Source organism: Vipera berus (genome assembly GCF_964194415.1).
Source record: "Vipera berus genome assembly, chromosome: 6".
NCBI classification, from domain to species: domain Eukaryota; kingdom Metazoa; phylum Chordata; class Lepidosauria; order Squamata; family Viperidae; genus Vipera; species Vipera berus.
This window is the reverse complement of record NC_138208.1, coordinates 76,390,403-76,534,581: the sequence shown is the minus strand read 5'-3', so window position 1 is coordinate 76,534,581 and position 144,179 is coordinate 76,390,403. Positions and strand designations below refer to the sequence as shown.

Sequence of the window (144,179 nt, the reverse complement as noted above, 5' to 3'; positions counted from 1 at the left end):
TCTCACTACACTCCCTGCTCGGGGATAAAATAATTTGGACTAGCTTTATCAGTCCTAAATCTAGATTAATCAGTTAGCTTTATCAGTTAAATCTAGATTTGTAATACTGGCCAGATCTAAGAATAAACATTTAAATACTTGGCATATTTACAGGAGAACTGAGATCAATATTATAGTAGTAACTATAGATTTTCTCAGGAAGCATTAAGACTGGAAGCTACTAATAAAAATAACATGAGTAAATTACAAACATATAATGTCATGGCTTCCTAGAAAGTTGTAAAAACTTGGCTTATCCAGAGGGCTTTTGAGTCCACAGTTGTTAATGCTGAACTCTGTTCTACTATATGGTTATATTGCTTTATATTTTTATTATGTTATTATACTATTATATACTTGATTACATAAACTATAAACCACCTTGCTTCCATTTGGACTTAAGCAGTGTATAAATACTAACATTAACACCTGAGGCTTGTAGTAAATGAAGTTAGCAAATAGCATTTGTAAGGTGTTAACCAGGAAGTACTGTTAAGATTCAACTAAAAATGGGAACATGGAACTTTAACACAGAGTGAGTTTGTTAGGCCAAAGCAGAAAAGATATATTGAAAATGAAGTCACTTTTTAATAAATCTGTAAATTTTGATACATACCCACACTCATTCTGTAGTTTTGACTGACACTTTATTGAAGCATCATTACTGATTTATTGATTTTTTTTTCAATAAAGATGCATTAGTCTGCATAGTGCATATATATTAATTTATTAATTGTGCTTCTATCTGGAAAAAAAACTGAGTATAGATAGTCCTTGAGATACAACTATACTGGAGCCTGCCCATTATGATCATAACAGCCATTCAGCAAAATAGCCTCCCTTAACAACTGCATCCCCTGTTCTCCCTGATGCAGCTGGTAAATGAACATGAGGATAGTTAAATGAAGCACAGGGTGCCTCAGGTGGGAGGCCTACATAGACCCAGAGTCACCTGCCCCAGGTCTCCCAAGGCTACCCCATCCTCTGAGGCACCCTGTAGTCTGTTTCTCGCCCCTCGGGGTCCCTGCAGCCCTTCCCATCCAGCAAGCAAGGATTTGCAAGACTTAGCCTGCTCCAAGGCCCAGCAACACCCAACTTATCTTTCTGTTTTTTGAACCAGGAATTCTGAGAGTTGAAGTACACAAGTCATAAAAGAGGCAAGGTTGCCTACCACTGACCTTGAGGAAGGCCAACAGTGATGGGCCAGGTGCTCTCCATCTCTGGCAGAAATAAGGGCTTATCTTACTATTTTAAAGTAATATGCAACATTTGTCTGGGATAACCAATCAGTGTAAATCAGAGGTATTCATGGAATATAGTCAAAAAAGTCAAGATGGTGCCATGATGATGGCATTGAAGCTATACCTAGGGCTGACTTTTTTTGACAATGCCGTACTGAAACTCCTAGTGTAAATCCTATTATATATCATATTAAAATGAGTGGCAAAGTCTCTCTCATTTCCTTTCCAAACATGGCAGCTAATAATTGCAACTTGGATTCGGTACAGCCTCCTCATGCCCATTCATGCCTGTGGCATATTTGTTTGCAGAGAATTCTTAAGGAATGATGGGTGTATGCTTTAGATTGTCATCTGGCTTCAGGTGCCTGAGCAGGATGATTGGTATTTTCCTGGATCTCTCCCCTACCCCTCCACCCTTTCCAATTGCACAAAATCTTAAAAGCAGTAGGATCAAGGATCTTTATCAATAGATAATAATTATGTAATACTATTCATTCTAGCTGTGTTTGATTGACACCCGGCATCACAAAGCAGACAACCACACTTTATAGAACAAATGGAGCCCATCTGGGTAGTTTACAATTCCATGTCTGAAGCAAATATAGGAAACTGGGTTAGTTGAATAAACCATGACGGACTTCTTGGACATAGATATGCATGACACGCGAATGCATCCTTTGCTTGTTTGTACTGCTGTAGTTGATGCATTCCAAGTTTTCAGCAACAGTTTCTTACAAGCCAATTATGTTGCTCTGATGACAGTTCAGTGATTTATTATTAATGCAATTCACTCATCCTTTCTTAAGTCAATTGCTATTATAATTGCATCAAATTTCCATTCCTTTCCACAGCACTTCTTTGATTTTCATCAGCCACTCCTATATCCTTTATCAGCACTCTTTTTCTTCTAAACTCAGCAGTAAGAATGTGAGACGCATTCCTCTACTTTGAGTAGCTGTGAGCAAGAGAGCATTTTGCTGTAGCTGAAGTGATATTTTGCACTCCCACAAGATAAACTACATCTGCCAAAATTTCCCACTTCTATACAATTATGTTGCAATGTATGGGTGTGAAATTCGGACCATAAGAAAGGCTGAGCACCAAAGAATTGAAGCTTTTGAACTATGGTGCTGGAGAAGACTCCTATGAGTCCCTTGGACTGCAAGGCGATCAAACCGGTCAGTCCTAGAGGAGATCAACCCTGACTGCTCTTTAGAAGGCCAGATCCTGAAGTTGAAACTCAAATACTTTGGCCACCTAATGAGAAGGAAGGACTCACTGGAGAAGAGCCTAATGCTGGGAAAGATTGAGGGCAAGAGAAGAAGGGGACGACAGAGAATGAGGTGGCTGGATGGAGTCACTGAAGCAGTAGGCGTGAGCTTAAATGGACTCCAGAAGATGGTAGAGGACAGGAAGGCCTGGAGGAACGTTGTCCATGGGTCGCGATGGGTCGGACATGACTTTGCAGCTAACAACAACAACAACTTTTGAATTACATTAATTTAAATTTTGAGACAAGTGTACGAACATTATTCATTGATTCAAATGCATTTATCCATAAAGACATAGAAATTAGGTCGTACTGTGGAGTATGAACAAAAGTATTGTTGCTTTCAAACCACGGTTACTGCACAACATAATCTATGAAAATGGTCAATAGTGGTTTAATTAATCATCACTAATCTATGAAAATGGTCAATAGTGGTTTAATTAATCATCACTAAGCATGACTGAATGTTTCAATCAGATAACCTACAAACCCAGAGAACTCTTACTGCAAATGTACTGTATATATTATGAATGTTAATGATATAGAGTATCATACCAAAGCTGTGTTCATACAGTGTTCAAAGTAGCTTGTTTACTTTTGATTTTTGCATAAAAGAAGCCAATGATGGCCCGTATAATACCATGATTTAATATGATATGCAAAGCCAAATAGACCAATATTGGTCTGAACAAATCCGACATTGCATTATCTCAGAATCCAAATGATTATTTAAAACATGCAAAACATGTATATCCCCTCATATCAAACTCTTGGAAATTCCCAAATTGTTCAAAGTAGGAATGTTGAGAACCAGTATTTGCTCAAGTGATAAGGTGAGATTGGACCAGATTTCAAAATCTAAAGGCACAGAAAAAAAAACTTGACTAGCCAGATGCAAAAGGAGGCAGACTTTTGAATCTTTTCAAAATTGTATTGTTGTTGTTCTCTTGCCCTCAATCTTTCCCAGCATTAGGCTCTTCTCCAGTGAGTCCTTCCTTCTCATTAGGTGGCCAAAGTATTTGAGTTTCAACTTCAGGATCTGGCCTTCTAAAGAGCAGTCAGAGTTGATTTACTCTAGGACTGACCGGTTTGATCGCCTTGCAGTCCAAGGGACTCATAGGAGTCTTCTCCAGCACCATAGTTCAAAGGCCTCAATTCTTTGGTGCTCAGCCTTTCTTATGGTCCAACTTTCACAGCCATACATTGCAACTGGGAAGACCATAGCCTTGACTATATGCACTTTTGTTGATAGGTTGATGTCTCTGCTTTTTAGTGTGCTGTCTAGATTTGCCATGGCTTTCCTCCCCAGGAGCAAATTTAATTTCTTGGCTACAGTCCCCATCTGCAGTGATTTTGGAGTCCAGGAAAATAAAATCTGTCACTAACTCCATTTCTTCCCCACCTATTTGCCAGGAATTGAGAGGGCCGGATGCCATGATCTTGGTTTTCTTAATGTTAAGTTTCAACCCAAATTTTGTACTCTCCTTCTTCACCTGCAACAAGAGGCTCTTTAGTTCTTCTTTACTTTCTGCCATTAGAGTGGTATCATCTGCATATCTTAGGTTGTTGATATTTCTCCGGGCAATCTTAATTCCAACTTTTGATTCATCTAGCCCTGCCTTTCTCATGATGTGCTCTGCATATAAATTAAATAGGCAGGGTGACAGTATACAGCCTTGCCAGACTCCTTTCCCAATTTTGAACCAATCAGTGGTTCCATGTCCAGTTCCCTCTGTTGCTTCTTGACCCGCATATAGGTTTCTCAAGAGACAAATAAGATGGTCTGGTACTCCCATCTCTTTAAGAACTTGCCACAGTTTGTTGTGATCTACACAATCAAAGGCTTTAGCATAGTCAATGAAGCAGAAGTAGATGTTTTTCTGTAACTCCCTAGCTTTCTCCATGATCCAGCGTATGTTGGCAATTTGATCTCTAGTTCCTCTGCCTCTTCGAAATCCTGCCTGTACTTCTGGTAATTCTCGATCCACATACTGCTGGAGTCTAGCTTATAGGACTTTAAGCATAACTTTACTAGCATGTGAAATGAGTGCAATGGTGCGATAGTTTGAACATTCTTTGGCACTGCCTTTCTTTGGAATTGGAATGTAAACTGATCTTTTCCAATCCTGTGGCCACTGTTGAGTTTTCCAAATTTGCTGGCAAATTGAGTGTAGCACTTTTACTGCACTGTCTTTTAAGATTTTGAATAGCTCAGCTGGAATACTGTCACCTCCACTAGCTGTGTTGTTGCTCAGCTTTTCTAAGGCCCACTTCACTTCACATTCTAGGTCTGGCTCGAGGTCAGTGACCACCTCATTGTGATTATCAGGGATGTTAAGCTCGTTCTTGTATAGTTCTGTGTAATTTTGCCACCTCTTCTTACTCTCTTCTGCCTCTGTTAGGTCCCTGCCATTTTGGTCCTTTATCATGCCCATTTTTGCATGAAACGTTCCCTTCATCTTTCCAATTTTTTTGAAGAGATCTCTGGTCCTCCCTATTCTATTGTTTTCTTCTATTTCTTTGCACTGTTCATTTAAGAAGGCATTCTGATCTCTTCTAGCTATTCTCTGGAATTCTGCATTCAATTGGGTGTATCTTTCTTTTTCTCCCTTGCCTTTCGCTTCCCTCCTTTCCTCAGCTATTTGCAAAGCTTCCTCAGACAGCCATTTTGCTTTCTTGCATTTATTTTTCTTTGGGATGGTTTTAGTTGCTACCTCTTGTACAAACCTCTGTCCATAGTTCTTCAGGCACTCTGTCTATCAGATCTAATTCCTTAAATCTATTTGTCACCTCTACTGTATATTCAACAGGATATGATTTAATTCATACCTGAGTGGCCTAGTGCTTTCCCCTACTTTCTTCAGTTTAAGCCTAAACTTTGCAACGAGAAGCTCACGGTCTGAGCCACAGTCAGCTCCTGGTCTTGTTTTTACTGACTGTATAGAGCTTTTCAATCTTTGGCTGCAGAGCACATAGTCAATCTGATTTCTGTGTTGACCGTCTGGTGATGTCCATGTGTGCAGCCGTCTCTTGGGTTGTTGGAAAAGAGTGTTTGCTATGACCATCGTATTCTCTTGACAAAATTCTATCAGCCTGTGGCCTGCTTCATTTTGTACTCCAAGGCCAAACGTGCCTGTTATTCCTGTTATCTTTTGGCTTCCTACTTTAGCATTCCAATCCCCATGATGATAAGGACATCATTTTTTGGTGTTAGTTCTATAAGGTGCTGTAGGGCTTCATAGAACTGGTCAATTTCATCCTCTTCAGCACTGGTGGTTGGGGTATAGACTTGGATTACTGTGATATTGAATGGTTTGCCTTGGATTTGAACTGAGATCATTCTGTAATTTTGAGGATTGTATCCCAGTATTGCTTTTCCTACTCTTTTATTGACTATGAAGGCTACTCCATTTCTTCTGAGGGATTCTTGCTCACAGTAGTATACCTGATGGTCATCTGAATTAAATTCACCCATTCCTGTCCATTTTAGTTCGCTGATTCCTAAGATGTCGATGTTCAGTCTTGTCATCTCTTGTTTGACCACGTCCAGCTTTCCTTGATTCATGGATCTTACATTCCAGGTTCCTATGGAGAAAAAATCTTTACAGCATCGGACTTTCCTTTCACCACCAGACACATCCACAGCTGAGCGTCCTTTCGGCTTTGGCCCAGTCACTTCATTCTTTCTGGCGCTACTAGTACTAGCCCTCTGCTCTTCCCCAGTAGCATATTGGACGCCTTCCGACCTGAGGGGCTCATCTTCCAGTGTCATATCGTTTTGCCTTTTGGTACTGTCCATAGGGTTTTCATGGCAAAGATACTGGAGTGGTTTGCCATTTCCGTCTCCAGTGGATCACGTTTTGTCAGAACTCTCTGCTATGACCTGTCCATCTTGGGTGGCCCTGCATGGCATAGCTCATAGCTTCATTGAATTACACAAGCCCCTTCGCCACGACAAGGCAGTAATCCATAAGGGGTATTCAAAAGTAAAAGCTTATTATTAGGGATTGAACTTTAATTTGTATTTTGAAATTCATTTCTTCTGATATAAGATCCATTAAAAATTTCAAAATCCCCACTTTTATTATTTGTACATATATTGTACGATGAGATAAAAAGGTGCATAATTAGGACTATCACTGAAATCCTAGGTTAAATTGACCCAAGGAGTTCAGTATATTGGTCGGACGGAAAATATTTTGTCTGTCCCTAAAAATCTTGTTGGATGGTGGATTTCCCACATTGTGCTAACTCTAATACAGTATCTTGTTTGGACTTCGTGTGTCATGCAAATCCAACCAATTATGTTATTCTATAATCTGTAATTCCATAAATAATAGTTTATTGGAAAGCATGAAACTAGTTGGCAGTGCATTTCCTTTATCCCAGATAGAGTATAAAGAAACAATCTTAAGATTTAAAACTTTACCGGATATAGCAAAAACTCTGCAAGTATTTTACATACTTAATATATCTTTTAGGATTTTTATCAGTGATTCTATAAATATATTTCTGTAAGGAAAAGGGAATTAGCAACTGATTTTGACAGAAACATCATGATAATCCATATTGGAGAGATGTAGAATTTTCTTTTTGCCCAATGAAAATCAGAATCAATCTTATCAAATAAGTCCCCTGTGAAACCAGTATAAATGAATTAAGCATTCCTGATGCAACAACTATGAAATTAAATACTTAACGTCCTTAGGATGATAATCCTATGAGTTCTGATTTCAACTTAAGCTTCACTGGTTATCTGTGGGACCATCTCTTGCCAGTCACATCTACCTGGGGAGCAGGGAGGCAAGGAGTGTTTCAGGTGCCATCCCCTAAGGAGATGCATCTGGCAGGGCCTTCTCTGTGGTGGCTCCCTCCCTCTGGAACATCATTCCCTCAAAGTTTAGACTGGCTCCCACTTCCGGAAGGTGCTGAAGACTTGGTTCTGCCAGCAGGCCTGGGGAACCCAGAGTGGGATAGAGCCCAGCAAATGGCTTGTTTAATGTGTGTTGTCACTGGGATGGAGGGTGGAAGGTTATTATATCATTTCATTCTTCCTCGTTATTATTTTAGTTTTTTATAGGGTGTTTTTTATTTATGTCAGCTGCCTTGAGTTGCCATGTGCGAGCACGCAGCAATAGAAATCTAAATAAATAAATAAATATTAATGATGTTGGAGGAAATATAGACCATTTGATACTATATCTCTTGGTATAGGGTTGGGCAACCATTTTGGAGCCAAATGCCACTTGATCTGGATCAAATGCCCAAATGCATGAACATACACCAAATTACGGCCTGTAAATCTCTGCGAACAGGGATACACCCTTTGGCAGTGGATTCTCACTGCCATTCATGCTATCAAGTGATCTACTGTATCAGAATGCTGATGCGTTCCTCAAAAGAAATTAGATGAACAAATTTGAACAGAGAAGTGAGACAAAAGGCTATTAAAAAAAGATTTCAGGGAAACAGCAGCATCCTGAGAAATAAAGTGGAACCAAACAGCGCAAGTGTCCAATAAGATGATTGCATTTGTTATGTGTTTATTCTTTACTTATTATTGTTCTTTATACTTTGTAAAGCTCATGCAATATTTCTTAGCAGAAGAATGGCTACCATTGTTAATACCAAGCCATACTGTGCTTTTGTTGGCAATTATATCAGTAGAATTACAAAAGATGACTAGCTGTGTCCTCTACAGAGATTGGACTAGGACAGGGGTAGGCAACCTCGGCTCTTTTATGACTCATGGACTTCAACTCCCAGAATTCCTGAGTCAGCTGACTCAGGAATTCTGGGAGTTGAAGTCCATGAGTCATAAAAGAGCCGAGGTTGCCTACCCCTGGACTAGGAAGAACTAAGTTAGATGGACCGTTGAAATCCAAAACAGAATTAAGCTGGTCCTTGAACCCATTTTTTAAAACTTACATTCATGTCACAAACTGAAGGATGCTCAGAAACCCTAAATTCTCCCTGGAATTATTCCAGGTAAGGCCCATGTGACTCTAGAAATAGATTAAAGAAATATAATCCATAAAATAAATCCTGACAGTTAGAACAATTAACCAGTGGAACAACCTGCCTCCAGAGGTGGTGAATGCTCCAACACTGGAGGTTTTTTAAGAAGAGACTGGACAGCCATTTGCCTGAAATGGTATAAGGTTTCCTGCCTGAGCAGGGGGTTGGACTAGATGACCTCCAAGGTCCCTTCCAACTTATTATTATTATTATTAAATAGTGAGGCTTCCTCTGAAGGCTGTCAGGCAATGTTGTTTGACCTATAACATCTAGCATTTATGCTCGGTTGATCCAACATCAAGCAGATTCTACTTCTGTACATTATTTTAATTTCATGTTATGAGCTACAATGTTGCAATCATACTTTTGCTTCCCATTGAAAACAAACCAGCTGTTTCTGAAAGATAGGTTTGAGGAAAGAACTCAAGCTATCTTTGCACATCAAAGTATTCCTTGGCAGGTTTTACCCAATTTCAAATGAAACACTTCATATAAACATTAATTTCTTAGACATTAAAAATAAGAGGTATATAAATACACCCAAATGCCTTCTATTTTATGAGAACATTTATAATACAAATGTCCTTAAAACCTATTACTGTACTATTACTATTTGACAGACGATTTCACAAGGATGCAGTTACTGCAACAAATTTACTAGTTAAGAGAGTATATCACAAATATCTATAAGATATCTTCAACATCAGTAGTAATATAACTCTTAACACCAGCTGAAAAGTTTCTAGTGGGAAAACATTTTATAAGCTTCCTGTAAGCATCTGGTTGGCCACTGGGGGAAAAGGATGCCAGACTGGGTGGGCCTTTGATGTGATCCAGCAGGACATTCATATACTGACCCTATGGTAGACCTTCACAAGGAAAAGAAAATTTTGCAACGTAAAATTTGCCTTTACAGTATTTTCCCTCATCTTCCTTAACAGGCGAAGACCATTAAAATCAATGCTCTTGTTGTAAATCCTCTTCTGTCCAAGAACACCGAATGCAGACATTTTTGCCATGTTCACCCATAAATGCTGATTCTGTGAAGGAATCTTTGAGCAATGTGAGAAAAGCATCACTTGGGATTTTGGTATTTGTGCAATCCGTTGCACTTCTGCTATTGAAATCCAAAACACCTTCCCTGAAGTGCAGTTGCCCAGACTCATTCAGTATCTAGTCAACACTCAGCAGCTGCTCTTATCAAGCAACAATATTGAGTTTGCTCACTAAAGGACATGACAGCAGTCACAATGGTTTTTAAAAGACCGTGTCACTTGTTTCTTGCCTGCAAGGCTAACATTATGCCAAATATAGAACACTGTATATGTATCATGCATATACTGTACATATGATCAAAGTTGTACACAGACATGCATTAACCTTCGCTCGTTTCGCCGGGACCTGAAAACTTGGTTATTTGATCTTTCTGGCCTGGACTGAGGGGGGTTTAATTTAATTTTAAATTTTAATTTGTTTTAATTGTGGGCTAGTCTTAATTTAATTCTATTTTAATTGTATTTATTTGTATTGTTTTAATTCGCCCTGTAAACTGCCCTGAGTCCTTCGGGAATAGGGCGGTATATAAAATCAATTAAATAAATAAATAAATAAATAAATAAATAAATAAATAAATAAATAAATAAATAAATAAATAAATAAATATAGTCTGTATGGTGCCTTATCACAGTACAAACATGAAATCTGTCTCCTAGCTTTTTCACCTTATAGAGCCATGGAGCTCTCAGTCTACCATTAAGATAGTAACTGTGCTCAGACCTGCTTCACTAAATCAGGCATCTTCAAATACTCTTTTTTATTCCCAGAAAATTATTCTAATGGGGGGGGGGAAACTTTAATGAATTGCAGTTTTGACTTTGGTAGAAAACTATTCTCTTTTCTCACTTTGATCCTTTTTCAACAGACGTTTTGCTGCGGGATAATCTGGGAAAAGATTTTTGGCGTTAATATATTATTGATTTTTATCTCCCTTCTCATCCCTGAAGCTATTCTCATTTGCTTTTTATAGTAATGTGCGTGAGAGTGATTTGGGCTGCCTGAATTGTATAGTTAGAAGAGTGAGAGGCTGTAAAACTGTTAACTCATGTAAAGAGAAATGAGTGCAAAGTTAGGCAAAAGACACAAAGCAATCTATCAATGTTTAGTTAGTTTTCTTCCTCCTTTTTGCAACCATGTTAATTCAGCTTTTCTGTTTTTGAACAATAATGTTCTCTAATATTATATTTATTGTATATTTGATTTGTACAGCCATCCATGATTAAATGAAACTTCTTATGGGCACAAAGAACATACTTCCAATTTCAGGTGTGTAATGCTCACACCCCTTCATGGATTACTGCCTTGTCGTGGCGAAGGGGCTTGCGTAATTCAATGAAGCTATGAGCTATGCCGTGCAGGGCCACCCAAGACGGACAGGTCATAGCTGAGAGTTCTGACAAAACGTGATCCACTGGAGAAGGAAATGGCAACCCACTCCAGTATCTTTGCCATGAAAACCCTATGGACAGTACCAAAAGGCAAAACGATATGACGCTGGAAGATGAGCCCCTCAGGTCGGAAGGCATCCAATATGCTACTGGGGAAGAGCAGAGGGCTAGTACTAGTAGCGCCAGAAAGAATGAAGCGACTGGGCCAAAGCCGAAAGGACGCTCAGCTGTGGATATGTCTGGTGGTGAAAGGAAAGTCCGATGCTGTAAAGATTTTTTCTCCATAGGAACCTGGAATGTAAGATCCATGAATCAAGGAAAGCTGGACGTGGTCAAACAAGAGATGACAAGACTGAACATCGACATCTTAGGTATCAGCGAACTAAAATGGACAGGAATGGGTGAATTTAATTCAGATGACCATCAGGTATACTACTGCGGGCAAGAATCCCTCAGAAGAAATGGAGTAGCCTTCATAGTCAATAAAAGAGTAGGAAAATCAATACTGGGATACAATCCTCAAAATGACAGAATGATCTCAGTTCGAATCCAAGGCAAACCATTCAATATCACAGTAGTCCAAGTCTATGCCCCAACCACCAGTGCTGAAGAGGATGAAATTGACCGGTTCTATGAAGCCCTACAGCACCTTATAGAAGAAACACCAAAAAATGATGTCCTTATCATCATGGGGGATTGGAATGCTAAAGTAGGAAGCCAAAAGATAACTGGAATAACAGGCAAGTTTGGCCTTGGAGTACAAAATGAAGCAGGGCACAGGCTGATAGAATTTTGTCAAGAGAATACGATGGTCATAGCAAACACTCTTTTCCAACAACCCAAGAGACGGCTCTACACATGGACATCACCAGACGGTCAACACAGAAATCAGATTGACTATATGCTCTGCAGCCAAAGATGGAGAAGCTCTATACAGTCGGTAAAAACAAGACCAGGAGCTGACTGTGGCTCAGACCATGAGCTTCTCCTTGCAAAGTTTAGGCTTAAACTGAAGAAAGTAGGGAAAAGCACTAGGCCACTCAGGTATGAATTAAATCATATCCCTGTTGAATATACAGTAGAGGTGACAAATAGATTTAAGGAATTAGATCTGATAGACAGAGTGCCTGAAGAACTATGGACAGAGGTTCGCGACATTGTACAACAGGTAGCAACCAAAACCATCCCAAAGAAAAAGAAATGCAAGAAAGCAAAATGGCTGTCTGAGGAAGCTTTGCAAATAGCTGAGGAAAGGAGGGAAGCAAAAGGCAAGGGAGAAAAACATAGATATGCCCAATTGAATGCAGAATTCCAGAGAATAGCTAGAAGAGATAAGAATGCCTTCTTAAATGAACAGTGCAAAGAAATAGAAGAAAACAATAGAATAGGGAGGACCAGAGATCTTTTCAAGAAAATTGGAGAGATGAAGGGAACGTTTCATGCAAAAATGGGCATGATAAAGGACCAAAATGGCAGGGACCTAACAGAGGCAGAAGAGATTAAGAAGAGGTGGCAAAATTACACAGAAGAACTATACAAGAATGAGCTTAACGTCCCAGATAATCACAATGAGGTGGTCACTGACCTCGAGCCAGACATCCTAGAATGTGAGGTGAAGTGGGCCTTAGAAAAGCTGAGCAACAACAAAGCTAGTGGAGGTGACAGTATTCCAGCTGAGCTATTCAAAATCTTAAAAGACAGTGCAGTAAAAGTGCTACACTCAATTTGCCAGCAAATTTGGAAAACTCAACAGTGGCCACAGGATTGGAAAAGATCAGTTTACATTCCAATTCCAAAGAAAGGCAGTGCCAAAGAATGTTCAAACTATCACACCATTGCACTCATTTCTCATGCTAGTAAAGTCATGCTTAAAATCCTACAAGCTAGACTTCAGCAGTATGTGGATCGAGAACTACCAGAAGTACAGGCAGGATTTCGAAGAGGCAGAGGAACTAGAGATCAAATTGCCAACATACGCTGGATCATGGAGAAAGCTAGGGAGTTCCAGAAAAACATCTACTTCTGCTTCATTGACTATGCTAAAGCCTTTGATTGTGTGGATCATAACAAACTGTGGCAAGTTCTTAAAGAGATGGGAGTACCAGACCATCTTATTTGTCTCTTGAGAAACCTATATGCGGGTCAAGAAGCAACAGTGAGAACTGGACACGGAACCACTGATTGGTTCAAAATTGGGAAAGGAGTCCGGCAAGGCTGTATACTGTCGCCCTGCCTATTTAACTTATATGCAGAGCACATCATGAGAAAGGCAGGGCTAGATGAATCAAAAGTTGGAATTAAGATTGCCGGAAGAAATATCAACAACCTAAGATACGCAGATGATACCACTCTAATGGCAGAAAGTGAAGAAGAACTAAAGAGCCTCTTGTTGCGGGTGAAGAAGGAGAGTGCAAAACTTGGGTTGAAACTTAACATTAAGAAAACCAAGATCATGGCATCTGGCCCTCTCAATTCCTGGCAAATAGATGGGGAAGAAATGGAGGTAGTGACAGATTTTGTTTTCCTGGGCTCCAAGATCACTGCAGATGGGGACTGTAGCCAAGAAATTAAAAGACGCTTGCTCCTGGGGAGGAAAGCCATGGCAAATCTAGACAGCACACTAAAAAGCAGAGACATCACCCTGTCAACAAAAGTGCGTATAGTCAAGGCTATGGTCTTCCCAGTTGCAATGTATGGCAGTGAAAGTTGGACCATAAGAAAGGCTGAGCGCCAAAGAATTGAGGCCTTTGAACTATGGTGCTGGAGAAGACTCCTGCGAGTCCCTTGGACCGCAAGGCGATCAAACCGGTCAGTCCTAGAGGAGATCAATCCTGACTGCTCTTTAGAAGGCCAGATCCTGAAGCTAAAACTCAAATACTTTGGCCACCTAATGAGAAGGAAGGACTCACTGGAGAAGAGCCTAATGCTGGGAAAGATCGAGGGCAATAGAAGAAGGGGACGACAGAGAATGAGGTGGCTGGATGGAGTCACTGAAGCAGTAGGCGTGAGCTTAAATGGACTCCAGAAGATGGTAGAAGACAGGAAGGCCTGGAGGAATGTTGTCCATAGGGTCGCGATGGGTCGGACACGACTTCGCAGCTAACAACAACAATGCTCACACCTCTATCTTGGGATGATAGAATTTCTAGTTTATTACATCTGGTAGATCTTGGTCTGAAGAAGGCATTTATATTAGATTATCGTGTGGATACTACTTCCGTTTTGGTAAGCAGCAGGGCTTTTTTTCTCATAGAACGCTCAGAACGGTGTTCCAGAACCATTTTTTTGTACACACACAGAAAAACCTTTTGCACAAGCTGTGCTACTCCCTCTATTGGCTTTCAAAAGCCTTTTGAAAGCCAATAGGAATTGCTGCTGAGCGTGCCAAAAGACAAAGGCAAGTTGTCTGCAGCGAAGGTGAGTTGGCAGGAACTTTGCACCTCTCCCTGCTCCCCAACTTTCACCATCTCAACTAGGTAAGTGAGGACCAGGAGGCAGGGGTGGTGCCGCTCCTGCGGGCAGGGGCGCGGGGGGTGTTGGTTGCAGGCTGCCCCCCAGGGTTGGAGCAGCTGGTGCTGTGGGAGCTGCGGGGCTCACTCTACATGGGGCTGCATGGAACGGGCATCATCACTAGCAGGGTGGCTGAGAGCAGAGGTGGGGGGGGGTGGCGGCAGTGGGCTGCCCCCCAAGGCCAGAGTCAGTGCCGGAGCAGGTAGTGTGGCAGACGCAGGGCCCGCTCTACACTGGACAGGTGGTGCTGCCAGGGCGGCTGCAGGTGGAGGCACGGGGGATGGTGGCGGTGGGCTGCCCCTGAGGCCTGAGTCAGCGCCAGAGCTGATAGTGTGGCAGCCGTGGGGCCCGCTCTACACAATGGGGCGGGCGGTGCTGCTGGGGTGGCTGCGGGTAGGGGTGTGGTGGGTGGCAGTGGTGGGCTGTCCCCCGAGGCTGGAGTCAGCGCCAGAGCAGCTAGTGTGGCAACCGTGGGGCCCGCTCTACACAGTGGGGTGGGTGGCACTACCGGGGCGGCTGTGGGCATGGGCATGGTGGGTGGTGGGTGGCGGTGGTGGGCTGTCCCCCGAGGCTGGAATCAGCACCGGAACAGCTAGTGTGGCAGCCATTGGGCCCGCTCTACACGGTGGGGCGGTAGGCGCTGCTGGGGCGGCTGTGGGCACTGGGCGCAGAGGTGACGCACGTGGGGTGCAGCAGGTGGCTGACCTTCCACGGGCCAGGCCAGATAGTGGCCTACCCAGTGTTGGATGCCTGCTGCCGCCTCCACTGCCTGCCCCGTGCAGCTGCTCCAATGCTGACTCTGGCCATGGGGGGTGGCCCACCGCTGCCACCCCACGCGTCCCTGCCTGCAACTGCCCTGGCAGCGCCACCCGCCCTGCCATGTAGAGCGGGCCCCGTGGCTGCCACAACACTAGCTGCTCCAATGCTGACTCCGGCCTCAGGACAGCCCACCGCTGCCAGCCACCCGCTCCCAGCCGCCCCACCAGTGACACCACCCGCCCCATGCAGCTCCATGTAGAGCGGGCCCCGTGGCTTCCATAGCACCAGCCACTCTGGCTCCGGCCCCACATCAGCAGGTTCATCAGACATCAGAAAGCAAGACAAAAAAGGGTTTCCTTGCAAGCAGAAGGGAAAGATATTCTAAATAAGTTCACACATCATATTATTAGGCCATAGTTTCCTGAGTATGCCCCAAACTGACTTATTTAGGACATACACTGTGTCATAAATGTTGCTTTGCAATGACTGGATCCAAACATCACTTTAGACAGCAAATGATTGATCCACTTTAGCATATTTGCTGAATCCAGATTAGATGCATAATTTATGGTATATATAAAATATGAATAAATATAGTATACTTAGACTGTGGGTTCATATGTATGAATCCTGCCAATGGTGATTTATTACAGTTAAACAATATGGCTCAGCATAATGTGTGAATCCATAAAAAAACAGCATTATTTCAGACAAGGATTTGCCTGTTTTCAAAAATAATTTACAGTACTCAGTTCCAGAATACAGTAATAATACAATAAAACTACCACAGTACAAGCTTCCCCCTTTTGTACTTGTGTTGTGATGTAAGGGGTGGAATTTGTGTCATATTTTAATACATCCCGCTTCCCAGTCATTGTGCAGCTAAGGCTGAATGACAAAAATCCAGATAATCCATAAATATATAATTTTTAATTATGTAAAAATATAAATAAAATTATATAAATAAAAGATTAACAAGATGAGAGTTCCGGCACCTTTTTTTTTTTTTTAGAAAAAAAGGACTGGTAAGCAGTATAATTTTTTGAGAGCATCTAACTTATTAACAAGGGACGTGGTGGCTCAGTGGGTTAGGACGCTGAGCTTGTCGATCAGAAGGTCGGCAGTTTGGTGGGTCGGATCCTGAGTGCCACGTAACAGAATGAGTGCCTGTTACTCATCCCAGCTTCTGCCAACCTAGCAGTTCAAAAGCACGTAAAAATGTAAGTAGAAAAATAGGGACCACTACGGTGGGAAGGTAACAGCGTTCCGTGTGCCTTTGGCATCTTTTCTGACTTGTGCCAGTTCAAGTGGAGTGGTCCAATTTGCCTGCTGCGCTTCATTTCCCTGTAAGTGAATATCTCCTCTCCAATTGGCTGTTTTCTGCACCAGTCATGATTCTGGCTTTCACGGCCTTTTCATTTTCTTTTTCCCAAAATTCATCAACAGAAGTACGAAACATAACTTAAAAATAAAGAGTTTACAGATGAAACTGTGAAATGATGCATTGTCAAGTTCATTCATGGAAAACAGGTCAAATTTGACATGAGTTCTGCAACTTTCCCTTTCTATCCCAAATGATACAAAAAGCAGTATATATCCCTCCCTCCCTCCCTCCCTCCCTCCCTCTTTCCTTCTGACAACATTACACCACCACTGTGGCCAAAGCACAGAAGGGGTTGAAATCTGGAAATAAATTGTTTAAGCCAGCTTCATATCCAAATGACTAATGCATAGAGAATAACCAGTTTAAGATCACTATTGAAAAGCCGTTGATTGTATTTATTATCTCTCTTACGAATATTGCTTTTTCTGCCTTACTAAATTTATTTTGGCTCCAAAAATCTGCATCCAAATCAACTCATGCCACAAAATCTATGTTTTCCATATTTTTAACTTTCATTATGCCCTACACAACCTCTTTCTTCAGTAGTAAATGTTTCCGTCTTGTAATTCTCATAAAATCTCACTCCTTTGTTTTATTTCATCACCTTATTTTGAGTTCATTTCCGTTCATAATGATTGATTTTGTCTCTGCTTTGAGAAATATATCTTCCTTTTCACTTGAGCGAACAAAGGGATGGAGTAACAATAGCCAGACTTAAGCAAGCTTTGAGACTGTTTATGTGCTGTTTATGGGAGTGAGATTTGCTCGAAAAGGTGTGGTGATAGAAAAAGTGAGGAAGTCATGCTGAAAAAGTGCTTTGGACTGGGTGAGAAATTACCTTATAACTGCTAATCAATCAGCAGGGATTACAGAGGAGAGAAAAGAGGTATGCTGGTTTGACCTAAGTCCAATTTTTTTCTCTCTCTCACTTTCCCTTAAGATATGCAATCTCTTCTATTCACAATCAGGGTAGCAATTAAAAACATTAGCTAAATGGAGCATTCATATACTAGCCTGCACTATACAAGTTGAATACCAATAAATGAGGTCATGGGAAACATACTCATCCAGGGCTGTGCTAGATAATTGTCATTCCTTTTTTGGAGCTCAATGTGACTGATTATATAGTTTATGTGTGTAGAAAAATATAGTCAGTTTGAAATGGTAACAGTCCTCTGTAAGATTTCTGACCTCTCCAAGCGAGAAAGAAGCCTGTACTGACAATTTTGACTCAAGGGCCAGTTGGTCAGATGTGCCACAAGGCACGTTTTCCACGCTCTTTTTCATACCATAAATGAATGTATGAAATATCACGTTCCATGTAAAAAGGCCACAGATCTTAACTTAAAGGACTACGGTTCGTTTAAACTAGGGCTAGTAATTGCAAGCCAGATTTATAGCCTGAAAGCAAACAACCCCAGCTCTTTAGGTTTAGTCAACATTGAAATGAAGTATGCTCTTGTCTTTTCCTGTTTTAGGTGTGAAATAGGACAAGCTGAAATATACAAACCAAGGTCATTCATCCAGTAGGAAAACATCAGAGCCACTACAGTCTAAGCAAATAAAAGCCTGGCTCAAGTTCAATATTTTAGGGAGCAGATTCTAGGAATAAAATGGACGAACCATTATAACGTATGAAAAATGGTTACAGGAATTGGATATGTCTAGTCTAATGAAAAGAAGGACTAGAGGTGACATGATAGCAGTGCCCCAATAGCTAAGGGGCTGCCACAAAGGCAAGAGGGTGAAACTATTTTCCAGAGCACCAAAAGGCAAGAAAAGAAACAATGGTTGGAAACTAACCAAGGAGAGAAGCAGCCTAGAACTAAGGAGAAATTTCCTAATAGTGAGAACAATCAACCAATAGAATAGCTTGCTTTCAGAAGTTGTGGGTGCTCCATCACTGGAGGCTTTCAAAAAGAGACTGCACAACCATCTATCTGAAATGTATAGCATCTCCTACTTGAACAGGAGGTTGGACTAGAAGACCTCCAAAGTCCCTTCCAACTCTATTATTCTATGTTCTATGTAAGTTTTCTTTGGTGAGGAGGACATAAAGGTGACTGATGATGATGATTTTACCAAATTATCTTATCTTAGCCCTGCCATAATTAGCGTCTTCCACATGCATACAGTGGTCCCCCAACTGCTGCCAAGTTCTGTGTATGTAGCCATATTGACCTTAATCAATCAATTTTGGGTAATTTAAGATACTTCAGATACTCTCTTTTGTAATACATGTATTTGATGGAAAACTAAAGAAAAAAAGACATATTTGGGGCCCGCATCCACATCTTCCCAATATTTTGGTGATATGCTCAAAAGGCAAGCGTTCTATAATACTTATAAAAATAGGTATTTGCACGCATAAATTGGGTTTATTTTAAAAAAAAAAACATGTGGAAAGGAAAAAACTGCCTGAAGCCATGCCATGCATCATAATTTCAAAAGAGAAAAATAATGTGTTTGTTAGCTTCGACAAAATCTGAATTAGCAGTAGAAGACATCAATATCATGAAAACAGGTGTCTTTCTTACATGTACATAATATAGTTTCAACATCATGGTAGGATTTCATGTTAGTGCTAAATTGTTGGAAATAATGTCTGGCTACCAGTTTAGCCTCACTTAGGGGATCCCTAAGACTTCAAATGGAGCTTTCTTTTGTCCAACACTGCTAGATTCTGTTAATTTAGAGAAGAAGAGTTAATTTAGAGACCTTTGTATGCAAAATTATCTTCTAGTGACTGAATTATACTTTAGTTGCATCAACAAGAATCAGTGAATGAAAGCATGAGTTTATTTTTGCCTACAGAATGATTTGAATTCTGTTTTTCCCCATTTGTTTTCTATTTCTATTCATGCAAATAAACATCACATCTACAGTAATTGATTGGATATTGACTCCAATGATTTGGGTCCTACTTAAGGATCTAAGAATCATGGAGGTATTGACTTAAAATGTATGCTGTTCCAAATGGCTGCCTCGTCTGCAAAATTAGGGATGTCAAATTCAGTAAGTTTGAAACCTGCAAGGATTTGGTGAACCTGTTTGGTATTGCATCAAGAATTCCAATTAAAATTAGTACGAGAATATTTTTTCCCCTTCCAATTCCAACTTGGGCTTTTGTTTTTTTTGTTAATAATGGTGATGTTATAAATAAATAATAAGAAAACAACATTTTATTGAATGTATTGGATTGTTCCAATATTATGGTACTCTCAGAAAGCAGTTAATTTTTGCTCCCTCTAATCAGGACAGCACTATCAGAAAAAAATCCCTAATAATTTAATTGAATTTAATTGACGTAATAGAGCTATCCATTCAGGAAGATTCTGGGTAGCTTACAAAATCAATAAAATGAGAAAAAAAAACAATTGAAACAGCCTAAACTAAAAGAACAAACAATACAACCCCCCCCCAATACAACAGGTTTTCAACCAATAAATGAGACCCATATTAAACCCCATCCCCAAGCCTGAGAACCAGGAATTAAAAAAAAAAACTTTGGCATTCATTCTTTTAGGGTAAAATTAAATGAATGGACTAGACTCAAAGTAGAAAAAATATGTATGTATGTATATATGTATATATGTATGTATGTATTTATTTGTAAAAATTATTGGTCTCCCATCTTACCACAGGATAACTCTGGGCAGCTTACAATATTTAATTTCTGAATGTCTTCACCAGAAACTCATGCAGTCTAGTTGGTAATCACTGTAATGTATTGGAATTTTTACTTGAACTGTTCACGTGTCTGTTTGACTGCTGCTTATGATTGCTCAATGGTGTGTATGTATAACGGTCACTGACTAAGCCAGACTTGCTGTCTCCAAGAAGATCATTGGATGAATTGGGCCGGGAATAGGTTCCTTTATTGGCCACCACCTAGTGGCCAACTGTATAAGTAGCTGCGCAGCAGCATCTGTTACAGTTCTGTTCCTGTTTGCCTCAATAAAGCAATGTTCCTGTTTGCAACCTCTTGTCTCGCTACACAACACTGGCGATGAGGGTGGGATGCTGTTTCTTCAAAAGAGCTTGAAGTCACTAGCGGGTGAGGTCAGCATAGCGCCTGGCAGGGACCGCATTCCCCCCCCCTCGGTTGGTCTAGCCAGCCACGCTAGCGACCACCTGCCATGCAGTCCAGCCCCAGGACCTACGAAGAAGAAGCAGCAAGAGGCAACGCGAGACCCAAGCTGCGAAGACTTCTCATCATGTCGAAGGTCGGAAAGCTCGAGGAATTCAATGTCACTCACCCAGAGAGATGGTCATCCTACATTTCAAGAGTAGAGAACTACCTCTGCGCAAACCAAGTTGCTGAAGATGGCCTGAAGGCCGCAACACTTCTCTGTGTCTCCGGGACTGCAACGTTTGACATCATGGAGAACTTAGTTGCACCAGCACGGGTGGAGTCCATTACTTACGCGGACCTGAAGAAATGGCTCAGCGACCATTTCCAACTGAAGTTGTCAGTGATAGCGTGGAGGCATGCCTTCGAACAGTGAGTCCAACAACCCGGCGAGACGGCCACAGAGTTCATCGTGGCATTGAGACAAGCTTCACGCCTGTGCCAATTTTCAGACTTGGAAGAAAGGCTTCAAGACTGACTCGTCTGTGGACTCAGGAGCAGAGAGCTTCAACAAAAACTTTTCGCAAAAGAGACACTCTCACTCCAGGAAGCCCTAAAAGAAGTCATGGCAGACGAAGTCACCGGCGGGGTCGTGAAGGCGTTGCAGCCCGCCAAAAGTACTCCTCACGAGGAAGCCGTCCACCACGAGGATGCCAAGCATTCAGAAGACGTCGACTCTGACCACGAAGTTGACAAGATCCAACAGCACCACGACAAGGAACCGAAGCCCTCTTACAAGGCAGTTCCCTTCCTTTGATATTTGGGCTGTAAGGGGGTACCATGTTTGCTAAGCTAGAATTGGCACAGGCCTATCAGCAGTTACCTGTGGATGAGGCCACAGTGGCCGCACAAACAATTGTGACACACAGGGGGGCTTTTAAAGTAAAACGCCTCCAATTCGGGGTTAGCGTGGTCCCAGGGATCTTCCAGGGAGTTATGGAGCGTATGCTCAAGGGTATTCTGGGGGTCTGCCCCTATTTTGATGATGTGCTCATTGCCGGTGAGTCCACTGAGGTGCTTGCGAGGAGGCTCAAGACTGTCCTTCAATGATTCCGTACAGTGGGACTCAAACTGAAGAGGGTCAAGTGTAAAATTGGGGTCCCTTCCACTGAGTTCTTGGGATTCCATATTGATGCTGAAGGCATCCATCCTGCAGAGTCCAAGCTGAAGGTAATTCAGCTGGCACCAAGCCCCAGATCCAAAGGAGAGCTCCAGGCATCCCTGGGTCTCCTGAATTTTTACCATGCATTCCTACCTAACAAGGCCGCAGTGGCAGAGCCGTTACACTGGCTCTTAGACAAGAACACCCCGTGGACCAAGGTTCACAAAAATAGTTTTAAGGCAGTAAAGTCACTACTGTCCTCAAATTCAGTGCTTACACACTTTAATGAAACATTGCCTGTATGCATTGCACGTGACGCATCCCCTTATGGGGTGGGGGCTGTACTAAGCCATTTGTCAGATGATGGAACTCAAGTCCCCATTCCCTATTACTCAAGGACATTGTCCTCAGCTGAGTGCAATTATGCTCAGATTGACAGGCTCTGGCCATCGTGGCCGTGGTGAACAAATTCCATGATTACTTGTATGGAAGGAAGTTCACAGTCTTCACTGACCACAAGCCATTGTTGGGGTTATTAACCACAGATAGGCAGATGCCTCAAATACTGTCCCCTAGAATGTTAAGATGGTCCATTTTTATGTCAGCCTACAGCTACAGGCTGGTTCACAAACCCGTCAAAGACATGGGCCACGCAGACGGCCTTAGCAGGCTGCCATTGCCACATGTGGAGCCAGCTCCAGCAGCTCGTATCTTGTCAATTCAGGATTTACCTGAATTTCCTCTCCATGCTGGGAATGTGGCTGCGGAAACTGCTGCAGACAAAATCTTAAGTAGAGTGTTGTCATGCATTCACACTGGGTGGCTTGAAAATAGCCCTGGACCAGAGTTCTAGAGCTATTTCACATGTAGACACGAGCTTTCAGCTCACAAAGGCTGCATCTTATGGGGGAGCAGGGTTATTGTCCCCAGTTCATTAAGGCACCGTGTGCTTCAGTCTCTGCTTGAGGGCCATCCGGGCATAGTTCGGATGAAGGCACTGGCACGGAGCAGCCTTTGGTGGCCAGGGTTAGATAAGGCTATCGAGGCCCAAGTACACGGGCGTTACACGTGTCAACAGTCCAGACTGGAAATGCCACAGGCTCCAGTCCATTGATGGGAGGAAACACATACACCATGGTCAAGAATTCACATTGACTTCACTGGGCCCTTTCAGCTGTTTTTGATAGTGGTCGACAGCCACTCTAAATGTTTGGAAGTAATTCCTATATCTACTATGACTACTGCTAGGACCATCCAGGTGCTTAGAAAGCTTTTTGCCACACATGGGCTGCCAGATGTCATAGTCTCAGACAACCGCCCCAGTTCACAGTGGCATAATGTCAGGCCTTCTTGAGGACTAACCTCATAAGGCATGCAACATCAGCTCCCTTTCACCCCTCGACTAATGGGCAGGCCGAATGCATGGTGCATACGACAAAAGAGTCACTCAAGCGCATTGTGATCGGGGATTGGCACCATAGGCTGGCTGATTACTTGCTTTACCACCACATTACGCCTTGCACAGCAACGGGCAAGAGCCCAGCAGAGCTTCGCTGGGGAAGAAGGCTAATCACAAAACTGGACAGGTTGCATCCTGACCAGGTAGCAGCAGACACTGCACGTCCAAAGGCTCCAAGGGGGTTGCAAGTGGGTGATGGGGTGTGGGCCCGGAACTATGGGCATGGGAACTTGTGCGTGCCGGGGAAAATTGTCAAAATTTTGGGACCTCTTTCTTATGAGGTGGCTCTGGATGGGGGGGGCGAGTCGTTCACCACCATATTGATCAGCTGCGGAAGCATTTTGGAGAACGGCCACTAAGTGAGGATCTCATGGCAGGTCCGCAACTAGAGTCGGAAACTGGTAGCCAAACAGAGCAGTTCACACACTCTGAGAATCAACGGGGAGGTGGTTGTAGATGGACATAGTCCGGGAGTGCAACATGGGTCTCCAGATGGGGAAAGACAACCCGAACACGGTGGCAGCTTTGCTGACACAGCTACCTCATTGGACTTTGGTTTGGGCCGACCAGGAATGGCCGGCCAAAGGAACTGACTCGAGTCAATCTGACTCACATGAACTTAAGAGCTCTGGTCTACCAGCAGGCAAGCTGGTAGACCAGGAGTTGCCTGGATCCCCCAGGCATTCTGAACAGTCGCGTAGACCACCACAATATTTACAAGATTATATTCTTAAATAATGTATGTACATTCTAGCAGGGAGGGGTGTAATGTATTGGGATTTTTACTTGAACTGTTCACGTGTCTGTATGCTACTTATGGTTGCTCAATGGTGTGTCTGTGTAATGGTCACTGACTAAGACAGACTTGCTGTCTCCAAGAAGATCATTGGATGATTTGGGGTGGGAATGGGTTCCTTTAAACCTATTGGCAGCCGCCTAGTGGTCAACCATATAAGTACATGCGCAGCAGCCTCTGTTACAGTTCTGTTCCTGTTTGCCTCAATAAAGCAATGTTCCTGTTTGCAACCTCTCATCTCACTTATTGCCTACAAAGAACTGGCTACACAACACTCACCATAATACTTAAACAGAATTTTCCTTTTGAGATATAGCAAAATATCTTGGAATATCTGATCGTGACATTGAAAAACAAGGATGGGCTATTATCTTATCCTTTCCTTGTGAGTTTCCCAATTCCATATTTAGAAACAATATATTGAACTAGTTACATGTTAGTTAGTCCAGCTATTTCATTTATTTTACATATTTCTACCTCACTGCAATCGAAAATACTCTTAGTGACTTACCTAACTAATTAGAACAACCACTGTAAAAACTTCTCAAAAGGAAAGCAAAAACACTCCAACCAAACCCCAAAATGAGAACAAGTAAAGTACATGTTTGATATGGCATTGTGAAATCAGGGAAAAGTTCTCCAAAACAATGCTGTCTTGAATAGCTTCTGAAACATCCACAAGGAGAACTTACTTAACCTTTCTGGGAGATTCTTCTACAGTATTGGTGCTACCAAAGAAAAAGCAGCACCTTCTCGCTTCAGTCTGCCCCCCTGACTTTTCCCCAAATGTGGGTTTATTAAAAATTTCCTTCTACTTAATCTAATCAGTCAGGCTGGTTCTGATTGGAGTAGGAAAGCTTGCTGGTATCCAGAAACCAAGCCATAAAGGGCTTTACTGGTTAAAACCAGGACTATTAATTGTACCTGGAAACCAATTGATAAATCAATTGTGATGCAATGTGTCTATGAGGGGAGAGGTGATGTGATGGATTACAATAATACAGGAAGGAGGAATTACATTCCAAGGACTGGGGCAAGACACAGGAGCACAGTGCAGAGCTGGATTGGGGAAAGAGACTTAGGAGAGCCACTAGAATCTCCCAGGATACATTCATTAAGGTTACTGGCAAGTCTGATGTCAGGCCCAGCCCAAGAATAGGTAAGGTAAAGGTTTTCCTTGTCCACTTGTGTCCAACTCTAGGGGACCATGCTTATCTCCGTTTCTTAGCTAAAGGAGACAGCATTCTCTATAGACTTTTTCTGTGATCATTGCATGACTATATGCCGAGGCACATAAAACACTGTTACCTTCCCACCAACTTGGTACCCATTTATCTACTTGCATTTGCAAGCTTTCAAACTGCTAGGTTGGCAGGAGCTGGGGCAAGTAATGGAGCTCATCCCATTCCTTGGGTCCCGAATCCAGGCTGTCAGCTTTCCAGCTGACAAGTGTAGTGTGTTGAACCATTGAGCCATTGCACCCAAGAATGACAACACAATCCAGCCAATGTTTAGTTCTTTATTTACCTCCATCATATAGCCAGAATGTTGGCAGCCGAAGACTCATTTAGACAGAATCACCAGCAGAAACTGAGTATATGGTCCCACCTGCTGTTTCAGCAGGAAACCTAATCCCAGAAGAACCTCAAGTCATGAACCTGTTCTCTGAGAGATAATAGTTGCCCATCTGGTGGTGACAGAAAACCTTGATATATCAATCACAACTAAGGTTCATCTTCAGTCTGTTCTCTCCTATTTGGACTCCAGAGAAAGGATGTCAGACTTGTCTTCTGATCTTGCGTAGTGTCAGCCCCATTAGTTAGACCAGACAGGAAATCAATTCCACAGGAAGGCTGCTTTTATTAGATTGTCTATAATAATGTAATCTTTCATGTCTGATTGTGCTGTACTCCCAATAGTTCAGTAATTTAGGGAGGCATCTGCCTGGGCCTCTTCCACATGCTATTTTGTTATGAACTTCAGCCCTTTTTACCTAGGTAATGGAGCATCCATATCTCTTTCACAGTAATGTTCCTTACTGTTTAGACCACATCCCCTGTTGGAGTCACTTCTCCCTCCACCCTGGAGAACACACAGTCTTGTTTATGCTAAGATGTCCAAGCCTCATGTTTTGGTGGCAGTTCATGTGAATGAGGTTTTCGTGGGCATTGCAGATGAAACTGGCAGACAAACTGTGGGCCATACACACCTGTTGCATTCTCCCATGATCTCTGGTAAGCTTTTCCCCTGCATCAAGCATTCCAAACAGTTTGTGTGTCTAGAGTCCAGAATAGCCTTCATTTCATACTCTTCCTCCTCATCCACCATGACAAGTGGAAATAGAGAGGCACCTCACATAAGCAACAATCAATGGGAAATTCTTCTTTTATTAGTATGTATTAGTTTCGATTCAAATATCTGGATCAACAGAACACCCATATTGCTCCAATTATAATAATTCTTCAGATATTTAAAGAAAGCCATTGAATCATTTTAAGTATTTCTTTTTCAGGAAAAATAAACTCCTTTAATCTTTTCTCATAAGATTTGATCTCCAAACTCTTCACCATCTTTTCTTCACATTCCAATTTGCTGATACCCTTCTTAAATCACAGTGCTTCATCATGAACCTGCCTTTTTATGGCTTGGATTAGTTCATTTATCATTTTATCATCATCTAGAACTGAATTAGACTTTTAGCTAATGCCCTACCCAGCTGACTCGATGTTTAGCTTGTGATCCACCTCATTTTCACATGCCAACGCAGAAGTCATCAGTTCTGTATTTGAATAGCTAATTTTTCCTACCTACAGGAAGAACTTTTTTTAATCTCAGTAGTCATTTTGTGGAAACGAATTGAAGCTACAATATAGAAGCTTCTCTTTAATGATTTTGTCTAAGAAGAAGCACAATGGCAACAAAGTGAATATTTCTGATCCTGTGGGTTTTTTAAAAAAAATTTAAAATATTTTCAAGCCTTTTCTTTGTATTATATGTTACTAAAATCTGATTCAATATATGTTTATAATTAAATAAGTAAAAATCCTGAGTAGCCACATTTAAACTAATGAATATTTATTTATTTATACTATTTGTACACCATCCCAATTGTGAGATTTAAGGTAGCATACAATAAAGTAACACAGAACAACAACAGGAGTTTAAATCAAGGAAAATATACATATTTTCCATATTATAATACTGTATATGTATACACACTGAGAACTTATGCACCTGAGATAAATTCATTGTGTGTCCAATCTCACTTGGCCAATAAATGTATTCTATTCTATTCTATTCTATTCTATTCTATTCTATTCTATTCTATTCTATTCTATTCTATTCTATTCTATTCTATTCTATTCTATTCTCTGATGACCTCCTGCAATCAATCAGTTAGGGCAATGGTAAGTTGAGGTGAAGATTTATCTAAGTTTGTCCATAGTTCAGTGGATTTTCTTCATCCTAAATTAATAATCTTATTTCTGCACAATACCAAACCATGATTTACAACTACTAGTATATGTTACTGATCAGAGAGTATGAGTTGTGGGTATGCCTAGTAAAAGTCATATAATTACTTCCTTTGCCAACTCCTTCTTCTCTTCCAAAACCCCATTCCTTAAAAACCATAGTGCAGCAAACTATGTTATCTTCCATATAAAAGTGAGTTATCCAATAGTCTTAATTATTTACTCTAGCTGGGGACTGGTGTGTGTGTGGGGGGGGGCAGGGCAGGGTAAGGATCGTCAACTTTACAAGTTCTGCATAGCAAAAGGGCATTTTCTTTTTAATATCTTTGATATGCACCACACTTTAAAAGTATCTCCTAAATTTCCCCTTTTATTTTTGCCACGCAAAGCATATTAATTCAAATGGGTATAATAGAATTTATCATGTAAACTTTTATTGGACCAGAAAAGCAAACATCTTCAGGTCTTTTTTTTTACAAGTTACAACAGAAAAACAATGTGGAAAGAACAGATAATTATGCTGACAAAAGTCTTCCCATGCCCCCACCCTGTCCCACATCTGAACATGATGAAATAAATCAAGGTTTATGTTGCACTTAAAGTGGGAGAGAGCTCATGACTAGCATTATCTCATTTACCATTCACAATGTTACCCACAGTAACTGTTCGACTGACTCACACCCATCTGGCATGGTAGGGTTTAATTTTCAAATTCCTAAGCTTAAAGGTGAATTAGCTCCCTGGAATGCATTCAGGAGACATAACAACTGCAATAAATTGTAATTTACCTTTGATCATACAGTTTGTTCTTTCCACTTCTTTTCCTCAGCATGTCTAAAAATGATCCCCCAGATTAAAAGCTATTGTTGTGTTAGGTAACTACATTTGAAATCTGCTAGGTGACGTGAAGTGAGACTCCTGCACCTGAAATAAGGAGAGATAAAACAAAGAGTTTTGTTCAGGGTACTGAACAGGGAGCTGGCATTTGGGAGCTAGTCCAAAACGAGGTCCGATCCAAAATACAACTTCAACTCGTATAGATGCTTTCCAGTAAAACAAATCATCTAAAATGCAGTTGTAAGAGTTATTCAGAGGAGATTTCCAACACATTTCTGCTCTTTGTTTTTGGGATTAATTAATTTTATTAATTAAAAATATAGTTCTTAAATATATTATAAATCAAACTAAGAACAACAAGTGCAATTTGGATCATAAGCCAATGCAATTTAAGTCAAAATATATTTACAGTAGATATAGATCCAACTTTTCTGCAGGCATCTGTAATAGATCTTATTCCAGGCATGTTATCGTACTACAGATGTTGTTGAATAATAGTGTCCAGCACCCTTTCTCCTTGGCCATGCCAGCTGGGATGAAGGACTGAAATTTTGCATCTTCTGGAGAGCCTGGCTTATTCAATCTTGCACAAGTCATTTTGCCCCTTATGAATATAGTGGCACTTGCATCAACCACCAACGACGTCAGCAAAGATACTTCTGCAGTGATATAACCCTGCAGATGCTGCAGCGACAGTGTCTGGATGACTAAGCCAAAGTTAGTTGCTGCATTTGCACAATGACATTACACATATGTCGTCATCTGCTGACATCCGTGTGGCAGCTAATACCAAATCCATCTAGCTCAGTCTCATTATCAGTTAGCTTTTCAGCCTTTTTAACCTAGATCCCCTGAAGATACTAAAAAAATGAACCCTGGTCTTTTTCCATTCCAAGCAAGTACTGTACTAATGAGTTACAACAGTTGGCAGTAATGGAATAATGTTCACTTAAGCGATGATGCCATATTTAATTCTGAGGTGATCTTACCAAACAAAACAAAATATATAAGACACTAATAATAATGTCCAGGAAATGGAGAGAGAATCCTATGAAACAATTTCCTCACAAAATGCTATCAAATGCTTTCTTCTGTAGAGTAAGGGTTGCATTCAGTTCTGTCATCTGTCACAAGGCAACATTTCTTTCTTTCCTAAGCTATCTTGTCTTCAGCTGAAGTTTAGCCAGGGTCTGAATGAAAATTTTCTTTCCCAGGCACTTTTTCTAACACTGGGTTCTACTTTGCAGTAGTAGGGAGAAAGGCAAGGGGGTGAGGGATCTCTAGATTGTTTGCTGACACAGCTCAATCTCAAGGTTCTTGGAACTCAGTTTATATTTACTATTTGCAACATTAGTAGCAAAGCCTCAGCCAGGTGCCCTTGGTGTCATATTCAGCCTCTTGTAACTTTTGGTCATGCTAAATTTCATCCCAGTGCCCTTCTAGTGTTTGAAACATTCCTTTTTTACAAACATCAAGACAAATGAAAAGAAATAAAACCAACAAACATCTGGCAGCCTGATCAGGTCAAGTTAACTAATTTTGATACAGCATCTTTGACCTTTAGCAGTTCTACCTTTCAGATGCTCTTTTGACCTTGGTTTGGTTCAACAACTGATGAAACAATGAAGCAACGCCTGTTTTAATTCTGACAAGCAAACAGAACAATGGAGAAACCCCATAGATGAGGTTGCCATATGGATGGACATTATTATTTCCCTTGAATAGTGATTGAGGAGAGGGTGATTCCTCATACTGCTTATGAGACAGACCTGTGGGTAACATGCAGATATTTAAGAAACAGTTTTTGTGTTCCTCTAACTCCCATCAAAGCAGTTCCAGCCCCATCTTTTGTACTGAAGATAAGAACAGCTCAACAACAGCAACAAGCACAACTTCTATCAGCTGACAATCCTAATTTAAGACAATCTTGTGATGTTTGCAAGACATGCAGTTAAACAATCATCTCTGACTGAACAGATCTAGAAAAGAATGCTGTTTGGCTGACTGTCAAGAAATGACTTAAACTAAACAGTTAACGTTTACTACTTATGCCCTTATGAGATGGATTTATACCACATGAGATGGACTTTGTCCATTTCTCCCCCATCCCGGGGCTTTTACTTTAATACTCTAAGGCAGTGTTTCTCAACCTTGGCAACTTTAAGATGTGTGGACTTCAACTGCCAGATTTCCTCAGCCAGCATGACTGGCTGGGGAATTCTGGGAATTGAAGTCCACACATCTTAAAGTTGCCAAGGTTGAGAAACACTGCTCTAAAGAATTCCAAAGTTTATGGAGACCGTTCTGCTTCCTAAATTTTGTTTTAGCTTGTTGTCAGCCTAAGCTAGACTTCTTTAATCTGTTTGCTTCACAGCTCCAGAATACCCAGGCAGCACTGGGTAGAAAATCTGAAATGCAATACATCTGGAGAACATCGGATTAGGGAAAAGTAGCAGCACTGTAGCAGGGCAAGGGGTTTATGTTGTACAAGAAGAAAACTAGTACCCACCATATTTTATGAACTACTGTTGTCATCTCGGGTTCCTTCTTGCTGGTTTATGGGGGGGGGAATTAAAACCCAAAAGACCTGTAGAGTATCAGTAGTCAGGAATGAATTAAGTTGCTTACTCTAAGAAACAGTTTAGTCTGACCTGAACAGTTCTCTAAAAATCCTGGTTCATTATACAGCTCATCTGATATTTGGACAGCTGCTGCTATTTTAGGTCTTCTGACTTAATCTAAGTGGTAGTGCAGTTTTTGAGAGCTGTTAATCATTAATAGTTAATAGCTTTTCATTGTTGCCTGACATCATTATTGCAAAATCTCTTTAGCACAGCCTCCTGCCAGCAGTCACATATTTCTTAAGCATCTGGACTGGCTGGTTCCAATAGATGTCTTGGCCACATTGTATTTCCTCACTACTTTCAATTTTATAGCTTAAAAAAAAAAGCTTCCCCCAACTTGGTGCTCCATAGGTGGAAATAATGGAAATTGTATTTCTGACATATCTATGTGGCATCAGGGTGGCAAAGTCTATCTTCAAAAACTAAATGATTTCAATTTGTAGTGTTGCTACTTCACTATTCCATTTCCCCCCCATCAGAGCTCACGTTGAACTTTTTAAAACTTCCTTATCCAGTGCCTCCAGTAGCAAACTACTAGCCATGACTATTAATGTCTTCCAAGAATAGTATCTAAAATGTGTGTGGTGCTTCATGGAATTCACCACAGTTCACCATATATAATCACTGCAAAGCCTAGTACTGCTATCCAGGAGAATGTGAAGATCTTTAAAATGGCACATAGAGTTATTTGAATGCCTCTTTGAAGCAAAGCATCGCTCTCCTTCAAAATCTGGATCAAAATGGTTGTCAAAGGGCCTCTTGAATGGTATGTATTCAGTGCACCTTTCCCACTGGATCAAAAAACCAGCCAGATCTGGTCGACTTGCTTCAACACTTCAGATGAAGGTGTCAAAGCACTCTGATATTCTTGATAGTCTGAATTGCCTTCAATCCAATTACTGCAACTATCCAGATCAAAGTGAATGCTTTGAGGCAGGGCTGAGCCATTTCTGAAGGGCCTACATTTTACATTTCCCAGGTGGAAGTTGAAGATTAAGAGACAACACCTTACCTAACACATTCCCCCAAAATCAAGCCACTGTGGAATCCTTGATGCTCTGTGAGCATGGTTGTTTGCAAGCAGACAACAAACTCAGAGAGCACCAAGGACTCCACAATTCGACCCTGAGCTACATATATTCTGTTCTACTGGAATCAAAACATTATTAAGGTTTGATCTGGGAATTTGTGACACAACGCATCTTGCTGAAGCTAAATCAGATTAGTTTGTTTAGTGTGTGCATAGAAGACATTTATGTCTATGTGTGTAATTGCTTTTAAAGTAATAGACAAAGCAAAAGGAACAAAAAACAAAAATACACTATAAAATTAATGTGCTTAAAAATAAATGAAAAAATGTAACAGAAAAATGGAAAAAATAAGATACAGAGTATAATATGCTGTTAAAATAGTTACAATTCTATATATATAATTACCTAATACAAATGTATGTGCAGGTGTATATTTCTAATACTTATAATGGTATCATGTTTTTTAAATACTGTGTTTTGTATTTTTATATCTCCTTATATTTATCCATATAAATTCTACACCAATAGGCAATCTGCTCATAAATAGCAAATGTAATCAGGACTTCAATCAATGGGGCCATACATTTATCTTTCCAACATTGCAATATTAGTCTTTTGGTTATAACAAGGGCACTGAAAATCTGCATCTGATTGTCAAAGGTATGTAATTCAAGGGAATATTATCACATTTATATAGTCCACCACTACTTGGTAAGTATTTGTTGTTGTTAATTGCGAAGTCGTGTCCGACCCATCGCAACCCTATGGACAATGTTCCTCCAGGCCTTCCTGTCCTCTACCATCTTCTGGAGTCCATTTAAGCTCACGCCTACTGCTTCAGTGACTCCATCCAGCCACCTCATTCTCTGTCGTCCCCTTCTTCTATTGCCCTCAATCTTTCCCAGCATTAGGCTCTTCTCCAGTGAGTCCTTCCTCCTCATTAGGTGGCCAAAGTATTTGAGTTTTAGCTTCAGGATCTGGCCTTCTAAAGAGCAGTCAGGGTTGATCTCCTCTAGGACTGACCGGTTTGATCGCCTTGCAGTCCAAGGGACTCGCAGGAGTCTTCTCCAGCACCAGAGTTCAAAGGCCTCAATTCTTTTGCGCTCAGCCTTTCTTATGGTCCAACTTTCACTGCCATACATTGCAAACTTGGTAAGTATAGGACATTGTAAAAACATGTTGAAGCATTGTCCTCATTACATCTCCAAGAAAGTGCTATCTTAGATAAACCTTTTCTATACTGAATACTTTTCTGCTGTCTGGATAGAAGACTATCTAGCAATCTCATGTATTGAGCCATTTTGTCAAGGTCATAATGACCCAAATCAGTTTAAATCAATAATTAAATACCTTAAAATGCAACATGAGCTGAATTATAAAAGTACATCATTTCTAATCTGTTAAAACCAAATGTACTGTATGCTAGACATTATTTGCAAATCTTGCCACAGATTGTGACAAAAGAAACATGGAAACAATAATAAAAACCATAAATGCTATTCAGAACATTTTCGAATTATATCACAGTCATCATTCTGTAATCAACACCAGCCTGTTTGTGTCAAAAAGATATTTCAAACTCTAATATTTTATAACACTTGCAAAATCTTGGCAAAGTTGAGCAGAATTTTCCTCAAAGCTAATTTTACAATTCCTAGTAATTGTTGACAAACTGGCCTGTTCATTTTTCGTGTGGAGATGGTATGGTGAAGAGCTTAAAATGATGTCTCGAGAGGAGAAGCCTGGTTTAATATGGTGCTGGCATAATGCATTAACCTTTTTCTATGTGCCATTTTTCCATGCTAAATCTTCCCAAGGTTCTATAAAGCGTACATCGAGAAAGAGAGTGCAAACAATATCTGTCTTTTCTCCTTTGTGGCTAATAGTTCCTACAGAAGTAACTGAAGCTTAGCCCACTTTACTAGCATTAATGCTCCATATTTCTGCTTCAAATTATTTATTTTGGTTGGCTCTTTCATGTCTTTTAAATGCAAACTTTGGCCCCAGGGCTACATGTAGACCAAAAAACCTAGATATGAACCCCTCCGCCCCATCAAGTCCTAGCTCCCAAACTGGAAAAAAGATGAAAATTATTAAATATCCAAGGAACATTCATATTAATGGGTTTTTTTAACATGTAGTGAATGAAATCAAATTCAATTCTTCTCTTAGTCCTGTCCATTTATTTTATCCATTTCTAAATTTCCTAGCCAATCCCAGCTGGCCACGAAAAAGCTAAGTAGGCAAATACTTGAATGAGAACCACCAGGAATTACTAGAATTATAGAATAATAAAAAAATAAGCATCATTCTAGAAGGAGGCAATATGACTTTCAAGAAAACCACATGAATATGTCTACATTAGGATTCAGGCTTGACTTAAGAAAATCTTTGAATTTTTTTTTTTAAACACCCATTTAAGCAGCCCCAGAATGCCATTCAAATGGGTCGTTGTCAAAAGGTTAACTGTTGTGGCATGGCAACTACTAGCACCAGGAATTGTTAGAGTTTGAATGAGCTTATCAAGTTTATATTGGATGCCATTTAAGGAAATGAAGATGGCCACATCTGTGGAAATGGTAAGCAGACAAAGCTCTCCTAGATCCTTTGATATGGACTCTGAAGAGTGATCTTTGTGTGGCCTTTCCTTTCTATTCCCCCTAATATTTTGTGGCTTATGGCAACTAGGACTATAACAAATCTTGTTGGGTGATATGGAGGTGGGCAAGTATTATCTTTCCTCAACCTTCTCCAGAGAGGAAGTAGAGTCTTTCTTGAAGTAGCAAGCTTGTTCTTAAGCAAAGGGATACTTACAACTGTGTGAGAATCATGGTGTGATAGGAAAGAGAGGTTTTTGTTGTTTTCCCACTTTTTAATTCATTACAATCTTGAACTGCATATGTCTGGGCTATTTTTCAATTGCTTCTTTCCTTTAGTGGTCACCTCCAAAGTAATCTATTTTAATTCTTCCTTGGCTTGGTTATTTTCTTCTTTTGTAATGATATTATTACCAGCCCTGTTTTAACTACAGGACCCTTTATTCTGTTCCTTGTCATGTGGTCTTAATTAAGAATGTCATATGGTATCACCTTTTTTAAAAAAAAACAAACAAACCCCAGATTTTTACTGTTGCGCTAGTGATTTTTTTTAAATGAAAAAATGACCATGGAGGGCAGGGACCAATAACAGGAGGGGAGGGAGCTTCCCTACCACACTGCAGAAGGGCCAAATGAGCGGGCGGATTGGCATCAATCAAAAGCTTACGCAACCCCATTTTAAACAAAACAGAAGGCAGCAGGGATTACAGTTGTACATGTCCTGCAGTTCAGCTCTGTGTCGTTATTATTCTGCCTGGACATGTTTACTTGTTTTTAAAAGAACTCTTTTATTGTTGTCACACATAAAGACCCCAGAGAGCTTTTCAAATAGAAATGCCATGATCTAAACCATTGTAGTCTGCCTGCAAATCATGTGTTAATCCTAATAGACAGGGTACATATCTAAAATAAGCCTCTGTCAAAAATGCTCTTGACATTTGCTTGTAAATCTCAAAGTGAAGAAGCTGCTGTGGGACATATCCTAGGAAATACATAACGCAGAGACTTATAGTTCTCATCCGTGCTTATCTTTCCTGCTATTCCATTCAAGTGGCCTTTTGCTATCACATTGGCCTTTTGCAGGAGGCCCAGAATGGCTATTTTGGGGATTAAGGTAGTGGAAAGTTCCATCTTCTCTACTGTCATCCAATGATGTGTTAAGTTTATTTGAAACTAATTCTTGCCCTTTCCAGCCTATAATTCTCCAGGTTTTGCTAAATAACTATCCCCAGAATCTTTCACTTTTGCTATGCTAGCTGGAATTGATGGAACTATAGCTGAGCAGTATCTGGAGAGCTACTGGAACCTGATAGGTTGCCATAGAACTGAGAACTAAGTAATGGGCTTAAAACAGACATGTCAAACTCGTGACGTCACATGACGTCGCGCAATGTATCGGAGCTTTTTCTCTGTCGCCGGCAATGGGGTGGGCACGGTTTTGAGATGACACGTCCGGCCCACGGGCCGGCAGTTTGACACCCCTGGCTTAAAATCTAGCAGGTTTGTCAGAAGGAAGGAAATTGGGTGATTGGGTTTTGGTTGGACAGGACTTAAACTGGAAGACATCAGAATTTACAAACAACAACAACCCTTGAACATCTCACAGAGAGGAACATATATTCTATCAACCCCCACACTACAAGGCCTCTAGGAAATCATAGACCTACAAATAGATGAAATTATTGTCCCATTCAAAGTCAGAACACTCTTTACATCCATAAACTGAGAAGTAGTGAAATAATGTGTGGCAACAGTACTACACAACATACTCCAGCGTTTCCCAACCTTAGGAACTTGAAGATGCGTGGACTTCAACTCCCAGAATTCCCCAGCCAGCATAGCTGGGGAATAGCTGGCTGGGGAATTCTGGGAGTTGAAGTCCACGCATCTTCAAGTTCCTAAGGTTGGGAAACGCTGACATACTCAACCTAACCAATGCACTAAGATAGAAATACCTAGGATCAAGAATGTCATCAACTCTGTTTCACTACCTATGTTCAGTTTGATGGACCAATATGCCAACAAACCAGAGGAATACCCAGGGGATCACTACTCTCAGGACTCTACTGAGAAACAGTGTTCAGAAATTATAGCACTCCTATGTCTATGGAGATTCCCAGTCACTCAGGTCATGGTTGTCCCAAAGGCACTTTTTCAAAAGGCAACTGGACTTCCTTGTTTTGCTCGAAGACATTTCGCTTTTCAGAAATGAAGAAACTTGTTGGATGAGAAGTGAAATGTCTTCAAGCAAAACAAAGAAAGTCCAGCTGCCTTTTGAAAAAGCACCTTTAGGATATGGCACTCGTGTGCCTGCAACTAAAAGTATGGGTCTAATATAGATGACACCTACATAAATAAAAAAGGAACAGCCAGAAAAGGCACATGAAACAATCAACAGCACCTTCAAAGGAATAAAATTCACATGGGAAGAAGAAAATAACAACATGCTATGCTTCCTGGATATTCTCAACAGCAGAGGAAACAACAGCAAGTTAGAAATACAAGTCTATCGAATACAAACACAAGTCTGAGGAAAAACAGTCCACACTAAACAAGTGGTCCATTACCAAAGTAACAACCCAATTTCCCACAAAAGGAGCTGTTTAAGAACATTATTCAGGTGAGCACAAATGCATTGCAGCAACCCAGAACCCATTGGGCATTTCCCCCACCCAAAAAAAGTTTTTCTTCCTGACAATATTTTGGTGATTATGATAGACCCCTTCAAACTGAATAGAAATATAATGTCAGAATGACTATATCACATAGGAATCTTCAGAAATATGTAAGTAACTTTTAATGACTATAATGTATTTAATCACATGTTTCCAACATGCTGCATGAGTTCAACAGGGCCAAAAATGTTTTGCTGCTGATTTTTGTTTGTACTCGGTGTCCAATGTATCTCGCAGCAGTGTCCAACAAGAATCAGCCAGCATTAATGTATTCCAGTTACCCTGATACCTATTTTCCATTGTGGCAATGTCCTGGTGAAACCTATCACAATGTTTCTCACTGACTGCACCTAAATGTTCAGGAAAGAAGTCCATGTGTGAATGCAGAAAATGAATCTTCATGCCTTTGTGTGCTGTAAGAAGATTGTCCACCAACTGAATGTAGCTTGGTGCTCTGTAATTGTCAAGAAAATTGTCAACGACATCCTTGAATGCTTTCCCGCTGATTTTCTCTAGCCCCACTAACAGATCTTCAAACAGCTTGTCATTGATGATGGATCTGATCTGTGGACCAATAAACATACCTTCCTTAATCTTGGCATCAATAATTCTTGAAAACCTCTGTCTCAAATAGCAAAAATCTTCACTTTATTTGCTTATCACTTTCACAAAATTTTTCATCAGTCTCAGTTTTATGTGGAGCAGAGGCAAAGACAACTTTGTTGGCTTAACAAGTGATTCGTGTGCCACATTATTTCTGCCTTGGACCCAAATTCTTTCGAAGCGGCCATTCCCTTTAATGTAATGCAACTCTCTTGCATGGCTACCTTATTTGCATATGTAACAACTGTATTTGGTATATCTGAGCTGCATTCCAAGCATCAGAGCCACTACTTTTAGATCTCCACAGATATTCCGGTTGTGCTTGGTTTATTGGATGTACTTCAACAACTGTTCCATGTTTTTGTATGTTTCTTTCATGTGTGCAGCATAGCCAACAGATACTGAAGGATGTATACTGTGTAAAAACAGAAACTTTCTATAATACGGTATGTGGTAGATTAAATTACAAGTTATTTTCATGATTAGAGCCAAAAATCTATATTGTTCAGGAAGCAAAATCTTTATTGTCCAGTGACATCAGAAAAAAGAAACAGGCCATCTATGTATTTTCCAATGGACACCCACTTTATCAAAAAAGTGTCTGACCACTCAACTCTCTACAGCACAGCTAACACAAGCTATGAAAAGGATAACAACGCCATACATCAAAAAATATCTCAGAGACAACTGACTATTACAACTACACAGCATCACCACAACACACTAATCAACTAAAGCCCTCCAAAACATCTTAAGTAAACCAAAAGACCCAGTAGCCAAGTGTACAAAAACTACAATTGTAATTTTTAATAAAATTATTATATAAAAAAGAAGTCAGGGAAGATATAAAAAGTTGTGGAGGTGCAAATCCAGATACTGATATACACTCAGGGAATAAGAAGGAAGAAAACCACAAGATGTTTAGGCAGAAGACTAATGTCTGGGAAACTGTTTCTGTGACACAACAGAACCAAAATATCTTCCCCATTGTGAATGGAATGGAATTGCAGACTAAAAGAAATCATTCATAACTTTCATGTACAGTATGTTTTCGAGAACTTCTTGATATCCTGCCTTTTTCATTCCAGATTGTGATGTTCAGGTGATTCTTGTTTACTGGTGCATTGCATTGTAGGATTATTATTTTTTCTGCTCACCCCCAGCATTATCTGCTTAGCAACATCTCTGCAGGCTTGAAGAACAATTCCCAGTGCTGCAAAAATGATCCAAAACATAGCATCTCCCAGAAGGCTAATTATAAGAAACGCTGCATGTTTTGATAATGGCTTCTGCTACTCAGAAAGTAGAAAGTGACATTTTGATTTGGGATATCAAACATATGTGCAGTAGTGCATTTCTCCCCCCTTCCCTCCTTAAATATGCTGAGCTGTAATCCCAAAGGTTGCACAACATGAAAACTAACCGTCTCCTGGGTTGATTTGGTATTGAGTATGGTGTACTAGATAGATAAAATGCAAAAAATTGTGGTTGAATTGCTTCCTTGGAGAAAAGAGGTATGCATCCCTTTAAAAAGCGTTCAGGACCCTTTCAAAAATTGCTCATAAACTTTAATTTTTAACATGATTCTATGAAATACAAATGTGGTGATCATAGTCACGGCTTTTATAGTTAATGCACTGTAATGTTAATTCACTAAGAATTAAAAATAAATGGAATTTACCATTCGTTTTGGTCCTACTTTGTGACTCCAAATATGCTGGGCATTCCTCAGATGAATGTTTTGTTTGAAAATTTAAACTTGTTATCTAATATATTGAGAATAGAGCAATAGGCACTTTTTGGAACCTCAGTCCAGAGAATCCTTATTTCTTTATTTTATTTTATTTATTTTTTTTCTTTATAAAATGTCTGAATGTGAGCAATTTTACCCTTGCACATTTTTGTTCCTGAAATAAAAGAAGGAATTCTTCATCTTCCCTTTGAGCCAAAACCACATTTGGTTTGATTATTTGCTTTTAACAGCACAATAGCATTTAGCAATAGCACTTAGACTTATATACCGCTTCACAGTGCTTTACAGCCCTCTTTAAGCGGTTTACAGTCAGCATATTGCCCCCAACAATCTGCGTCCTCATTTTACCGACCTCAGAAGGATGGAAGCCTGAGTCAACCTTGAGCCGGTCAGGATCAAACTCCAGACTGCAGGCAGAGTTTGCCTGCAATACTGCATTCTAACCCCTATGCCACCAAAGTCTTGAAGTTACCAGCCAGAAATGGTCATCTAAAATTATTATCTAAAGTATTGTTTCCTTTTTTCCTCCTGGTCAGTTGGTTTAAAGTTTTGGATAGAACTAGAAAATGAACACTAGATTATAAATAGGGGTGAGATCTCACTTCTATAGTGATATGGGCTACATATAAATTTAATAAATAAGGAATCTGTTCTTAGAACTATGAATTCATGCATGTGGATTTTGAACATTATGTGCAACATGAAAATCCTTTGGAAATTAAAAAAGGGTCCAAGCCTATGTAGGTCAGAAGACATCACTCTCTCCTCATCATAATCTAGAAAAAAATAATTTAAATTAGCAAAGACTGGTGACAGATCATCTTGCAAACCTCAGGCTTAGATGATGACTTGATTATTATTTTAGTTTATTTTTTCTTTACTTCTTTGTAAGATTCAGCATTGAAAAGAAGAGACCTGGACTGACTAACAATTGGATACAAAGCTAGTTAATTAAAAAAAAGAAAAAATGACAAATATTGCCCTTTACTTTTTCTCACTGACAAACAAAAGAAAGGGGTTGTGTGAAGGTTTGTGTCTCAGGTTGTGTCATTTTTTTTCAGTCCTGAAACAGCACCAATGGATGGCTTGACTTAAGAAGTTGTGGGCACTCCAGCACTGGAGGTTTTTTAAAGAAGAGCTTGGACAGCCATTTGTCTGAAATGTATGGGGTCTCCAGCTTGAACAGGTGGGTTGGACTAGAAGACCTCCAAGGTCCCTTCCAACTCTGTTATTCCATTATTATTATTATTTTTTAAAAAATCCAAAAGTGGTTTCCAGGTAGAAACAAAGCTAGACAAGGTCTTTTCTTTAATCAACTTAATCAGTTTCACCATTTCAATCAATTCCATTAGCTGTTATTCTGTTTTGCAGCCATCTGCTGCAGACAAGCAATTTTGAAATCTTAATATTTATAACTTTACAAAGGGTTGCAGTGTGCCTATTGCTGCCATCTCCTTTCCTACTCATCAACCTGTGTACTCATCCTCAGTGTACTATGTAAGGTAGCAAAGTCAAAAAGAATGTTCTGAATTTTTTTTCTTAAACAAGAAAAAACAACAGCAAAAATATTCTGGCTCCAATCAGATATTATTAAGTCAGCCTAGCCCTACTGCTGTAATGACATTATTCATGCATTATTATTCTCTCATTGGCTGTTCCTTGTCTTTGTTTTCTAAAGCGTTGTTTGCCTCAAAAGCAAATAGAATTCTTGACCTGGAATTCAGGAAACTCCTTCATTTACAGCACCACTTCTTTTTTAAAATTGTCCTTAGATTACCCTTTCAATTGACATTATTTAGCCATCATGCATATGATTAACTAGCCAGGCATGTTATGTATTTAACAGACAGCCAGAGAAACCTTGACCCTAATAATATAGATTAAAATAAGGATTGCTGGGATATAGGTGGTTTCAATGAAGTGGTTCTGAAAGCAGTTTACATATCTTAAAGGTGATGATATTAGATTCTCCTTACTTATATCCTTCTTATAAATTTTAGATTTACAAAGAAAGACTGAATATTTCTTTTTAGGTTTACCTGGGGCTTCAACTGCAGAAGGAGGAAAGAAAAATATAGTGTCATTTTGAGAAAGGGCAAGGTTTAGCTGCAAAACTGGGAGGTAATCCAGCAGAAGATAAGCAAATTTCAGACCTACTTATTTAAATCTTTCTCATATTGAAGGGTTGCTCAGCCAAAGTAGATACCTTGCCTTAAGATATGTGTCTCCCAGCCTTCACTAAAACTGAACATGTGGGGAAAAGCTGGATTTAATCTGCCTCAACAGAAGTAGATTTGTTGGCTGAAGCAACCTGGTATGGTAATGTTGTCCAAATGGTTTAGACTTCAGATGCTACTGAAGGGCCAGAATATATGGATGGTAGGTGAACTTGGGGTTTATTGAGTTTTGTATTATGATTTTATTTCTGTAAGTTGCCCAAAGTCACTCTGACTGAGTGGAGTGGCCATATGGATTTTCTTAATAAAATACATACATATATAAAACCCAGTGGCTTGAACCTCAAGCAATTAAGCTCTGTAAAATGTGTTTATAACTGTTAACAGTTAGGCTGCTACTTTTACTTTAGGCTGCTTTTTTAAAACTTAGAAATATTTAAGTCAGGGGTCTTCAGACTTGGCCCTTTTATGACTTGTGGACTTCAACTCCCAGAATTTCTCAGCCAGGCAGGCTGGCTGAGGAATTCTGGGAGTTGAAGTCCACAAGTCATAAAAGGGCCAAGTTTGAAGACCCTTGACTTAAGTTGTCAGTTGTAGCCCTAGCTTTATCTTCTTTTAACCTTCTTACATCTAACACTCTTTTTGTTATTTCACTTTATAATCTCACTATTCTATTGCCATTATGTTTATAGTGTGCTATATGTTATTACCTGTGGTTACAGCAATAAACTTACTACTAATTTCAGTTCCTATCAGTTCCACGTTAATGCTCATTTTATTTAATTCTATGTAAAATAATTTCAAGAAAGATGCATGTTTATCTGGTTAAATGCTGTACGCTAACTTACACAGGTTTTCTTATATCTCTTTGTGGGTGAAATGACTTTCCCAATAAAATTTACTATTACTTATAGTAAAGGTAAAGGTAAAGGTTCCCCCGCACATGCGTGCTAGTCGTTTCCGACTCTAGGGGCCGGTGCTCATCTCTGTTTCAAAGCCGAAGAGCCAGCGCTTGTCCGAGGACGTCTCTGTGGTCATGTGGCCGGCGTGACTGGACGCCAAAGGTGCACGGAACGCTGTTACCTTCCCACTGTAGTGGTCCCTATTTTTCTACTTGCATTTTTACATGCTTTTGAACTGCTAGGTTGGCAGAAGCTGGGACGAGTAACAGGCGCTCACTCTGTTACGCAGCACTTGGGATTCGACCCGCCAAACTGCTGACCTTCTGATGGACAGGCTCAGCATCCCAACCCACTGAGCCACTGCGTCCCTTTACTTATAGTAATTAATGTTTAATATGAATAATCAGTGAGAGCAGAGATGTCTACGGATATACACTCAAAACATAACCAGCCACCATTTTTTTCAAGGAAACCTAGTTAAGACAAATCATTACATGCTGTGATGTGTGATTCCCAACTATTCATTGCAAGCCTGGGTGTATTTTGCCCGAAATTCATCTCACTGAGATTTATTTCATAGTACAAATGATTAAATTTTTAGTCTTACGTAAATATATGGCATAAGATTTTATGCTGTACTATGTCGTGCAACTACAGTCTAGCAACTACAATATATTTAAGATATTCCTTTCCTCCTTGTTTTATTTTGGAGGCTGATTTTTACTGGCTTTTCTTTACTAGTTTTTTCCCCCAAAAACATTGTTGGTTACAGCAGACCATGCAATACAGACTGTTTAGCTTAGAGCTTCTGGCTTGCCAAATTGAAGGCCACGGAAAGGATGGCAAGCTAGAACATGAAATGTGTCATTTCAGTCTTCCAGATGGAGGCACAACCCAAAGAGAAGATAAGAATCTCTCTCTCTCTCTCTCTCTCTCTCTCTCTCTCTCTCTCTCTCTCTCTCTCTCTCTCTCTCTCTCTCTCTCTCTCTCTCTCTCCTGTATTTCTCTTCTTGCCACTTAAATCTTTTCTTGCAATTGCCAGAAAACAAATCTGACGGTTTTTCCCCCACTGTTATCATGAAGCTGGGGGAAAAAAAATCACCATATCAAGCAGCCTTGGAGCTTTTCAGAGCTTAGCAGCAGGGTAAAATTTAAAAGACATTTCTTGGCAGAAATAGTAAGGGAGAGGTGCACCTTTTGAATTCTCTCTTCCCCCCCCCCTTGTGCAGTTGAGAATGCTGTAGACCTTCTGTGAGAAGAGAAAGAGAGAACAGATTCATCGTCCGCTTGATCAGACCAAATTTTCTTGATATTCAGTATATTATTTCTCATAATGTCTCTTTCTTGGTGGTGTGTCAAATGATGGGTGAAGACAAGTGATAGATCAGTTTAATAATTATTTTATATAATTTGTCTTATTTACATAAGCATCTAGTGCCCAAACTTTACTTTGAAATCTAATGGCAGCTAACATAGGTTCCCCCCCCACCCCATAAAAATATATTTCTATAAGAACCCAGTGAAGGTGGATTAGAAGAAATGTTCTCCAATGAACTCTATATTTGAACAGAAACTTGATATTGAATATTCATGGTCCAGGTCCAATTAAGCAATACTATGTACAGATAGAGCCTTGGTGGAGCAGTGGGCTAATGCCTCCTTAAGTAACACCAGCTGCCTGCAATTAGTGCAGGTTCGCGTCCCACCAGGCTCAAGGTTGACTCAGCCTTCCATCCTTCCGAGGTAGGTAAAATGAGGACCCAGATTGTTGGGGGCAATTAAGCTGACTTTGTAATAATGCCGCTGGGGGGGGGCGAAAGCCCTAATAAGCAGGCATATACATAGAATGAAGGCTATTGCTAAGCACATTGGTTTGTGCTTAAATTGTAAGCCGCCCTGAGTCTTCGGAGAAGGGCGGGATATAAATGGGATTAAAAAAAAAGATAGTCTTTGACTTACAACAGTTCATTTAGTGACTGTTTGAAGCTACGACGGCACTGAAAAAAGTGACTTAACGATCGTTTTCCACACGACTGTTACAGCATCCCCATGGTCACATGATCACAATTCAGATGCTTGTCAACTGACTCATGTTTATGATGGCTGCAGTGTCTTGGGGTCAGGCGATCACCTTTTATGACCTTCTGACAAGCAAAGTCAATGGGGAAGCCAGATTCACTTATCAACCGCATTACTAGTTTAACAACTACAATGATTCACTTAACAACTGTGTCAAGAAAGGTCATAAAATGGGACAAAACTCACTTAATAAATGTCTCACTTAGCAACAGAAAGTTTGGGCTCACTTGTGGTCATACATAGAGGAGTACCTGTACTACACTTTCTTTGAAAACCACCCAGCAGTGCATTCTCATCTATACTGATGTCAGTATCACTTGTAGGTAAGCGTATACACAGTGTAGTACTGTAGTGTTTTTCCCCCCCAGTGCCTTCCAGATAGGTTTGATTACAATGACTATGTTGGCTGATAATTTTGGGAGTTGTATCACTCTCACCCTGTTTGGAGGACAAAGGGTTGGGGAAGCAGAAGAAAAAGGGCTCACAAAAAGGTTTTCTCAGCCTCACCCAAAGGCACAGAAATTTATTAGGTAAGGCCAGCAGAGCATTAATTCCAAACCAAGGCTGTTATGAGTAGTCAACTTCTTTCTTTTAAAAAGTAAAAGAAGTTTCTGCAGCTGGTGAATTTTGCATTTGGAATTCTGTTCTAAACAGTCGAAATCAAGAATAACTGACTCTCAGAGCTGAATCATCATTTTGTGGCTAAAGAATTGTCATGGGAAGCTTTTCGTTACACAAAAATGACTATTCCAGTGCAATATAAATCAGCTACAGCAGTATCAAGGAATGAGAGTGCTCACACATCCAGATACACTCTAATCCAGCGTTTCTCAACCTTGGCAGCTTTCAGATCTATGCACTTCAAATCTCAGAATTCCCCAGACAGCATTGCTAATCTGTTTGTGGATTGCTTTTTAAGCTCCTGGTCTGGAACTTAACAAAGTTATCCAGTAATGAAAGTACAGGTAGTCCTTGAGTTACGACCATAATGGAGTCCAAAATTTCTGTTGGTAAGTGAGACATTTGTTAAGTGAGTTTTGTCCTATTTTACGACCTACCTTGCCACAGTTGTTAAGTGAATCACTACAGTTGTTAAGTTAGTAACACAATTGTTAAGTGAATCTGGCTTCCCCATTGTCTTTGCTTGTCAGAAGGTCACAAAAGGGGATCATATGACTCCGGGACACTGCAACTGTCGTAACTATGAGTCAATTGCCAAGCATACGAATTTTGATCACATGACCATGGGGATGCTGCAATGGTCATAAGTGTGAAAAACGGTCATAAGCAGTGCTTTTTTTGTAAAAGAAAAAGGTGCCGGAGCTCACACATATCATACAACCCGCTTTGCCTACCATACAAGGTTCCATCCAAAAAAGGTGCCGGAACTCCGTTCTGAGCGTTCTATGACAAAAAAAGCCCTGGTCATAAGTCTTTCTTTTCAGTGCCATTGTAACTTTGAATGGTCGCTAAATGAACAGTTGTAAGTCGAGGACTACCTATATGGCATAATTAAACTTCTCCTGTGTTATGAGCCAGGTTTATAGCCAACTATATCTCTTTTCATTTTGCTCTGTTCCTAGTTTCTTTCATGTTCATTTTGTATGTTTCCCACCTCTAAAAGGCATCCAGGACTGAAGCTGGGAGTGGAGCCAGGGAAGATATTCCTCCTCTTTACATTTTTAAGACTTTAGAGAGAAATCATGGTTAACTAACTTTTTAATCAAAGATCTGTTTCACATATTATGCTAAGTCATGATTTGCTCAAGCCTGATTTATTGGTTGAATAAATTATTTATTGAATACATCATAATTGGCTGGGTTTACTAATATACATTGCCATAAAGCAGTGTTTTCCAAGTTGGCAAGTTGCTGGCTAGGGAATTCTGGGAATTCAACCCATCTTAAAGTTGCCAAATTTGAAAAACACTGCCATAAAACATAGTTTACAAACTGCGGCGATTGAATTAGCACTACATTCTAAACCAAAGTCAAACTGCTTTATGCTCCAACATGATGTATAAAACTGAGAAAAAAAAGTATAAAACAGGTGTATATTTTGACAGAGCATGCACTTCTTCTAGAGTGTTCTTCATTTTTCCTCCATTTTTCTCTGAGGGTGAACATCTTGACTTGAGGCTTTCTGAAGATAGAAAGGCATAACTGAAGAGGCACATTCAAAAATTAGTGGAGACATAAGGGTCCAATTATCACTTGGCTCCTTCTTAGAAGTTTTATTATGAAAATCAAATTTAAAGAAAGCCTGATGTTTGCCTAGCAATTGTGAGAGGCACTTAGTCTGAACTTCAGAAGTTAATTGAAAATTGGACCCTATCTCTATTTCCCTTTCTTTTTTCAGCTCGACATTTCTCACTTCCTTCTTATTCCATCATGGAATGTATGGTTTAACCACAAAACTTTAAATGACCTAGTGTTTCAAATGGTATGGCTTCCTTGACTACTTTTAACCAAGGAAGATCATAGTAATTTTCTTTGCAGGCTGGCAATTCACTCAGTCAGACTTTTCCTTAATTATGGTGCATGATATAAGTTCCCACTGGCAAATGCAGTATTTCTTCACAGCCTTGCACCTTGTGCAATCTCTTGCACATGTGAAAAATAATTCCAAATAGGCATTTATGCTGACAATAACTGTATTTATTTATTAGTTTACTTAGGGTCAATAACACAGCACACATGGTTGCCAGGAAAGCCACAAATTCCCTACATTTGTATTTTTAAAAAACTAGAAAGGTTAGTACACCTTGCACAAGGATGTTGAAACCAGGTAAAAGCTCATGTGAAAATGCTGAAATCTTGCATGATTCCAGATGATGAGAACACAAAAAAATGTATGAGATTTGTGGTTTTGTAACAGTTTGTATGATTTAAAAATATTAAAAAATTGAGGGAAGAGAGGTAAATATCTGAATAAGTTGTGATCCATGTTACATACGCACAGAATACTATAACCTTGACTTCTACCTGATGTTTTCCTTTGTATGTCACATGCTTTTGTCAAAAAAAAATGCAGTGAGGTCAATTATATCACACTACTATGCCCCAAGAAAAGAGGATAGCAAAAGAATCATGGGCCAAAGATTTGGATTGTATTATAACTGACATAAGACAACATGCCACCTAGAGCCATGGAAATGAGACAGTTGGCTATATAAATTTAATATATAAATATCCATTAGGCTTGGCTGGAACGCCAACAAACCATATCATGTCTGTATTTATGGATTTCCCTAAGATGGCTAAATTGCAGGGGTGAAGACTGAAAGTGCATTTTAAAAAGGACAACCATTACAAAATGCAGAAAGTTTAAGAAGGACAACAAACATTTATGTAACAAACTTTGAATATATGATATCTTAAAATGCCTATCGATTTTTTACCTTCTCTGTCAGGCCCAGACCAAGAACGACATCAAACAATCCAGCCAAAGTTCAGTTCTTTATCTTGCCAACTAAATCTATAGTACAGCTAGTCCCCGACTTACAACCACAAATGAGCCCAAAATTTCTGTTGTTAAGTGAGATATTTCTTACAAGAGAGAACAACTCAAGTTCTGTTGTTAAGTGAATTTTGCCCCTTTTTACGACCTCTCTTGCCACAGTTGTTAAGTGAATCACTGCAGCTGATAAGTTAGCAACCCATTCGTTAAGTGAATCTGGCTTTCCCACTGACTTTGCTTGTCAGATGGTCATGAAAGGGGTAGTGACATCAATCCAGGCTAGCTCACCTTCCCCCCTCCCTATTTCCTGAACCATTGAATTTCATTTTTCGCCTTTTATGTAAGCAATCACCTGTACCTAGACCAGGGGTAGGCAACCTTGGCTCTTTTATGACTCGTGGACTTCAACTCCCAGAATTCCTGAGCCAACCATGCTGAGGGGAAAGGGAGAGGTTTCCATGCTGAGCCATGGTGGCTCAGGAATTCTGGGAGCTGAAGTCCACGAGTCATAAAAGAGCCAAAGTTGGCTACCCCTGACCTAGAGTATGAGACATTTGCTTTTATATAAATAATTTCCCAATATAAGGCACCTACAAAGCTGCTTACACATGAACAAAATTATATATATAAAATGATTACAAAATATCACTACTAATATCATACTTAAGCATAATAAAATCATAAGCAGAATAAAATCCCTTCAGTCACAAAAGGGGATCACATGATCTTGGGACACAGCAACGGTCATCAGTATGAACCAGTTGCCAAGTATCTGAATTTTGATCACAGGATCATGGGGATGCTGCAAAGGATGTAAGTGTGAAAAACGGTCATAAGTCACATTTTTTCAGTACCATTGTAACTTTGAACGGTCACTAAACAAACTGTTGTAAGACGAGGACTACTAGTCCTCTAACCCTAATGTTATACCTTGGGAGATTCCAGGAAGTGGCTATCCTAAATCTCTTCCTTTTTCTTGGATCTAGCTTCTCTTGTCTCTTGTCTCACCCCTTCCTCAGAATGTGCTCCCTCCCTCCTTGGAAACTACCCCATCACTGTACTTGATCACACCGCCCCACCCCCTCCAAAGACACAATCCATCACCATCCTCATACATCCAGAACTCTCATTTAGTTGATCTTTACTGATTACAGATGCAGAATAAACTATTTAGTCATTTCCAGCAGCACCCTGGCACCTAGTGCGTATACAAAAATATGCAAATTATGTAACACAGGCAGTTAAGACAAATGACAACAGCTTTCCAATTTGAACTTATAGCCTTTAAGGCGCCTGTCGTTTTTGTGACAAAAGATTAACATAGCTGCTCTTCTGGGAATAATAACTTTTCATTTAATACTATGTACCTCTGTTGTAAGATACTTTTTTTGCAAGCTAAAAACTGATTTTGTGGGGAAAGATGAAGGAAATCAGAGTCCTAAAAATAAACTGCATTCACCTATCTAAAGGGAATTCTTTTACTGTTCTATATATATGAATACTTTTTTCAGTTGCATACAGTACCTAGGTCACTTACAGTTCCCAAATATTTCTATCATGTTTGCCTATTTAATGTAAAAATCAATGCATTGAGCTATAAAACCTTCATTGCTAACAATCTTTCTTGTATACATATCACAGCTACTTCCTCATGACATATATTTTCCCAGTGGTATAAACATTATTACATTAACGGATGGCCTTTGATCAAAAACTGTATGTCTCCATCAACTGTAGCATTCTCAAAGATTCTGATAATAGGCGGTGTATTCAAAGAGGGGAGAATGTACAGAAATATTGATGAAGGTATTGTAATGGGCAGAAGGATTAACCTTGAGGAATAGGAGGAAAAGCCGCAATCAAGACAAAAGAAATTTGAGTCTGAGCCAGTTCTGTAATCTAAGTAACTGAATGAGACAGGACCCTCACTAGTTTTCCTGAAGAAAAAGGGAGAAAGGGGCGGAGGGAAGCACATTCAGACTTGCAAAGTAATGTTAAAAAGGTAAAGGTAAAGGTTCCCCCGCACATGCGTGCTAGTCATTTCCGACTTTAGGGGCTGGTGCTCATTTTCATTTCAAAGCCGAAGAGCCAGCGTTTGTCCGAGGACGTCTCCGTGGTCATGTTGCCGGCATGACTAGATGCCAAAGGCGCACGGAACGCTGTTACCTTCCCACCGTAGTGGTCCCTATTTTTCTACTTGCATTTTTACGTGCTTTCGAACTGCTAGGTTGGCAGAAGCTGGGACGCGTAACAGGCTATACCCTTATAATAAAAGTAGTAGTTTAGTTTCCTAATCTATCGTGGAAAATTGACAGGTGTGAAGGACTGTTAATAGTAAATAAATGACAGCCTTGGGAAAGGGAAGCCATGAGAAAGAAACCCAAAATAACCCTGATGTGATGGAATATGCACCTGTAGGAGCGGTGGAGAACAGTTTTGGCAACATGGAGTTTTCCCAAAGAGAGATCCAAATTATGAGACTGCACAGTCCCAAACTGAATGGGAAAGGGAAAAGAGGTTCAGGGTAGTCACAGCCCATATTCTCTTAGGCTATATCTAGAAGGTTAGAAGATTATAACTTTAGTTTGGCAAGATTCTGTCTACTATGAGTAATCAAATAAAGGGTTGGTTGATTAGACTTTACTGGGCTTGATTCTGTCTTGTATGAGATGGGACAGAGGGAAAATCTGCCAGCTTTCAAGGTTCTGTTGTTAAACAATTAGAAGAACAAGGAATAAAGATGGATTGGTACATGAGAACGCAAATACAATCTAGATATGAAAAAGATGCTAAAATAGATGGTTTTAATTTGGGGAGAACAGAGTTAGATGAAATACTTACGGGAACTGAAGAAAAATGGATTTAAAAAATGTATAGCTACTTAATATATAGGGAATTAGAGGAGGAACAAGTTAAGGAGTCAATGATAAAATGGTCAAGAAATTTTGGATATACGATTGAATTAGATCACAGGTCGGCAACCCGTGGCTCCGGAGCCGCATGTGGCTCTTTGAGCCGTCTCCTGCAGCTCCCAGCCGCCCGGTGCGCGCGCACCTCTTCGAACGGGCAGTGGTGCACGCGCACCTCTCCAAATGGAGAGTGGCACTGCCCGTTCCAAGAGGTGCGCGCGCACCTCTCCAAACGAGCAGAGGTGCGCGCGCACCTCTCCAAACCTTTGGAGAGATGCGCGCGCACCTCCACCCGAACGGGCAGCGGTGCCTCTCTTTGGGAAAGCTGCCGTGGCATGTTTGCAGGCTGCCGAAGGCGGCAGCTGTGCAAACGGGCCGCGGCAGCTTTCCCAACAAGCGGCGCCGCTGCCCATTCCAAGAGGTGCGTGCGCACCTCCGCTCATTCGGAGAGGTGCGCGCGCACCTCTCGGAACGGGCAGCAGCGCCGCTTGTTGGGAAAGCTGCCACGGCCCGTTTGCAGAGCTGCCGCCTTCCTCCAAAGGCGGTAGCTCTGCAAACGGGCCGTCGCGCAACCGGTTCCATCATACATTAAAAAAATGGCAAATGCGCGCATCCGTGCATGCGCAAGAAAAAAAGTTTTGCGCATGCGCAAAACATTTTCTGTGCATGCGCGTGCATGGATGCACGCATGCGGCTCCCACTTTTTTTATGTGTGATGGAACTGGTTCCCAGTGGCTCTTTTCCTTTTTCAGGTTGCCGACCCCTGAATTAGATAGATGGCAGCAACTATGGGAAAGAAACTGTAAACTGACAATTTATTTATTTATTTATTTATTTATTTAATTGGATTTGTATACCGCCCTTTCCCGAAGGACTCAGGGCAGTTTACAGGGAATTAAAACAAGAAATACAAAAATTAAAAACAATTAAAAAGATTATAACAGTCCCTGAAAGAGTAAAAACCCCAATTAAAATTAAAATTAAAATTAAAATTCTCAGCCTGGGCCAGAGAGCTCAAAGAGCCAGGTCTTCAGGTCCCGGCGGAATGAACGGAGGTCGGGGGCAGTCCTCAGCTCCACGGGCAGCTGGTTCCAGAGGGCAGGCGCACCCACTGAGAAGGCCCTCCCCCTGGGCGTTACCCGCCGGCAATCTTTTACCGGTGGCACCCTGAGAAGACCCTCCCTGTGGGAGCGCACTGGACGAAGGGAACTTGATGCTGGCAGCAGGTGTTCCCTCAGATATCCCGGACCCAAGCCATTCAGGGCTTTATAGGTCATTACCAGCACCTTGAATCTCACCCGGAGGGCAACCGGAAGCCAATGCAGCTCGCGGAGTAGAGATGTTACATGAGAGTATCGGGAAACCCCCATCACAACTCGTGCGGCTGCATTCTGCACCAGCTGAAGCCTCCGAGTGGTCCTCAAGGGCAGCCCCATGTAGAGAGCATTGCAGTAGTCTAAACGGGAGGTCACGAGTGCATGAGTGACTGCGTAGGGCATCTCGGTCCAGGTAGGGTCGCAACTGGCACACCAGGCGAACCTGGGCAAAAGCCCCCCTGGTCACGGCTCCTATATGGTCTTCAAAATTGAGCCGGGAGTCAAGGAGGACGCCCAAGTTGCGAGCCCTATCAACGGGGGTAACACCTCACCCCCCATCATTAAAGGTGGAATGGTCTGGTTAACCCGAGATGCCGATATGCACAGCCACTCAGTCTTGGCAGGATTGAGACGAAGCCTGTTTCTCCCCATCCAGACCTGGACCGCCTCCAGGCAACGGGACATCACGGCGAGGGCATATAAAGAAAATATGTACAAGATGTTCTACAGATGGCATATGTCTCCAGAAAGACTAGCTAAAATGTTTAAGGACAGATCTATGAAATGTTGGAAATGCCATCAAATACCAGGCTCTTTCTATCATATGTGGTGGACGTGTGCAGAAGCTAAAACCTATTGGAACGTAATCAGATCATGGATAGAAAAGATGATACAACAACGTATAGAACTAAGACCAGAAATATTCCTGTTGGGTATTTTACCAGAGAAATATAGTAAAGAGAACACATATTTGATTATTCATATAACCACTGCAGCTAGGATTGTGTTTGCACAAAACTGGAAGGCACTGAAAGCTCCTCCAGAAGAAGAGGTGATCAGGAAAATAATGGAATGTGCAGAAATGAATAGATTAACAATGATAATTAAAGATAGGACGGAGTAAGAGTATTATGAAATTTGGGGAAAATTTTACAAGTGGGTGAAAAAGAGAATGTGCTTAAAAGACGGCTAACACTTGTTATGTATGGGGTGGGAGCAGCAGCTCTGCAGGTACCACCAGATGGTGCTGTGCTGTGGCCGGATTGGCTGAAGGGTTTTCGGCGGGAGATATGGATGGATGGATTGGCCAGAGTGATACCTGGCTAGGTATATAAGGGGTCCAGGTAACCCCCTTTGTTTAGTACGTGCCTACCACTAATAAAGAGCTGACATGCGGTACTCATCTGTTCCTTCATTGCCATGCGGTCCAGAACCCACTACACAATAGTGGCGACGAGGGTGGGATGCTGTTTCGCTCAGAGCTGAATCACTAGCTGAAGACACTAGCTGAAATCACTGGATCGGAGGGAAAGAATTATTTTCTCAATCCCTTGCCGAAGCAGCATCTTAGGACCGGTCAGACCATGGCAAAAATCACTCAGATTCATGAGTTTGACATTCACCGGCCCGAGCGATGGGAATCGCACCTGGGCCAGGTCGAAGGGTACCTCCTCGTCAACTGAATTACTGAGGATCGCATGAAAGCGGTGGCGCTACTGTACATCAGCGGGTCTGCCGTTTACGATGTGGCCGTTGGGTTGTTCGCACCGACGCCCATCGCAACCGTTCCCTACCGCGATCTCATAAGCAAGCTGAACGGGCATTTTATGCCTAAGAGGTCTGAGATGTCATGGAGGTTCCAGTTTGTCCAGTGGATCCAGAGGCCAGGCGAGTCAACAACTGACTTCATTGCGGGCGTGCGACAAGCCACTCATCTTTGCAAGTTTCCTGACTTAGAGGACCGCCTGCGGGATCGTATCACTTTAGGGCTGAGTGACAAGCAGCTGCGGCAGAAACTGCTCGCGAAGCCGAAATGAGCCTGCAAGAGGTTTTGGACGAGGTCCAGGCATATGAGGCAGCCAGCGGCGATGGTCAAACAGAACATTGGGACCAGGGCTCAACCATTACCGATGATGATTTGGAAGACCAGCAAGGACTGAGACGGTCTATCAGGACTCACAGACCACCGACATATCTTGCAGATTATGTGCAATCTTGAACAGGCCTAGAGCCATTCACAGTATATTATTGATATTGTGTTGTAATGTATTATGCATGCCAATTGTATTCTATATGTTTTTTTCTTTAAAGGGGGAAGGGGTGTTATGTATGGGGTGGGAACAGCAGCTCTGCAGGTACCACCAGGTGGTGCTGTGCTGTGGCCGGATTGGCCGAAGGGTTTTCGGCAGGAGATACGGATGGATGGATTGGCCAGAGTGATACCTGGCTAGGTATATAAGGGGTCCAGGTAACCCCCTTTGTTTAGTACGTGCCTACCACTAATAAAGAGCTGACATGCGGTACTCATCTGTTCCTTCATTGCCATGCGGTCCAGAACCCACTGCACAATAGTCACTGAAAGCTCCTCCAGAAGAAGAGGTGATCAGGAAAATAATGGAATGTGCGGAAATGAATAGATTAACAATGATAATTAAAGATAAGACAGAATCAGAGTATTATGAAATTTGGGGAAAATTTTACAAGTGGGTGAAAAAGAGAATGTGTTTAAAAGACGGCTTATTTAGATGGAAGAAAAATGAGGAGATAAGGAGGGAGACCCAGGTGACACAGTATTGCATAACCGGAGGTAGTATAAAAATTTATAGAAGTATATACCGAGAAGGTCAGATTTATAGAAATATTGATGTAATAGAAAATTAATGTTATCATACCTAATATAGATATTGAAAATCTAAGGAGAGGAGCTGCTCGGACATTACCCCTGAATTGTATCGGAAGAGGAATGGGAGGGAAGAAAGGAGTGGAGAGAGGGAAGAGAGTAGAGGAGGGGGAAGGAAGTAGAAAGGTTAGAGGAAAAGAGGAGAAGTGGGGAAAAACGGGAGGGGAGTGGTGAAGGAAAGAGGAGAGGAGAGGAAGAAGGGGGAAGTAGGAAAGAAAGGAGAAAGGGAGAAAGAAAGTAGAGAAGAGGGAAGAAAGAGAAGGAGGGTGGATACAGTGAAAGGGGAAATGGGCGAGCAGCACCCAAACTTACGTGTATGTATCTATGTATTGTGGTATATTTGTTGACTTGTTTGTGGAAGAAATGGAAAAATAAAAATGAATATAATCAGAAAAAAGAAAAAGAAAAAAAAGGTTTTGTTGTTAACTTTACAACCATGAAGTAGCATTCTTGTAATTCTTCGGATGTTTGTTTTCTGGTGTGGCCTGCCTCAAAGGGCTGAAAGGTGCAGGGTCAGGCAATTACATACAATAACAGTCATCATGTCTGGCAGAAGCCTAGGTTCCTATGTACCCCAGTCTGCATCCTTTGCCAGTTGTAAAACAATTTTTGTCAACAATCAAAAGTACATATATGCTCTTCTCCAGGATTTATTCAAGTGTGAAATAGCATTCCAGAAATACAAGGATGATCTGGCAGCATTCCCAGCACTTGGGTTTCCTATTTACAAACTTCTTTTTTACGCTGATATCATGATCAAACAAGAATTGCCGCAGGAGTTCTGCCACAGAAGCATAGAGATTAATTTGCCCAATGGGCTATTTCCCCTTTCATGCTCAACTCACTTGTACAAGGAGAAGCAATATTAACCATGCAAAAAAAAATCCTCCCTGGTGACCCACTCTCGCTGTAGTGCAGGGGTGTCAAACTCAATTTCATTGAGGGCCGCATCAGCATTGCGGTTTCCCTCAGGGGGCCAGGTGGGCGTGGCTAGAGTGCATATGGCCTACTGGGTGGGCGTGGCCAGCTCTACATCGTTCGCATCAAGGGTGCCTATGGGGGCCTGGGCAGGAGTGGGACAGATCTGAGGGTCTCTGGCAGAAGGAGGGTCTCTGGGTCAGGGCCAAGGCAGTGGGGGCCGTTCCCTCACTGTTTCCAGGATGGCTTCACGGGCCACATGAAACCACTTCGTGGGCCGGATCCGGCCCCCGGGCTTTGTGTTTGACATGTCTGCTGTAGTGGTTCCACATGCTGTGAGAATACATCCTTAACTGCTCTCCATTTCTGCTGCTTGAGTAAAAAATTTGATTCACTTTTATAAACTCTCTGGGTTATTGTCTCCTGCTCACCAATGTTAAATCTAGCCGCCCTGTTTCCATGGAAGAAACATGGAAACATATCTAAGAAACATATCTAAAAGGCTGCCACAAGGAAGTGGGGTGGGTTTCAACCTATTCTCCAAAGCCCCTGAGGGCAGGACAGGAAGCAAATGGAAACTAATCAAGGAGAGAAGCAACCTAGAAATGAGAAATTTCCTGACAGAACAATTAATCAGTGAAACAACTTGCCTCCAAAAGTTGTGGGTGTTTCAACACTAGAGGTTTTTAAGAAGAGATTGGACATCCATTTGTCTGAAATAATAATAATAATAATAATAATAATAATAATAATAATAATAATAATAATAATAACAACAACAACAACAACAACAACAACAACAATAGCAACAACAACAACATTGGCATTGACAAATTCACCATTAGTCAATTGCAAAAGGCGGCCTTACTAGGAACTGCTTCCATCCTGTGACGATATCTGTAATACCATCAAACATCCATATCTGCCTATCCCAGGTCTTTGGTAAGGACTTGATAGGTAAAGGTAAAGTTTCCCCCGCACATGCGTGCTAGTCGTTTCCGACTCTAGGGGCCGGTGCTCATCTCCATTTCAAAGCCGAATAGCCAGCGAGGATGTCTCCGTGGTCATGTGGCCGGCATGACTGGATGCCAGAGGCGCACGGAACGCTGTTACCTTCCCACTGTAGTGGTCCCTATTTTTCTACTTGCATTTTTACGTGCTTTCAAACTGTTAGGTTGGCAGAAGCTGGGACGAGTAAGAGGCGCTCACTCTGTTACGCGGCACTCGGGATTCGACCCGCCAAACTGCCGACCTTCTGATCGACAAGCTCAGCATCCTAACCCACTGAGCCACCGTGTCCCTATAAGGACTTGATAGGTAGACAAAAATGCCAAATTCAGTCTGAACATCTGGCTGACTGCGATGATCAATAACAACAACAACAACAATAATAATGTTGGAAGGGACCTTGGAGGTCTTCTAGTCCAACCCAATAGTGTAGGGTTTCCTGTCTGAGCAGGGGGATGGACTAGAAAACCTCCAATATGCCTTCCAACTCTACTATTCTATTAAGAGCCGAGGATGTGGAAGAATCTTGGCCATGAAATCTCTGCTGATATGAAGAAACCCCATTATAAGAAGCCACCATGGAAATATAAGTCACTGGTGCCACCTCTACCTAGAAGAAAAGGGCCCCAACAGATTTCTTCCCTTTTAGTCCTGAAATCTGGGACATTTCTGCCTTGCGTTTCTGCACAAGTTGCGGAAATTTTGGCATTGCTCCATGCCTGTAAATTTGTAATCCAACAAATATATGTTTTCCCGAAAGTAAGGCCTACTGCGAAAATAAGCCCTAGTTCTTGGGCTAGGTATTCACCTAAAAATCAAGCTAGGGCAGGGGTGGGAGGTGTGGATCTGTCCCCCTGTGCCCCACACCCACTTACTTTGCAGCCAGGGCTCTCCTCGCCGGCCCATTTCTGCAGTCAGGCCTGCATTTTGCAGTCAGAGGCTTTCCAAGAAGGCCACTGCAGTTGAGAATAGAGCTATGGATTCAATCCATAGCTCGGTTCTGCAAGAGATCTGCACTGAGGACTGAGCTATGGATTTAATCCACAGTTCGGTACTCATCTGCGGAGGCCTTCCGAAAAGGCTTGACTGCAAAATCCAGGCTGGAATGCAGCTGCAGCATGAAGCTGCTCCTTTGGCCCAAGAAGAAGTGGGCCGGCTGGGTGGGGCTGTTGGTGCCTGAGGGGAGTAAGACATCCCCCAAAAGTAAGACCTGGTGCCTCTTTTGGAGGCAAAAAAAAGACCCAGTCTTATTTTCGAGGAAACACTGATGTGTGTGTGTGTGTGTGTGTGTGTGTGTGTGTGTGTGTGTGTGTGTGTGTGTGTAGGTAGGTAGGTAGGTAGATAGATAGATAGATAGATAGATAGATAGATAGATAGATAGATAGATAGATAGATAGATAGATCGATCAGATCTGGTAAGCATGCGCCTAGCTTGTTTGCCTCCCTATCAAACATTCTTCCTGAATCCCATGGACTACTGCAGCGGTTAAAATTCTTGGAGACTCTTCTGTTACAAACAATGATTTGCTGATCCATTTGCTGGTTCTCAGTGCTTCTGAAATCACCATGGAGGGCTTTCTCCTCACCTTCCAACTTTCTAAGACTTAATATTTTTGAACACACAATACCTGAAGAAATTTCATTCAAAAGATGAACTCTGCCTAACAAAGGTGGACTTTGGCATTCACCAAACAACTAATCTGTGGCTCCTGGTCAGTTGAGCAAATACACAATGAGGTATCAAATGCTACAGCATGGCAAATATACTTCCCAGATTGTATGCTCTGCATATTTAAATGATTTGAGTAAAATGAATGTCTCAGACAGAAACCTCCCTATCTGGACATTAATAAATATTATTGGCCTCTACATCCCCATTCTGTACTCAGTGATAATGCAAGGTGAATCAGCCTTCCATATTTTTTCATGTTTTTTTTATTCATTTTTCCATACAAACAATAATAATTTTTCAACAAATGTGCTGTCTGAGTTTACATCGCTAATACATTTTTAATTCCTAATCCTTTGTTCTTTCCTCTAGCCAATGGTAAAATAAATCCCAGATTTGATAATAGTCCGTTTCTTCCTTTTCTTTCAATCTCATAGTCAATCTGTCCATCTCTGTGCATTCTAGTATTTTTTAAATTATTTCTTCATCTGATGGTATTCCTTCATTTTTCCAGTGTTGCGCAAATATAATTCTTGCTGCTGTTGCAACGTGCAGGGTCAAGTATAAGTTTTGTTTATTAGTCTTTTCTGGCATTATACCTAATTAAAAAAAAATATTCAGGTTTAAAATCAACATGTTCTCCTAACTCTTTTCTAGCCAGGTATGTATCTTTTTCCAATAGTTCTTTGCTTTATCACATGTCCACCAAACATGATAATACGTGCCTGACTTGTGTTTACATTTCCAACATCTATCTGACATATTTTTAAACATTTTTGCTAACTAGGCAACAAGCATTTCTCCTCGGTATCCAGGGTTAATGGGGGATTACAATGGTTTCCAGACTTCTGCAAGCCATAGTCCTGGATCCTCCAGATCTGGCAGAGGAATTACGTGAGAAAGGATTGCCAAAAGATTTGGACCTCAAGGTCAAATCCAGTGGACAATATTTGGAGGGGAACATCTGGGCAAGTAATGATAGCAGCGTTCCAATATCTCAGGGGCTGTCACAAAGAAGAGGGAGGCAAGCTATTCTCCAAAGTGCCCGAAGGCAGGACAAGAAGCAATGGATGGAAACTAATCAAGGAGAGAAGCAACCTAGAACTAAGGAGAAACAGTTCCTGACAGTTAGGAACAACCTGCCTCCAGAAGCTGTGAATGCTCCAATACTGGAAGTTTTTAAGAAGAGACTGGACAGCCATTTCTCTGAAATGGTATAGGATTTCCTGCCTGAGCAGGGGGTTGGACTAGATGACCTTCAAGGTCTCTTCCAACTTTACTATTACGATTATGATTATTATATTGACATACTGATAAAGCAATATCTTGAGAAAAGGGTTTAGGTACTAGATCATGTAATTTCACATGTAACAAGGACAGAACTGGAGAAAATGAAGACTTAGATTTGGTTATTAGTGGTTTCCCAAAGACATTAAGTCAAGCTGAAGCACTTGGCAAGAGATGTTAACTCAGGGATGTCAAACTGCCGGCCCGCAGGCTGGATGTGTCATGGCGAAACCATGCCCATCCCATTGCGGCAATGGAAAAAAAGTCACGATACGTCGTGAAATGTCACGTGATGTTGCGAGTCTGACACCCTTGTGTTAACTGATAGTACAGAGCAATGGGATAAGTCAACTTATTTTAGCCTTTCATTTGACAACATCACTGGTTCTATCACTGATCCAAACAGATGGAGCCTGGCTGACTGCATGTCAAAAGACAATGCCCCAATCGCCTCCCAGATTCTCCCACCAATACAGTGCCTCCTTGGATGGAGATCAGTATTGGAAGTGCAGCACAAAACCTTCAAAATCCTCCCTGAGATGGATACCTCTGTTCTAATAGCCTACCTTAAAATGTAAATAACTAGAACTTTTATTCCATCCTTAAATTTTGCATTTGTTAAAATGAAAATGATATGGTAATATTTCCCATATTTGTAGGGGGACACTGTTTTTAAAGTTATTTTGTAGCTCAAAGTATTCCTTTTCTCTAGCATTAGTAATACCCAGACCTATCTTCCAGTGATTACTTCCATCTTAAAGGAATCTTTGTTCCATCATTTTCATGAAGAATTTTTTAAAGAAAATACACATCAACCATAAAGTGTCTTTAAAAAGAACCAGAAGCAGACAAGATATTTGAGATATCTCAATGCTTGGATTCTGGATAAGCTTTTGCCTGAACATCAGATATGATGAGGTGATCCAAGACTGAATGACAATGGTTTCTAGGACCGCAACAGCTGGAAAAATTATTATCATGATGTCAAAACCGTTCAGGGATGCCTGTGATCACCCAGAACAGGACTCTAATAGAAGTCGAACATAAAACAGTTGTGTAATGTGGATGCAAAGAAATTTAACATGATTATAGGCCAAATTAATAGACAGAAGCACAGTTTCAAAGTCAGGGGAATAATAACTCTATTATATTCTGGACAAGTCAGAGTCCATTGGAATTGGACAGCTGTAATAAATTTAAATATATGCATACATACATTTTCAGGAATCAAAAAACTCACTTGAGTTGAGCAGGACTGTGGATAACTTCACAGACATTCATGTTGTTTTCTTGGCAACACACTACTGGTTTGCTGTTGCCTGCTTCCAGAGAGTTTCCTGCACTTTTTAACCCAAAGCCCAGAAATTTCCTGATGGTGCCCCATCCAATGATTAACTAGGTCCATTGTTGCTTAGCTTTTTCAAGGTCAGCTAAGAACAGCTTGGTGCTGCTGAATTTTTTTTCTTCTGTCCAATTCTCAGAGTTTGCCTGGATAAGACCCTGCAGTTTTCTTGGCAAGGTTTTTTGGAAGTGGTTTGCCATTGCCTCCTTTTTAGGGCTGAGAGAAAAAAAACTGGCCAAAGGTCATCCAGCAGGCTTTGTGCCTATGGCAGGACTAGAATTCACGGTCCCCTAGTTTTTAGCCTGATGCCTTAACCATTACACCAAACTGGTTCTCACTGTATGGGAACTAATACATTCATTTTTAGGCTTGCACTTTAAGAAAACCGATGATGAATAGCAATGAGAAAAGATTTAGCCTCGAGAAGTAAGGATGAAAAGAGAAGGGTGTGGACTAATTGGAATGATTACACTATTCAAATATTTGAAGGACAATGTGAGACAACCCCATATTATGGGGCGGAAAACACTTTGAGTACTTGTGATTTATAACTTTACAGATATAACCTCTGAATAGATACACATCCTGCATTTTATTTTTAAAGTATACATTCTTTAGTTGATTTCTTTTTCTTTTTCACGATAATCCCTCTCAGAACTGGGCAAATTTGATTTTGTGAGGTACAATAAACTTCATCAGATTCTCTGTCAATTGTGCTTTTTAAACTTCTGCCTATAAGTATGTCCTTTGGGAAAAGTGAAAGTTAAATGATCTATGGGGGGGAGGCCTTTTAAACCTCAAGACTATGAAATGTAATGAACTTAAAATTAAACACACATGATCTAAATCAAACTAATTCAAACCAAGAATACTTTTGTTCAAAGATTTTGTTTTCAACTTTATAGCCAGGCAAATATTTCTTTGGCTCCTGAAGATGCAAACAATGTGATCATAAATGATAATTTATGGGATTTGCAGCTGGAGGTCAGAAGCCTAGCATAACTATGCAAATCCAAAGAAATGTACGTATATTAGTTTCCCATATAATTTTGTCATTTAGCCATACTTATTATTTCAATTCCAACCTTATTTATAATGATTTTTATACAGCTTCTCAGAAAATCTATATTAGCATTTTCATCTTAGCTTCTCTGAAACAGTGACTTTGTGCTTACAGGCCTAAGGTAAGCCACCCATGGGGTTACACCAGGGGTCTTCAAACGCGGCCCTTTTATGAGTTGTGGACTTCAACTCCCAGAATTCCTCAGCCAGTGTGTCTGGCTGGGGAATTCTGGGAGTTGAGGTCCACAAGACATAAAAGGGCCGGGTTTGAAGACCCCTGGGTTACCCCTTCCCCTTGAAAAAACCCTGCTGTCTTTAGAGTGACTCAGCTAAGCCCCAACAAGGGTCTTTAAAAATAATAGTTAAATATAGCAGTATAATGAACAGTTACCGGTACATGAGTTTCTGCAGCTATGTTTCTGGGTTATCTGCTAATCTGTTGCTCATTAGAGCCTGATGTTTTGACAGTGCACTTTATATTATTTTGGTTTTAATGGAAGCTGCTCTGGAAATTCTGTATGTTGAAGGAACACCAATTATCAATACAGAAAAGAAGTAACAACTGATATTTTTTAAAAAGCCTCTAGCTCACTGTAGTCATGGACTGAGAGAACATACCAAATCACACAGTATTCTCATTCTGATTGCTCTGTCATGGTTTGTGACTGAGAGTATGTTCTACAAACCTAGCCAATAATGGTTTATTCAATAAGTTATTATTAAATATTCTGTGGCTTAGTGAAACATAAACCCAAACAGTAAGACTTTCCCATGCAAATCGCCAGGGAAATAATTTTAGGCAGAAGGGCTGAATGCAAAGTTTCTCCTTGGGATTCTGGATCCCTGGAACCAGCCCTAATAACCATCCCTGCATGAAGCCTTATATTGAGATCATGTCCTTTGGTGTCCCTCTTGGGTGGAAAACATAATTTTAAGAGACAGCAGGGAAGGGGCAGAACTGCTGCTTCTAAAGGTTTACAACCAGGATTATGCACAGAGTGTGGTAAAAAGAAGTCAAATTGGTGGCCACAATCGTAATTCAATGATCCATCTATTTTTTTTAACAGATGGAGCTTTAATCTTACCACGGTGGCTGCCATCTTTACTTTTTGTGGTTCTAACTATCAACTCCAGCACTGGATAATTTATGGTGTTATTCCAAAGCCAGACTTGGATGGATAAGAACTGGTCCCAACATTACGAATCCGGAGCTGGAAAGTGACTCATTGCTGTTAGTGATTGATTTCTCTTGGTCTTTTTAGGGGCTGCCTGGAATAACACACACACCAAGAGGGCCAGCCTTGGGCCATCTGCACTCCAACTCCCTCTAGCTTCAGCCTGTCTTCTGCCAAAAGCTGGCTTGATCTGTGCCATGAACCCAGTGGTACATTTGCAGGTGTCCCTGAATTGCAATGCCAGTGACTTCATAGGACTCAGCTGGATCCAGAAGCTCCAGAGACATGTAGTCATGGATAACATAACAAGGAGGAGCATTCAGCATCTTGAAGACAATAATGGCTTTGCATGCCACTGCCTCCACCAACACTACCAGTCTCCCTCCTCCTCCCCCATTCCAATGCTCCAGCCAAAGCGAGAGTTGGACTTCAGGCAAATGAATAGCAGGTCTGTTCCAGGAGCTGCACTTTCCCTCCCTCAGCAAATGCTCTGGAGAATCCAGAAGGCTACCGAGACGTGATCTCTTATGTGGGTTCAAGAGGACTAAGGAGAAAACCTGGGGAGACTGAAGATGGGATCGGAAGGAGAAATGATCAACCTTCACGTAAGTGTTTCTTGGCCTTGAACCAAGAGAGAGGGTGGGTAAGGAGCAGGTCCTAATTCTTCTTCCTCATGATTCCTTTCCCATTTTGTTCTGTCTTATTTTGATGCTTCTTCGTTGTTTTTTCTCTTTTGCTTTCCTGGCTCTCTCATTGGAGCTGATAATAGGATCTACAGCCTATGTTCTTCTCATCCAGGGATTGATTAACTTGCACGGATAATAAAGCTGAGAGGCAGGGAGATGAAAGGAGAACTATCAGGGCTTTCTTAAAAGGACAAGCAAATGAAGGTAGCCTCATTTTTTTCCCCCCCTACCAGCCGGAAAACTGTGATTTCACCTCTGCTCTTTCTCAAAAAGCTCCTCTGGGCTTGATTAAGAAAATGCTCCCGAAATGTTTGTAGGAATAGAAATAAAGCAATACCTAAGCAAGAAAAGGAGAGAGATGAATGACCATCTAGGATTCCTGAGGAAATGCAACCTCTTCATCCAGCCATAACTCCTTAGTGTTAGTTTGACAAGGAGTGTCTGCTTCCTCAACTTGGCATCCCTTGAAAGGTTGATGCTTTTGGTCGATGGGCTGAATTTTAAGGGAAAAAAAAAATCTAACCAGAGAAGTACCCAGCAAAGTGAAGAAAGGGAGCATTCAGCTTAAGAGAAGAACGGTAGGGCATAACACGACTTTAGGATATACTGAGGTTGCAATTAGGGTTACCTGGTTTTGGCAGAGTTAACCTTGTCTCCTAAGGAACGAGGAAGAAATAAATCTACCCACTTGCAAGCAAACCTCAAATAACCATCTGCCCCCCCCCCGCCCTGTCCCTCCCCCCCAAAAGCAAGTACCATCAAGGCAATACAAGAAGACAGAAACCATGGGTTCACTTCAAATGCTATGTGAGAATACAACCTTTCAATGCTACCTTGAAAAACTTTCTTCAAGTAGAAAACAACTATATCAGGGTGAGAGGTTCTAAGTCCTGTGGTTTTTTTATTGCCACAATAGCTTTCTACTTTTAGGAAAGATATTTTTAAAAGGAGATCTTCCAGATGGGCTCTCTTTATGGACTTAATTTCATTGCTTAGGCCAGGGGTAGGCAACCTCGGCTCTTTTATGACTCATGGACTTCAACTCCCAGAATTCCTGAGCCAGCTATGCTGGGAGTTGAAGTCCATGAGTCATAAAAGAGCCGAGGTTGCCTACCCCTGGCTTAGGCCCTTACAATCCACTGAAATGCAAACTAACCATTCCATCAAATTCATACAACAATATGTTTATTTACTTACAAAATGAGTAAGTAAACCTAGCTGAGCGGTTGAAAGAAGCTGCTTGTTCATCTCCTTCTGTTGCAGGCCTGAATATTCAGCTGTATTCCCAAAGGATTGATTTTTGGGGGGCCTGGATAGGTTCTTTAATCTGGTCATGGCTTTGAAGGCTAACATGGTGTTGAAAGAAAAGTCTTCATCAGGGTCTATTCCAAGCTGGGAATAAACAAACTGGAGACTGCTTTAGAAAGAAGGTTGTAGTTTATTGAAGAGGAGAGCCAGACAGAAAGATGGCTCTGGAAAAAGAGAGACCACATGTAGCTGAGAGTGTTGGGTTTTTATACTTCTTGAGCTCTTGAGGTTGTTTCCTATTCCTGTTTGAGGCTTTGTATTTCCTGTGTCATGTATTTTGACCTGAGTCTGAGTGTGCCCTTTTTGTATTGGTGGGTTAATCCTATTATGTCCCCAATAGAGTTTGGGTGGGGTATGTAGATTTTAGGGGTCTTTGTCTTTCTGAATGGATTATTGAATTTGCATTTCTAAAAGCTGGCTTCTGCCTAGTTTCTGCTTGGGGGAGAGGGGCTGGGGCTGGTTTCTGTCTTTTTAAAGAACTTCTCCATTATTCCTTTGGGGAAATATATTCTGCCTTTTTAATATTCCCCCCAATTTTTCTTTCTCTGGCTTTTCAATGGCTTTTGAGACATGAAACCCCTTCCAGGATATAAGGTTATGCCTCTTCTCCTCCTTAACAGGGAGAGTCTGACTACCATTTGTGCTATATTTAATACTTTGGGCCCCCAAATTTGAGCTGCAAAAAGCCAAATGACCACTAATGGCAGCAAAGAAGTACAGATAACTGGAATCTCTGTTGCCACCTTTTAGCTATTTGGATTTTTGCAGTCTAGATCCGACAGCTCTAAAACATTTTGCTTGGAGTGTTGTGTGTTGCTGAGTTGATGAGTACTTACAATGCAAATGAAGTTAATACTTTACTGGTTGGAATCTTTCAAATGGAATACATCTCACTAGTTTTTTAAAAAAATTCCTTTGCTCTTGGCCTGTTTCTAGGCCTCTTTTTGGCATCATAAGGACCACATTCTTCCACACAGATCTGCACCATCTGCTTTTTTCACCAGGTCCCTATACCATTGGAGAGGAGATGTTTATGACCAGCAAACATTTGTCAGAACCAAGTAGGTGTTCGTTTAGAATATTCTGCCTCAGTGTATATGGAGACTTTCCACAGGCCCAGAATCTAATTCTACACACAAGCTGGCTTCAAGGCCAATAAGTTTAATTTTGTTTTAAGGCTGCACTATAACTTACAATATTGTGCAATGTTTGCTCATTTGTATTTTGGGGCTGAAGAACAAGACAGTGAATGCCCTCATTAAATGAATGCAACAATGATTATAATATAAAAATCTGTGTTACAGACTGCTTCCTTTTTTCAGAATGATTGTTTTCGGAATTTCCTGTGGAAAGGCAATGACATTAAACAAGTTAAATCTGGATATGATCTGAATTCCTATAAATAGGAAACATAAAATATGTTTCCAGGAGATTTTTTCCCCAGCTCCAGGTGCTCGAATCTTGATGAGAAAGAGAAGTCGTCCTTGACATAATACCTGTATAGCAGAATAATCATGTTCAGAGCAACGTCCTTGCAATTTATCAGATCTACAGAACCAATTATGCCAGAAGGCTGTTGCCTACATGTCCTTCCTTGAGAGCATCTAAGAACCATCTGGTTGGTCACTCTCATTAATGCTCCCAGTCTGGGCTGTGATGCCACCACTCATGTAGTCAGGGCATGCTAGGGAAGGGCACCAAGCATTAGAGGGCAGAATTGAATCTATTATAAAATCTGACTGCACTTTCTAAAGGAGGCTGTTGCCTTCAAGTGTGAGGGTGGCACTGGTATTTTTACTATTTCGTTATTTTATCTTAAAAGTATGTTATAATGCAATTCATGATAAATTGGACTGAGAAACCTCTTATCTATCTATCTATCTATCTATCATCTATCATCTATCTATCTATCTATCTATCTATCTATCTATCTATCTATCTATCTATCTATCTATCTATCTATCTATCTATCTATCATCTTCAATCTATCCAATCTATTCATCTATCCTATCTGTCTGTCTATCTATCTATCTATCTATCTATCTATCTATCTATCTATCTATCTATCTATCTAATTAATTTAATTTAATTTAATAATTTGATTTCTATACCGCCCTTCTCCCGAAGGACTCAGGGCGGTGAACAGGGCAATACACAATAAAAATCAGATACAAAAATTAAAAAACCATTAAAAACCAATTAAACATCATGCCCATAAAATCAATACATATTAAGTTAAAAACTAATTTTAAAAACCCAACCCCATCCCGTCAGACCAGGCCAGCTTGTTCGAAAAAGAATGTTTTAAGATCGCGCCGGAAGGAGCGAAGGTCGGGGGCCGTCCGGAGCTCAACCGGTAAGCTGTTCCAAAGGTCTGGCGCGCCCACAGAGAACGCTCTCCCCCTGGGGGTCACCAATCGGCATTCTTTGATCGGCGGCACCCTGAGGAGGCCCTCTCTGTGGGAGCGCACTGGACGGAGGGACGTTGACGCCGGTCGCAGGTGTTGCCGTAGGTAATCCGGACCCATGCCATGAAGGGCTTTGTACGTCATAACTAACACCTTGAACCTCACCCGGAGAGCAACCGGTAGCCAATGCAGCTCGCGGAGCAGAGGTGTAACATGGGAGTATCGGGAAACTCCCAAGACGACTCGCGCGGCTGCATTCTGCACCAGCTGGAGTCTCCGGGTGGACCTCAAGGGCAGCCCCATGTAGAGAGCATTACAGTAGTCTAGACGAGAGGTCACGAGCGCATGAGTGACTGTGCGCAAGGCATCCCGGTCTAGATAGGGCCGCAACTGGCGCACCAGGCGAACCTATCTATCTATCTATCTATCTATCTATCTATCTATCTATCTATCTATCATAATCAATAATGAAGAATATGAATATTGCATTTCTGTCTCTTCAAGAGGGGGAGGAAATAGCCCTTCTGTCTTTTATCTGAAACAGCTAAAATCTTGGTTAATCCTGTCATAAAACTCATCCAAGTGAGTTTTAAACCCAGGTACAGATAGCCCCCATTTAGCAACCACAAGTGGGACCAGCAACCTGGTCATTAAGTGAAGTGGTGGCTATGTAGTAGTAGTGCTTATGATCTAACCTCAGCTTTCCTTGCTTTACAGACTTGCAAAGGTCATAAATGCAAGAATCGGTTGTAAAGTTACTTTTTCATTCTCCCTGTAATTGCAAATGGCTGTCAAATGGGACAGTCGCTAAATGAGGATTCCCTGTATGTTGTGAATACAACTCCCAGAATTCCCTTCTGCAACACCAATTGGGATTTCTGGGAACTGCAGCCCTAGCCCTTCATGAGGCTATCAGCTTTGGAAAGCTGAATTAATTTCTCTTTGCTGATTTAAAGTCCAATTTTTCCGTGGAGCCCAATATTCTTTTTGAATGATAAAATTATGACTCACAATCTATGCTTTGCAATTGGCCTTGGAAGGAAAGAATTAGCCAGAAAATGTTACATAAGAAATAAGATTGAGAAATTTAAAACTGTAGAAATACCTGAGTGAATAAATTGCTTCCTCCAATCTGTTGCTTTCCCCTTAGGAAATTGAAGAAGTTGCTCATTTCCTGCAAACAGGAAGAAAAAGGAACTTTATTCATAGAAATAATTCTTTGCATGCCTGCCAGATTTGTCCATACACTGGGAATAAATATGGTGACCAGCCTCACAAACAGATGAGACTATTTATTCTCAAGCATTTTACACCTGGGAGTATCTATCTGCTCAATAGTAATTATTTTTGAATTGCAAACAGAAAACTGATCCATAGGTTAGCATTTGTCATGTTAGCTGGAAGTCATATATTCTCTAATGCAACCAAATCCATATTGAACTCATTAACCACTTAAGGAATTTCCTAATTTGACAAGATATAGTAAAGTAATACATATTAGATTAAGAGTAATATCAAAGTGCACAGTCCAGGGTCTAATCAAAGTAAGCACTTCAAAAACTCAAGATTAATATAATAATTCCTGGTCCTTGCAGTATATGTAGAATTGCCCTCTGTGCTGAAATGAAATCATTGAGAGAGTTAATTATAGAACCTCATTCTGTCTAAATTGAAATTGATGGGATTAAACAATCCTTGATTTTGGCTGGATTGTCCAAACATTCCATTTTCCCCTATTAAGCAAGTGGAAAGAGTGAAAAACCTCTGCAGGTTTGTTTGTTTTACAGTTTGTACGTGAAGTTTCAACTTTTCTTTACGGTGTGGTATCTAACAAATATCCTAAAGGTGTTCAAAAGTGCTAAATCTGAATGCTTAAAATTAATAACAGGATTTTAGGCATTTTAACAAAGGGTTGCCATATTTTACAGCACCTTATATGTGTGAAAATTTGTAATGCATCATGGGGTGGCAGATGGGAGGTTAATGCCCGACTGCAAGGTTTTATTCGCCAAAACTAGGGCTAAGGTGGTTAAGGCGATATGTTTGCTGTCCAGAACGTATCTGTCACTCAGTATTAGAAAAGCACAAAACATGTTTCATCAACTCTGGGATTTTCCAGACAAATCCAGACTGAAATGTACCCAAGATTAACCCAGACCCTTTTGATAATTTCCTGGTCTGTTTGTACGTCAGACTGTTAAAAGCCCAAGCATATTTAAAAGCTTGAACGTCTAAAGCTTGCAGACAAAACTGCCAGCCAACTAGCAGTTGCTTTTACTGGCCCCAAACTGAAGATGTAGAACTGTTAGCCAATCATTGTTTGCTTGCCAACCAGTAACTGACAGTCTTACTCTACCTCCTCAAAGCTGTGCCTAAATGCACATCCGTTTCCCCCCTCTTCATAAAAATAAAAGAAAATAAATTGCTAGCGTTCTTGCATTTTTCTGTGCTTAACATAGCGGCAAACATCCACTGCATTCAACATTTCTTTTTCTGCTATACTGGAAGTTTTGAATTTAGGCTCCTTTATATGGGTAGTTCTTGATTTACAACAGTTTGTTTAGTGACCACTCGAAGTTGCAATGGCACTGGAAAAAGTGACTTATGACCATTTTTCACTTTTACAACCGTTGCAGGATCCCCTTGGTCACGTGATCAACATTCAGACGTTTGGCCACTGTTTCATATTTATGATGGGTGATCCCCTTTTGCTACCATCTCACAAACAAAGTTAATGGGGAAACCCGATTCAGTTTACAACCAGGTTACTAACTTAAGAACTGCAGTGATTCACTTAACAATTGTGACAAGAAAGGTTGTAATATGGGGCAGAACTCACTTAACAAATGTCTCAGCAACAGAAAATTTGGGCTCAGTTGTGGCTGTAATGAAGTTATACTACCTGTATAACTTCAGTGTGGCACCTTAGGACCTGAGACATGTGGAGACAATTCCCTCTACAGAAATACAAAGTAGCTTATCAAGTATGAAGCTGGGACGTCTTGCCAATTCTGAAGCTGTATTCATTATCTTGACCCTACATTTCCTTTTACTGGCCCAAGGAGAGACCAAAATTGTTTCCAATCCAAGCCACTTCTTGCAACATTTATTGAGCAATGGAGGATTCAGCTGATCTCATTCTCAGGACCAAATCGTCTGAAATACCTTTGTGCATTTAGATCAAATCTGAAAAAATGTGACTTTGGGACAAGGTCTTTAATTTAAGAATGACTGAAATCTAAAATATAGGGAATTTGCTTATATGCAGAGTGGGCATAAGAGTGAATCTTAACATTTTAGTAAAATTTGAGTCCTTAGCATAATGACTAGATCTCATTGAATTAATTTACAAGTAAAATGTGCATGGTTCTAAGGGCCAGCTCACATTCTCATTTTGCAATAAGTTATGGATACCCACATACAAGAAACAAGGTCAGTACCTTGGTTGTTTAAGAGTTCAATCCATGAAAAATCAGGAAAGAAATGCCTTTCTCTTATTAGGTGTTGTATAAAGGGAAATGTTCATTTAATATGCATATGCAAATCAGGGGAAAGGTGCTTTACTGAAACTTCTTTATTAACACTAAACTCAAATGTTTATCTTGTATTATTTCAATCACTCCCCTTCAGTTCGTCAGGTTAAAAAATTCAATATATTTTTCCAAACAAAAAGTCCATCCGGTGATGTTTTTATTGGGTGAGGTGGGTGCAGAGCTCTTTAGCTTAACGCAGCTACAAATAGAGGAGGGATTGTGCATGAATGTACAGCCTTTCATTCTGTCAGCATTCTGTATCTCGATGTACTTACAGGATTAGAATTAGGGTTGGGGTTCCTGAAACCGACTACAATCTGTTATAGTCCAGCTGTCAGGCGCAAAAGCCCAGGTCCATATATGGAGGTTCAATTAAACTGACTTATTGGTAAAGCCTATACACCGGAATCTTCTCATCTATCGCCGGACACCTGGTTAATATTACATAAGGGCCAATGGAACCCAAGCAGGGGTTGGACTTAGTTCGCTTATGGCTACGTTATGATTCTAGACTGATCCTCCTTTTCACTCTGACCCCAGGTTCTGCCATTCCTTCTCCTATACCAGCAAGCTTAACACAGCTAGTTTGGGAAATCAAGATGGATGTCCTTTTAGATGCCTTTATATTTTTTATATATTATTGATGACTTTTGTCTTGAAAATATTTGGCCGTTTAACATAAGCTGAATTGACTCACTGGAAGTACAACTGTAACAACAATGTGAAGATTCCTAGCACCCATTAAAATACAGACACCGAAAACAACCTTCCAGTTTTTGTTGATGTTTGGAACTCTGTTAATTGTTGGTGTAAGTGTCAAAGCAGTAATGGTGTTCATCTTGACATTCTCTATGTAGTTGATCATATCTTTCAACAAATTATATATTTAATGCAACAAGAGGTAAAATGATTAAACGCAAGACTGGCAATCTTGCACTGAGTGTATTGTTTATGCTAAGCTATAGTATAGCAAACAACAATGCAGCTCTCTGTTATGCAAAACTATATTAATGCATTGGATGCCTGTGTTAAGCTAAATTAATAGCTAAAAGGTATTTGTTTGGCTCCCAGAGCATATGATCCCATAATGTCCTCTTTCTGTAGTCAAGTTACTTCCAGTTACTCATAGTTCACAGTAAAAAAAAGCATTTTCCTTTATTGGAGATAAACAGTTGTCTCACCCCTAAAATGTTGACAGCCTCTCCAAATATCACATTTTAGCCATTCTAGTAGGTAACTCTGGCTGGTGGATGAACCCAATTATAGCTGCAATGGGTGCGCATTGGAAGACATGAAAGACCAAATTGGAGCAGATCATCATGGAGAAAATCTATCTAAGGGGTTGCTGAGAGCCAATACCAATTTGATGGCACGTAGTATAATCAATTTAGTAAGCAAATCTTGTAAGGAGAATGTGACTTGATAGGTTTTCATTTCTCCACCCATAGCCCTGGTGAAAGCAAGTTGGTAGGGAATTGAAAGCTTCTTTACATTAGATAAAAAGTGCCTGTTTGACTTTTAAATAAATAAATATTTCTGTGTGGATTGGGGTTGAGAGGTTTTGTCACTGCAAGACCTGGGGCAACTCAAGACTGATTTTCATTTTCTATCTTATGGTACAGAAGAGAGTAAGGAAGATGATCATGATGGAAATATGCAAGAACTATTATCTAGAGAAAAGGGTCAAAACAAGTTCAGAGAAATGATGTAATTTTGGAATGACTCAGGCAGCCCCTACTCTGATTCACTGGAGTATAAAAGCAGGTAGGAGATCCAACACAGTCAGATTTTGTTATCATCACCAACCTCAATAAAAGTAGTTTCAGCCTTCCTGTGTAATTGATTTCCTTGTTGGGTCTACCTAGTGGAGCTAAGGAACTAAGAGGTTAATGTCTGTGGAGATTTGCAGTCATCCAGGTTATAAAGAGCCTTGGTGGAGCAGTGGGCTAATGCCTCCTTAAGTAACACCAGCTGCCTGCAATTAGTGCAGGTTCGCATCCCACCAGGCTCAAGGTTGACTCAGCCTTCCATCCTTCCGAGGTAGGTAAAATGAGGACCCAGATTGTTGGGGGCAATTAAGCTGACTTTGTAATAATGCCGCTTGGGGGGTGTATGAAAGCCCTAATAAGCAGGCATATACATAGAATGAAGGCTACTGCTAAGCTTGTAAGCCGCCCTGAGTCTTCGGAGAAGGGCGGGATATAAATGGAATTAAAATAAAAAAAATTGTCCCAAAGGTGCCTTTTTCTTCAAAAGGCTACTGGACTGTTTTTTTTCCTGAGGAGGAAGAAGAAAATGTTTGACTTTTCATCCAAAAAAGCTTCATCGGTTCAGATGGCAGGAGGATGCAAGACTAGGTTCTGTTAGGATGGTGGTGGTGCTGGGAAATGGAAGAATTGTATTTCTTTGCAGTCATCTGGTCATTAGCACTCTCTCTGAGAGCTGTTGATGCCACTTATCTGTGCCTTCAGGGTCACCTAAATCAGGGTGCAATTGGTTGTGGAATCTTCCTGGAACCGCTGCAAGAGCTGTGTTGAAACTGGAGAAAGGTGGTGTTTTATTCTTCCCCCTCTGTTGAGAGAGGACTGTTCAATTCTAACTTAGCTGGATTCTTTTACCCCTCTTTCAAACCAATGGCCCTTTCTATCCGAACATAAGTTGATGGCAGTGAATGTAGTTGTAGGTTACTTTCAAATATTTTTAAGATCCGAGGAGGGAAAATGGAGGTGTAGAAGTTCTCAGAGTGCTGCCAATCACCCAATTATTTATTCTTTAGTTTTAGATTGCATTCTCTGAATGTCAACAGTTCCAGGAAGCAGGAAGTAATTACTATTTAAATGGCTATTTTGATACAATGAAAGTATCAACTAGGACTAATTGTTTTGATAAATGTCAGAAAAATGTTTGAAGGAATATTCGGATAACAGGAATTCAACTGGTAGCTTGTAGCCAATATTGGCTCTGGTTCTATTTATTTTCTAAGGCCACAACTGGACTAACTCAAGAATCTCTTGGTCCTGGTTACTCATAGTGCTGGTTGCTGGTCTGATAAGATGTGCCAACTTTCTTTGGTTCACACTATGCCATAAGAAGGCCAGATCCTGAAGCTAAAACTCAAATACTTTGGCCACCTAATGAGAAGGAAGGACTCACTGGAGAAGAGCCTAATGCTGGGAAAGATCGAGGGCAATAGAAGAAGGGGACGACAGAGAATGAGGTGGCTGGATGGAGTCACTGAAGCAGTAGGCGTGAGCTTAAATGGACTCCAGAAGATGGTAGAGGACAGGAAGGCCTGGAGGAATGTTGTCCATAGGGTCGCGATGGGTCGGACACGACTTCGCAGCTAACAACAACAACAACATGCCATAAGTAGATTATGCAGGACATATTAAGGACCTATCTGTTTTCACTGGTCTTGCTCCAGAATGAAAGTGTATGTGGTGTCCGTGTATACAACACTATACTTATTTCCCTGTTGAAAGAATTTCTTGGCATCTGTGGCTTTAAATATGTGGCTTCCGAGCGGTTACAAAATCTTTGCCTTGAAAACAGATTTGTTTGTATTCGCAGGAATGGCTAATTCCTGCATGCTTTCTAGTACCGCAAAGCCCTTTGCCCTTATTTAGTGATATTCCTAGAAAAAGTGCTGACTGACTTGTATTCTTCTGTTAGTTGATTTAGGAACAGTTGTCTGAGGCTCAACTACAGGCAACAACGTGGATCTGTGATCAGAATTCCAGATATCTTTTTTGTAGCTTAAAAAAAAATTGGAAGAGATGGCTGGAACTGGGGTCCCCATATGAAAAAGAGAGGCTGAATACTTTGAGGAGAGAATAAAAAAGACAAGAGAAGCATGAAAGAACTTAAGGAAAAGCTGCACTGGGGAATATCTTTCTGCCAGCATGCAGAAGATGATGGTAGATCCAGAGAAAGTTGGGGGAACATGCAGAAGGGGTTGAGAGAGAGAGAGCTTCACAGGGTTTGTAGAAGCAAATGGGGCTGAGGAAAAAACTCACTCTGTAGTCAAGTATCTGATGTGGCTAAAGTATTGGGCCATTTGGATATAGCCAAAGGATTGAGTGAGTTTTATCTTCAAAAACAATCCACTTTTCGATCTTTAATAAGTTAGGGAGCTTCTGTGCAAACTTTTTATGGTTGCTCATACATCGGCTCCGTGACCCTGCACACCCTCATTCCTTTTTTGGCAGCTGCGGTGATTGATTGCCTCACAAGGGGAATAACTCTTTTTGGCTGGGAACTTGGCCTCCGAAAGTCCAGGTCTGATAGGTGACCTGGGTGAAATTGACATGCTCCTGTCAGTTCCGGCTTTTCTTTGGCAAGGGAAATTGAGGGAGGAAGAGAGTTTGATGCTGCAGGGCCTGAACCAGATCAGGGCAGGGTAGAGAATTTTATTCTTTGTTCTCTGCATTTTACATCAGTAGAAGTAAAAGCAGTCATGAATCACTGGTGGTGAAAGGATGCTGTGGAAGTGCAATAAAGGATATGGCCAGTACTGGCCTCTCCAAGCAGAAGATTCTTCCCTCCCTGCAATTCCAAATTTGGAAAACAAAACATTAGAAGAGTGAATAATAGGAATTAAAGGTGCAGGCCTATCGGCATTCACACAGAAGGGCTGATATGTGTTGGCCAGTCAGAAGGGGTGTTGTCTTACCTGAACACCTTTTCTCAGCATGATGATGGAGAAAACACCCACTTAATAGAATAGAATTCTTTATTGACCAAGTATGGTTGGACACACAAGGAATTTGTCTCCGGTGCGTAAGCTCTCAGTGTACATACAAGTAATAGTGATAAATCATGATCATAAACAACATAAAAATACATTCATCATAAATCATAAAATACAACACCATCATAAATCATAAGATGCAACACAGTGATAGTCATAGGATACTAGCTAAGCAACAACATAAATCATACTGGGATACTAAAAACAATATAAATTGTAAGTTTCAAGCAATAAAGTTATAGTCATAAGAAGATAAGGATAGGTAATAAGAAAGACGAGGAGAATAATAGTAATACAGCTTTACTAAGTAGTTTGACAGTGTTGTAAGAATTAGTTGTTAAGCAGAGTGGTGGCATGGGGGGAAAAACCCTATCCTTATGTCTAGTCATTCTGGTGTGCAATGCCCTAGCGTCGTCTTGAGGGAAGAAGTTGAAATAGTTTATGTGTTCAGGATGTGAGGGGTCTGTAGATATATTCACAAGCCCTCTTTCTTGCTCGTGCAGGATACAGGTCCTCAATGGAAGGCAGGCTGGTAGCAACTGTTTTTTTCTGTAGTTCTAACTATCCGTTGAAGTCTATGTCTGCCTTGTTTGGTTGCAGTTCCAAACCAGACAGTTAGAGAGGTGCAAATGACAGACTCAGTAATTCCTTTGTAGAACTGTGTCAGCAGCTCCTTGGGCACTCTGAGCTTTCTGAGTTGGCTCAGGAAGAACATTCTTTGTTGTGCTTTTTTGATGACATTTTTTATGTTAGGTGTCCATTTTAAATCTTGAAATATTATAGAACCTAGAAACGTGAAGGTTTCTACTGTTGATGCTGTGTTGTCTAGTATTATAAAAGGTGGTAGAATAGTAGGTAAAAGCAGTCCACAGTTCCTTCCATTCTCCAAAGCATTCTTTTTCACTTCAACTAACTTACCTCCCCTCTAAGTTAATTGTTTTGTTGCATTATCAAATACAAAAAACACATTATAGAATATAGGTAATTATTGAGTACAGTGGTATCTATACAAGGGAAATTGGAAACTGTTAACACTTTGATTAATTACATAAATTTAATCTTTAAAGATGAGAAAAAAGTTTTATGTCAATGTTAAATATGATACTTAGCTGGCAGAGAAGACACATGATCCAAGTCTCCCCCCCCCCTCCCCACTAGGTTGGTGGGCACACTTCCAAATACAGAATTGGGCTATAATTACCCATGTGGGGTGACTCACTGAGTAGAGAAGATCTTCACCCCAGGCTGTGCATCATCTTGGTTTTTAGCTTTTCTATTCAGTTTCTCTAATTTTGTTTCTAGTACTTTCTTTACTCTGTATTATATTGCAAGCCACACAGAGACACTGTATCAATGAGATGGACAGTATAGAAATTTAATAAACAAACAAATACATATTTTTAAGGATACCTCTGTGGCTTATGTGAGTCTCAGAGTCATTGGTGGAGCAGGGGGCTAATGCCTTGGTGGAGCAGTGGGCTAATGCCTCCTTAAGTAACACCAGCTGCCTGCAATTAGTGCAGGTTCGCATCCCACCAGGCTCAAGGTTGACTCAGCCTTCCATCCTTCCGAGGTAGGTAAAATGAGGACCCAGATTGTTGGGGGCAATTAAGCTGACTTTGTAATAATGCCGCTTGGGGTGTGTGTGAAAGCTCTAATAAGCAGGCATATACATAGAATGAAGGCTACTGCTAAGCTTGTAAGCCGCCCTGAGTCTTCGGAGAAGGGCGGGATATAAATGGAATTAAAATAAAAAATAAAAAAAAAATATTTTAAAAAACATTGATACTAGAAAATGGCATTTGTTTTCCCTAAAAGCTTTGGTTTCCTTCCTTCCTTCCTTCCTTCCTTCCTTCCTTCCTTCCTTCCTTCCTTCTTTCCTTTTCTGAAATTTAGGAGCCTGATAGGCAAAAATGGAGGTATCATGTTTGGATTGGGGGAAAAAATAGAAGTACTTTGAGCTCCTGAACAAAAGATGAGATATAACTCTTAGAAACAAATTTTCTGGCATGTTTTTCCTCCATATTCCAATTTTTCCCCACCATCTTGCCGATTGTTAGGGAACATCTGTTCCATTAATATTTTAATTTTAAAGCCTTTATGAGCTGTTCTTCATCCTGAATGGCTTCTAAGTGGCTTAAAACCTAAGATCTGCCTCCAATCAAAATGGATAGACACAATCACATAGCTTTTTTACATTTTCTTATTCTGGGATTTGTTTTTCAGGAAAAAATAAATCTAAAATATTCAGACAACTGTGATTTTCCTGCTAGTGTCCCATCTTTATGCTAATTAGATTAATAAAAAATGGCGCCTTCAGATTTACCATTGAATGTGACAATTAACCAAATGTAAAAGGAAAGGGGAAGAAGAAGAGGAAGAGGGGAAAATCTGAGAATGTTCCTTAAAAATAGAACATCTTCAAAGAGGAACAGTCAACTGTTTTGAACAACCCGCATTAAACCTAAGAGATTCTCAGCTCCAGGCTCCTTCAGGGGCCTTCTGCCTCTAACAAAGACGAAATTTTGTCCCGCTTAATCTGTTTGGGAGGGTCTCAATTCGACTGTTTCCTCTTCCTCTTTGAGTGTAAGCCAAACAGGATAATTTGTTATGCTAAAGTATTAGAACAGGTTTCCCCAAGTTCCACATAAAAAAGAGGAAGGAAAGAGACATTGAGTTCCATCTTCTATTGTGATTTGCCAGGTTGCCACTCTTTTGTATGAGCATCTGTTTTCCATTGTATTGTATCACAATATTGGTATTGGCTACCAGACAAAACTGTATAACAGATAGGAAACACTTCTTCAAAGTGTGTATTTTATTATAACAGCATAATTGCCAGCCAATGCAATTTGGAAAATAGCACGTGTTTTTTCAACTCCTTTTAATTTTCCACTCTCTTCACTTTCTTTTGACATTTCAAATCTATTGTAACTGATACCCTTGATTAAAAGTGTAATATATGCAATATGTTTAATTCTTAGTCTTTTTACACCTGCATTTATTGTTCATGTTTCTATACTTCAAACTAGCCAACAGAGAGCTAAACATAAGGATAATGATGATGATGATGATAATAGCAGCTAAATTAAGCCAGAACATCTGAATGAGATGGATGGTTTTTAATATTTTTTTTTAAAAAAATGGTATGTTCCATTAATATATTTTGTATTTGTGTTCTAGCCTTAGCCATGGAAATTCATGAGGGGGATTTTAGGGCAATCATTATCTTAGAATCATTTTCATGTCCTCCTAATCACAGCATAAACATACCCTGGTAACTATTTTATATGCTATGACCTCATGGTATTGCCTTCATTTCATCTCAAGCCCACAACTGAGGTAGCTGTCTTCAGTGTCTGTTTTAAAGTGGTGTCCTTGTTATCTTCAGATATGATTTTTACTGCAGTCTAGTATACATATAAATTATATGACTGATGATGTGAACAATGGTTGAGATCTAGCAAATAGCTGTTTTAAGTGGTCCTGGACATCTCTTTCCCCTTGACGGCCATTTTGGCTGAGACTATAGGACAGACTAGCCATCTGATTTCTGTAGAGGCATCTGACCAAGAAATGGCTGGTCAGTATTTTCTGAAGTGATTGTCAGATCTCCTACTGACTTTTTTATATATGCAGTTTTGCCACTTTTTCTACTACTTCTGTTATTACTTTGATAGGAGCAGTCCCATTTTGCCTACTGTATGTATTAAGTGACTTGCTGCCTACAGCATCATTCATTTACAGCAATTGTTGTGAGTGGACCTCATTTATTCTTGACTGCTCTCTCTCACTTTAGTCTGGACCTGTGACCTGACAGCTGGGCTATTTTTTGAACCCGGCTTTAGCCCTCTTTCAAAAGAGAGCTAAATCTGTGCTTAGAAGCAGTCTGTTAGACAAGAGGCACAGAAAACCTCAGTGCCTGCAGCCTGTTACCAAACAATAGGTGGCTAGACTAACTGATAAAAGTCTTCACCTAAGCTTCTCCAAACTTGTCCATCCCATAGTAAGGAAATGATTCAGCAGCTGTTTCTCTTGTAACTGGGTGGGAGGGGATCAAAACTATGGTTTTTTTAAACTTTTTTTTCTCCTATTCAATTATATCTGATTTTCAGAGATTGCCTGGGCAAGTCCCTGCAGTTATCTTAACAACATTTTTTTACAGAAGTAGTTTGCTATTCCCTCTTTCCTAGGGCTGAGAGAAAATGACTGGCCCAAGATCACCCAGTGGCTTTGTGCCTAAGGCAGGACTAGATCACAAGGACTCCCAGTTTCTAGCCTGATGTCTTAACCACTTCACCAAATTGGCTATTTCCCCTTAATAATAAATAACAGTATCAACAGTAGTTAACAGTAAAAAACCCCTAATTCTTAAGTAAATAATACTTCCTGTATTATAGTAGCAAAAACAGAATCACTTGCTGTCCTCATTACTGACGCAGCCTGGGCAGCACAGTTTATTTTGAATTTCTTTTCTACTGGGTCACAGACAAGAATATACATTAAATCATTTTTTGCTCTTGACACTTCTACAGGGACTCTCTGATGCTTCTACGTCATGTGTAGACCTGCATTATCACATGATATCTGATGTTTTTTTTAGTGGTTGTTTTGGCTGAGGTTTATTTAAAAGAAGTGTGTGTTTCCTACAACTCAATCAAACAGTGGAGCTAGCTTGTAATCCAATTGCCCACTGACAAGAGCTCTTGACTCTTTTGGTCTTCCAGGTATGGGGACTATTTATTTATTTATTTATTTAATTCAATTTATATACCGCCCTTTTCCCGAAGGACTCAGGGTGGTTTACAGGGCAAAATTAAAACAATACAATATAAAAATTAAAATAAAATTAAATCAATAGCCCCAAAATTTAAAATTAGAATTTAAAAACCTTAAAACTCCTCAGTCCAGGCCAGCTAACTCAAAAAGCCAGGTTTTTAGGTCCCGGCTACCTGCCACCGTCCTAAAAAAGCATCATTGTCTTTGGAGTGCTGCAGGAAATTGTGGCAAAATGATTTATTTCATAGCAGCATGGATGGGATGAGACAAAAGACTAGGATATTCTGTGATTTTCTTTTTTTCATACAGAAGGAGGTTCTTGTTCCAGAACTAGTAGAAGCAAAGACAAGGCACTGATTTTATCTCCTTTTTCTCTGTGGCTGAGCAATCATTTCATGTTCTCAGTGTTTCAAGTGTGGCTGAAGAGAGGGACTTTCAATCACTTCCAAATTGTTCTGTAGGAAAATGGGAACTGAAAAGGGTGACCCTGTGAAGTTCCTTATCTTTCATTTAGCTGGTATTGCTGCCATCTGCATCTGGTTCTTATTTGCATTTGTCAGAGTACATTTTCCATCAACTGGGCCAGTGACAGGAAGGTGGTCTGGGAAAGTCCTTTTCTCTCTGGGCTTAGCATGGTAACAAGCTCCTGCCTGAACACTAGTTAATTATAGCTAACTGCCAACTGATGAGCTGATTAAAGTACTTGATTATTTAGAACAATGGACTGGGCTAGCAAATATTTGACACCTGAGTAGATGCTATTGGTAGGCTGCCAACACTGTGGATAGACATTCTAAGAGGGAGATATTTTAATGAAGCTGCTGCTGTTGTTTGATCATTAAGTGGAGTTATCTTCTACCACTGTAGCAACTGTGTCACACAAGCTCTGTCTACATGCTTCCATCTAGGGAAGTCATTTTGCTAAGTGAATGAAGGAAAGAGCTATCTTATTGGAACTCGATTTAAGATTGTGGCTGATGCTTGTGAGTTGGCCAGGAAAGGCTTGATTTCTCTGCCAAACTTGCCTACGGTAATTGATTGATGCAAATTTCATTAATCATCATGACCTTTGTCAAGGGGTGTTCCAGAATTACTTAAAGGAAAAGACTCCAAAGTGGGGTGTGCAAGACCAATCATTGGGGTGCAGGAAAACAAAATATTAGAATCTCTCTTTATATTCCTTTATTTTGTTAAAAGAAAAATCTTCATGTCTAGTCCAAGCCAAAAATAAGAAAATGGAGACTGCTTTAGGAAAGGTCCAGTTTATTGAGTTGCCAGAAACTTCAGTGACACAGCATGTGTTTCTGGAATGGCTGACAAAATGGAGCTGGGAATGGTGGGTTTTTATATCTTCTTGGGCTTTTGTGTTTAGAGTTGTTCCTGTGGCATTGTATTTGAGGCTCTTCCTGTTCTTGTGGCATGAACTTTGACCTGAGGTTGAGTGTGCCCTTTTGGTATTCTAATGGTGGTGGGTTAATGCTATTGTGTCTTAAGGTCATGTCTTTAGATTTTGGGTGGGGGATATAGATTTTAGGGGTCTTTGTTTTTCTAGTCCAATCAGCTCCAAGGTTCCTGGCCTTGTTCTTCCTGAATGAATCACCAAATCTGCATTTCTAAAAGCTGGTTTCTGCTTGGGGCTATTAAGAAAAACTGGGCCTGCTTTTCTGCCTTTAAGATCCTTTGGGGAAATAAAATATTCTGCCTTTTTTTAATATTCCCCAAAATATTTCCTTTTGGGTGGGAGGGCTGACTTCCCACAATCTAAAACAACTGAGAAACAGAGCTATACTAAATATATAGAATATAGAAAATAAAAGGTATTCTTGGGTTATGTTTCATAATGTATAATAGTACATGTGTATAATTTATAAATTAATATACATAATTAGGACATACATGATGAAAACCCTTGCAGATTGTGTTTATTCATACTTTTATATCAGAGAATCCTGAAGGAATTTTAATACTATGGAGCTTCCACAGTCAAGAAATAATAAAAAATAATTTTACTTTTCATACCACGATGAACATTTCTAATTAGGCATTGGAAATGTAAAGCCAGGAATTTATTTTTAAAAAATTGGCATAAGCTAGAAATCATATTATAAAGGTTAGCATGAATAAATGAAAATTGGATGATTTACTATTAGCTAATTAATTCTTGCACAAAAATTTAAAGACAATTATCAGTCGAACATAAATTCTAGCAATTACGTTGATCCATCTGTGTGGTTTTTTTAGGGAATGTTACAAAACAGGTTTGCCATTGCCAATTTCTGAATTTTTTTTCAAACTTTCTAGGCTGGTCTACAACATGATATTTTTTATTAGTTCCCTACCTAGGCACTTATCTGGCCTAACTTGATATAACTTCTGAGCCTAAACAACTCCTCAAGCACTATTGCTTACTGAAATAGGCATTCTCTTGGTTTATTGTTGGTTTCCCTTAGTGTTTTATTCTTTTTCTAAGTTGATTGTTTCATTACATCATAACTGCAAATAAAGCATTATAAAATACAAATGATAACTGAATGCAGTGGTATTTATCCAACAGAAACTAGAAATTGTTAATACTATGAAGTTTAAGTACATTGCACCTTGAAACCCAAGGGAAGTTTAAATATAATTTCAAAAGTGTTAATGAACATAAGGTTGCCTAAATTATACAATTAATGCTAAGTATCACATTAATTTTGATGGTCTCATTCTTGTTCAGCTCATTTTTTTAAAAAAAAGTTTACAGTAAAACGGGTTTGTGCGTTTGGACAAATTTCTCCAAATGTACATATTCATGTCTGCAATTCTGCCTACTGTACATTCATTTTGGGCAACAAAATAGCTAATGTAAGTTGGATATTCATTCATGAACAGTTTTGGCACAAAATGTTCTTTAACATACACTATTGCTGTTTCTACTGAGGAATTGCTCTGCTAAATTCAGAGAACTACGAATTTAGAAGGATAGTTGAGTTTCAGTTCATGTTCTGTTTTGCATACAAAATGGAAACTAAATGGATTGCACCCTTTCCTATTCTTACACAGCACCTTATTTGCCCACTTCAAAGGATAAAGGGTGTCACGAGAGCTTTTGATTGAGGTCTTGACTTTTCAAGCTCTCTGTTGTTGCCCAAGCGACATTTTCTCTGCAAACGAAGGATGAGCGAATCTCAAAATGTCCAATCATTTTAACAAAGTGGCTTCTCATTGTGTATCATTAGGGGTGAAGGGGGAGATATAAAAAGACCCATTACGTAACTCCCACCAAAGCTAATAGAATTAAGGGGATTAATTTAGTCTTGAGGGCAACAATCAGGCTGAAAAATCTTGTGACAACAGGCTCTGTCATGAATACATTCTTGTAGAGCAGGCAAAACAACTTCTCTATTTTCAGCGGTCCCAGAACCTCAAGAGAAATGGAGTAGTTTACAGTCTAATCCCACAGAGCTTTATTCTCAAAAAAAAAAGTTATTTTGATTTACACATGCATTGGATTGCAGTTTTACTCTCAGATTATGGAAGCAACATACACGTTCTTTACTTCTGCCTTCTATGTTTGCTATAGAAATGGTCTCATATGGAGGCTTAATCGAGGTATTAAAACTTTAATCAAAAGCCTCTTCAAAAAGATTATCTTCACAAGGTCTTTTTAGAAAGCCAAAGCAGAGGTTAAGTCATTAGCTCCACGGGAAGCATTTTTTCTTCTTCAAAGGATTACAGAGAATAGCTTGTTCTTGAGATGTTACCAGAATATCTAGGCAAATCTCAACAGATTACCTCAATTAATGTGTGGAAGATCGTGCAGAAGGCTCCCTCTTTAACTAGCCGAGATCTAAGCTATGCAGGTTCATGGCAACGGAAGTCTATGGTCTTATCGCTTTATTCACCTTTCACTGTTTGTTAGCTGAAGTAATGATCTCACTTTGCCAAACTGTAGGCTGGTTCTACATATACTCTTATCCGTATTGATTCATGTTCCTTTTCTATGTGTGGATTTCTGTTTATACTGTTATAAATGGTATTGTTCAGCTCATTTTTTTAAAAAAAAAAGTTTACAGTAAAACGGGTTTGTGCGTTTGGACAAATTTCTCCAAATGTACATATTCATGTCTGCAATTCTGCCTAAATGGTTTTTTTGGTACCATTTTATTTACAATAAAATACATTTCATAGTATTTTATTTATGTCTTTTAGCTTTGTATAATTTTTGCTTTGTTAAGATTGTAAGCTGCCCAGAGTTACTTTGTGGTAACATGGGCAACCAATAAATTTTATAACCGAATGAATAACATTGAAATGTGCATTTAAATTTGTCAGATCAACTGCTTCTTGAATGATGCACAACAAAAATCCGATCTGAAATCCTTTGGTCTTGCTAGTACTAAAGGTGGATGAAGCCCACGGTGGAGCAGTGGGCTAATGCCTCCTTAAGTAACACCAGCTTCCTGCAATTAGTGCAGGTTCGAGTCCCACCAGGCTCAAGGTTGACTCAGCCTTCCATCCTTCCGAGGTAGGTAAAATGAGGACCCAGATTGTTGGGGGCAATAAGCTGACTTTGTAATAATGCCGCTTGGGGGGGGGGGGCGAAAGCCCTAATAAGCAGGCATATACATAGAATGAAGGCTATTGCTAAGCACATTGGTTTGTGCTTAAATTGTAAGCCGCCCTGAGTCTTCGGAGAAGGGCGGGATATAAATGGGATTAAAATAAATAAATAAATAAATTTATAGTTCTATGTCCCCTCAAGTAAGCACTAAAAGGAGTGCTAAGCTCTATTAGCAGCATGAAGAAGAGCCTTACCAGGAAGATGAACAGCATATAAATTTAATAAATAAATAAACAGAGGGATCCATGCTATTCTTCTATAAGCACATGGATCCCTACTTGTTGTAGATATTGCTGGAAGATACCACATCCTTCAATTCCAGTGATATGAATGGGTCTCCATGAACATTTCACATTCTATATACAGGTAGCACCCGACTTACAACCATTTGTTTAGTGATCATTCGAAGTTACAACAGCACTGAAGAAAGTGACATGACTGGTCCTTGCAGTTATGATCATTGCAGTATCCCGATGGTCACGTGATCAAAATTTGGTGGCTTGGCAACTGGCATGTATTTACTACGGTTGCACCTTCCTAGGGTAATGGGATCGTCATTTGCGACCTTCCCATCCGGCTTCTGATAAGCAAAGTCAATACCGATTCACTTAATGACTGTGTGATTCACTTAACAATTGCAATGATTCATTTCACAACCATGGCAAAAGTCACAAAATTGGGTGCAACTGCCTTAACTGTCGTCTTGCTTAGCTACAGAAATTCTGATTCCAACTGTGGTCGGAATTTTCCCCATTCAGGAGAAGCTGTTTTCAGGATTTAAGTTAAGCAATGGTAACTTTTAAGGTATTGGTGCAGACTGCAAAAAAAACTGAAGTTCCTTAAGGAGACTTTATTGAATGCCACTTTAAACAATTTATAGGTAGTCCTTGACTTACAGCCACAATTGAGCCCAGAATTTATGTTGCTGAGTGAGAAATTGGTTAAGTGAGGCTTGCCCCATTTTACGACCTTTCTTGCCACATATTTGTTAAGTGAATCGTGGTAGTTGTTAAATTAGTAACACTGTTGTTAAGTGAATCTGGCTTCCCCACTGACTTTGCTTGTCAGAAAGTTACAAAAGATGGTCACATGACCCTGGGACACTGCAACTGTCATAAACGTGAGTCAGTTGCCAAGCATTCAAATGTAAATCACGAGACCATGGGGATGCTGGAGCGGACATAAGTGTGAAAAAGGTCACTTTTTCAGCATCATTGTACTGAAAAAAGTGGCCTTTTTCACACTTATGACCGTTGCAGCATCCCCATGGTCTCGTGATTTACATTCAGATGCTTGGCAACTGGTTCATATTTATGATGGCTGCAGTGTCTCTGGGTCATGTGACCATCTTTTGTCAGTTGAGGAGTACCTTTACTTCCTGTATCTCCCGGGAGGATTAGTTCCTTCTAGATTGTATCTAGTGTATTGTCCTTTTGTAGAATTTCTGCTGAATTGTCATTCAGCCTCTTGTTGCGGGTGAAGAAGGAGAGTGCAAAACTTGGGTTGAAACTTAACATTAAGAAAACCAAGATCATGGCATCTGGCCCTCTCAATTCCTGGCAAATAGATGGGGAAGAAATGGAGGTAGTGACAGATTTTATTTTCCTGGGCTCCAAGATCACTGCAGATGGGGACTGTAGCCAAGAAATTAAAAGACGCTTGCTCCTGGGGAGGAAAGCCATGACAAATCTAGACAGCACACTAAAAAGCAGAGACATCACCCTGTCAACAAAAGTGCGTATAGTCAAGGCTATGGTCTTCCCAGTTGCAATGTATGGCAGTGAAAGTTGGACCATAAGAAAGGCTGAGCGCCAAAGAATTGAGGCCTTTGAACTATGGTGCTGGAGAAGACTCCTGCGAGTCCCTTGGACTGCAAGGCGATCAAACCGGTCAGTCCTAGAGGAGATCAATCCTGACTGCTCTTTAGAAGGCCAGATCCTGAAGCTAAAACTCAAATACTTTGGCCACCTAATGAGAAGGAAGGACTCACTGGAGAAAAGCCTAATGCTGGGAAAGATCGAGGGCAATAGAAGAAGGGGACGACAGAGAATGAGGTGGCTGGATGGAGTCACTGAAGCAGTAGGCGTGAGCTTAAATGGACTCCAGAAGATGGTAGAGGACAGAAAGGCCTGGATGAATGTTGTCCATAGGGTCGCGATGGGTCGGACACGACTTCGCAGCTAACAACAACAACACGTGAATAGGCTTTCTCTTTTGCCTCAGGGAGTGTATCATGCACTTGTGTCTTTATACAGTTATGGATTCCATCCAAATACTGTAAGCTGGAGAAGCAGACATAGCTGGAGCAAGGCACATTTCTTCTAAGATAAAATGAACTGTGCTTAAAGTCTGCTTTAATTGTAACACATAATCATTGTTATCTGAAAGCTTTAAAATAAACATTTTAACTAGAGTAACCTTATTCGGCTCCCTTGAGGAACTAATGGGGATTATTTAAGATATTCTCAAACTAATCTGGCTGAAGCCAAGTAAAAATACCCTGAAAACATATATAAGATACTTTCAGCCTTCCCGAACCACCCAGCATCCAGATGCGTGAGACTAAAATGCTCACCATGCTGTGCTGATAGAGATGGGAGTTGTAGTTCCACACATCTGGAAGCCACCCAGTTGGAAAAAGGCTACTTTTAATTTAAAGTGGTGTTAGTTAAAAAGGCTAATCTTTTACAAATCTGGCTAAAATGATTTGAATCAAAATACTTTCTCAGCACTTAACTTTCAATTTTGATTTAATGCCTTACTATAATCTGTGTTGGAAGTAACCACCTGGCCTCTGGAAAGGCATGTCTTTGATCCCATGCCAGAGTTGAGCTCTAGCAGATTTAAGACAGCCGTGATCCAAAAGAAACCCTTGGGAAAATGACCATTCCTAAGCAGATCTACAAAGCTGTGTTGTTCTTCTCCAACCCGGCGCCCTCTGATAACGTTGTTTCCAGATTTCCCAGTCTTTTGGTAATTCAGGTGGGGAAGTCTGGAAGTTACATCCCCAACAGATATGGGAGCACCTGGCTGGGAAGGCTGCCTCACCGTCCCTGATTTCCCAACGCCAAGTGTGAAGCAACGTTATGATTTCATTTATTGGTATGAAGGTCTGAAACTCAGGGAACTCAGCCAGCTTGGCGGTGACCTCAGGTATTTGGGTGGGGAGAACTTCCATTTCAATGGGTCATTTTAAAGCTCTTCCTCCTGGCTCAGTCCCACAGTGCACAAACAGGAGCGCCTGGGCTCCTGGGGAAGTGGGCTGATCAGCTGTCTGACCCACTGCAGGCAAAGGTGTCGCTGGGATGGTGTTGATATTAAAACAAACACAAAACGAGAGACAGGGAGTGCGAGAGAGGAAATAAACATGGGTGTGTGCTCGTGGAGACAGGGAGGGGCAAAGTGTTTATGTTCATTGCTGATCCAGGAGTTTTGCAGATTAGCACCCATTTGCATGGCAGCCAGCAGGCCGTCTGTGGACAAAGCGCCAAGATTCACCTCTTGGCACCTGCAAAGAGGCCCATTTTTCCAAAGTGAGGCCTAACGGGAAGAAGGAAGGGCTAGAGGTTAAGGCACCAGGATAGAAAGCAAGAGGCCACATGTTCAAGTCCTGCCTCAGCCATGAAAGCCAGCTGTGTGACTTTAAACCAGTCACGCTCTCTCAGCCCAACTCACCTCACAGGGTTGTTGTTGTGGGGAAAATAGGAGGAGGAAGTATTGTTCTGTCCCAGCCTATGTACGTCCTTGTTAAATGCACAAGAACAAAACCCCTTCTGACAAGTAGGCTGAAGACTCAGAAGAAAACAAAACCCCTTTTAATATTGGTAACAAACCTGCCAAATGGTCCAAAAACAAAGGCAACAAAACACAATCCAAATGGAGAAAATTGTCCACATGAAACACAATGCAAAACAGAGAATTATTCACCGACAATACCAACAGAACAAGATCCCATGAAGTACTTTGCAACGGTTGCCTCCAGCAACTAGCCCACATATTCCCTTTTTTAAATTCAGTCCTCAAGGCGTGGCTTCTCAATGCCTTCTCCCCATCCCCCGGAGTCGCCCCATTGCCTCCCTCTAGCCTACTCTCCTGGCCTATCTTTGTTTGCAGGCATCTCTCATGTCCTCCAGCTGTGCGTCTTCTGAGTCTGGCCCAGCCTCCCCACACAGCTGCGTCTTATCCTGAGCATGAGTGGAAGGGCCAGGCTCCTCACTGGAATGTAAGTCTTGGAGCTCATCAGAGCTATTGTGTAGTGGGTTCTTGACTGCATGGTCAGACGACAGACAAGGGTTTCAGCATGGCAGCTCTTTATTGGTGAAGTACAGAACTGGACAAAAAGGGTTACCTGTACCCCTTATATACCTGGCCAGGTGCACTGGCAGCCAATCCCTTATTTGGGTTTTCCCGCCAAGCGCTTACCAGCCAATCCTGTCACAGCACAGCACCACCTGATGGTGACAATGAGCCGCTGCTTGTATTTTTATTTATCCCCATACATAACATCCCTTCCCCCATAATAAAAAATAAACAATTTTTTTATTTCTGATACATGCTTCTTGGTGATGATTAGACACGTTGCGTCCTTCCCTATGTCCTTACATAGTCCTCCAAATAGGCAGGTGGCTTATGAGCCCTGGTTGACCGTCTCAGTGGTTGCTCCCCTCCCTGGACAGCTGTGTCATAAGTTGAGACCTGGCTCTGGGCCCTTGCAACCACATCTTCCTGGTGATTCAGAGCCTGTTGTTCCCCTTGCTGTTCAGACCTGCCAAGAGTCTCTGGCATCAGTATAGAGTTTGTGAGATCTTCCTCCTCCCCAGGGTCTATTGTTTGTGATTGGGTGGATTGACCACCCTGTGACCTTTCAGGAACCCGCTTCCTGATTTGGTCAATGTGTCTTCTGACCTGACGACCCCCCTCCACCTCTACAATGTAAGACAACGGCCCTGTTCTTTCAACCACCTCCCCTTGAATCCACACATGTCCCGGCCCATAGTTTCTGACCCAAACCAGGTTTCCCATGTGTAATTCCCTGGGGGGTAAAGGTCATTCTATCTCCGTGGCCACTATGTCAGGGTGGAGTCTGTCCAACTTTGTGATGAGTCGTCTGCCCCAGTTCTGCTGGGCTCTTTCCTGTAGTGGTGCACGGAGTGGTGTGTTGTGCCAGGAGGAATTGGGCCAACCTCTGATGCCAGTCTCCGCTGATGATGCATCTCAACGCATCCTTGGTCGTCCTCACCATATGTTCTGCTTGCCCATTAGACAACAGGTGAAAGGGCGCGGAGGTGACGTGTCTAATCAAGTTGGCCCTCGTGAAATCCTGGAAATCAGCAGATGTGAATTGTGGGCCATTATCTGAAACTATCACATCAGGCAGGCCATGTGTAGCAAAGAGTCCCCTGAGCACCTGGACCATTTTGGCTGTGGTCATGCTCGACACTGGTACTACCTCAAGCCATTTGGAGTAGCTGTCTACTACCACTAGGAAAGTGTGACCTTGAAACGGGCCAGCATAATCTATGTGGACTCTGGACCACGGTTTGTGTGTCACCTCCCACTTGTGTACCAGTGCGTGTGGCTGTTCTGGCCTTGATCTTTGGCATGTGTAACATCCCGCTACCTGTTCCTCAATAGCCTTATCAAGGCCCGGCCACCACAAATAACTCCTGGCTAAGGCTTTCATCCTGACTATGCCAGGGTGTCCCTCATGTAGTGACTGTAAGACCTTATCCCTAAGTTTCTCTGGGATGATGACCCTGCTACCCCACAATAGGCATCGCTTATGAGAAGACAACTCATGTCTCCTCATGAAGAATGCCTGAAATTCCAGGCCTGGACTCTTTTCTTGCCACCCTGAGGCCACCCATGCCTGTACTCTGCTGAGAACTTTATCTGCTGTGGCCCCGGCAGCAATGTCCTTAACGTGGAGCGGGCATTCTGGTAAGTCCTGAATTGCCAAACTGTTCAGCAGGCTCTGGATCCGGTTCTGTAGTGGCTACTGGTAATCTGCTTAATGCATCTGCATGGCCCATGTCCTTTCCTGGTTTGTGAACCAGTTTGCACATGTATGCTGAAAGGAATATGGACCACCTCATCATCCTGGGGGATAGGATTTGTGGGGTTTGCTTGTCAGTCATGAACAACCCAAACAGAGGCTTATGGTCCATGAAAATAGTGAATTCCCTGCCATACAAGTAATCATGAAATTTCTTGACCCCCGTCACTATTGCCAGGGCTTCCTTATCAATTTGGGCGTAATTCCTCTCTGCCCTTGACAGTGTCCAGGAGTAATAAGCGATAGGTCTCTGCTCCCCATTGTCCTCTATGTGACTTAGGACAGCACCCACTCCCTAGGGCAGACATGTCAAACACAAGGCCCGGGGGCCAGATCCGGCCCGCGAAGTGGTTTCATGCGGCCCGCGAAGCCATCCTGGAAACAGGGAGGGAACGGCCCCCACTACCTTGGCCCTGGCCCAGAGACCCTCCTCCTGCCAGAGACCCTCAGATCTATCCCACTCCTGCCCGGGCCCCCATAGGCACCCTTGATGCGAACGATGTAGAGCTGGCCACACCCACCCAGTAGGCCATACGCACTCTAGCCACGCCTACCCAGTAGGCCATGCCCACCCTGGCCACACCCACCCGGCCCCTTGGGGGCAACCGCAATGCTGATGCGGCCCTCAATGAAATTGAGTTTGACACCCCTGCCCTAGGGGGATGCATCACATGCAATGCAGATGGGTTTGGTTTCAATAAAATGTGTGACAGTTGAGTTGCAGGACAATAGGTCTTTTAGATTCCTAAAACTCTGCTCGTGGACCTTGGTCCAATTCCAAGGACTTTTCTTGTCTAAGAGCCTGTGTAACAGCTCAGCAATTGCTGCTTTGTGGGGTAAGAAAGCATGATAGAAGTTAAGCAACCCCAGGAAAGCTTGCAATTCAGCTTTGTTCTTTGGGGTAGGAGCCATTTTTATTGCTCTTACCTTTGAATCAGTAGGGTGAATTCCTTTGGCATCAATTCTGAACCCCAGGAATTCAGTTGATGCCACTCCAATACTGCATTTGTCCTTCTTAAGTTTCAGCCCTGCAGAACGGAGTCTGCTTAACACAGCCTGCAGCCTGTCAGCCAGGACCTCCTCAGAATCTCCAGCAATAAGGACATCATCAAAGTAAGGGCATACTCCTGGTATGCCCTTCAGAGTTCTCTCCATCACCTCCTGAAAAATTCCAGGAGCCACAGAGACACCGAACTGCAAATGGTTAACTCTGAAAGCTCCTCTGTGAGTTACAATAGTCTGAGCATCTGCCGTCTCCCTGGTAACAGGGAGTTGCTGATACGCTTGCGCCAAATTGAGCTTAGAAAAGATGGCACCGCCCTGGAGTGAGGAGAGGACGTGTCTCACCATCAGGACCGGGTAAGCATGCGGATTTAGGGCCCAGTTCACCGTGGCCTTATAATCCGCACAGATTCTAACCTCCCCGTTGGCTCTGAGTGGGGTGACTATTGGGGTCTCCCACTCTCCCCCTTCCATGGGTTCTAGCACCCCTTGATCCACTAATTTATCCAATTCGCTCTCAGTCTTGTGCTTGAGAGTGAAGGGAACTCTTCGGGGTTTTATTCTTATGGGGAGGATGTTGGGGTTCAATTTAAACTTAATTGGGGGCCCTGTGTATTTACCGAGCTTGCCATCGAATACGTCTGCAAACATTTTGCAGATGGATTCGAGGCTTTTGGTCTGGGTGATATGGATCCAAGAGATCCCAATTCCCAGAGCCACAAACCAATTCAGCCCCACTAAACTGGTTCTCTGGCCCTCTGCTACCAGGACGTCCAAGGAACCCTGGAAGTTCTTGAACCCCACTAACATGGTGGCCACCCCCTTAACTTTAATGGGTGCATGCTGGAAATCAGCTAATTGAATGTTTGTGGGCTTCAAAGGAGCCCACCGTTTGCTCCGGCCGCAAAACGCTTTAAATGTCTCAAACAAAATTATTGAGACTGCGGACCTGGAATCGAGTTCCATCTTGCAAGGTACACTTTGAAAATGGACCTCCAGTTTGATTTTTTGTGTGAGTAATCGGTGGATCTCTGTGTGTGACACGGTCCTCCCATTATCACAGTATTTAGTAGAGGTGAGCTGAGGGGACTCAGTACCTTTAAGCCATGCGTCTATCGACTGTAGTTCGTTCAGGCTGTCCTGTGTGCGATTCCAGCAGACGGCTGCAATGTGTCCCGTCTTGCCACAGGACCAACACCTTGTGGAGCGGAATCTGCAGGTCGCTCTCGGGTGATTCCCTCCGCAGCTTGCACACTTTTGAATGGTCTCTCGGCAGTTGCAGCCAGCACATTTGGTACATTTGTCGGCTGTTGTGGGCTTTCGTTGGCTTCCGTTGTTGTCGCGCCGCAGTTGCTGTCTCCCTTGCTTTTGTTGTACGACATCAACCTCAGCCTCTCCCAATGCTTCCCCGCTTCTGCCGTACACAGCCTCTTCAAAATGAACAGAACTACCTGGGCTGCTGGGTTGGTTTGGATAGGTCATGTTGACTGCCCCGCCGGTGGCTTCGCTGGCCAGGATTTCATGCTGCTCCTCTTGTAGTGTGATCATCGGCCGAGCATATAGTCGCTGCTCCAGCCTCTTTCCCAAAGTCCACACACCAAACGATTCCACAGTCGGTCTTCTAGATTGTTGAAGTTGCACAGGTAAGCGGCTTCCCGCAGGGCTGCGATGAATTCGGAAGCTGACTCACCTGGCCATTGGCACCGCTGATCGAACTGCCCTCGCCAAGCCAATTCAGACATCCGCGGCTTAAAATGGTTGTTCAGCTTCTCCACAATGTCCTTGTATGACACGGCCTCAATTGCCATCGGTCCACACAGGTTAACGGCCAGATCGTGAATCACTGAGCCACTCATGCACGTATGTCTGTGATCCGGTTAGCTCGCAGGAACGTGTTCTGTACCAGCCTGCTACCGGCCCTGCAGAAAAAGCAGGGACAACCCCTTTACAAACGGCAAGAGGCTGGAATAAAGCCTGCCAAATTTATTAACATAAAACAGACACCAACCATGAAACAGGAGCTATGAAACAGGAACTATTCAAGCGGTTGCCTTCAGCAAACCAGCCCTCCCATGCATTCCCCTTTTATACAGTTTAGGGCGTGGCTTCTCTCTGCCTCCTCCCGAGGTGCCCCATTGCCTTCCTCTGTTTACTCCTGATTGACTGCCTCCTGCGTCGGGCGTCCTTGAACAGGGCCAGCTGTGGGTCATCTTCATCCACGCTGTCAGGCTCACACAGCTGGGTCTCTGTCGTGACCAGGTGGGAGGGGCCTGGCTGAGGGCTCTGCAGAGCCTCAAGGCCATCATCAGCAAGCCCTTCAACACCCCCCTCCTCCTCCTCTGAGTCGTCCGACCCAACTGCCGAACCCACAGGCTGACCCTGAATCACAACAGAACGCTTCAACTTGACTCAGGTGTGAAGCCCATCTCTCGGGGTGCCTGGTATCAAACGGCGGAATCTGCCCATAATGTGCCATAGTGAGTCCTGTTTCTCCGCTCTGACCACAAGCGCTCGCTTAGCCGGCCGCAGATGGTTCGTGGAAAGATGCCTCTTTCCTCCGATCCATAGTGACTTCAGCTCGTCAGGAGAAACAGGATCCCACCTTCGTCGCCACTATTGTGTAGTGGGTTCTTGATCGCATGGTCAGACGACAGACAAGGGTTTCAGTATGGCAGCTCTTTATTGGTGAAGTACAGAACTGGACAATAGGGGTTACCTGTACCCCGTATATACCTGGCCAGGTGCACTGGCAGCCAATCCCTTATTTGGGTTTTCCCACCGAGCGCTTACCAGCCAATCCTGTCACAGCACATCGCCACCTGATGGTGACAATGAGCCGCTGCTTGTATTTTTATTTATCCCCATACATAACAAGAGCCTTCCTCCTACTCCGATGACTCCCCAGGCCCCTCCTCAGATTCTCCGGACTCAGCTGCCGGGATCACAGGCTGGCACGGAATCACAACAAGTATAGATATGTTGTGTAGTGAGTTCCTTGCACAGGAAAGAAGACGAGGCAAGTGAGTTTAACAAAGCTCATGGTTTATTGCTTGAAGGATCTGAACTGAGAATTGGGCTGCAGCTTGCAGCAATTTATCGCCTGGCCCCTAGGCAGCAGCCAATAGGTTTAAAGCAACCATTTGCCACCTAGCAGCACTGGAGACCTGAAGTCTGGGTTGCTGGAGAGCCGTTAGCTGCTACAGCTTACCACGTGGTGTTACCATTGAGCCCAATACATAACACCCCTCCCCTCTTAGATCAGACAACATCATAGCAATAATTGGCAAATAGTACAAGTTACAAGACTTAACATCATAGCAACTTTTGTAAAACAGTACAAGTTACATTAGAGTATCAGTTAGCCAGAATGAATAGACTTCCATTATAGTACACAAGACAATTAACATCATAGCTCCAATACTGTTTCAGTACAGTGACAAGTTTCAGTACAGACAACTTATAGTTCCTTTAATCAGCTAGATAAGAAGGAGGCTTGCGTGCCCTTGTGGAACGCCTTGGGGTTCCAGTGACTTTCTGGTCTACAGCTTACCCATCGGGCCAAGTAGACCAATGTCCCTTGATGCACGTGAGTCAAAGGAATTAGATGCTTTCTGGCTGGCGTCTCCAGGTTGGCCCACCCCAGAGTCATACTGATCAGCAGAGTTGGCACAGAGGTTGTTAAAGTCTGGTTGGCTTCCTCCTTCAGAGGATCCATGTTGCACTGCTGGACTCCCCTCCTCTACGCCCAGTTCCTCATTGCTTAAGAAGGAAGAGTCTTGAGAGTCCATGTATGGGCTGGCTTGGCTGTAAGTTTGGGGACTTTGGGAGGGACGTACGATGCAGTCCTCGCTTAGTGGCCATTCTGGAAACCGTTTCCTGAGTTGATCAATGTGGTGTCTGACAACTCGCCCTCCTTCCAGCCCCACTTCATAAGAAAGGGGACCAGATGATTTGGTAACTTTACCAGGGACCCACAAATTTCCATGTCCATAGTTCCTTGCCCAAACCCAATCGCCCACTTGTAGCCCCCTGGGGGGTTTTGGTCGAGAGGCTTCTGCTGCCACTCTATCAGGATGTAACCTGTTCAGTTTAGTAATCAAACGCCTCCCCCAACATAGTTCTGCAGGACTTTTGCCTGTAGCAGTGCAGGGTGTAGAATGCTGGCAGAGTAAAATATCTGCTAGTCTGTGATGCCAGTCACCTGTTACAATGCATTTAAGCAATTCCTTCATGGTCCTCACCATACGTTCAGCTTGACCATTAGAAGACGGGTAAAAAGGGGCAGACGCTGCATGTCTGATAAGATTTGCTTTTAGGAAGGCCTGAAATTCAGCAGCAGTGAATTGAGCCCCATTGTCTGAAACTAAGACATCTGGCAACCCATGTGTTGCAAAGTTTTCTCACACCTGGATGGTCCTAGCAGTAGTCATGTTTGCAACTGGAATTACTTCCAGCCATTTGGAGTGACTGTCCACCACTATGAGGAAGAGCTGTCCCTGAAAGGGCCCAACGTAGTCTATGTGAATTCTAGACCAGAGAGTGTGCGTTTCCTCCCACCTGTGAACTGGGGCATGTGGCATCTCAGGCCTAGATTGCTGGCATGTATAACAACCATGTACCTGTGCTTCAATGTCCTTGTCAAGGCCAGGCCACCATAGGTAGCTTCTTAATAAGGCTTTCATTCTGACAATGCCTGGATGGTCCTCATGTAATGACTGTAAGACCCTCTCTCTTAGTGACGAGGGGATTATGATTCTGTTTCCCCACAGGATGCACCCCTTGTGGGCTGATAGCTCGTCTCTTCTGACAAAGTAACTCTGAAACTCAGAGCCTGGGCTTTTATCCAACCACCCCATGTGTACCCATGAGAGCACTCTACTCAGTGTTCTATCTGTAGCTGTTTCTGCAGCTATGTCCCCAGCATGGAGGGGAAATTCTGGCAGGTCCTGAATGGACAGAATTCTGTCCGCAGGGGGCAGGTTTGGTTCTGTTAGTGGCAGTGGGAGTCTGCTGAGGCCATCAGCATGGCCCATTTCTTTACCAGGTTTGTGAATCAATTTAAATGTGTATGCAGATAAGAAAATAGACCATCTCAACATTCTTGGTGAAAGTATGTGGGGGGGGGGGGGTTGTTTGTCTGTTGTGAAAAGTCCCAACAGTGGTTTATGGTCTGTAAAGACCGTGAAGTCTCTGCCATATAAATAATCATGGATTTTTTTTATTCCAGCTACAATGGCTAGGGCCTCTTTGTCAGTTTGAGCGTAGTTACGCTCAGAAGAGGACAGTGTCCTTGAATAAAATGCAATGGGGACTTGTGTTCCATTCTTTTCTAAATGACTCAAGACTGCCCTCACCCCATAAGAAGATGCATCACATGCTAAACAGACTGGTTTAGACTCGTTAAAATGAGTTATAGTGGATTTGGCTGACAACAGTGCTTTTAAGTCCTGGAAACTTTTCTCGTGAGTGCCTGTCCATTCCCATGGAGCTTTTTAATCTAAGAGCCTGTGAAGAGGCTCTGCCAATGCAGCTTTGTTAGGCAGGAAAGCATGGTAGAAATTGAGGAGGCCCAAGAATGCCTGTAGCAATCCTTTGGATTTAGGGCTAGGAGCCAACTGAATGGCCTTCACTTTGGAATCAGCAGGGTGAATACCGTTAGCATCAATTTGAAATCCTAGAAATTCTGTTGAAAGGACACCAATACTACATTTACTCTTCTTTAATTTGAGGCCTGTTTCTCGAAGCCTCTGTAAAACAGCCCTGAGCCTGCTGGCTAACATTTCTGTGGATTCCCCAGAAATAAGTACATCATCAAAATAAGGGCAAACACCCTGAATGCCTTTAAGTGTGCGTTCCATGATTCCCTGGAAAATGCCTGGGGCAACACTAACTCCAAATTGTAAATGCTTTACCTTGAAAGCCCCCCTGTGAGTCATGATTGTCTGAGCCACGGCTGTGGCCTCATCAACCGGCAGTTGCTGATAGGCCTTTACTAAATCTAATTTAGCAAAAATGGTTCCTCCTTGCAAAGAGGCTAAAATGTGGTTCACCACTGGGACACGGTAAGCGTGTTGCTTAAGGGCTTTATTCAGTGTACATTTATAGTCTGCACATATCCTAATTTCTCCATTGGCCTTAAGTAGCGTGACTATAGGAGTTTCCCACTCCCCACCATCAACTGGTTGTAAAACACCCTGTTCTACAAGCTTGTCTAATTCTAAATCAATTTTATGCTTCAGGGCAAAAGGGACCCTTCTAGGCTTAACCCTAATGGGGACTACGTTGGGATCTAGCTTGAATGAGATAGGCAGGCCTGTGTATGTTCCTAGGGCTGAATCAAAAACGTCTGCAAAGTCCTCGCAGACTGACAAAAGGTTTGCAGCATGTGTCCAGTCGATACCAGTTATTTGAATGCCTAAAGCATCAAACCAATCGAGTCCTATGAGACTCGTTCTCTGGCCCCCTACTACTATGACATCCAGGTGCCCATAAAACCCCTTAATTTTTACAGCCAAGGTGGCTTCTCCCTTCACTTTGACTTGAGCATTTTGAAAGTCAGTTAAAATTATGTCGGAGAGCCTTAGCTTGGCCCATTTCCTACTGCGACTGCACACAAAATTGAAGGTGTCCAGGGAGATAATGGAGAAGCAGAGCCAGAGTCCAACTCCATTTTACAAGGGACTTCTTGTAGCTCCACCTGCAGTTTGAGTTTAGGTTTGAGGGGGCGTTGGGCCCCGGTGCGGCATACACTTCTACGGCTTCTACAAAACCCCACACTAAATGGACCCTGGGCCCCAGTACCTCTCCTGGTAAGATCTTCCGACTGGTGTTTGGGTGGCCGGTCCCTCTGGTGAGCTCTGCAAACCGTTGCAATGTGGCCTGTTTTGCTGCAGGCCCTGCACGTGGCTGACCATAATCTGCAATCAGCGCATTGATGGTTGCCGCCGCAGCCCTTACATCTCGGTAAGAGGATTGCCTTGTAAGTGTTCTCTTGCTGTTTGCTGCTGCGGTGCTGTCCATTGGGTTGCTTGTGAAGCTTGTTGACTTCAGGATCTTCTTCCTCCAAAGATTCCTCTGAGCGTTTGGCGTCCTTGTGGTGGACTGTTTCTTCGTGCTTTGTTGTTTTGGTGGGCTGGACTGTTTGGATTGCACCCCTGGTGGCTTCGTCTGCCATTACTTCATCTTGGGCTTCGATGAATGTTAAATTCGGTCTGGCAAAAAGTCTTTGCTGGAGCGTTCGATTCCGTAGGCCACAGACGAGCCAATCTCGCAGTTGCTCCTCCATGTCAGAAAATTTACAGAGGTGTGTGGCCTGCCTCAAGGCCGCGATGTATTCAGATGCTGTTTCGCCAGGCTGCTGCAATCGCTGTTCAAACTTGAAACGCCAAGCAATTACTGACATCTTTGGCTGGAAATGCTCTCCCAGCTTCTTCTTGAAGTCAGCGTAGGAAACTAATTCTATTGGCGTTGGCGCGAAGAGATTTTTGGCCAGGTCGAATGTGGCTGGGCTGCACATGCAGAGCAGCGTGGCGGCCTTTAGCCCATCTTCTGTGACTTGGTTTGCCCGGAGGTAGCTCTCTACCTGGGACAAGTAGGAAGGCCATCCCTCTGGATGCTTGACATCGAATTTGCGAAGTCTTCCGACCTTCGGCATGCTGTCTTCGGCTGGTTCCTGCAGTTTTCGATCCTGCTAATCCAAGGCCCAGGGACTGAACCCGCTGAGCACAAGGTCGCTAGCGTGGCTTGCTAGCCGACCGAAGGGGGGGGGGAAATGCCTTTTCCCTCCAGGCATGAGCTGCCTCTCCCCTAGTGAACTTCAGCTCTTCTGGAGAAGCAGGATCCCACCTTCGTCGCCAGTGTTGTATAGTGAGTTCTTCGCGCAGGAAAGAAGACGAGGCAAGTGAGTTTAACAAAGCTCATTTATTGCTTGCAGGATCTGAACTGAGAATTGGGCTGCAGCTTGCAGCAATTTATCGCCTAGCCCCTAGGCAGCAGCCAATAGGTTTAAAGCAACCATTTGCCACCTAGGGGCAGCCAATAGCAGCACTGGAGACCTGAAGTCTGGGTTGCTGGAGAGCCGTTAGCTGCTACAGCTTACCACGTGGTGTTACCATTGAGCCCAATACTTAACAAATAGATAGATAGATAGATAGATAGATAGATAGATAGATAGATAGATAGATAGATAGATAGATAACTTTTATTGTCAGTTTTTTCCTGTGGGCACAATGGCACACATTAAAAATGAAATTTAGTTGCTTCCTCTGAAAGTGTACACATAGTGTGTGTTCCCTGCCTTGAGTTATTTGTAAATTTAATAAATGCAAGACATACTGTTTATATAAATGAATAAATGAATATGAAGACGAGCCACTAAGAAGACAACAGTCAGATTAAAAAAAATAATCTGAATCCAGACGAGAACTGTAACCCAAGAAAATGTCTCAGACAAGACCTCTTAGTTCTTAAGAAGAAAAAAGCAAGGGAGGAGGGAAAGGCATTCAGACCTGCAAGTTTATGTTGTGATAAACTTACAATAAAAGTAGTAGCCTTTTGATTTCCTAGTCTGGTCTATCTCAAGCAGCTTACACTAGTCTTATTGGGACATTCCGCTTATTCACACTTATTTTTCTACGGGCATGTTTTCCTAGCAGTCATTGGTAGTGATGTGAGGAGGGGATGGCAATGAGAATCTAGACTGCAGTCCTAGCCCTTTCCTCCTCATGTTGCATTTCTGATAGAAACACTGCTACTTCTGGAGCTATGATGTTCAAAGCAAGAAGATCACCACCACTAACTAGGATACACTTACTTATACCAAAGCCCAGTCTAAAATGCTGTGGGTATCTATGGCTGGTCTTTCAAGTCCTGAAATGTCAGGTTTATGAGAAATTTAAATAGGTACTTCACAAAGGAGAAGAGACTTCTTTGCGTACAAAACACTATGTCTCCAGATTAACAAAACATAATTGCTACATCCACACAACATGCTGTTATCAATTCTGGGTTGCAAACATTTCCAATGGCAAGAGCAAGATACGGAAAATAACTTATGCTGATCAGAGTTTTGTGGTCCATATCTACCAGTAGTAGCTTTGTGACTATATACATAAACCATAATGATTTTGTTATCCTGACATATAAAGCCAATTATGCCCACAACTAATTATTCCCCAATATTTTAGCATAGACCTATGTTGTATGATCTCAGCCTTTAGAAAATAGCATTCTTCAGGAAATGGATATGGGAAGAATAAGTTATAATGCTGAATTTCCATCATGGCAACTTTAAGATGCATGGACTGCTGACTGAGGAATTCTGGGAGTTGAAGTCCATGCAACTTAAAAGTGGCCATGGCTGGGAAAGACCAGACCACAGGAAGTATTTGTTAATTTTGGAATACATGAGGAGGCAAGTGCACTGTGAGGTAGGAAGTGCATATTGTTATGATAGTTCATAGTTTTCAAGCAGCTGGAGTGATCCAAAGAGAGGCTCTCAGAAGATACATTTTAATAGGTTTAACCTTTCCGAAGAGGTTCCATAAAAACAGTCTTGTAGGTTGCCAAATTCAATGGCAGAGACAAAGGATCGGAAAAGTTCAGCTAAAGCAACACCTATTATCTTGTCTCACTTGGCACCTTCTTTTTGTAGGAATGTGGAATGTCAAAGGTTTGTTTTTACTGAAAACAGTTTTTATGTGAAGGGGAATGAATTTTCCCCTCGTTTTTGAGAGTAGTATCTTTTTGTTGATGTACTGGGCAGTAATGATCGGATACACACCCTAGCTAGCTTCATGGAAAGTTGGATGTTTTTACAACTCTTATATTTGATGATGAAGTTGGGTGTAGCTCCCCACTAAGGCAGAGTGAGTGATCTGCCATAAACAGTATCTGCTTGCATTTCATGCCAAGGTTCACCATTCCCAAAAGTCCCTACCTAGCAAAAATTATATGGCAGCTAAGCCTCAATTTCCTCTCCCCAAGAAAGGTAGGGAATCTCTTGTACAACCATTGCCAACCTGATATCTTTGGACTTCCTGTTGCCCTGCAATTATGGGGGGTGCGGTGTTCAATGCTTCATTAAAGCTGGACAATCTTTTGACATCTAGATGAAATCCATCAAAAAAAACCATCACCAAAGATAGCAAGATATGAGGAAACTGTGACATGTTGAAAATTTATGGAGATTCTCAATCATCCAGGTCATGGTTGTTCCAAAGGTGCTTTTTCAAAAGGCAACTGGATTTTTCTTTTTCTTTTTTCCCTTGAAAATATTTCACTTCTCATCAAGAAGGTTCTTTGGTTCTGACTGAATGGTGGGGAACAGAAGGATTTACTGTATATTCTTTGCAGTCATCTGGTCGTAAGCACTCTGAAGGTCAGTTGTTAGCTCTCTGACGACATGTTGATTTTCTTAAGAGATCTAAGAGCATTAAGCCTGACTATAGTATTAAGCTTGATCCATTTAAAAAAAAATTTGGAGACCAGGGGAAGGGGAAATAAAAATAGTTGAGAATTCATGCCACTGGATTTGTTTTCTGCACTTGCAAAATTGAGCCTGCAAGTTACCCATTCTATTTGTACTTCTCCAGTGCCACCCTCATTCAACAAACCGCAGTTCCCAAAGCTCTTTGGAGAAAGTCATGATAGTTAAAACTGCTATTAAAATGATATCGCTTTGTGTACCTTGGCAGCTACGGAACCGGAAAAATGAGGAATCTTTCAGTTCATAGAAAAAGAAGCTTCCCTGGAGATGCCTTGGCATACCCCACCCCACCCTCCCTCTCTCCCTCACCTTGGGAATTGCTTACAGTGGGGTTTTTTCAGGTTTTTCATTACTTTAGAGAGCATTCAACAGTCTAGTCTGGAAAATACCCTTGTAGCAAGCTGCCTTGGCACCAGTGGACAGGCTTCAATTGAAAGGCTCAATATTTGCATGTAGAATCATGTGACAGGTATCAAGAGCTAGCACCTGAATAGGCCCATAGCTAAAGTTTACTCTGGGGATTCCCTTTGAAAAAGCAGATCTGAAAATAGCTGTGTGAATTCTCCACAATGTTCTTGTGTTGCCTTGCTACAGAGCACTATGTGGGAAATCTTTGAGCAGCTAGAGCCTAATTTTTTTAGGGGGGGGAAGGTTAAGCAATGGGTAGAGAAACCATGTAAAATGACTGCGACCCCACTGTGCATATAGCAAAGCCATGAGGCATCTTTTTGTTTTCCAAATTTGTGGATTGGAGTTGAGTTTGTTATCTGTTTATCTGTTATTTGTTTCAGTATTGTAATGAGCATATTTTGGGAATATAATTTATGTGTATTTCCAGACTGGGCAATACAATTGGAATCTCTAATTTTGACAGTTGAAATGAAAAACAGTTCTGCGATCTGCAAGGAAAACATTTTGAAGGTTGTAGGCTGCCATTTCTTGTTTTAGAAGATTGCCAGAAAAATCTTAGAAAAACCAATTCTCTTTGGCCAACATGTCATTGAAAGAGAAACCGTTACAGGTAGTCCTCAACTTACAACAATTCATTTAGTGACTGTTCAAAGTTATGCCAACATTGAAAAAAGCAAATTATGAATATTTTTCACACACTCACGACTGTTGTAGTATCCCCACTGTCATATGGTCAAAATTCAGATACTTGGCAACTGGTTCATATTTATGACCATTGCAGTGCCCCAGGATCATGTCGTCACCTTTTGTGACCCGACAAGCAAAGACAATGAGGAAGCCAAATTCATTTAACTACCATGCTACTAACCTAACAACTGCAGTGATTCGGTTAACAACTGTAGCAAGAAAGGTTGTAAAATGGGGCAAAATTCACTTAACAGCTGTCTCTCTTAGCAACAGAAATTTTGGGCACAATTATAGTCATAAGTAGAGGACTACCTGTGTAGGACAAAGGAGCAATGGGAACATTATATAGATGTAGGGGTGCATAAAAACTTAGTATGCAGAATATTATATTTATTAATTTACTACTTTAATAAATTAATCTAGTGCCTGCAGAGGTGTTAGCCAAAGGGATTATGAGAGATGGTACACATCTGAATACAAGAAATGAATATATTTATTAAACAAGAGATCACGATAGAGTACGTATTAATAGGTGTTAGAAAGAATAAAGATAAGACTTGTCTCTATATTACATATTGCCTTAGTCTCTTTTCCGTTCTTAGGTTCTTTGAAAAACAAGAATCATGCATATTGAGAGGAGCAATGGTTAAGTATGAATAAATGCTCTATGTGGGATGAAGCTGTTCCTGATCAGCAGAATCCAAGGTCAAGGATATGAGTCCAAGGGAAGAGTAGCTTGCTGGAAGATCAAGGTCGTGAAATAGAAGGCAGTGGGCAGACAATGTTCAAGTAATGAGTAGCCTTGAATTGCTGACCTGCTGTTGCCTTATGACTCATCAACTTCAAGGAATTGTAGATCTTCTTCCATAGAGAAGTTGACTTGGAAAATGCTAAACAAATCTGGAGTCGGATGAGACCTATGTGAGTTGGGGTATCCCAGAGAAGCACACCTCCATTCTAAGATAAGCTTCCTTATGAGAAACACTTGAGTTGCTTTTTTGTCCTTTGCAATCAGGCAAAATACATTTTACTTCCAAGAAGTTTGGATGTCATTTTAGTCCTACTGGCTGATTTATAGTTCCTTTTTTAAAAAAAACAACAATTTAATCTTGTGCATCCCTTCTCAGAGATAAATGAAATTGAGCTCATGGATTACTTCCTGTAATTGTGCTGAGATCATTGTATAACTTTAACATAAGATGGTACTGAGTGTTGTTTTTTATTACGATCTTAATTAGGCTTTGTAAATCATGTTGAAGAATGGTGTAAAAATAAATAGCATAATTAGCCAGATCAAATAGTTTCCAAATAGCCAAATAAGCTGCTGTATCTAAGCAGCTGAAAACAGAATGATTACATCATGGAACCAGAATACTTTTATACTTAGAAAACAAAAAAGGAAATGGAACAAAGTGGATGGCCTAGCAAAGAAAATACGAATGATGTGTCCTCTCTAAGAGGACAGGCCTAATTGGAAGGTATGATAAAAATTCTGTTGAAATAAACTCTGTGCTGATGGCCTGACAAGGATTATGACAGTTGGGACCGAGACATAAAAAAGGCTAGGACTAAAGAAATGCACAATCTTCATATAATTTTTGATCCAAATTGCACTAAATTGGTTGTAAGATCTCCTTGAGGTTTTTCCAAAGTGGCTTACAGTATGCTCATATTTAATTGGTCAATGAATGTTTAATTATTATTTCTTTTTTAAGTTGTATTAAATTAATTAGTTTTCCTTGTGAGTATTCCGCTATTTGCTTGCTTGCTTTTTTTTTTTTAAAAAAAAAAACTTTATTACATTTCAGCAAAATACAAAACATAGAAACAGAAAAATAGGAATTATAAAAGGAAAGCTCAAAACAGAGCAAAATGAGGAGTGCAGAAAAGGATAAAAGGAGGAATGAAAAAAGAATACCTTAAATATGAGCCAGCAAGGGGGCTGCAGATCATGTGAGGTGTTAATGTTGTTGTTGTTAGTTGCGAATTCGTGTCCGACCCATCGCGACCCTATGGACAACGTTCCTCCAGGCCTTCCTGTCCTCTACCATCTTCTGGAGTCCATTTAAGCTCACGCCTACTGCTTCAGTGACTCCATCCAGCCACCTCATTCTCTGTCGTCCCCTTCTTCTCTTGCCCTCAACCTTTCCCAGGAAGGAAGGAAGGAAGGAAGGAAGGAAGGAAGGAAGGAAGGAAGGAAGGAAGGAAGGAAGGAAGGAAGGAAGGAAGGAAGGAAGGAAGGAAGGAAGGAATTGGAAGATCTTCAGAAGGAACATTACTGTTTGCCTTCTGCTAAATGGCCAAATCCACAATAGATGCTACTTTGTCACAATGCTCATAACCTGCTCTTAAAATTCCAAATGCACCCACAGGCCTAAAGGATCTGTAATTCATTTCCTACAGGGGTGTTGTACCAAACTGAATTTTTCTCCAAATTATGAACAATGTTATGATATATTGCCATGAACACTGGTCCTTATGTACTTGGCTGTATTATACAAATACAAAAAGACTGGAGTTTCAATTGCAATGTCATGATCTCTGTTTCATGATTTGCTTGGCTGGTCCCACCAGAAGATGCCATTTTGATTAGTAGCATAGCCTTAAGCAAGCTTGGGGACAATTGAGGCATTCTGAGAAAAATTGGATTTTTTTTGTTTTTTTCACATATCATACTAAACCATGGTTTATTAAAGCCATATGACTGTTGCTCACACATTTTACTTACCCATAAACCATGCTTTATGCTCTACACTTATGGAACTGCAAATAGAAGAATTCAGGGTATATTCATGTAACAGGTGATGATGCCAAGATACTAACATCTAAGCAGATAAAACCTAATATGGATTGACAAAATAGTGTAATTCATTTAAATATACGTTAAAAAAGTTAATGATCTGATGGAGCCAAGTGGCTTGCTAGAAAAGTGTGTGTGTGTATTTGTGCATGTAAGTACATAGAAGTTTTGGCTTCAATTTTTGCTCTGCATGTAATTTTACATTTTAGAAGAGATAATCCACATAACTGTTTGAAATTCTTTGTCCTACATAACTACAACTCAGTCCTATAACTTCCTCCTGATATTAAGGAAAAGAAACTGAACTATTTTCCATTGCCAAGGTGATCACATGTAAAAACTAAAATTTGGTCCAGATTTTTTCAGTCTGATGAAAAAAAAAGTTGGAAAAATGTAAAAGCATAACAGATGCTGACTTCAACTTAGTCTGGGTAGTGCCCTTTAAAGTTTTTTTAATCACTTCTCCAGTCCTGTTGGCAAAGAATAGCTTTCCATCCTAGCAGCATGACACAGTTTTGGCGTACACTGCAAATGAGAATAATTTCACAGTGCAGTCAATTACTCTCTCTCTCTCTCTCTCTCTCTCTCTCTCTCTCTCTCTCTCTCTCTCTCTCTCTCTCTCTCTCTCTCTGCTTTTAAAGCTGAGTTGTTGAATTTATTAATGGGGAAGTTTGCAAGGGGGAATTGAAGGTGCCAATGACTTGCAGATGGCCCACTGAGGCAACTTTTGATTTCTGTTTACAAAACTTCCCAGCCAAGCTTGCATTTTCGGTTCCAAGGTTACCTTCACTTCCTGCTCTCCCCCTAATTGTACCAGCCAAGCTGAGGAGTGAAACTGCCACACTCACGTAAACCGGTCAGCTTTTGAACGAGAAAACTGATTTCCTCTTGACCTATTTCTGAAGGTAAATTCTGTCAGAGGAGGTGAAAGAAAATCAAAAAGAGGATGGGAGGAAGAAACACTCACACACATTTTCCAAGCTTCATGCCTTCATAGTTACCAGCTGCACAGGCAGTCACTAGTTCAAGAGAAGCAACCTAGAACTAAAGAGAAACTTTTTAATGGCAAGATCAATCAACCAATGGAACAGCTTGCCTTCAAAGGTTGTGGGTGCTTCTGTTCTGTACCAGCCTGCTACCGGCCCTGCAACAAAAGCAGGGACGACCCCTTTACAAACGGCAAGAGGCTGGAATAACGTCTGCCACATTTATTACTACAAAAACAAACAAGACACGAACCAAGATACAGGAGCTTTGAAACACTATCCGAGCGGTTGCTTTCAGCAAACCAGCCCTCCCCACACATTCCCTTTATAAAGAGTTCAGGGCGTGGCTTCTCTCTCCCTCCTTCCGAGAAGCCCCAATGCCTTCCTTTGTTTACTCCTACTTGACTGTCTCCTGCGTCGGGCGTCCTTGAACAGGGCCAGCTGTGGGTCATCTTCATCCACACTGTCAGGCTCACACAGCTGGGTCTCCATGGTGACCAAGTGGGAGGGGCCTGCCTGAGGGCAATCATCAGCAAGATCTTCAACCCCCTCAGCAAGGTCTTCAACACCCCCCTCCTCCTCTGAGTCGTCCGACCCAACTGCCGAACCCACAGGCTGACCCTGAATCACAACAGCTTCATCACTAGAGGCTCTCAAAAAAAAAGACTGGACAACCATTTGCCTGAAATGGTATAGTCTCCTTCTGGAGCAGGGGGTTGGGCTAGAAGACCTCTGAGGTCCCTTCCAACTCTGTTAATCTACCGTATATACTTGAGTATAAGCCGACTCGAGTATAAGCCGAGACCCCCAATTTCACCCCCCAAAACTGGAAAAAGTTATTGACTCGAGTATAAGCCGATCCGCCGTTCTGCAAGCCTCTGCCGCCAGCAGAGGCTCGATCCGCCATTTTGCAAGCCTGAATACACAGGAATACCCTGTGTGGCCGCGGCTCGTCGGCAGGTCTCCGTTCCTCCTGCCGACCTTTGGGGAGGTTTGGGCGCCTCCCCAAACCTCCCCAAACGTCGGCAGGTCTCCGTTCCTCCTGCCGACCTTTGGGGAGGTTTGGGCGCCTCCCCAAACCTCCCCAGGTCTCCGTTCCTCCTGCCGACCTTTGGGGAGGTTTGGGCGCCTCCCCAAACCTCGGCAGGTCTCCGTTCCTCCTGCCGACCTTTGGGGAGGTTTGGGCGCCTCCCCAAACCTCGGCAGGTCTCCGTTCCTCCTGCCGACCTTTGGGGAGGTTTGGGCGCCTCCCCAAACCTCCCCAAACCTCGGCAGGTCTCCGTTCCTCCTGCCGACCTTTGGGGAGGTTTGGGCGCCTCCCCAAACCTCGGCAGGTCTCCGTTCCTCCGCGCAGACCTGCCGACCTTTGGGGAGGTTTGGGCGCCTCCCCAAACGTCCCCAAACCTCGGCAGGTCTCCGTTCCTGTTTGGGGAGGTTTGGGCGCCTCCCCAAACCTCCCCAAACCTCGGCAGGTCTCCGTTCCTCCGCGCAGACCTGCCGAGGTTTGGGGAGGTTTGGGGAGGCGCCCAAACCTCCCCAAACAGGAACGGAGACCTGCCGAGGTTTGGGGACGTTTGGGGAGGCGCCCAAACCTCCCCAAAGGTCGGCAGGTCTGCGCGGAGGAACGGAGACCTGCCGAGGTTTGGGGAGGTTTGGGGAGGCGCCCAAACCTCCCCAAACAGGAACGGAGACCTGCCGAGGTTTGGGGACGTTTGGGGAGGCGCCCAAACCTCCCCAAAGGTCGGCAGGTCTGCGCGGAGGAACGGAGACCTGCCGAGGTTTGGGGAGGTTTGGGGAGGCGCCCAAACCTCCCCAAACAGGAACGGAGACCTGCCGAGGTTTGGGGAGGTTTGGGGAGGCGCCCAAACCTCCCCAAACGTCGGCAGGTCTGCGCGGAGGAACGGAGACCTGCCGAGGTTTGGGGAGGTTTGGGGAGGCGCCCAAACCTCCCCAAACAGGAACGGAGACCTGCCGAGGTTTGGGGACGTTTGGGGAGGCGCCCAAACCTCCCCAAAGGTCGGCAGGTCTGCGCGGAGGAACGGAGACCTGCCGAGGTTTGGGGAGGTTTGGGGAGGCGCCCAAACCTCCCCAAACAGGAACGGAGACCTGCCGAGGTTTGGGGACGTTTGGGGAGGCGCCCAAACCTCCCCAAAGGTCGGCAGGTCTGCGCGGAGGAACGGAGACCTGCCGAGGTTTGGGGACGTTTGGGGAGGCGCCCAAACCTCCCCAAAGGTCGGCAGGTCTGCGCGGAGGAACGGAGACCTGCCGAGGTTTGGGGAGGCGCCCAAACCTCCCCAAACAGGAACGGAGACCTGCCGAGGTTTGGGGACGTTTGGGGAGGCGCCCAAACCTCCCCAAAGGTCGGCAGGTCTGCGCGGAGGAACGGAGACCTTCCGAGGTTTGGGGAGGTTTGGGGAGGCGCCCAAACCTCCCCAAACAGGAACGGAGACCTGCCGAGGTTTGGGGACGTTTGGGGAGGCGCCCAAACCTCCCCAAAGGTCGGCAGGTCTGCGCGGAGGAACGGAGACCTGCCGAGGTTTGGGGAGGTTTGGGGAGGCGCCCAAACCTCCCCAAAGGTCGGCAGGAGGAACGGAGACCTGCCGAGGTTTGGGGACGTTTGGGGAGGCGCCCAAACCTCCCCAAAGGTCGGCAGGAGGAACGGAGACCTGCCGAGGTTTGGGGAGGTTTGGGGAGGCGCCCAAACCTCCCCAAAGGTCGGCAGGAGGAACGGAGACCTGCCGAGGTTTGGGGACGTTTGGGGAGGCGCCCAAACCTCCCCAAAGGTCGGCAGGAGGAACGGAGACCTGCCGAGGTTTGGGGAGGTTTGGGGAGGCGCCCAAACCTCCCCAAAGGTCGGCAGGAGGAACGGAGACCTGCCGAGGTTTGGGGAGGTTTGGGGAGGCGCCCAAACCTCCCCAAAGGTCGGCAGGAGGAACGGAGACCTGCCGAGGTTTGGGGACGTTTGGGGAGGCGCCCAAACCTCCCCAAAGGTCGGCAGGAGGAACGGAGACCTGGGGAGGTTTGGGGAGGCGCCCAAACCTCCCCAAAGGTCGGCAGGAGGAACGGAGACCTGCCGAGGTTTGGGGAGGCGCCCAAACCTCCCCAAACGTCGGCAGGTCTGCGCGGAGGAACGGAGACCTGCCGAGGTTTGGGGAGGCGCCCAAACCTCCCCAAACGTCGGCAGGTCTGCGCGGAGGAACGGAGACCTGCCGAGGTTTGGGGAGGCGCCCAAACCTCCCCAAACGTCGGCAAGTCTCCGTTCCTCCGCGCCCTGCCTGCCTGCTTCTTTCCGCTGCGGAAAGAAGCAGGCAGGCAAGGCGCGGAGTTTGGGGAGGTGCGCGCGCACCTCCCCAAACCTCCCCAAACTTCGGCAGGTCTCGGACGGCGGTGGCTTGGGAGAGGTGCGGGCGATCCCGGAAGCACCAAAGCCTCGGCCGCGCACAAGTCCTCGGTAAGTTTTTTTGTTGACTGGAGTATAAGCCGAAGTGGAATTTTTCAGCCCAAAAAGTGGGCTGAAAAATTCGGCTTATACTCAAGTATATACGGTATGTTCTATTTATTCCTGATAGATTTGTCAACAGTGTCATTATATTTGATGGTGAGACTCAAAGTGACTCACTAGGCTGACATTGGCTTTATGATCCCAAACCAGGTGAGATGGTGGCAAGTCCTTTTTTCTGAAATCTACCTCAGTCACGTCTGAAAGGAATAGTAGGAGCAGGGGATGGGCTGCAGTGAGAGTTTTAGGATCAAAGTGGGCAACAGATGACATTATGATGCAAGTATTGAAACAGCAGAGCACAGCACAAGACATTGTGGGCTGTTCCCTGACACCACTGGGTGACATCGCCAGGGCTCGTTGCCTTGGAAGAGTGAGGAAGATTCTCAGGGATGACTCACACCCTGGACGGTATCTCTTTACTCTCCTACCATCCGGTAGGAGATATAGGAATATAGCCAGCCGTACCAACAGGCTGAAAAATAGCTTTTATCCGTGGGCTGTTAGGCTTTTAAATGGGACATAATCTTATGCAGAATTGACTTGGGAGGCCGGTGTGTGGTGTAGTTGGTTTACATAGTGTGGTGGGATGGAGGGTTTGTTGTCACTGTGTGTTGGGGGGAGAGAGCACGGGGGGGGGAGGCTCAGCTAATCTCAATGTACACATGTTGTACTTTGACAATAAAGGTTTTATTTTTATTTATTATTATATCATGATTCATTTTGTCATTTGCTGACTTGATTCCCAGATAATTACATTATTGTCAGGCTCTAATGAAAAGTGATTCTACTGTGAACTGCTTTCTGTTTCTCGGAAAATGTTTTATATGTTCTTATGCATTAGTAATTTTAGCATTAGATTTGATCATTAAAGATTTTGGATAAAGATTGCTTTATCCAAAATTATTCTATTGCTTCTATACAGAATAGAATTATAATATTTGATATTGTTATGGCTGCTATTTGGCCAATCATTTTTCACAGGCAGATTAATGGGTTAGGAAACTTTGTACATAGTTCATCAGCAGTTGGGAAATAATAAGAGATATCTCTTGAACATTTCCAAAAGTGAGTTATAAGAACTTGGCAGTGACACATATTGTACATCCTCATTAAAAGAAGAGGGATGATAAAAAAAATTCAAAGAAGCGATTTTGAGACAAAGAAAGAAGCAAGGAGAGAATAATAATCTTTCTTTTCTGAAGTCCTGGAAATCTGGTAGACTCATAGAAGCTGTTTTTCCCCATCTGTGCTATAGCTGAAAGTTTCCCAACTTGATCTGTTGGACAATCACAACAAAAGTCCAACCAACACGGCCAGCTATGTTGTTCAAGAAAGCTGGAGTTGTAATGCAATAATTCTGGAGGATTCCATATTGGAAAAGGGAGCTTTGGATGTACTGTAAAGTAATCAAAGGATATGTCAAGTTAAAGTCAATGTCAGAAAAAACATTCTAGAATTCATGATGATGTACTCAGTGAGTGAACCTCTGGAAGAAGAAGCATTTATTTTCATTAGCCAACATGATTTATTAGCTTGGAAGATAGAATTGCCATGAATAGGTTATTTAACAAAACCTTAAATTTCCCGGGATAGCTGTTTTGACAAGCTGTCAGATGTACGCCAAACTACAGACTGTCTACAGATGGAAAAAATTGCAGCTTGCTGAATAAATGAATCAAATATTAATTTTTTGTTAATCATAATAGAGTGCTGCAAATCGCTATCCTAGGCCAGGTTTCATTTCTACAGAAAGGATTTGAATGAGGTTGTAGAGGACATGTTACTTTTTAATATTTATACCCTTTCTTTATTATTTTTACCAATAACTCGAGACAGCAGACATATCCAATACAACTTTCTCCTCCTAAGTTCCTCACAAAAGCAACCCTATGAGAGAGAAGGAACAGCCAGCTTTCATGGCTAAGGCAGGACTAGAACTCATGGTCTCCCACTTTCTGGCCCAGTGTCTTAACCACTGAACTAAACAAACCTGGCTTACATCACTACTTGTTCGGTTTACACATTGTACTAAATTACAATACATGAGTTGCAAGCCACTATTTCCTGGATTCGCACAATGTGCTAACTACTACCAGGAACCAAAACAACAATATGGCTTAGCAAGATGTGTGAGTCTGTTGATGATTTGGGAGTCATCACTTTTAGTTGAATCTTGAGGTTCAGTTAGCATCTTTGTAATAGTTAGGTATTCTGGTTTTGGCTTGTGTTGCCATTATTAAATGAACACAAGCAATCACATCAAAAGACCACTCCTTAGTCCTTATGGGGTAAATCTTAATAAGCATTATTACTTCATTCTAAATAAGCTTCATTAATCCTTGGGATTTTTTTGTGCTGCTTTTAAACTTTTAACCCCTATACTTTCAAGTTATAATAATAATAATAATACAGTATAAGAAACTGCTGAATTACACAAATGGACTCCTGCGGTTCCCTCAAGAAGGAGAATATATTATCTTGATAACATGTGGCCCCTTTTAGGTCTTATCACATCTAATCCATAATGCACTGAAAAAAATCTGTCAGTGCATTAGCCCGAAGGGGGGAGGCAGAAGACAAATGAATGCCCTTGGAAAGATTACTCAAGAAAAAGAAAAAGAGAGAAAAAGAGTCAAAGCATGTTAGGTTTTACCTCTCAGCACCACCTACTGGTTGTCCTATAGAGCTGGATGTCATTTAAAATCAGATAAAGTGTAATTGAAGACATCAAAAGAAGTGAGAGAAAGAAAATAAAGATGAATGGGTGGATAGAGTAATAACAGTTTTAGAAAGTGCCACGTTGTTGATGGTGATAAGAACTAAACTTACAACACGGGGCTACCCTGTTTCAAGTCCACCATCCGCCACCTAAGCCAGGGGTAGACAACCTTGGCTCTTTTATGACTCGTGGACTTCAACTCCCAGAATTCCTGAGCCAGCCATGCTGGCTCAGGAATTCTGGGAGTTGAAGTCCACGAGTCATAAAAGAGCCAAGGTTGCCTAACCCTGACCTAAGCTTACTGGAGGGCTTCTGGATCAATCACTCTATCATTTCTGTTTTTAAGTTACTTTAACACAATAGCAAATGAGACTTACTGTTAGTCAGATCGCGGATGGTTCTCTTCTGCCCTGATCTGGTGTTCTCCAAGTGACTTGGATTCCAACTCCCATAATTCCTGTCAGTATGGTGGTGCTAGAGAGCCGCTGTAATGAACTCTGACCCTGTGGAACAAATTAGGCCTGAATGGAAACAACACCTTTTATAGAAAGCGCCACTGGGCCTGACGTAGCACTCAAGTGCAGAGCAAAGAGTGAGGCAGTTCGATAAAGCCAATAAACATTGCGTCTGTGTAGCTATTGTAAATATTGTAAGTTCATATTTAATGGACCAGTTTATAAAGAAAACAAACATAAAAATTGAAATCTGATATCTCTGGAGGACAGAAGGTTGGGAAAATCCATGACGCTATAGCTGGTATTGACTTTTTATGGCTTCACAAGTAGCCCAAGGGCTGGTTTGTCTAAGGCAGAGCAGTAGATGCAGTTGTCATGATGGTGTAACACTCAAGGACAGACAAGTCACATGTGCTCTTGAAGCAGAAAGTCTCATATGCCTTATAGGCCCTTCCTGTTTTCTTGGCAATACTGTATGCATTTTCATTTCCATAATAGTCTCTAACCCATCCTTTCATTGCATACACATTCCTCAATAGGATAATGATGACCACAATGACAGATACGATAACTTCCTGCCCTTTTGTGGTACTCCAGGTCTGCCTAAGGCAGCTGCCCTAATAAGACTGCTGCCATGTTACCTCATAAATATATGCCACATTGGAGCCCTTGAAACAGTCTTTCTTTCTGTTGTGTACTGGGCTTGTTGCTTGAGAGAAGAGAGGAGGCAAGTGAGTTCAGTCAAGAACATTCTTTATTTGCTTGCAGGAACCAAACTGGGAGGCAGGGCTTCGAATGCAGCCATTTATACCCTGGCCTCTAGGTGGCGGCCAATAGGTTTGAAGCAACCTATTGCTGCCCTAGAGGCAGCCAATGACGGAGCTGGAGACTGGTTGTCTGAGGAGCTGTAAGCCGTTAGCCAGCTCCCTGCTTAAGCAACTTTCCAGCATTCAAACCCACGTGGTACACTCAGTAAAACAAGGCCCGATACATTACTCTTTCTTTCTTTCTTTCTTTCTTTCTTTCTTTCTTTCTTTCTTTCTTTCTTTCTTTCTTTCTTTCTTTCTTTCTTTCTTTCTTTCTTTCTTTCTTTCTTTCTTTCTTTCTTTCTTTCTTTCTTTCTTTCCTTCCTTCCTTCCTTCCTTCCTTCCTTCCTTCCTTCCTTCCTTCCTTCCTTCCTTCACATGCAATACTCCTTTGTTCCCCTATATTTCCCACCACCACAACCCTGTGAGGTGAGCTGGGCTGGAGAGAGGGAGACTGACCCAATTATATCATGGCAGGACTTGAACCCAAGGTTTACCACTTTCTAGCCTTAACCACTAGACCAAACTGACTCTCTGTTGCTGGCTCTCTATGTAGTGGGAAACAATATCTGGAAATCCATAGCTCTCAAATTTCCTCAGGGCAAAATAGATTTTGTTTTTCTCAGTCACGGTAGGCAAATTTGCAGGCCAAGGATCAAGGCCACCACGATCTTTAGCCTGAGCACAAAATCAGAAAAAAAATGTATACAGTGTTGAACTCTTTGAAATGTAGATGCATAGATATCATTCTAGTAAAAGGATAGATAAATAAAAATGATAATTATTTCTTTCTTGTGTTTATTTGTACTTTATTTTGTGGGCAGCAACCTGAGACTGAGTTCAGTTATATTACCTGGGTTCAGTTATATTACGGGTCCTATGCTATAAGTTCCATTTCCTCCTTTCAGATGGTTCAAGAGTTTATACAAAGAGTATATCTTGATTTTCCAGTCGTATCAAGAAGATTAATTTCTGTTTGACAAAGAGACATTCCAGGGCAAGCCCCAGCTTTTCATTGGAAATGGTCTTATTTTCATCTCTGCCCATGCGAGAAACAAAAATGATAGATTTCAATGAGCCAACTGCTTGTTTTGTATAATAAAGGTAGAAGCATGCATTTTATGGATTCTTTCAGGAATTTTATTCAAAGCACCAAATAAAGAGAAGAAATTCTTATGCACCTCTTGCTTAGTTTTTTTTTTTGCAACAATGTGAATGGACTGCAGTATTGATTTTATATTCTAACTATAAGAACACCAATCCAGTATTTTTAACATTATCTGTCCACAGTTTTGATGTTATATACAATTCACTGTTTCTTGATCTAATCTACCGTACTGTGTATGGTTGACAGTAGTTTGCATGGACTTCTTTTTTTCAAGGTTCATCAAAGTGAAAACTCATGAGGTGCAATTCTAAATTGTTTGTAACAGAGTGATATAATGGAAATTCAGGTGATGTGGAAATGCTGACAGAATTCTTTCAAGGGATGACATGGTAGCAGTGTTCCAATATCTAAGGGGCTGCCACAAAGAAGGGGTCAACGTATACTCTAGAGCACATGAAGGCAGGACAAGGAACAATGGATGGAAATTAATCAAGGAGAGAAGCAATCTAGAACTAAGGAGAAATTTCCTGACAATGAGAACAATCAGTGGAACAGCTTGTCTTCAGAAGTTGTGAGTGCTCCAACAATGGAGGTTTTTAAGAAGAGATTAGACAACTGTTTGGTATAGGGTTTGCTGCCTGAGCAGGGGGTTGGACTAGAACAGGGGTCCTCAACCCCTGGTCCATGGACCAGTACTGGGCCGCGGCATGCCAGCAACCGGTCTGCACAAACAAGCAAAGCCCCATCTGTGGGATGCAAGCAACACACAAAACCACGCACCCTCCAGTCCACGGAAAAACCTCTCTCCACAGAACCGGTCCCTGGTGCCCAAAAGGTTGGGGACCTCTGGACAAGAAGACCTCCAAGGTCCCTTCCAACTCTGTTATTCTATTATTCTCTTATTCCAGGAGTATTCAGATCTGGAGAAAATGTAAATTTTTTATTTAAATGAACTTGACATGTTACTTAATAAGTGCCAGAACTGTTGCTCAAAAGATTCAAACTAAAAATAAATATCATTTCTATATTTTCTGCTTAGAATTTTGTAATAAAAACTGTCATCTCATGGAAAACTTAATTTTTATTATACTCTTCTCTGTGTAAGAATAACCCCAATTTGTCTTCAATTTTTAAATAAATGTTTTCCCATACTCACGCTAGCCTACTTTTTGTTTCTCTGCATGTTTCTAATTTAGTCTCTTCTGCTTCCTCACATATTATGTGAAGGGAACTACCATGACTGCTAAGTAGGCCGGATGCGAATATGCTTTGGAGCTCAGTTTACATATCCTTTTTTTTTAAAGTAATTATTATTCTAGATAATCCTCTTTGTCATTACTTATGACAAGTCTCACATTAGAAAGGATTTTCCCCAGGAGCTAAAAGAAATAAATAGCATTAGGGAGTGGTGAGTACTTCTGCCAAGCCATTTTTAACTTCATGTTAATTTGAATTATTTTATATCAACAAAATGGACTTCTCCTGAATCTCCTAATTAAAAAGAGAAGAAAAAATATCCAAATGATTTTTCAGTTCTGCTACCGGTAAGCAGTACAGGTAGTTCTCGACTTATACTCATTTGTTTAGTGACTGAAGTTACAATGGCACTGAAAAAAGTGACTTATAACCATTTTTCATACCTATGTCCATTGCAGTATCCCCGTGGTCACATGATCAAAATTTGGATGCTTGGGTGGCTCAAATTTATGACAGTTGCAGTGTCCCAGGGTCATGTGATCACCTTTTGCAACCTTCCCTTAGTCAATGGGGAAGCCAGATTCACTTTTCAGCTGGGTTACTAACTGCAGTGATTCACTTAACAACTGTGGCAAAGAAGGTTGAAAAATGGGGCAAAACTCACTTAACAACTGTCTCACTTAGCAACATAAATTTTGGATTCAATTGTGGTCATAGGTCGAGGACATAAGTCGACGCCATATCATCTTGCAGTCCAATTCTTTCATTTGGATGTTAAATGTTTGCATTTCTGTTGCATTTTTATTTCTGAGGAAGTGGTGGGATTTTTCAGCCTTGTCTGCCAAAATATTTTTGAAAATAGGAACTCTGAGTTGAGGGATGGGGGCGGTGGCCGTTGAGCGATGACCATTGGAGAGTTAGAGCTAGATAACTTGTGCTCCCTTCCCAGCAAGGGATTTAAAACCAGCCAAGCTATTTTGCCATATTTTGCATTATTTACACATGATGGTACATTTTCAATGCATTATCTCCCCCACAATGGCAATCCAAGTAAATTAATAAAGAGGTTCAATAATTAATATTTTTTTACTACCGTTCCTGAAATTAACATTGCTCATTAGTAGAGCTGGTCCTGAACATTCACTGAGTCAGAGATTTTGAGTTCTAATGGTAGGGTATTTTATCATTTATTTTTTATTTATTACATTTATAGTCGAGAGGGGCATAATGGCTTTGTGGTTGAGATGCTGGAAAGCTGACAGCCCAGGTTTGAGACCTGAGCACTGCAGGATGGGGTGAGCTCCTGTTACTTGCCCCAGCTCCTCCCCATCTAGAAGTTGAAAAGCATGCAAATGCAAGTAAATTAATGGGTACCATTTTGGTAGGAAGGTAACAGTGTTCCATGTGCCTCGGCATATAATTATGTTGGTCACATGACCACAAAAATGTCTTTGGACAATGCTGGCACCCTTGGCTAAGAAAGGAAGATGACCACTGCCTCCTAGAATTGGATACAACTAGATCAGGGGTGTCAAACTCAATTTCATTGAGGGCCGCATCAGCATTGCGGTTGCCCTCAAGGGGCCGGGTGGGTATGGCCAAGGTGAGCGTGGCCTACTGGGTGGGTGTGGCTAGAGTGCGTATGGCCTACTGGGTGGGCATGGCCAGCTCTACATCATTCGCATCAAGGGTGCCTATGGGGGCCTGGGCAGGAGTGGGACAGACAGCGAATTTGAGGGCTAATCCACATGGAGCCCCATTTCCATCTGTCCTGTTTGCCATCGTTCACTCCCTAGAGACTAAAATGGACAATGTGAAATTTCAGCGGGCCCCAAACAAGGAGTATATATCGGAGGTGGTGACCCTTTGAGAGCTGTATGCAACGAAATTTCATTTTGATGTATGCCAATTGGTGTACATTCAAAGTGACAATAAAGTTATCATCATCATCTGAGGGTCTCTGGCAGAAGGAGGGTCTCTGGGCCAGGGCCAAAGCAGTGGGGCCGTTCCCTCACTGTTTCCAGGATGGCTTCCTGGGCCACATGAAACCACCGCAGGCCGGATCCGGCCCCCGGGCCTTGTGTTTGACATGTCTGAACTAGATAGTGATACATTTACCTGATTCAATCACAATTCAGAACAATGCATATCATGAAAGAATTCAAATAGAACATAAAGTACTTTTTATTTGATAATAACCAGCAGCCTACTGGTAAATGATGCTGCTCACTAAGCATTTTTTATTTATTTTTTTTATTTTAAATTCCATTTATATCCCGCCCTTCTCCGAAGACTCAGGGCGGCTTACAAGCTTAGCAGTAGCCTTCATTCTATGTATATGCCTGCTTATTAGGGCTTTCACACCCCTCCCAAGCGGCATTATTACAAAGTCAGCTTAATTGCCCCCAACAATCTGGGTCCTCATTTTACCTACCTCGGAAGGATGGAAGGCTGAGTCAACCTTGAGCCTGGTGGGATGCGAACCTGCACTAATTGCAGGCAGCTGGTGTTACTTAAGGAGGCATTAGCCCACTGCTCCACCAAGGCTCTTAGTGTTAAGTAACCACATGCCAGTCTGTTCTCAACCAGCTGCAATTTTGAGTGGTCTTCAAGGGTAGCCCAATGTAGAGTGCATTGAAATAGTTTAAGCATATGGTGACTGAGGACTGAAGTACTGTTCTCCCAATGCAATACAGGTATCCTTGTTTAATGATCATTTAGTGACCATTTGATGTTACGATGGTCTGAATGAATGGCATTTAGGACCTGTCCTCAAAGTTATGGCTGTTGCAGCACCCCTGAAGTCACATGGTCAAAACTGAAGGCTGATGCAGCAACTTCATGCAGATATTTTTATCTTATTTATTAATTCACTTAAGCATCATCCCCCCAGTTCAATTCAATTTCAATAAAATTCAGGGGAAAGTTAAAATACATTTATTAAACAGCCTGACTAATATCTATAAGTGAGATCCGGGGTACAGCCTATATTAAATTATAGCAAAAACACTAAAATTATATTAAACATGTTAATTTACATAATATCTAAAATTACAACAAAGTACAGTATCTCAAGCTATCAATATCAACAAAGTAATAAAATCTAAGTGAATTAGTTACAAAGAATGCATTGCAGGATCTTGGGCCATCAAAATTCAACCGATCTCCTGTGTTGCTGCACAAAACCTAGCTACATGTGTCTAATTGACACCGGGCAGGTCACAACATAAAAACAAAGCAAGAATATACAGTTTTCTAAAGCATATAACAGTAACAAGATCGCAAATCCAATTAACAATGCAAACATGTCAAACACCCTATCCAACACCTGGGAGGAAAGCCAAATTTTTAAGGCCTTCTGGAATGCCACCAGAGTAGGAACCACCTATATCTCACGGCCGGGGGCTCATTCTAAGGTGCAGCCACCATAACAGAGAAGGCAGGCATCCTGGGTCCTGATATTTGGCCCTGCTTAATTGAAGCAGCTTGGAACACACAGATCTTGTTGGATTGAATTGGCCAGGAAGAGACCACAGGAAACAGGCTGTCCAAGCAATCAAGCCCTGTTCCATGTAGGACTTTATAAGTCACAATCAGCCTCTTGAATTGCATGCAGATGCAAACTGGCAACCAGTGCAGCTCAGGAAGAAGAGTGTAACACGGGTATACTGAGGCATGCCTATCACTGCCCACACCACTGCATTCTGGACCAGTTGAAGCTTCCAAGCAATCTTCAAGGGCAGCTCCAGGTAGAGCATATTGCAGTCATTGACTGTGGTGTTAAATGGGAGCTGTGGATGTGTGGCGCTCTAGGGCACACCATGTTTCAGGGGTTCCTGGTTCAGTCTTTTCCTAGCCAACACTCATTGATTGTCATTGTCGTCATCATCATCATCATCATCATCATCACCATCATCATCATCATCATCAATCTCCATTGTTCATCTTTTGAATGAAAAGGAGGCAGAGCGTCTTTCTAAGGAAGAAAAGGCCATCAAATATAATATCTTTAGTGGAAAGCTATGCCCTTTAGGAAGCTGCTCAATTGCTAAGTGAGTAGCCTTAGCTAGCCTGGCTGGAAAAGGAGCACAGATTTCTCTGTCTACGCCTATGAACTAAGCTGATATTTAAGGGGTGAAATTGTCAGTAAAAAAATGAATAAAGGACAACTTGCCTATTAAAGGTCATTTTATTCATGCATGGTTTATTTTCAACACATCATAAACTGCTTTATCTTAAAATAATCCCTAAGCAACAGCAAACAATAATTATATATTTTGGAATTGATTCTAGCTTATCAGACATGGTGTTGATCAAAAAATCCTGGGAGCCAAGCCATTAGGTAACTGCCAACTCCTTACAAACTAACTATAATTCTCCAAGTTCTTTGGGATAAAGAAAAATAGTTGTAAAGCAATTTCACTGGCAAAGAGGTCCTGAGTGGGAGATTAGGGAGGGAAGCAAAACATGGGGAGACTCTGAACAATGTCTAGATAGGCTTAAATAAATGGGGGTGGCAGAGCCAAGTGAGAGAAGGTGGTGCTGAAAATGCACTTGATCTGACAAGCAAACTTTCTGATGGTTCCATGAATCCAGTCCAGACAGCTGAGAAATTGAATCCAGCTTCAATGTCAGCCAAGGGGCAAGGAAAGAAGGGAAGGAGAGGGCCTGCATCTTCTGTAGGCCAAGTTTGCTTTCCTACTCAAGGGATATTTGTGCTGCTTCCTATCAGCAGGGGGATGGGTAAATCTCAAATATCCGCAGTAAAATGCACACATCTTCATTCTTTGTGTGTGCTGAGAGTTTAAGTTTGTTTGATTACCCAAGAAATTGACTGGGACGTGACTTTGGTCTTACTGGATGGGAATTATGCCAATGATATGCTAATGTATCTGGATAACCTCAAATTGGGGAAGGATGGTGTACTATTTATGAACCCTCAAAACTAAATTATTACTGAACTGTGCCAACCTGATTGGTATAATCGCCCTGAAGCTCTTTTATGAAACATTAAGTCAAGTATATAGAGGTAGTCCTAAACTTAGTGATTCATTTAGTGATTGTTCAAAGTTACAACGGCATTGAAAAAAGTGACATGACCGTTTTTCACATTTTTGACCTTTGCAAGCATCCCCGTGGTCAGTGATCAAAATTCGAATGCTTGGCAACTGGTTCATATTTATGACTGTTGCCGTGTCCTGGGCTCATGCGATTACCCTTTGCAATCTTCTAACAAGCAGAGTCAATGGGGAAGCAAAATTTACTTAACAAACCCAGTTACTAACTTAACCACTGCAGCAATTCACTTAAGAAGTGTGCCAAGAAAGGTTGTAAAATGGGGTGAAACTCACTTAACAAATGCCTTGCCTAATATAAGACCTGATCTTATATTAATTTTTGGTCCAAAAGATGCATTAGGGCTTATTTTCCAATTAGGTCTTATTTTCGGGGAAATACGGTACTAAATACGTCCATCTGGCTGATGATCGTAACTGGGGCTTATTTTTGGGGTGGGACTTATATTACAAGCATCCTGGAAAATCATGCTAGGGCTTATTTTCCAGTTAGGCGTTTTTTTCGGGGAAACATGGTAATTTCTTACAATCATGATTAAATACAGGCTTTGGAGTTTACATCAGCAGGCTTTCTCTTTCTTCACTATTTTGCTTGGGGTAAATATGGTGGTATCTGTGGGTATCCACATAGTATTGGACACCTTCCTTGGTATCTATTTATCTGAAATTGTGGACTTGATATGTGGTTTGAAAAGCAAGACAAGGAGTAACAAGAGATAAATATGCACATTCTGAATGTGCAACATAAGCCTTGCCAAATAAAAATTGTGGGACAGACTATCTTGCCTTACCTGCCCCAGATGGTGGTGTAGCTCTCCAAAACCTCAGGAGCCGAATTCTTTCTCAGCTTTCCTTCCTGAGATAATTTTAATGTGAAATACTAGAACTGGTCTTGGAGCCCTCTGCATATAAAACATGTGACTATCACCAACTTTAGGGTGCTATTCCATGGGGTTGATACCAATTTCACTTGGAGAGCTTAAGCCCATACTTAAATCGCCTTTGAACTCAGTTGGACGCATACATGATTAATTTAGGGCAGATTGCACCTGTTGCAATGCTTGATCAAGGCAGGATATAGTATTTCCACAGAGACATAAATATCAAATTAAAAGGAATTGAATTGGGTGTGAATGTTGAGCCAAGGTTGTTTGCAACAGTATCCAGGACATTAATCTTCACATACTTTTGCACATGCCCATCCCATCCTGGTTATGCTGTAACCTAACACACCAAATGCTAAGCTTCTTGCAGAGTACTGTTTTGAATGACTACAGCTGACCTAGGTCATTTTCAGGTCAGCCAGCCTCCTGAGGTTTATATTCTCACTTGGTGTTTTGTTTTTAAGTTTATCCTTTGACTTACTCCTAATTTTGGAGGGGATAATTATTGTGTAGTGGGTTCTGGACCACATGGCAAGGAAGAAATGGATGAGTACCACATGACAGCTCTTTATTAGTGATAGGCGCGTACTGAACAAAGGGGGTTACCTGGGCCCCTTATATACCTAGCCAGGTATCACTCTGGCCAATCCATCCATCCGAATCTCCCGCTGAAAACCCTTCAGCCAATCCAACCACAGCACAGCGCCACCTGGTGGTACCTGCAGAGCTGCTGCTCCTACCCCATACATAACACCCCTTCCCCCTTAAAAGAAAAAAATGTATAGAATACAATTGGCTTGCATAGTACATTACAACACAAATTAATCATATACTGTGAATGGCTCTGGGCCTGTTCAAGATTGCACATAATCTGCAAGATATGTTGGTGGTCTGTGGGTCCTGATAGACTGTCTCAGTCCTTGCTGGTCTTCCAAATCATCATTGGTCATGGTTGAGCCCTGGTCCCCATATTCTGTTTGACCCAATCCCTGGGCTTCCCTATTTTGTTCAATTGTTTCGTGTTGTGACTGGTCACCCTGAGGCCCTTCAGGAACTCGCTTCCTGATTTGATCTACATGACACCTGATCTGACGATTCCCCTCCACTGGGCCCAGTTCTGTCAACCACCACCCCTGGAATCCAAAAATGACTGGGCCCGTAGTTCCTTGCCCAAACCAAGTCATTATTGAGAAATTCTCTAGAGACTCTGGGATGCTCAGTCTCAGCAGCCACTCTGTCAGGGTGCAGCTGTCCAATTTGGTGATGAGCCTCCGGCCCCACCGAAGTTCTGCTGGACTCTTGCCTGTGGCAGTGCAGGGTGTGGTGTGTTGAGCTAACAGGAACTGTGCCAACCGTTGATGCCAGTCGCCATTGATGATGCTCCGCAATGCGTCCTTGGTTGTTCTTACCATGCGTTCTGCTAATCCATTAGTCGATGGGTGGAAGGGCGCCGTTGTAACATGCCTAATCAAGTTGGCCCTGGTGAATGCCTGGGATTCAGCAGAGGTGAATTGAGGCCCATTATCTGAGACTAATACGTCTGGCAGGCCATGTGTGGCAAAGAGCCCTCTGAGCACTTGGATGGTTTTGGCTGAGGTCATGCTAGTGACTGGTATCACTTCTAACCACTTAGAGTGGCTGTCTACCACCACCAAGAACAACTGTCCCTGGAAGGGGCCTGCGTAATCAATGTGTACTCTGGACCATGGAGTGTGTGTCTCTTCCCATTTGAATACTGGTGCATGGGGCATCTCAGGTCTGGACCTTTGGCAGTCATAACAACTGTTAACCTGTTCCTCAATAGCCTTATCAAGACTGGGCCACCACAGATAAGTTCTTGCTAACGCTTTCATTCTGACTATTCCTGGATGTCCTTCATGTAATGACTTAATGACCGTGTTTCTCAGTGTTTCGGGAATGATGACCCTACTTCCCCATAACAGGCAGCCCTTGTGTGCCGACAACTTGTGCCTCCTATTGAAGTAAGCCTGGAATTCTGTTCCTGGAGACTTTTCTTGCCACCCTGTGACTACCCAAGACTGCACACTGCATAGGACTCTGTCTGCTGCTGTTTCAGCAGCTATGTCTTTTGCCTGCAGGAGGCACTCTGGAAGGTCCTGAATGGACAGTATCTGGGCTGCCGCTGCTGGATCAGGTTCAGCCCTGTCTAAAGGCAACCTGCTTAATCCGTCTGCATGGCCCATCTCTTTCCCTGGTTTGTGAACTAACTTGTAAGAGTATGCAGATAGGAATATGGACCACCTAAGCATCCTGGGTATTTGAGGTATCTGTTTGTCTGTTGTGAACAAACCCAACAGAGGCTTATGATCTGTGAATATGGTGAATTCCCTGCATAGAGGTAATCATGGAATTTCTTGACCCCAGCCACTATGGCCAGGGCCTCCTTGTCAATTTGAGCATAGTTCCTTTCTGCCCTGGACAATGCGCGTGAGTAGTAGGCAATGGGCACTTGGTCCCCATTGTCTTCAAGATGGCTCAGTACAGCACCCACTCTGTATGGGGATGCATCACATGTGATGCATATAGGTTTTGACTCTATGAAGTGGGTGACAGTAGAGTTACTGGACAGTAGCTCTTTCAGTTCCCTAAAACTTTTTTCATGACTCTTTGTCCAATTCCAAGCAGCTTGCTTATCTAGGAGCCTGTGTAGAGGCTCAGCAATGGCAGCTTTACGTGGAAGAAATGAATGATAAAAATTTAGGAGCCCCAGGAAAGCTTGTAATTCCCCCTTGTTTTCTGGAGTGGGGGCCATTTTTATTGCCCTCACCTTGGATTCAGCAGGATGAACCCCCTTGGCATCTATTCTGAACCCAAGGAACTCAGTAGATGTCACCCCTATGCTGCACTTGTCTTTTTTAAGTTTGAGCCCTGCAGAGCAAAATCTGTTTAAAACAGCCTGCAGTCTTTCAGCCAATACCTCCTCAGAGCTTCCAGAGATGAGGACATCATCAAAGTAAGGGCATACTCCTGGAATGCCCTTCAGAGTTTTCTCCATCACTTCTTGAAAAATCCCTGGAGCTACAGAGATACCGAACTGTAAACGGTTAACTCTGAACGTTCCTCTGTGTGTTACTATGGTTTGCGCGTCAGCTGTCTCTGGGGAAACCAGGAGCTGCTGATACGCTTGCACCAAATCTAGCTTTGCAAAAATGGCGCTTCCCTGAAGAGAGGCGAGGATGTGGCTGACTGTCGGAACCGGGTAAGCATGCGAATTGAGGGCCCGGTTCACAGTGCACTTGTAGTCAGCGCAGATCCTCACCTCCCCATTAGCTTTTAGCGGGGTAACTATAGGGGTCTCCTATTCACCCCCTTCCACGGGCTCTAACACCCCCTGGTCCACTAGCCTGTCCAACTCCCTCTCTATTTTACCTTTAAGGGCAAAGGGAACCCTTCGGGGTTTGATTCTAATGAGCATAATGTTGGGATTTAGCTTAAACCTGATGGGTGGCCCCGTGTATGTGCCTAGCTTGTCCTCGAATATGTCTGCAAACGTTTTGCAGACGGATTCGAGGCTTGTGACCTGGACCCTATGGATCCCTGAGATTCCTATGCCCAGAGGCCTGAACCAGTCCAGCCCCACTAGACTAGTCCTTCGGCCATTAACTACCAACACATCCAAGTCCCCATGGAACCCCCTGAACCCCACTGACAGTGTGGCCTCCCCCTTAATTTTCATGGGAGCATGCTGGAAGTCAGTTAGTTTTAGGTTAGTCGGTCTTAAAGTAGCCCATCGGTTGCTCCGGCCGCACACTTGTTTAAAGGTCTCTTCAGAGATTATTGAGACAGCGGCTCCAGAGTCTAGCTCCATCTTACAGGGTATGCCCTGCAAGTGGACCTCTAGCATAATTTTGGGGGTGAGTAGCTGATGGACCCCCAAGTGGGAAACAGCCTTAAGATTCACTATGGTGTTGGAGGTCACATTTTGGGGTGTCCCAGTACCTTTTGGCAATGCGTCCTCATTCCTCTGATGGCTCTGGCAGACCATAGCACTGTGGTCTGTCTTCCCACAGATTTGGCACTTAGCCGAGTGAAATCTGCAGGTCACTCTTGCATGGCTCCCCCCGCAGCCGGCACACTTAAGACTGGTTGCTCCGGCTCCCGAAATAGCATCAGCACCGGCCCCACCAGCAGCTCTCTGCAATGCCATCGGTCTCTGCTGAGCCCCCTGGTCTACCCACGGTCGCGATAGTTGTTGTTGTGCCAGCCTCCGATCTACCGCGTCGATCTCTGCTGCCTCATCTTCGTCCGCTCCGCCGTACGCAGTGCTCTCCTGGTGCACTGATCCCCCGGAGCAGCTCCTGGGTTGGTGGGTTGTTTGACCGTCGCCACTGACCGCTTCATGTGCCTGGACCTTGTCCAAAACCTCTTGCAGGCTCATCTTCGGCTTCGTGAGCAGCTTCTGTCACAGCCGCTTATCATTCAGCCCAAACGTGATACAATCTTGCTGGCGGTCTTCTAAGTCAGGAAACATGCAAAGACGAGCAGCTTGTCGCACGTCCGCAATGAAGTCAGTTGTTGACTTGCCTGGCCTCTGGATCCACTGGACAAACTGGAATCTCCAGGACATCTCAGACCTCTTAGGCATAAAATGCCCATTCAGCTTGTTTACGAGGTTGCGGTAGGGAATGGATGTGATGGGCGTCGGGGCGAACAACCCAACTGCCACATCGTAAACAGCAGACCCGCTGATGTACAGTAGCGCCACCGCTTTCATGCGATCCTCAGTAATTCGGTTGATGGGGAGGTACCCTTCAACCTGGCCCAGGTGCGATTCCCATTGCTCGGGCTGGTGAATGTCGAACTCACAGATCTGAGTGATTTTTGCCATGGTCTGACCGGTCTAAGATGCTGCTCCGGCAAGGGTTCGGGGAAGAACTCTTTTCTTCCGACCCAGTGACTTCAGCTAGTGACTTCAGCTAGTGATTCAGCTCTGAGCGAAACAGCATCCCGTCCTCGTTGCCACTATTGTGTAGTGGGTTCTGGACCGCATGGCAAGGAAGAAACGGATGAGTACCGCATGACAGCTCTTTATTAGTGGTAGGCGCGTACTGAACAAAGGGGGTTACCTGGACCCCTTATATACCTAGCCAGGTATCACTCTGGCCAATCCATCCATCCGAATCTCCTGCCGAAAACCCTTCAGCCAATCCAACCACAGCACAGCGCCACCTGGTGGTACCTGCAGAGCTGCTGCTCCTACCCCATACATAACAATAATAATACAAACTTAGTGAAGTTTATTGTACTTTCCAGTTGCCAAAATTAGCTTGTCAGGGCCTGAGACCACTAGGAATAGCTATGTAATCTTGAAGAATTCCAGAAAAAGTCCACATTCTACATGAGTTGTTTGAAAGGATCCGTATTAATTCCATAGACTTTTATGCATGGTGGCAAAGCTAAGAATGACTGAAGATTCTGTTTTGATTATTGTATTGAGTAATGCATTTGTAGTAGAGCAACTCCAGGTTTGCAGACATCAATGCATGGAGGGAAATATGCAATGAAGTACTGCAAGGCTCTGTCTTAGGCCCAGTACTCTTCAATATCTTCATCAATGATTTAGATGAGGGGATAAAACAGGAATTTAACAAATTTGCAGATGACACCAAGCTGGAAGGAATGGCCAACACTCCAAAAGATAGGCTCAAAATACAGAAGGATCTTGATAGATTTGAATATAGGGCCCTAGCTAACAAAATGAAATTCAATGGTGAGAAAAGTAAGGTTCTACATTTAGGCAAGAAAAAATAAATACACAGGTATAGAATAGGTCAATAGTACTATTTGCAAGAGGGATCTTGGAGACCTAGTAGACAATCACTTAAATATGAGCCAGCAGTGTGCTGCAACTGCCAAAAAAGCCAATACAGTCCTAGGCTGCATTAACAGAGGAATAGAATCAAGAAAATGTGAAGTGTTAGAAATACTTTATAAAACCTTGACAAGATCACACTTGGAATACTGCATCCAGTTTTGGTCGCCAGGTTATAAAAAAGATGTAGAGATGCTAGAAAAAGTGCAGAGAAAAGCAACAGAGATGATTAGGGGACTGGGGGCTAAAACACATGAACAATGGTTGCAGGAATTGGGTATGTCTAGTTTAATGTAAAGAAGAATTGGGGATGACATGATAGTAGCAGTGTTCCAATATCTAAGGGGCTGCCTTATGGAAGGGGTGTGTGTTTATACTGTACAATCGAGGTGGTCCAGAGAGATTTTACCTTCTCTTCACAAGTCACCATGCAAAATAACAGGCTATTGATACAATTTATTTGTATTTATTGATATTTTTTCCAGAGAATAAAAGATATTGAAAGAAGAGAAAATCAGAAAAGTACAAGAAATGAAAAAGAAAAAAATTAAAGATAAAAGAATGCATATGGGACTGCCAACCATTTTTTTAAACAGATAATTACAATTTTACTTTCTTCCCTGTTAGATATTATACAGACTCCTTCAGCCCCTCATTTAATCCATATCTTTCTTAATCTTCACATCCATAAATCATCGTGTCTTTCCCTTCTTCTTTCAGCAAAAAGTCCATATAAGGTTTCCAGTCTTTCAAAAAGAGCTTTAATTGTTTTTTTCTCTGACCAAACTTTTGCAATTTTGCAAATTCAAACACTCCTTCTTAAATGTGGTATCCTGAATTGGAGATAATGAAGGAGGTGGATTCCAAGCAACACAGCGTAAAGCAAAAATATTACATCCTGTGATTTAGAAATGGATGCAGTCTGAAATTGATTTCTCCTGTTTTGCAACTATTTCGCACTGCTAACTCATCTGTTAGTCCACTTTTTAGCAATACTATTAACCTAGCCAGATATTTCCCATCCTATACCTTTCCATTTCTTCAGCAAAATTTATTTTTTATTTGAAAAATGTCATTACTGCTAAGCTTGTAAGCCGCCCTGAGTCTTTGGAGAAGGGCAGGATATAAATGGAATTAAAATTTAAAAAAAAATGTATCATTTTCAGCTCTTTTCACTAATTTATCAGATTGTTCTGAATGGTGGTGGTGCAGCAGCTAGAATGCAGTATTGCAGGCTAATTCTGCCGACTGCCCCCAGTTCAATTCTCAATTGGCTCAAGGTTGACTCAGCCTTCCATCTTTCCCAGGTCGGTAAAATGAGGTGCTAGATTGTTGGGGGCAATATGCTGACTCTGTAAACTGCTTAGAGAGGGCTGTAAAGCACTGTGAAGCGGTATGTAAGTCTAAGTGCTATTGCTATTGCTATTTTTGCCTTCATAGAAATTAACTGTCTTTCAGGGTTTCCTGAAGGCTAAAAAACCTGGATGTAGTAAATCTAGATTCTTCCTGGAAAACCAAATCCATTTCTTCTTCTTGTTTGTTGCTTGTAGTTCTGTTCCAGCATCCTAGAAAACTGATGGAGAGGTGAATATAAAGATCGAGAGTTAGTTTCCACTTAATTCTTAGGGAATGATTGCTGGCTTTTGCTGCCTGCCAAGTACAGGCCATAAACCTGTCCGCCAACATCCTTTCGTCTTGATTTACCTGTTCTTGAAAAGTTGCACACTTTAAATTCCCAGCCAAGACTTGTTCTTGTCATGTATTTCCAGTTGCTCTGCCGAATGTGTCAATGAGATGAGTGGCAGAACTAAAATTCATCAAACAGTGTTTGCTTAAGCTGACATTAGGGGACCCTCTTCAACTCTTTCTTGATCACCATTAGCAACTTTTCTCTCTCCTCATGACAGTACTCACAAAAATCAACATTTTGGGGGAGCGGGTGTCTACATGAAAGCTTTCTAAGAAAATTAAGACTTAAATTTCAGAGGTTTGCTTTTTCTTAGGCTGCACAAGCCCTGAAAATGAGCCTGAAGCAATGTGTTAAATCTTGCAATAAGCTTCTGTGCAAGGCTGGGGGGAAAAAGTTGCTGCTGCTTAAAGAATCATTCAATTTAATGTGACTCTTAAAGCAGTAGCTCCTTTTTTCCAGGCTTGTATAGAAAAAAAAAGTTTGGTTTTAATGAATAGCAGGTGGGGGTTGCACTCATGTGAGGTCTGAAGCAATCTTTCCTGGTTGTTGTCTAAATGTAAACAGCTGTAATTTCAACAACTTTCAGCAGGGAGACATGCCAATCTTCTTTCTATGTCAGAAAGTTTCTCAGTATTACAATTATTTTCTTAGAAGGTTTCTACTTTGTGGGAACCCCATTTGAGCTAGCTGATCCCAAAGAAAAAGCATTATCTCAAACACTGCAGCTTCCCTGTCCTAATGTTGGGGTGCCCATCAAGCCATTGGGTAGGGTGGGGAGTTCTACCTTACAACTGAGGGCATGTCTTGCCATTCTTTTCATTTATATGCTTATTTAATCAATTTCTATAGCCACCATCTCAGCCAAGTGATTTTTTGTACTCCGTAATCCCACAAAAGTGCTTTGAAGACAATCCATGATCGTAGGCTTAGGGTAACTTTTTTTGGCACAAAACATTCAGCTGAAACTATTTATGGCTTAATATTTGTGTTTTATTTAATGAAACATGGACTCTCAAAAGACACATTGTGTGTTTTTTTTCTGAAGAACATCATATGACCATTAATATAATATTATGCTTTGGAACTTTTGAACATTGTGCTTGGCAGTCCCTGAACTTTTGAATAGGCTATTTGGGAATACCCTGATGGTTTAAAGAGAAGTCTCAGTGTCCTAATTGTTTTATTTATATTCTACCTTTCTGTAGCATGTATGGCCAAGATAGTTTACAATGCAACCTCATCATTTCCCCTACAATATGAAGGAAGGAAGTGTAGCTTCTCAGTCAGCTTTCAATCTGGTGTCTTGAAGATATATAGGGACTACACCTCCAGTCAGCCATATGGACTGGGTGTTCTGGGAGTTGTAGTCCAACCCATCTAAAGGACAGCAAGTTGGGAAAGGCACTTTATAATGCATAGGCCTGTTGGAATAAATTAGAGATTACCTGAGTGGTATTCAGGTAATCATCTATGGAGGTTCTCAGTCATCCAGGTCATGGTTGTCCCAAAGATGCTTTTTCATGAGGCAACTGGCCTTTCTTGTGTTTCTTTGAAGATGTTTCACTTCTCATCCAAGAAGCTTTTTCAGCTTCCATTCCCCACTATCCAGTCAGAGCTGAAGAAGCTTCTTGGATGAGAAGCAAAACGTCTTCAAAGAAAAACAAGAAAGTCCAGTTGCCTTGTGAAAAAGCATCTTTGGGATATTCAGATAATCCTTGACCACAACCAAGCGCAAAATTTCCTTTGCTAAGCAAGGAAGTTGTTAAGTGAGTTTTATCCCATTTTACAACCTTTTTTGCCACGATTGTTAAGCACATCACTGCAATTGTTAAGTGAATCATGTGGTCATTAAATAAATTTGGCTCCCCCGCCCATTGACTTTGTTAGTTGGAAGCTGGCTGGGAAGATTACAAATGATGATCACATGACCCAGGGGACAGTGCAACTGTCATAAATACATGCCAGTTGCCAAGCATCCAAATTTTGAACATGTGACCACGGGGATGATACAACGGTCATAAGTGTAAAATAAGTCACTTTTTTCAGCGCTGTTATAGCTTCAAAAAGTCACTAAATGAATGGCTGTAAGTGGAAGACTACCTTTATGCATTTAAAAAGATGGTTTTCCCTTGTGTTGAACTGTTGCTGTGGGAAGTCAAAACAAGCTTTTTTTTTTTTTGCAACCCAGGGCATTTTACATTCTTCTTCTGCCCCTTGGCTCATGGCTCACATTCAAGATGAGGCCTCAGCCCTGAATAGTCTCTGTATAATCATCTTCAGACATTCATTGTCTGATTGTGCAGCCTTAAGGATCCCGGACTCCTACGCCCAGTTGTACATGCTGCCTCTTTTGTTTCCTTTGTGTGGATTGACGGGGTGTCTCTCTCTGTTTGATTTGGCATTCCACAGAGGCTCACTTGGAATTAACGGCCTCTTAACAAAGTGCCTTGATAGTTGCCAGCAAATACTCTCAAAGAGGAGAAGATTATTTATCATTCATATGATTCTCCCTCCTCTCTTTCCTGGACATGCTCCTCTCCTGCTGTCCTTGCCTCTCCCCCTTCCTTCCCTCCTTTAAGTCACAAAAAATGAAGTAATATCAGATTTAGATCTTGGAATAACTCAAAAAAAGGAGTGGTCTCCCCTGGCATCTGGTAACAACTTCCAGATGAGTAGCAGCACTATTATTTTACTATTGATATAAGGACGTTTCTGTCCTTATATGTGTTGGTATAAACTGTTTTATGGTCTTAAAGATGCTAGCAGACTTTACTAGTTTTTTTCAAATTGTAAAGTAGTTTTTAGTGTAAACAGATTCAATATATTTAAAAAACCAGTTGTGATGAGAAGTGTTGCCCATGAAGAGTTGCCTGTAATTTTTTTAGGAATAGAGGAAAGTAAAACAAAGCAAGGCATATAAGGCCTTTGACAGATTTATTGAACTTTAATCTCACCAGCTTCTCCTGTGTTTAGCTCTGCTGTCATTGAGACTTGTTTAAAAAATAAGTTTAGCAGGGGTTTTTTTGGTGTGAGTCTCAGCTACTGAACAACAGACTAACAGAGTTGGAAGGCCGTTGGAGGTCTTCTAGTTCAATCCCATGTTCAACCAGGAGACCCTATACCAGTGGGTTCTCAACCTGTGGTCCATAGACTCCTGGGAGGCTGTGATGTTGTCACAGGGGGTCCACAAAGACTTAAAGAAATGTTATGATTTAAATCTTAAGTCTTGAGGGTCAGTGGCCATGGTCTGTGCCACAAAAGGTATTTAAAGGGGGTCTGTGGTGAAGAAAATGTTGAAAACCACTACCCTATGTCAATTCAGACAAATGGCTGTCCAGTCTCTTCTTAAAAGCCTCCAGTAATGGAGGACCGCACTATAAAATAGCTCCTGTGAGTAGAAATCAAAGAGAGGGGTTACCTATGATGAAAATAAATCAAAATGTAGTTTAGCATGTTACATGAATGTTATTCATGGCTTAAGGCATAGAGTTTATGAAACCATTTACAAATCATGGACAGGCACGGCATGGCTTAGTGTACTATGTTGAAAAAAATCACAATCAACTGGGCAATGGATATTTTTATCATTGGAGTGGATGATGAGCAGTAAGAAAAACCGGCACGGGATGCAATGTAGACCACTTTCTTATATTCTTAAAGGCAGTTTCAGGCAGTTCATCTGATCTAGCTGTACTTGGCCCTGAAAGGTCCTTTTCCACAATGAGATGTTGGTGGCCAGGTGACCACAGAGACTGTCTGTGCTCAGCCAGTCATGAAATGTAAGAACAATAGGATGTTAAAAGAAGTAGAATGGCATGACACTGTCAGTTTCAATCTGCCCTGGCTTTAGAGTTTTCAATTGTGTTTTTTTTTTAAAAATCTGTAGATAATAAAAAAGGGCTTTGATGGGCAGAAGTGACCAACAACTAATATGTTTACCAAAAAACCCAAAAGTATTAATTAGACTTATAGTGATGTAAGATGGTTCTTTGTTATGCCTGCTGAGAAATCTGAAGTGCATGGATGACAATGCAAAGCTGTAATGAACATTGAGACAGTGAGTTCTAGTCCCATCATAAGTAACCTTGGACTGGTCACTTTCACTCAGCCCTAAGAAAGAGGTAATGGCAAAAGAAAAAGTTTGTTAGAAATTGCAAGGATCTCTTTTCCCACAGTGTAACAGTTAAAGGGTGGAGGCTCCACATTCCTGATTAAAATACCCCTGCAGGAAATCTTTTGGAATGTTACCTATTTTTCTCTAACAGTAGTACAATTGGTTTGGCTCCCTGCAACAAAGCCAGTTGTCTATTTTGTCCCCACATCCAGTGGCGTAGCGTGGGGGTGCAGGGGGGGCGGCCGCACCGGGCGCAACATCTGGGGGGGTGCGCTCGCACTCGCAGCTCTCTGCCCCTGCCTGGCTCACTCACTCTCTCTCACTGCAGTGCTGCCTGTGCAAATCCAATCCGAGCCGCCGGGTCGCCGCCCACTGTGGAGGGGGGGTACCAGGCGTGCGGTGCGGTTAGGGGGCACAAATTACTTGCCTTGCCCCGGGTGCTGACAAACCACGCTATGCCACTGCCCACATCTACACCAACAGCACAAGCATAGGCCCTAACAATTATGCACACAAGACTAAAAAGCCCATAAGGGGCTGCCACAAAGAAGAGTGGGTCAATCTATTCTCCAAAGCACCTGAAGGCAGAACAACAAGCAATGGACAGAAACTAATCAAGAGTGAAGCAACCTAGCAACTAAGGAGAAATTTCCTGACAGTTAGAACAATTAACCAGTGGTACAACCTGCCTCCAGAAGTTGTGGGTGCTCCAACACTGGAAGTTTTTAAGAAGAGTTCATTTGTCTGAAATGGTATAGGGTTTCCTGACAGAGCAGGGGGTTGGACTAGAAGACCTCCAAGGTCACCTGCCAGCAGTGTCTCTCTGAATTCTGTGTAGGACAAAAGGAATAAACTTTGTGCAAAGCAATTAATGCATACAATGATCAAAAGTTTGACCAGAACTTAAAGCTCAGACAAAATGATATCAGAGCTTTTTAACCTGCTACGGTATTCTGCTGCAGACCTGAAAGTGAGTGTTTTAGAAAAGTAGGAGTTTATTAACAACACTATTAAGTGAGAAATTGCTGGGCGACTTCAGTAGCAGCTTTCAGACAAATTCAGATGATCCTAACAAATGCAATGGATTTTTAATACATTAATAGTAAGGTATTCATGATCTGTTTTAGCTGTATCTGCATAATCAGTCTTTTTCCCCCGGCTTATCCCAATTTAAATCCCACCTCAGTTTAACCATACTACAGGTAGTCCTCACCTTATGACCGGTCTCTTAGCAACAATTCAAAGTTATGACAGACTTATCCTGGGGCTACTTACAACCCGGATTTAAAGTTCCACCCTCTCATTGTCCTGTGACTGAATTTTGGCTGCATTTGTAACTGTTTGCAGCATCCCGCAGTCACATGATGGCATTTTACAATAGTTTTGGCCAAAACCAGCATTTCTAGTTTTTGGCCAAACTGCACCCATAATGAACCATTGCTTTGTTTAATGTGATGATTCACTTAATAAACATCACAAAAAGGACTGTAAAATCAGATTGGTCATGTGACCAACCCATTTTGTTTATATATACTGCCTGCTTCACTGTCCAATTTTTCTGTTTTATGATTCTCACAACTTATGACTGAGATGGGCAGGGTCCATTATGGTCGCATGCAAGGACTACCTAGACAGTATGTATCTGTTGAAATGAACTGTAGCTCATGAAAGTGAATACCTTTCAATGTAATTTGTTGGAAAAGATGTCACTAGACTTCTTCTGATGTTTTGCTCTCATAAACTAACATGATCAACCTCCAGCGAAGCAAGCCCGTGGTACTTTGGCTGCCTCCAATTGGTGAAAGGTTACAGAGAGATTTTAGCCACTCTGAGGTGGGTCTGATTGTGTGACTATTCTGTATGGACAAATGCTTTCCAATTCAACAACCTCTACTTATGTTGTACAGTTTTTCCAGGAATGTTCTAGTGATATTCTTGGTCTCATTCATCCCCCTTATCTGTTATCTTCACCTTATTGTATTTCCCACACTGTTACAAGCAGACTCATTTTTTTTTAGTTCATCACCTGTTTGCACCACATGCCCAAATGTATGTAAGTTTACTGATCACTGCCTCAAGAGTAGTCAGTCTTTATTTGTTCAAGGACTGACCAGCCGTTCATGATATTCTTAGAAACCATTTCCAAATACATGATTCACAACTATTTATTTTCATTCTTTTGTTCTTCTCAGTGTCTTGCTTTCACAGCCATAAATTTCCACTAAGAAAGTCTTCCTTTAACTATTCCTATCTTTGTTGGTAGTCTGATCCTTGATGATCTTATTTATTTATTTACATTATATATAAAATGTCCTTCTCACTCACCAAGAGGCTCTAAGGTTTAGACTCTTATTTAAGTTTATCATTTCCTACCTCTTTGGGATTAATCTTTTGATGTATCTAGCATACCGTCTATTTTTAATCCATTCTTGAACATAATAAATTCATCATATGTGCACAGATTGGCATTACCTTTGTCTTTTTTAAATATTTGACTCTTTTCATTTTCCACTTTTACTTTTCTAATGAGCTCTTTTGAGCCTGATATATTTTCATCTGTCAAAGTATTGTCTTTTCCATATCTGAGATTTGTAACTTTTAGTCTCCAATTTTGATTTTCTCAGCTATTTCTTCTGATACTGCAACTTGTACTGTATTTCCTGTGCAAGTTAAACAGATATAAGGTCAATGTGCATTTTTGACCTTTCTTATTCTGAATGGTTCTATTCCTCCAAACTTCATTCTTAATGGTAGCTTCTGTTTCATTGTGAAATCTTCCTCGGTAGAATAATCAGATATTTTGGTATGCTTAGGATAGATTGGGAGGCCCAAAAAGGTGACAGTGCAAATCTGTGACAAGCAAAAAACAAGTCCCAAGGAGATTTGACCATTACTAATACATGAATGTTGTTTCTTGAAGCAGTAAAACAAAGACATTAAAAATGATGTCGTGAGTTATTTCAGCTTGTTGGGTTTCTATACATGCCCTTGTTTATTGGGTCATTGATTTCAGTGGAGAATAAAAAAACAATGGAGAAAAATATATGGCATACCAAGAGAAGATACTGTAGGTGTGTCGAATAAAGACACAGGAGACATCACAAGAGCCCTGGTGGTGCAGTAGTTAGTATGCAATATTGTAGGCAAACTCTGCTCACTGCCAGGAGTTTGATCCTGATTGGCTCAAGGTTGACTCAGCCTTCCATCTTTCCGAGGTCGATAAAATGAGGACCCAGATTGTTGAGGGCAATATGCTGACTCTGTAAACTGCTTAAAGAGGGCTATAAAGCATTATGAAGGTATATATAAATCTAGGTGCTATTGCTGTTCTCCATCCAGGTCTCTCAAAAACTCTCCAGATAGCACTTGCAGCAAAGACTATACAATGAACTGAGGCATACTGTGACAAAGACTATGGGCTGCTATAAACAGCATTACATCCAACATTTACTGGAATCTTTCACTCTCATTTATCAGGATAAATAGGTTAAGGTGCAAACAAATAACAAGAAAAAAAATGGATGTATTTTGTATTTTTAATTTGCAAATGCATGTTGCATATATGTAAATGCATTTTGTATTTTTAATCCAATATATTTAGAGGGTGTCAGGCTGCAAAAAGATAATAGAGCCTGATTTTAATATATGCAGTGTTATCTGTTTTTGGAATTCTGGTCATTGACCATGATCTAGTTTTGTTTTGGCTAATAGAGGACTCCTTTGCCCTTTTGGTGGTATTGCCTATCATCTAAAGAACATTTTGTGCATCTACCTATAGCAGAAGGGCAAGGTCATTTCCCTTCCTGAATCTTAATGGTTTTTCTTCTCTTCTAGGCCTCTAGTCCCGGCTTTAGCAGGGAAAGTGTGATCAACATCAACCATTATGCTACCAAGAAAAGTGTGGCGGAGAGCATGCTGGACGTGGCCCTCTTTATGGCTAATGCTACACAGCTGAAGGCAGTCCTGGAACAGGGACCTTCATTCTACTATTATGTGGCTCTGATAGTTCTCATCAGTGTGTCCCTCTTCTTCCAGATGACCATTGGTATTCTCCTTATTGTGATGGGTAAGGTTGTTTTTATTGCAGGCATTTAGTTTCATGGGCAGATATAAGGAGAGCTTTCCTGTTCTTTGTTTCAAACTGTGGTTGAATTGTTTGAGTCATTTATATCATTTACAAGAGTAGCTACCGCATGTGAACAGTCCCAAAATGCAAATGCCAAAACTAGCCGCCAGAATTACTCAAGACCAGCCTTTTCCAATGTGGTGGCCTTCAGAAATGCTAGTATTGCTTACTGGCTAGGGCAGGGGTAGGCAACCTCGGCTCTTTTATGACTCATGGACTTCAACTCCCAGAATTCCTGAGTCAGTTGCCTACCCCTGGGCTAGGGCAAGCATGTCAAACATGCTGCCTGCGGGCTAGATGTGGCCTGCGCAGGCCATGCCCACCTTGGCCCTGTAAAGGCAAAAAAAGTCCTGATACATCACGCTATGGCCTAAAGTGCAATTGGGTTTGACACCCCTGGGCTAGGGATTTGTGACTGCAGTTTCCATGTGGTCAACAGCCAGACTGCTGCAAGTTCACTTCCAACTTCTTTGGTGCATACAAATTGTGGAAAGAACTAATGGTTGAGAAAACTGATTGGCAAATGATTTCTCTTACCTACAGCTCACTTTGTCATCTGTTTTATTTATATATTAGCCTTTATTTAACTAGTCAGAAAAAACATAGCAAAAAAAAGAAAGATGGGAGAAAGGAGCAAAACTATAACAGCAAATATTATATCTGTAAGGGGTTCTCCTATATGTATATAAGAACATTTTAATATCGGTTTCAGTGAAGAACATTCTATTTCATTGTAACCATCCAAATATAATCTACATCTATAAGCAATGTGTTCATAAACTGCAAGTAACTTCAACTTTTCAGTTCACTGAGTGATATCATCCTTATAGCAATAAGGCAGGCCATGAGGAATTAATTTTTGTTGTCCAGCCATCAATTTTGTGTAATGGGAGATCATTCAAAAGAATATAAAAGTCCAAATATAAAACAAAGAAAAGAAAAAATAATATATATAATTCTTTATTCCTAGATTATAATAATTTTAGGGCATTGAAAATATGTTTTAATGAAACTTACTTTAGTATTGGTATATTAGTACGAATAGTTGTTAGCTAAATAAGCTGTAATCTAAGAACTACTGAAATTTTTGATACTGATATTAAGATAGTTTCCTCCTGTTTAAACAAAATGGGGATCTCCAATTTCTTGTTTTATTCCATTTTTAAAATTTGCACAATTTAAGATCCAACAGATATGTCAATAACGAGCTTGCTGCCTCCCCAGGACTGTTGAACTACAGTTTCTATCAGTCCTTGTCTCTACTAGCTGGAGTTGATGAGAAGCGAAGCCTTAAACAATGCTAAGCTTTTCCATTGAAGCAGATAGCTTGGAAGCCTACAATTAACCAGGTCACCGTGAGCAATCAAATTTTCATCACAGTGCTCTTGTTGGGAAGACTTTGATACTTGCTGTCAGCAGCAATGAAATTACGGATGTGTTTGTTGCATGTTGCAACTGAAACTGCCTACACACCATCCTGCACTGACCCCATTTCTTAAATAAATATACCACCCTGGTGGTTCTTTCTCTCCCTTTGTAATCGCCCTAGTATATTTCTCTGTATCTCTGTGGTTATATATAGAGGGCGCAGTGTCCGGAACTGTCTGGGATGGTCCTCCATGCTCCCTCCCCTTGCTCCCCCCCCCGCCACCGCCCTCGTGCCCTTGCATGATAAAAGCAGCCTGTCTTTCTCTCCTTATGTATTTGGCATTGAAAGGCATGACAGGGTCATGAACTTGAGCTCCATACAGCTGCAGTCCTGCTGTATCAATAGAAACTCTCTTCTATATATAGAGGATGATTGTTAGCATTCCCAACATGCATGGATCCTGCTCCCTTTGGCTTTCAGCTTCTTAAAAACTCCGACCACCGGGGGTCCAAAAAGTGACTCATTTTTTTTTCAATGGTTCACTGTCATCTAATCCGTTCTTAAAAAGCAATTAGGGCCCTTTTGGATGGAGAGTTGCATTTGGTTTTCAATTAAACAAACTTTGTTGAAAATTGCAGCTAGGCTAGATCACCAAGCACCAAGACACTTTTGCTATTAGATACACATGTCATTTGCTTGACAGCAAATCCTGCTCTTCAGGGGGGAAGTAATCAGGAAGGGCCACATGTTTCCTGTGACCTGTTCTCCATATGCACATTTTATTTTAAGAGTCGTGTAAACTTATATTACATCAAGGAAATGTATTGTTTTGCATTCTCCTCTTTGCTAGGCAGTGAGAAATTCAAGGAGGAGAGATAACTGGAGATGTAATTTGCTTCTGAAATATTTGATCCAGCTATAAATATACCAGTAAAGACACGCAACTGTACCTGATCAAAACCCTGTTTTTCAGCTTTTACATATATTTTTTTAAATTCCATTTATATCCCACCCTTCTCCGAAGACTCAGGGCGGCTTACAAGCTTAGCAGTACATATCACTGTTTTGTAGAGGGGTGGGGGGGAGGAATCACATATAGGATTGGGAATGACATCTTTTTGGAGAAAAATAAAATAAGATCACCTTAATACTCAAGAAATCATAAAATAATCCAACGCATTTTTGTGATTTTTTAAAAAAATGTTTTTTGAGTCTTAGTAAAAGGCTCCTGTAATTGAAGGGAGGGAGGGGGTCACGAAAACAGAGTACCTCTGTCTGAAATTTTGACCAGATTGGATTTAATGCTTATAGCTCGACTGAATCTGAACGATGTGGCAAAACAGCAGCGTCTGGACTTGCTCAACAATATTACCACAGTCCTAGTTTTCATCACAGTCATTATCAACATCTTCATTACAGCCTTTGGGGTGCAGAAGACAGGACTGTATCCAAACTCTTATGGACGGAGGTTCTACTGACTCTTGAAAGGGTAAGAAGGTGATGGAATCCTATCTAACTCTTCATCTGAGTAAGTTGATATTTCTTGGTGCCCTGTTTCTCTCCCCCGCCCCCCATTCTTTCAGCTTTCAGCTGTCTGGTTAGCTAGTTGAGAAAAATTAACTTGGCTATGTATTATCAATATCCATTGGGAGAATGGATGGAGAAATTTTTAAAATGGATAGAAAAGTAGAAGGTGGTATGTAGGCTTCTGAGGGGAAAGGATGCCAAAAGAAGTGAAAAGGGCTGTGTATTTGAGATCAGGGGGTTACATAAAAGCAGTGTGCATGCTAAAAGAACATAAGGGCTCAAAAATAAATGAGGACTGAATGAATCGAGATAGAATATAAAAGCATCCCAACGAAGCCCATTAAGATAGTTTGGCCATATGGAGAGAAAGAATATGGACTGACTTGGGGAAAAAAATGCTTAAAGGAAGAGTGAATGAAATGAGAGGAGGAAGAAGAGGAAGATTGAGAAAATTGTGGTTGGAGGGAGCTAATGAAATCCACAGGTGAGAGAATTTAAGAGTTGAAACAACAAAAAAGATGTATGAATCAGAATACTGATGTAATTGAAGCAAGGGCATTTTATAAAGATACAGTGAAAAATGGTGGTGTAAAATAGATTTAGTCATTTTTTTTCTTTTTTCTTACCTCATATCTAATTTCTAATACTTTGCTCTGCTTTGCATGATTTTCATTGATTGATTACGTGGTAGCAAATCAGTCTCAACTCTCAAGGACTATATAGCTCAAGGGTGAGCAACTATGGCAACTTTACAACCTGTGGACTTCAACTCTCAGAATCCCATGCTGGCTCAGGAATTCTGGGAGTTGAAGTCCATAGGTCATAAAGCTGCTAAAAGTTGCCCACCCCTGATGTAGATAGATTTTCTCCAGGAGAATCTTGGATAAAGTTGCCACTTCTAAAATAGAATCTTATGATGTGTGTGTGTGTGTGTGTGTGTGTGTGTGTGTGTGTGTATTAATCATTTAATTTAGTACTGGAAAAATGCAATGCAAACACTTCTTTTTAAATCAATTTAATACAAATAGCTCTGGGAGACATTTTGGGCAAAGAGGTGGGTAAACATATGTTTATATTTCATGAGTTTATTAAATTTACCTCCTTTAAATTCCATCAGCAGTGTTGGGATGGATAATATATATAACAGTCCTTAACCTTTGATTTTCCTTGCAGGATGATGCACACTGCAGTTGACTGGGAGATCTTTCTGCAGAACTACAGACCTCAGACCTGAGGGACACCCTTTGATTTTGATCCATTTATAAGCTTCCTTTTTTCTCAACCTGTTTTCTAATCTGTTGTTCCATAACCAGCTCTACACTTGATTCTGGAAAAAGATTTTATATAACTAAAGCAACCTGATCAGAAAAGGCACAATCCTCAACATAAACAGCCCAAATCTCCCAAGGCCCCACTATCCATGTAGACATAGGAAATGTATTGCCGTATTCAGTGGTTGGAATCCAGCCTCAACCAGTATGGCCAATAGTTTGAGATCATAGAAGTTGTATGGTATCTGGAGGATAATAAGTTCCCCATTCCTGAATTA

The 144,179-nt window shown here is 41.8% G+C and overlaps 1 protein-coding gene across 1 annotated transcript; it reads left to right on the top strand.

Moving 5' to 3' along the window:
- Positions 1-64,231: 64,231 nt before the first annotated feature.
- Positions 64,232-143,908, top strand: NINJ2 (ninjurin 2). The gene is made up of 4 exons (XM_081332045.1): positions 64,232-64,336; positions 139,443-139,674; positions 142,415-142,592; positions 143,804-143,908. Exons 1-3 carry the CDS (start codon positions 64,304-64,306, stop codon positions 142,579-142,581), a joined length of 432 nt encoding a protein of 143 aa, XP_081188171.1. The 5' UTR covers positions 64,232-64,303; the 3' UTR covers positions 142,582-142,592; positions 143,804-143,908.
- Positions 143,909-144,179: the final 271 nt, after the last annotated feature.

Coding starts and splice junctions, on each gene's coding strand:
- NINJ2 (XM_081332045.1), top strand. CDS start 64,304: ATGGGATCGGAAGGAGAAATGATCAACCTTCAC. Junction 64,337..139,442: donor GAGAAATGATCAACCTTCAC/GTAAGTGTTTCT, acceptor CTTCTCTTCTAG/GCCTCTAGTCCCGGCTTTAG. Junction 139,675..142,414: donor TATTCTCCTTATTGTGATGG/GTAAGGTTGTTT, acceptor TAATGCTTATAG/CTCGACTGAATCTGAACGAT.